This window comes from Melitaea cinxia, chromosome 18, assembly GCF_905220565.1.
Source record: "Melitaea cinxia chromosome 18, ilMelCinx1.1, whole genome shotgun sequence".
NCBI lineage: Eukaryota > Metazoa > Arthropoda > Insecta > Lepidoptera > Nymphalidae > Melitaea > Melitaea cinxia.
Window position 1 is genome coordinate 12525816 of NC_059411.1, and position 144179 is coordinate 12669994.

The 144179-nt window shown below is 33.1% G+C and overlaps 6 protein-coding genes and 1 long non-coding RNA gene across 7 annotated transcripts; 3 read left to right on the forward strand and 4 right to left on the reverse strand.

Annotated features, from left to right (window-relative positions):
- Positions 1–2824: 2824 nt before the first annotated feature.
- Positions 2825–24994, forward strand: LOC123662128 (zinc finger C2HC domain-containing protein 1C). Its single transcript, XM_045597012.1, has 11 exons — positions 2825–2980; positions 8054–8059; positions 14574–14729; positions 15539–15766; positions 15974–16057; positions 16394–16554; positions 17233–17323; positions 18029–18085; positions 21688–21873; positions 22921–23086; positions 23950–24994. Exons 1-11 carry the CDS (start codon positions 2825–2827, stop codon positions 24111–24113), a joined length of 1455 nt encoding a protein of 484 aa, XP_045452968.1. The 3' UTR covers positions 24114–24994.
- A 30-nt stretch (positions 24995–25024) lies between these two features.
- On the reverse strand, positions 25025–43023 carry LOC123662347. The gene is made up of 12 exons (XM_045597200.1): positions 42741–43023; positions 32650–32840; positions 30691–30866; positions 30264–30464; positions 29702–29864; positions 28881–29050; positions 28386–28570; positions 27820–27989; positions 27286–27393; positions 26681–26799; positions 25742–25876; positions 25025–25284 (listed from the first exon to the last, which is right to left on the reverse strand). The coding sequence occupies exons 1-12, from the start codon at positions 42844–42846 to the stop codon at positions 25185–25187; spliced, it is 1824 nt and encodes a 607-aa protein (XP_045453156.1). The 5' UTR covers positions 42847–43023; the 3' UTR covers positions 25025–25184.
- Positions 41043–42423, reverse strand: LOC123662345. The gene has a single exon (XM_045597198.1). The coding sequence runs from the start codon at positions 41814–41816 to the stop codon at positions 41112–41114; it is 705 nt and encodes a 234-aa protein (XP_045453154.1). The 5' UTR covers positions 41817–42423; the 3' UTR covers positions 41043–41111.
- Positions 43024–43261: 238 nt separating the features above from the next.
- On the forward strand, positions 43262–45102 carry LOC123662343 (UPF0692 protein CG33108). Its single transcript, XM_045597196.1, has 2 exons — positions 43262–43909; positions 44656–45102. Exons 1-2 carry the CDS (start codon positions 43425–43427, stop codon positions 44975–44977), a joined length of 807 nt encoding a protein of 268 aa, XP_045453152.1. The 5' UTR covers positions 43262–43424; the 3' UTR covers positions 44978–45102.
- A 3689-nt stretch (positions 45103–48791) lies between these two features.
- Positions 48792–79678, reverse strand: LOC123662129 (phosphofurin acidic cluster sorting protein 2). The gene is made up of 19 exons (XM_045597013.1): positions 79515–79678; positions 77294–77521; positions 73611–73704; positions 70231–70390; positions 69564–69703; positions 67249–67455; positions 64022–64147; positions 63304–63457; positions 61982–62056; positions 60269–60396; positions 59715–59867; positions 58692–58888; positions 57906–58039; positions 56749–56893; positions 55839–55953; positions 55129–55315; positions 50849–50974; positions 50002–50124; positions 48792–49258 (listed from the first exon to the last, which is right to left on the reverse strand). Exons 1-19 carry the CDS (start codon positions 79676–79678, stop codon positions 49134–49136), a joined length of 2781 nt encoding a protein of 926 aa, XP_045452969.1. The 3' UTR covers positions 48792–49133.
- An 8347-nt stretch (positions 79679–88025) lies between these two features.
- On the forward strand, positions 88026–97627 carry LOC123662130 (NADH-quinone oxidoreductase subunit B 2-like). Its single transcript, XM_045597014.1, has 5 exons — positions 88026–88045; positions 88234–88438; positions 93604–93731; positions 96505–96730; positions 97466–97627. The coding sequence occupies exons 1-5, from the start codon at positions 88026–88028 to the stop codon at positions 97580–97582; spliced, it is 696 nt and encodes a 231-aa protein (XP_045452970.1). The 3' UTR covers positions 97583–97627.
- A 22987-nt stretch (positions 97628–120614) lies between these two features.
- On the reverse strand, positions 120615–120990 carry LOC123662348. The gene is made up of 2 exons (XR_006744487.1): positions 120751–120990; positions 120615–120718 (listed from the first exon to the last, which is right to left on the reverse strand). It is a non-coding gene; the product is annotated as an uncharacterized LOC123662348 (long non-coding RNA).
- Positions 120991–144179: the final 23189 nt, after the last annotated feature.

Sequence of the window (144179 nt, forward strand, 5' to 3'; positions counted from 1 at the left end):
TCTCTTTTTATAGAAAACCTCACAATTACTCCACATAAATCATATATCATTTTAGATAGAAGATATTAGATAATTGCTAGCTCTACCGTTATTCACAACTAAAAAAAATATTATTGCTTTTGTAAGTTATTATCGCTTTTGTTTTTTGTAATTAATTATTAAAATTATACGTAATTATGACGGCTTTAATTATGAAACAACGTCAACATGATTGACGGTCAGTAAATTTTTTACTTATTTAGTGCGAATTATTCGCACAGGTATTGCTAGTGTTATTTATATATGTATACTAGCTGACTCGGCAAACGTTGTCTTGCCGCTAAACACTATTTAATAATAAGGGTGAAAATTTAGGGTTGTATGTATTTTTCAACGCCAAATCATAATAAAATAAAAATAAATAATTTATCTAAAAATTGAAAAAAAATAGGGGTGGACTACCCTTAATATTTAGGGGGGTGAAAAATAGATGTTATTTGATTCTCAGACCTACCCAATATGCACACAAAATTTCATGAGATTCGATCAAGCCGTTTCGGAGGAGTTTAACTACAAACACCGCGACACGTGAATTTTATATATTAGATTGTTGAAGTGTGATTTATTAGCGTGAGTACGATGTTTGAGTGCACGTGTTGAACTAAGTAAGAATATGTAACATTTCATACATTATATATTTCATTCGTTTTAATTAGTAGTCTAATAAAACATCGAACAGAGTAACTACACAGTTGTTTTCTTTCAAGTTATGATATAAAATTTCAAAAGGCACTCCACTAGATTACCTTTTTATTAAAAGTTTGTACATATTGTTATTTTATATAAAACTGTCAATCGCCTTGTCTCTCAGCAAAGAAACCTTTCTTTAGGAAAGTCAGTAAAAGTGGTGGTGGTCGCATAACATTTACATGAATTTAGTGTTTGTAAAGACAAATCTTTCTCTAAGATCTGAGATCTAGGATGTGAAAGGTGTGGAGGAGAAAGTTAAAAGTTTAAATAAATACAGATTTATTGCTAATATTTTTACTCGATAGTTCCGAAAGAGATAATCTCATTTGCAATCTTGCAAATGTTATTTAAATAATTTAATTGTAAGTTAAAATTACATTTTTGACTAAACAATGAATTAATTAAAAGTCTAAATAACTATCCTTTGAAAGTCAGAGGCAGTAAAGTTCTTTTAAGCGTTTAAATTTTTTTTTTTCGACAAGTAATTGTAAACGAAATTAAGTTACTTTGAGTATTTGATGAGCGGCTAGCTATATTAGGTTTTTTATTTTTTTATTCTTATCTTTTATATATAAAACGTACATAAACAATGCAAACTAAATCATAAATACAAATAAATTTAGAGTATTATTTAACATTACGCTATTACACTTTATGAACTAATAATTAAGAATACTTATTTTGACATCGTCTGGTGTCGTCGTGATGATCTAATACCTGTTTATTTGTATATATATTGAGGCAATAGTCATATCAAGGGTATGTATGGATCGTACAATGTTTGTCGTGGTCTGGGCCTCTGTGCTTGTATTGTGTGTATGTTTCCGGACCACCGAAACAAGATCTCATCCTACTGGGGACCTTTGAGAGCGAAATGTTTCTTTATCATTACATAGTATAAAACAAAGTAACTTCCCGCTGTCTGTATTCTTAGATCTTTAAAACTACGCAACGGATTTTCTGCGGTTTTCTTTAGTCAATAGCGTGATTCCAGAGGAAGGTTTACAAGTACAATACGTGCATAATATACCTATTAGAGGAACACTGATAGTTTTTGCAACCGGGCGAAGCCGGAAAGTGTCGCTATAGTTATTAATAATTATGGCTTAACAGAAGAGATATAATTATATCTCTTCTGTTAAGCCAGTGTGAAGCTCTCATATAAACACTTCATAAGCGACTATCGATAGAAAATTTTATTCTAAGAATTAGTTTATTATAATAATAACTCCTTATTCAATTAAAACCAACCAGTACCAACTGGTTGATAAGATTTGATGAGAATAGATCTGTTTCAAGCTAACCTGTCAGATCTAAACAAGGTTAGTAAGAGTACCTTATTTAAAACCGGAAAACGGCATAAATAAAAGTGAAGAATAGTTATATTGATTTAAAAACTAAATTACTACTATTAATGTCAATAAAAGCAGTTTTTTTTTAATAGAACTATATATACTAGTAAATCAAATCTTTATGAGAAAATTAATAAAGTAGACGTACATTCAATATATCAATTAAAATACATTAGCACCGCTAAAGTAAAGTAAAACGATCCGTTTCAACCGCAAGAAATCCCATCCCATTGTTTACGCCACGAACCACTTTGATCCAAACCAAACAGTAACGGTATAAACATTTGTTTACACCATTATACAACCTTAATTCAAAAGCAGAAGCCTTAGAATCGCTTAACGACTAATTTATGAAACAGGTGTGCGAATGCCTTCGTAATAAGTGATTTTTCTGAAGAAAGTAATAGTTTAATAGGGTCAAACTAGCGGTAATCCACAGAGGTCATGAGTTATTACCACCGTGACATTAGGTTCCACGTGTACGTAACCAAGCAACCGGTAAACAAACAAACCTTCATTGGCACGAGCTTTTCATTCAACTTTTGTACATTTTGATGCACTGACGTGTACTTACTGCTGGCTTACATATACCAATTCGAAGAATATTTGAATGTTATCGCTTAAAGATGATGTGTGATATTTTATTTAAAAAAAGTTTAAATAAGCTTTATCTTTTCTAAGATTTAGAGAAGAGTTTAAATGGTAGCTATTACGCGGGGATTTAGTATTATCTTAGACTTGTTATGGAGACTCGTGATATGTCCCGATCTCTCGACCAAGTAAACTGGTGGGAACCTGAACATTGGAAGGCACGTCCTCGCTGTGTCTCTTCGGCAGTTTTGCAAGGAGCAGATCCTTCAAGTATAAGGAATGGTTGGCTTACATTGCCCGACCCGAAGGTAATTTTAACCTTTTTGTTATGTTCCGTGAAGCAAAGATTCTACATCCTTCAACAATATTCGTATATTTTTTGGTTCAGAACCACAAAATTTAGCGCCCAAGGATTAAATTTTAGATATATTACCGATTTTCTTCCTTTTTGTGGCAAGTTATTGTGAATTTAATTGATTTCCTTAGCCTTAAGCGTTCTTTATTTTAATAAACATTAGAAATATCTTAGCCATTAAATTTGTGGCAGTAAAATAATATTCGAACTTCATAAAATAAATAATGTACCTAATAAGAAACGCAACGATAAAATATAATATATATACAAATATTATTAAAATTATAAAAATTAATAATAATTATATAGCTTTAAAATTTAACCTTTGTAATTGCATGAAAAAATGAGAAAGAAATAAAGGCTTATTATTATTTATTATTTATTATAGTCACTGTATGTACTATATATGGGTTACCTATGTATAAACTTAACGATACTATTTGAGAAACAAAAAGAAATAATTTTTTTTTTTTTTTTTTAATAGAATGTTCCAAATTTTGCAGAAATCCTATTATGAAGTTTTTATTAGATATTGTTGTAAATGATTTCATTTTAATGGAATCAAATAATCCTTTCCAATTTCAATTGAAGGTGACTCACCAAAATTTTTAGCTAATAAAATACATATATTGTGTTAGCGAATGTGTCTTAGAAATAAGTCAAATGTATTGATTTCGATTGAGCTATAGAATCATTTGTCTCCTTCACCCCGACGACCTTTTACTTGAAAGAATACAATATTACCAACTGTCTGTTTTTTAAGACAAACTATCAATTAAATTGATTGTTTTGTCGATACATTACGTAAAGATTACCTCATCATTATTTATGTATTGTGAACTTAAAAAGTATGACGAAAATTAAACATTAGGATAAATAACCCAATAACAGATAACTGTTATTTTTCTGGCATAACTACTGGGAGGTAGGTGTAATCAGGTATATTACTGTATGTTGTTCTGGTTACTTTCATCCACATGCTTAATAAATAAATCGTACATCAGATTTTTTCATTGTGAAGACGATGCCATGGGTTGGCCTGATAAAATTCTAATTATATATGAAATCTAATTTATAATTTTCACATAGGTAAATCCTAAAAAATAAATAAAAATTTATCTCACATAGGTAAATCCTTAAAAAATAAAGAAATAATTTAAGCCCTCCAATCTTTAACCTGGTACAAATCAAATTTCTCTGACCATTCCTAAAAAAAATATACACGTTGACTACACTACCTCCTCGGTTTTTTAGTAACTTAAAAAAATTAATACATGTTTGTTTTAATTTCTTTTTTCTTTGTTCAACCTCTCTAATCTATAATAATAAGTTTTCTAACAAATCCCTCTTGAAAACAATTAAAACAATGTTCAATTCAAAGTCGTGACACCTATAATCAAAACAACGTATACATTCTAAGAAGGCTCAAACAAGGAGTCGCAAAACTTATTGTTAGTCATCCAATGTTACATCACACTGGTACACGCGACCTCGCAACTCGTGATTCAGCTCCATACATGGAGAATACGAAGTGAGTTCGCATGGAACCTTTTGTTTTCGATGCGTATACCGTCTCTGGGTATCGTGTAACCTAAAAAAAGTATCAGATATTTTATTTCGAGGCGATCATTTGATATTTTGGTTTGAAACCTGATTTTTTTTTTTGCTTTGTTGGAGTCTGACATATAGTTTACATTGTACTGTCAGTCCATTCAATTCAATGATTCAATTATGATTTTCCTTTAATGATAGAATATTCGGCAAAACCTGTTGGCACAGTGCAGTTTTTTGCAGCGCATTAGTTTGTAGGGTTTTGTCCTTTCGATTCCTGCTGCGAGTCTTTTTTATTAATGCAAATATTTTTAATTATAAGCTATTATACAAATTTTCCTTTAGAATCGGTAGAACTTCAGTTCTAGAAAGAGTGGCTAAACCATTAATCTCAAATTGAACTACCAACAAACCAAAATGTACAGAACTTAAACGATAAATCAATAATTGACAACATAACTGCAAAACATTTCCATGCATTTCCAGACGTCGATTAATTAATACGTTAATCTCTAAATCCTTTTGCATAACACGCTTAATAATATATATAAGCTGACAGTAATACACAACATTGTTTCTCCCTGCTTCCCCAATGACTGATATATCTGTCTTCTGTGCTAGCCCACGCTCGCTCTTATGAAAGCTCTATACCGTCTAAATGTAATATATTTTAAGTAAAATATCTCCTGCGGTCACCAACCCGCCTGAGACAGTATGGCGACTGTGGGCAATACACTAGTTCACGCCATTTTTGGCACGAACTTGTGGAGGCCTATGTCCAGCAGTGGACTACGATAGACTGAAGTTATAAGACGCGAACTCATGTGTTTTGCCCATAGTCCATACTTTATATATACATGTAATTACGATCATCATCATCATCATTCCAGCCTATTGCAGTCCACTGCTGGACATAGGCCTCCACAAGTTCGCGCCAAAAATGCGCGAACTTATGTTTTTTGCCCATAGTCACCACGCTGGGCAGGCGGGTTGGTGACCGCAGGGCTGGCTTTCTCGCACCGAAGACGCTGCTGCCCGTCTTCGGCTTGTGATTTTGAAAGCCAGCAGTTGGATGGTTATCCCGCCATCGGTCGGCTTCTTAAGTTCCAAGGTGGTAGTGGAACCTTGTTATCCCTTAGTCGCCTCTTACGACACCCACGGGAAGAGAGGGGGTGGCTTTATTCTTTGGTGCCGTAGCCACACAGCACACATGTAATTAAACGATCGTTATACTAAATTTCTTGTATGACAGTTAATATACTTACGAGTTTATTTATTTTAGTGAAATACAAATATTTTTTCAGATTCTTATACTAAATTATAACTTATAAAAGTTAGCTCAAAAAGAATAAGCGAATATTATAACTACGTTGTTTAATGACATAAATCTTTACGATAGCGACCAATCCCCTATCAAAAGTTCAATGAGCTCAAATGATTTACTTGTTGACAAAAAAAAAGATACGCGAAAGAATTCTTGTTACTTTACAAAACAAATAAGAAAACGGTCTGCTTGTTGTCTTTTAGGCGCGGTGCCTTCTTTCCATGAGGCGTTGTAAAAATATGCGGCACTTTGTCCCACTATATATAGCTATGGAATAAAAAAATGGTTTTTACTATCACCAAAACTGACCACATGAACCGATATTTGGTCCGTAAATGATTAAACTTGAAGTTTAACTACTTGACATCATCGTCGAATCCCGATACTGCATCATTTCAAGACACGGTTCAATAGGTACATCACTCTTTCTGCTCTTTACTAAATAAGTACCTAATTATTAATAAGTATGTTACTAAACCCCTTAATCCCACCCCCTTGTAACTTAGGGCTATGAAAAATAGATGTTGGCCGATTCTCAGACCTACCCGATATGCACACAAAATTTCATAAAAATTGGTCCACCCGTTTCGGAGGAGCACTTTAACTAACATTATGACACGAAAATTTTATATATAAGATTATTGTTTGGCCTCTAAAATTAAGTTATACGTACGGTATTACATACCTAGTAGTATTTTCATTTCCGGCATTTGCAACCCATGTGTTGAACCCATGTGTTGATTGATTAGCACAGAATCGTTTTCTTTTTAACCGACTTCCAAAAAAGGAGGAGGTTCTCAATTCGACTGTATTTTTTTTTTATGTATGTTACATCAGAACTTTTGACCGGGTAGACCGATTTCGACAAATTTTCTTTTAATCGAAAGGTGGTGTGTGCCAATTGGTCCCATTTAAATTTATTTGAGATCTAACAACTACTTTTCGAGTTATATCTAATAATGCGTTTTTACTTGACGCTTTTTTCGTCGACCTATGTTGTATTATACCGCATAACTTTCTACTGGATGTACCGATTTTGATAATTCTTTTTTGTTGGAAAAGGGATATCCCTAGTTTGGTACCATGATAAGGAAACCAGTATCTGATGATGGGATCCCAGATAAATCGAGGGAATCTCTCGAAAATCCGCAATAACTTTTTACTGGGTGTATCGATTTTGATAATTTTTAATTTAATCGAAAGCTGATGTTTATCATGTGGTCACATATAAATTTTATTGAGATCTGATAACTACTTTTTGAGTAATCTTTGATAACGCGTAGTTGCTTGACTATTTTTTCGTCGATCTACGTTGTATTACTTGTCGATGTAATTGAAGTCGGTTTTATTTTCGTTTGCGAGCAAACACAATTATTGTTGTTTTAAAATGATTGGTTTTCACAATTGTAATCGAAACCTCTAAGTGACTCTTTTGAGACTAATATCTCGAATACTAGAAAGTAGAAATGCCTATCTATGTAAAATACAATTATTAAATGAAATACTAGTATTGATACTTTGATTAGACAACACAGTTACAAGCAACAAGAATGCCTCTACATAGTTGTATCCGTTAGAACATAGTGTATTTGTTTTAGCTGTTTTCTAAAAAGATCAAATTAATAAATCGTAATTTGTACCAGTTAAATGTTGTTTTATCTCTAAATATAATAGATAACGGAATTAAAAATCAACACACTCCTTAAATAAACAGATAATAAGGTTCAAACATTCTCATAATATAAAAATTTCGCACGCCTCACACGCTCCGGTATGTGTCAGTTGGCGTTAAATAGCAACATATAAATAAACATTTTATTTAAAGGTAAAACAGTTAAATGTTCAGCTAGCCATTCCTTAATCAGTTGTTTTGTGTACCTAACCTATAGAATACATTTTATATAGTAAGCTGAAAACATTTTCACCGGCTTCTGATAAATATATTTAAAAAAAAATAAATAATTGTGATATGTATTTATATTTCTACTTCACTTAATGGGTTTAATTATACGTATTTTTTTTTTGTCTGCTATCATTAGGTCAAGGGTTTTAAAATAAGATCTATATATCTATTTACGTTAAAAAATATCGGTAGGAAATTGGCCAAGTTATCTAGTTTTTATAATTTTACGGAGACATACAGAGAAGAAGAATAGAGTAGAAAAGTAGAATTATTATATACTACATCTAATATATTGTTTTAAATTTCCATGGTTGTTAACATTATTTGAATTCGTTTCTTCGGGATTTACACCATGTACCTTTTTATATTTGAGGCTCCGATATTTTCAGTTCTTCCGTGACCATGGCGCATGCAACTGCGCCGAAATATCGGAGCCTCAAATATAAAAAGGTACATGGTGTAAATCCCGAAGAAACGACTACATCTAATGTATAAAAATCTCATGTCACTGTGTTGCACACCTCCTCGCATATTTTTTTATGTATGGTATGAGAATAGACTGCAAAGTATATTTATAATACTAAGTGAGTGGTGACCCTATCCATTTTTTTTTCTTTCACTTTAACTTCACGCTTTTAACGGTTCGCAAGACATGAACGTTTCTCAGGTCAGCTAGTTAATAAATGAAATATTTTACAGAGATCAAAACCACTAATAATTTATCATTATTATCTACTGTTATAATACAAGATGTAATAATAAATATTTATCAATTACATCAATCCATTAAAAATAAATAAAATACATTTATACAAATTAAATATTTTAGTTGAAAATAATTCTCATGCGTTTAATATTTGTACGGCTATCGACTCTAATCATAGTTAAATTAAGAAAGAAATTACTTAAATAAAAATATTTATGTTAATTTTTTTTTTTTTTTTCTTTATTAAAGAGCTTTGCCGCTACTGCGACTATGTCGCTCTGTTATTATACATTTATGTTAATACAATTACATGATTGATTGAACTTCATCGACCAATTTATACAATTTCTTTGCCGAAATAGATTCTGGTTTTGTCAATATACTATTACATTCTCCAACATTCGTATAAAATAGTTTATATGGGAAAAATTGGTGGCTTCTGGTTTCGTTCTTAACACATTCCATTAATAAAAAAATGCATATATCAATTAAAATTTTGATCTTTCCTATCGCAACGCAAAGGTCAATGACTGCCAATGAGTCAGCCGACATGCGTGTGCGCAGATTATGGTCATTGTTCGAGACCAGCTTTTTGTGATTAGCAGACGTTTTCCTTTGACTAGGAAGATTTAAATTGATACTTAATTTAAACAGTTATGTTCTCAAGTGTTTTAGATTTTATCTTTTACGAAGCAACATTTAATTAATATAAGAATAAAGCGGTCTTTATTAATTGTACAGTTAGGAATGTTGTGTATTTGTTTACATTTTATGTTATTATTTCTTGTATTATGTCCTAAATGTTTTTTTTTAATCTGGCTTAAGCGAAAAACATAATTTTAAAGCATTATAAAATGTTCATAAAAGAAGTTTGATTTAATTTATATCATTAGTTGACGATGAAAAGCATAAATTAAAATTCTTTATTATTTATTTATTATTATTTTATTTTCCATATTTTAGATTCATATTGTATACTAGCTGTGATCGCGACTTCGTCCGCGTGAAATTTAACAAAAAAGCTTTTGTTCAGCTCGCAGAGTTATAAGAAAATAAATAAATTTCTAAAATAAAAGTAGGCTAAGTTACTCCTTACTATATCAGCTATCTGCCAGTGAATGTCCCGGCAAAATTGGTTCATCCGTTTCAGAGATTAACCAGAACAAACAGACAGACAGACAGTTGACAAATTATAAAAAATGTTATTTTGGTATATGTACTGTGTATACATCCTCATATACATTTAGTTAAAAGAGGTTATTTTAATATTACAAACAGACACTCCAATTTTATTTTTTTTATATAGATAAATAAAAATCATAAAATTTGCAATTAAAATATAAACGACGATATAAAACCCTTTTATAAAATTACGGCCCGTATTCGCTTGTAACAGGTAACAGGTAATATGTACTTATTAAATACATCCATATACATAGCTATAACAATTGAAATTTTTAATTACTTAATAAACAACGTAATTTATTATTCGAGAAATGTTCGAATTTCACTTTTTAAGCGGAGTGAAAGGAATAACATTAACTTTTGTAATATAAATCCATTCGCAATAATATACGTAGGTGTAGGTATAACTAAACTATATTTTATAAGTGTCTTAAACAAGGTTGTTTGTATCATTTATTATGTATTATAGGCTATATATCACAGGTCACTTGTGTGGAGTTAATAGCTCTCAAGTGCTAGTTAGTGTACAGGGACAGGAGACTCATAAATCTGAAATAATTTATGTTTTCATTTAGTATACAAAACGTTTAACTCACGTTTATGATAACTGTTTTGCTCCTGTGTATTTATGATAGCTAGAGATACGAAATAAAGCTTTTTTGTGTATTTTTTTTTTGTATTTTTTTGTGTATTTTTTTTTGCTTGTGTAGATCGTGATACAAGTGTATTGAAACGGATAAACTTTTGACTTGATATTAATATTCTTTATTATTAGTTACCTATTAGACGTACCTATTATAAGTTTTTTAAAATCATGTTAATATTGGAGACAGATTGGGGTCAATTTGACGTTGTGCATTTATATGGTCACAGATTATATACTTAAGATTATTCTGCCATAGTCTGTAAATGCCCTGTTGAAATCCTCTCTAAGTTTACTTCATTCACTAAAGTTTTTTTTCTATGCCATTATGTCGTATTTTTAACCGACTTCCAAAAAAGGAGGAGGTTCTCAATTCGACTGTATTTTTTTTATTTTTTTTTATGTATGCTACATCACAACTTTTGACCAGGTGGACCGATTTCGACAAATTTTGTTTTAATCGAAAGGTGGTGTGTGTCAATTGGTCCCATTTAAATTTATTTGAGATCTAACAACTACTTTTTGAGTTATATCTAATAATGCGTTTTTACTTGACGCTTTTTTCGTCGACCTTCGTTGTATTATACCGCATAACTTTCTACTAGATGTACCGATTTTGATAATTCTTTTTTTGTTGGAAAGAGGATATTCCTAGTTTGATACCATGATAAGGAAAGGAGATATCCCAGAATCTAATGATGGGATCCCAGAGAAATCGAGGGAAACTCTCGAAAATCCGCAATAACTTTTTACTGGGTGTACCGATTTTGATAATTTTTGATTTAGTCGAAATCTGATGTTTTTCATGTGGTCACATATAAATTTTATCAAGATCTGATAACTACTTTTTGAGTAATCTTTGATAACGCGTAGTTACTTGACTATTTTTTCGTCGATTACGTTGTATTATTCGTCGATGTGATTGAAGTCGGTTTTTTTTTTCGTTTGCGAGCAAACACAACTATTTATGTTTTGTGTGTATTTTTGCACAATTTTTCTTCTTTTTTTTATTGTAAATCCCTTGATTTTCTTGTATCTAAATTTCCTTTTGTATTCTGAATAGAGGTCAGACAAAGTTAATACAATAAATTTAAATTCTGCATCTTAAACAAAAATGCCTCTAGCATCTAAATAAAATTTTATTAACATTATATTCATGATTCAAGACAACAAAAGCCTAAGGAGCGCGAGTCATTATTGTCTTATGCTAAATATTAATTCATCAACAAAGAATTTGATTACAATGTAACAGTTAAGCCCCGTTACGAAGACGCTTCTCTTAAATGAATTGTTAATTGACGCGATTGAATAATAGAGGTTCTTGACAGTGAAGTTGGAATGAGTTGAACTTGTTAAGAGCTGAAAGTAGCTCTGCATGCAATGACTTAAGTCTTTTTTTTAAGATTTGAAGTGGGTCACAAGCAAATAAACTGTAAAAGTATTTAATGAGATAGCCGAACTTTGCTTATCCTGCTTAATCATTGCAAACTCTTTTTCAAATTGCTGCCAGATAATACATAGAGTTAGACAGTGTCCTAACATATTATTTTGTGCGTACGAGGGCTCGCACTTACAATATGTACAAACAGAATTCTATTCACACTTTTTAATATTTTATTATGAACTTCTTCTTCACAGGTTTTTATTTACACCTTTATTTTCAGTGTTTTTTCTACGAATGAGTAGAACTTATTCAACTAATAGTAAAACTTAAATAACTATTTTATCAAACTTATAAACTATTCTTACTTCTTTACTATACTTCTTATACATTTGTAAAATGTTAATACTATTAGTTTTATAAAAAGTTATTTACTAAAACATTCTTAAGTCCATGTTACAACATTGTAGTCACAAACAATGACTTTGCGACAGGCATAAATTTGGGTTGATTCTGTAATTGAGATAATGACGGTCATTCGAGACTTGTCGTTAATCGACTGTGATGGTCACATCAATGACTAAATAGACAAGTAAAGTATCGCTTACTTAGTGCCCATGCTAAGCTTTTAACTAATTGTTTTGATTAAAATATACGCAAGCACAGTAAGATTATAACTTTGTTATTTTATGTGTATTATTACATGGTATAAAACAAAGTCGCTTCCCGTTGTCTGTCTGCTTAGATCTTTAAAACTACGCAAGGGATTTTGATGCGGTTTTCTTCAGTAAATAGAGTGATTCTAGAGGAAGTTTTATATGCATACATCTATACATATAATAAAATGGTAGGAAAGTCAAAACTGTACATTGAATATTTTTTTAAAAGAATACTTGGGGTGTGATCTACAATCGATACCGAAGCCAAAAATATAGTTTTTAGAATTTTTGTCTGTTTGTCTGTATGTATGTCCGGAATAAACTCTAAAAGTACTGCATGGATTTACTTCAAATTTGGCACGAATATTATTAAAAAGTCGGGTCAACATATAGGCTACAATTTATCACGCTATCATCTACGGAGAACGTGAACCTTATTTCTTCAACGCATTCTGTAACAACGTGTAATCTAAAGACAAATATTTGAATGTTGTTATTATGTTAATAACCATGCATGCATATAAGCTAGCTTCATACTATAAATACATTCTGTAGTATATTTAGTATCAGCATTTCACCCGTGCGAAACCGGGGCGGGTCGCTAGTGCATAATATAGTAGAGGAACACTGACAGTTTTTCCGAAGATTGTTGGAAGGTGTTGGAGTCGTTTCTCGATATAATCATGTAAATACGACTATTTGCGATAAAACAAATAAAATAAAGTTAACGCCTCAAGTAAAGTCTCCTGTGTAAATCCTGTGTTGAGCACACTGTAAATAAAATTGTGTACAAGTATCTTATACCCTAGTGCGGACTAGATTTTAAATCTAATAACCGAGATGCTGAATTAAAACGGTTTTCTTTTGACTTCAGACTATTAAGTACCTACAGATGTAGAGATCATACGTACTGTACGTACAGTTTTTTGTACCTTGAGTCTGTTATGGCAATTGTCACACTGATACATCAGTATATATAGCATTGGCAACGTCAAAAAGATTTTTTAATCTAAAAATTCAATTTGCAGATTTGCAGCTTTGCCATAGCAAATATATTCGGTATTCTTCAGTTCAATAACTCAACCATGAGCGCCATAGCTACGACACTATTGCACTGATCGTTTATAAAATAACGAGTCCGTAAAATCTTAATTTTTATTATCCTTTTAAATCGCATTTTTTTTTTTAAATACCATTGGTAGTAAGCATTTCCATCGTTTAAAAAACTTTTTTGCGGATGAACTCGGGCTTAAAAGAAAAATCAATTACTAGGAACTATTTGTTTCAAAGAGTGTTTGACCTTCAACAATAAAGAAACGGAAGCGGTACCGATAGATGATAGAACAATGTAAGATTCGACAGGTGCTGTCGCGCGGTGATGCGTGGGCGCCGACCTCTCGCCTTATATGTCCGATGAATGGCCGGTGATTCTGTTTAGAAAGAAATTGTAAATCTTAAGACTTCTAGAATAACTAATTGTATCGTTATAACTTTGATATAAGTAGAAAACTAAATAAAACATTTTACTGAAAGTAATATGCCATTTTTCAAGAAATTAACAAACGTACTTCAATTCAGCTCTTATTTTATAATTGAATACAGTCAAATACAAATGTCTTTAAAGGCTAAGAGTTACTAAAATCTAAATAAGCGTTATTTGCGATAATATGGATCGTTGAAAAAACATGAATAGACATTTTCTTGGACAACTTCACCGTAGACTCTATCTCTGCTTTACGTAGAGCTAGACGCGGGCAGGTCGATTGACTTTAAGTAGTTAACAGACACAGGGCTGTATTTAGGGGAGGGCAACCAAAGAGTTGCCACAAAAGAGGTGCTTCGATCGAGATAATAGAGACAAAAAAATACAAATTCAGACTAGTAAACACTAGTAAACTTTTCATATTTTTTTCGCGTTGGAAAATAATTTGGGGCCAAAGGGTGTCTCCACTCCTTTATCGCCCCGAGGCCTCCAGACCTCTTAATCTGGAATCTGCTCTGAACAGACTAACTGACCAACACGTCGTAATAGAGAAAATCTGTTTTTTTTTTAAACTATAAGCAGCAAATTTAAGTTTAGTCTATTCAATTTAAATAAGTTAATGTTTTCCGAAATCATTATAAAATTGAAATAGCAAATGATACTTCATCACATGTAGCAACAAGCCTCATATATAAAAAAAATTGTCAACAGGCTCGTTTCCAACAAAAACAGCTCCAGGAACGAGAACTTAAAATCGCGTCGCTCTACGAAGCGCAACAGGCGAGAGCGCTCGACCGTGTCAGACACTCGCCTAGTAATGGCGTAGCGGTCAGCCCTCCACAGCCCGTCGTGCACCAACCGGGAAAGGTAACGAAATTACAAACAATTAGACAAAGCTTTGACTGGTACATTTGATATTTCAATTGTCTATATATGTATATTTATTTATAAATTACAAGTATATTTGTTTTTTGGTTAATCTAAATTCTAAAAATGTTATCACTGAGAATAAGTGAAAGACTACATGAACATTGATGTCCTAAATTTAACTATCAATGGATAATTTTACAAGAAGATATACAAAAGTCTGTGTGTCAGTTCCGACGCACGACTGGAGTTTACTCCTCAGATCGACTGTCTAAATAGGCACAAAAAAGGCTTACTAAGAATAAGAAGAAGAAAGGCTATTCTAAGAAAAAGATTAATACCATATCAAATTTGACGACGCGTTGACGCAGCGGTCATAGCACTGGTAATAAAAATGTAATAAAATGTAATGTAAATAAACAAATCAAATAACGCTATCTATCGTAACCTTTTTAATATCTATTTGGTTCCGATAGATGGCGTTACGAGAAACGTAACGAGGTCATTCGTTCAGTAGATTTTAATCCTCATATTTTTTTCATACCGGCGGCCTTATATGAAAATCAATTCTTAAGAAATAAACTATAAAAAAAAACCTTTTTAAACACGCTTTGATTTAGTAAATATTTTACTCTATCAGTCTTTAGTTTAATATCACTTCATGGTGAACTATATGATGCAGGTGCGTGTAACGGTCGAATTGTTTGTTTCTTTCGTAACGAAGGCGTTTCTTCACACATTAAACTTGCTTATCTTAATAGGGGCTATAGATTGAGGGCCATTTGTTTACAACTATTATCTTATCATAGGTGCGACAAATGTTCGAGGAAAGGCGTACAAAGGGAATAGACAAAAGTTATCCTCTACAACCAATACAGAATACTGAACGACCTCCACCTCGGAAGACTATTCCAAATGGTTACACAAAAGTCTCAAGCACAACATCTAAAACAACTGTCGAGAAGAAATCTTCAAATACTAAAAGTTACACGAGCATCAGCTCTCATAATGTGAAAAAACAAAACGGGACAGTTCAGGTAACGTATTTCTTACCGTAAAAATAATTCTAAAAAGTATTTTTTGTAATGAAAAATTATTATAGACCTAGTCCATGATATCCGTCATTTTAATTGGGATTGATTTTCAGAGTAAGACTATCCCTGTGACATATTTAATAAAATTAATAAACCTTTAGATTACTCGTTAAGCTTATAAAAACAAAATAGAATTTTTTATTTTCATAGGTTCAAAAACTAGACAACATGGTCAACGGTTCTGGTGATCTGAATCACAATCACGAGATCGACTTAAACACAGCAAAGCGAGTGGTAAGTCTTGACTTCAAGCAGTAGAAGTACTACATTTATTATTTAGTAGATTTACTGCGTAACCTTTGTACGAGTATATTAATAAAATTATTTAGAAGAATTTTGTGGTCAAGAGTAATCCCTAGTTTACTAGTGTTGTTCTAAATTATCGTTTTCTTGACCACAAATACCGCAAAACATTATTTCCTTGAATACATTTTTTAACGCATAACAATAATAATCAATTCTAACGCTCGTAGAATTTTTTTTTTTTTTTTTGCCTAATAAACCAACAAACTATATTAACGACGTTATGGTAACTAGGGCTAGTCGATTCTAGATGACAAATATTTTCAGCCACAGAGCAACGGCGAAATAATACCAACACCGGATGAAACAGATCACGCTAACAACGAAAATAACTATTTACTGGAAAACGAAACATTCCCAGAAGCACTCGCACCAACTCCCACTCCAAGATCTCCGGAACTAGTGGAGATCAAGAGACCGCAGCGAAAGTAAGTTGAAACAGTTTGGCAATAGCCTCTACTTGCCACTTTCCTCTTTCCTATGAAGGAGAGTAAGCTTTTTTCTGAAAAGTATTTAAGCCAAGTTTAAAATTCCTTTCGAAACTTGCAGGTTTTTTTGTTAACAACCGCTCTGTTGTAGTAGTGAGAGTAGTCGCCTAAAACACCGACAGTTTGTGGGTTCGATTCCTGCTCGGGGTGGATAATTTGTACAAATATTTATTTCCAGTTTGGATGTCTGTCCTTGTGTCCTCCGTGCCTAGGAGAGAATATTAAGCCATTGGTTCCGGTTAATATCATAAATATCTGGAAGCGATCGTTACTCATACATATCAGCCAAACCGCAGTGAAGCAGCGTGGTGGATTAAGCTCCTATCCTTCTCCTAAATAAAGACGACTCTATGCCCAGCATTGGGATGCTAGAGGCTGAATGCAAGGGTTTTTTTTTTATATTAGTACTTGAAAAATCAGCAGGACCAGTTCTGATAGGGTCTTTAAAAAGTTATCTCATTACCATAACTTTTAAGAATTAAAATAGGGCGAAAGTTTTCCCTCCTAATAGTTAAAGTTCATAAAGTCCATCGAGATATTTTTAAAGAATAAAAATGGTATAACATATATATAATGGTACTAACATATAATTATGAAATGGTATGTTTCTAATTATAGAAGTCCAGTAAGAAGGCCCAAAAGTCCAGTGAAAAGCAAACCCCAACCAGTTGCCGTCGCTCCACCGCGAAGAGTTGTCAGCGAGAACAAGGTATGAATAAAATAATTTTTAAATTTACTTTTATTGATTTTTAATACCTAAGAACCTAGAAATATTTAATTTTATTATTTATCCAAATAAATTTTAACAATTATTCAGCTATCAAAACGAATTTTATTTTGGATAGTATTTAACCAAAAATAAAAAAAATCCATTTTGTCCTAGGAAGAAATATATGAAAATAGTTTGTGTACAAAATAACTTTTTTTACCTCAAATCTGAAGAAAAAAAGTTTTTTTTTGTTCAAAATATTGGTAATGTTAGATCTGATAATCAAATGGTTTTACTTGCTGTAAAATAATATAGTTGATGTAAAACTGATTTAATTGATGGACAGATATTGCTATGTGATAAGTTTATTGATGTGCAATTAAAAATTTCCCTATTTATTAAATCGTAATTACCACTAAAACAATATTATTAAGATTGAATTATTTACTAAAAAAACACGAAACTCTTAAATTAGGTTTAATTTAATTTTCTTTAGACTTTTTGCATAATGATCGAAAAAAGTTATCAAGTTTTTTTTGACCGTTAGCGTACTTGACAGTTATCTGTTCGAATTTCGAAATTAAAAGTCAAACTGAAAATGTAAAAAAATTTAAATAACATTTTTATTAAAAGTGTAAATTAAAACTAAATAGCGCATCGATAGTTAAATCCCAGTGATGTGGTATATAAAGAATGTGGTAACAGGTGTCGGAGCGGGAGGGCAGTAGGAGTAAAGGGGTCATGCAACGGGGAGCGAGTACCGTGAGTATTACTAACTAGGATTACGGTTTTACACAAACAGTGCCGGGCATAGTCACCATTGTTTATCCATGCTGCAGTATTATATCTTTTTTTTATATTACTAGGTTGGCAAACAAGCGTATGGCTCACCTCATGGTAAGCGATTACCGTAGCTTATAGACGCCTGCAACACCAGAAGCATCGCAAGCGCGTTGCCGACCAAATCCCCAATCCCCCCAGGAGCTCTGGTCACCTTACTCACCAACAGGAACACAAAACTGCTTGAAAACAGTATTATTTAGCTGTGATCATCTGTAAGGTCGAGATACTACCCCAGTCGGGCTGCTCCATGTTTTGAGCAGGAAATTCCTGCTGTGCCCGACCTCAGTTATAATATATGATATCTGTAAAGTCTCGGGAGATTAATCGACAAATCACTAAAAATCACAAAGCTTTATTATCGCACTTTTATACCCGATAAACTTTTAATTTAATATATATTTTAAAAATATTTTCAAATTCCTTTTTTTTTAAGTCGTATTACAGATAGAAAATATGTTTTCCCCTTTTTAAAACTAAAAATCTATGTATTGCCTGTGCCAAAAATTGTTAGTTACATTTAAAAATGTAATAGGTTTAAACTCGAAATATTCACAGTATATTCAAAATAAAGAAAATAAATATATGCCACTATTAGTACAAAAGCTAGTTTTTAAATACATGTAAAATATTTTTTTCGAGTACATTCTTTCATCTAGATTTACGATAATTCAATTTTCCCGCGGGAAGTTCCCACAGTAAACTCGAAAGGTGTATAGCAAGTGCGGTCTATGCATTACATCATTGTCAGTATACATCCCAGCTGGGACTATACTGCGTAAGTACGTAACATTCGAACAATAACTATGATTCTATAGACTTATATCATACTAGCCCAGCGAACTTAGTAACGAATTATGAATATTTTTGAAGTAAATCTTTTTACGCACGCTTGACTTGGGTAGTAAGCTGGTAAATGCGTGACGAGAGCGTTACGAAAAGTGTGATCGGACGAGGCAAATGGAATTCGAGAGTGAGATATAAGTTAGTGAAGATAGAGAGATATGTATTAAGCCTAACCCTGATAACAATAAAAATAAAAAAAAAATCAATTTCCCAATTTAGCAATCGTTCGAAAGTTATGCGCGTACATCGTACATTTTTGCAATTTTATTTTATTTTTGTTTAAATAAAAATATTTAATCATCACATCATCACATCAGCCTATCGCAGTCCACTACTGGACATAGGCCTCCACAAGTTCGAGCCAAAAATAACGTGAACTCATCTGTGTTGCCCATTGTCACCTCGCTGGGCAGGCGGGTTGGTAACCTTTGTTGGTACCCAGGCTTTGTCGCACCGAAGACGCTGCTGCCCGTCTTCGGCCTGTGTATTTCGAAGCCAGCAGTTGGATGGTTATCCCGCCATCGGTCGGTTTTTTTTATTAACGTATAGGATTCATTAATATGGCATTATTCTTTCATTTGATACTATTCTGCGACTTCATAAATTGTTTGATTTTAAAGATTCCTAAAGAGGACACAAAGAAATAATGTACTTATCGTTTTAAAATCACAAACAAACATTTAGTTCAACTTATATTGTATGTAAGAAAATATGTGATTTACTATTACTGGAAGTCCTTATACTGACGTTCTCGTAACATGTGTCATCAAACATCTGTCCAACAAAGACCTAATATGTAAATTTCAATTACGCTTACTTTAAATACCAATATACTGAGAATCACTATACAATACATGTATGAAGATACCTATTGTAATGCCATGTTAACTTCATGTTAAATCCAGAACATACAAACAAAGGTACGGGCAGTAAAGGAATATTCACCTCTTAAAGCGGAAAGTTGTCTTAAGAAACATTTCTTCTATTTTCATTACGAAACATTCGTATCTATTTTCATTACAAATTTTTTGTATTTGAAATTATCTGCTCCTAAACGTAAATCGCCTGCCCAGCGTGGTGACTATGGGCAAAACAGATGAGTTCACGCATTTTTGGCGCGAACTTGTGGAGGCCTATGTCCAGCAGTGGACTATAGGCTGGAATGATGAAACGTAAATCGCCCTAAATCTTATGGGTACTTTTAAAACTTTTTGTGAGAGCGTATTAATGTTTATCTCTTCAAATAAATACTTAATCTATAATTATCAGTCTTAACATAATGAAGTTAAACTTTTTTAAGCACACTTGACTCAGGAAGTAAGCTGGTGAATGCGTGACGAGAGCGTTACTAAAAGTGTAATCGAGCGAGGTGAACGGAAGTTGAGAGGGAGATATACGTTAGATGGAGTTAAAGAACTTTTATTTCAGTCGTGTGGTTTAAAGCACGTCTCTTTTTTTTTATTTGATGTTTTTACTTTTGAACTAACTAGATACGCCAGTTATTAACTTTGCTAACTCCTGTACTTTTCATTTAATCTAAACCGTTACAGTTTAAAAATGCACACAGTTTCTAATATTTTTTGATTTTCTTTTACTTGTAATTTATATGGTTTTTTGTTTTACTATTCCAGGTACTTAGGAAAAATCCTGCCGCGGTAAATATTTTTGCGTTTTTTATTTTTATTTTATTTTACTATTGATTTTGCTACGGTACTAAAGAATATAGCCACCCCCTCTCTTCCCGTGGGTGTCGTAAAAGGCGACTAAGGGATAACACAGTACCACTACCACCTTGGAACTTAAAAAGCCGACCGATGGCGGGATAACCATCCAACTGCTGGCTTTGAAATACACAGGCCGAAAACGGGCAGCAGCGTCTTCGGTGCGACAAAGCCAGCCCTGCGGTCACCAACCCGCTTGCCAAGCGTGGTGACTATGGGCAAAACACATGAGTTCACGCTATTTTTGGCGTAAACTTGTGGAGGCCTATGTCCAGCAGTGGACTGTATAGGCTGTAATGATGACTATTGATTTAGTTGTTGACCTTTATAATAAGTAAAGTTATATTATAAGTAACGGTTTTGTAACATTTTCAAATCGAGACTGCTGTGGCCAAAAAGCTTTTTTGAGTTTATTTTGCTTGCACTCAATAAATCTAGTATAGGCCTATAGGGTATATAAAGATAAATAAAACAAAACCTACAGATACTTGACATCACATACAACAGTAAACATTTTGAGCAAATTAATATTTCAATAATTTAACTGACGCTAGACAATCATAAACTATAGATAAATATAGAAGCTAGTCTTTTTTTTGTTTAAACAACTGTATCGGCAAACAAGCGTACGGCTCATCTGATGGTAAGTGTATTACCGTAGCTTATGACGTCTGCAACACCAGAAGCATCGCAAACGCTTTGCCAACCCCATCCCCTTTTCTCCCAAGAGCTCTGGTCACGTTACACACCGACAGGAACACAACACTGCTTGAAAGCAGTATTATTTAGCTGTGATCTTCTGTAAGGTCGAGGTACTGCCCCAGTTGGGCTGTTCCATATTTTGAGTTTCCTGCTGTGCCCTACCTCAGTTAAAGTCTTACACATTACAAGATAATCATAGACCTAACCTATAGGTTAGTATAGAGATATCTTAACAAGGTAATCTTATAAATCCAGAGCCCTCAAGCAAGCGGCACAAACAAGACCCGTCCCAGTCCATCGGCGAACGACACGAGTGAAGGAGGCTGTTCGATTTGCGGACGACACTTCGCGCCGGACAGGCTTCCGAAACATCAGGAGATCTGCAAGAAAACACACTCCAAGAAACGGAAACCTTTCGACGTTTTAAAGCATCGTTTGGCGGTGAGTATCCACCAGTAATATATATATATATATATATATATATATATATATATATATATTTTTTAGTCGTTTAGACAAACTTTTTCTCAATTGTAAAATAACACTTCACACTTCAATAAATTGCACGTGAATCCTCCACACATTAATGTGAATAGGACTCGAAATTTATAATTTGGCAAATTTCCAGCTCAAACTATATTTAAATTTTGCAACTGCAAAAATTCTCGAAAAATATATCTTCGTCAAAATTTGAATAAGTCACGTTCTTAATCTTACTCCCAAAAATGAATAACGCAAAATATCCAGCAAATTGTCTTTTTAATTTATCCCAACCAAAAAACTATTCGATATTAGCCTCTTGCTTTAACAGCATATAGGTAAATATTTAAATATTCAGGAGAAAATGTACGCTTTTCTGTTGTAAAAAGTGAAATCTCTAAACATTTAACCTTTAATGCTGCTTCAATGGAGTAGGGAACCGATGCAGAAAATTACAAGGCAAGATACTTTTCAATAGCATGAGTGTGTGGTTAATAGCATGCTGTTTTAAAATTAACTCCTCAATGTTTACTATGTTTTTCTTTCTTGGTCTTTAAAGACAGCCACATTTTTGTCCAGATTTTAATATCTCATTATTTACAATCACAATCAGGATCAAAACATTTACCTACACTAAGTATTTGGTTTTATCGACTTTTTTTTTTCTTTTTTTTTTAATAAATTATTTTCGTTTTTGTAACTTCAACAAAAATGCATAGCAATAAGCACAAAGATAAGACGATATTAAATATTTTACCAACACAGAGTGGTACCAATAAATATATCATCCTCTATATAATATTATTATATTCATTTTGTTTTTATTTATTTTATACTATGGTAATTTTTTTCTTCGTTTAAATATATTTGCTTTAAAGCTATATATAATATGTAAACATAGCGTACATAAAGGTACTGTTCCAAAAAAAATTTTTATCTCATTTAGATATTTAATCCACATGGAGTGTCTATGAAATATATACCTATCTTATTCAAAATTAACAACAGGGAACAGAAGCGGAACCGTTCATAAACAAGCTACGCAAGAGTACAACGAACCCATCCCAGACTAAGGTCCAGAAGCCGGCCACCAGCAGCTGGCGGCAGAAACACGAGGAGTTCATTCAAGCTATACGCGCGGCCAAACAAGTGCAGGCCCATCTTAACGCTGGAGGTAAAACTCCTAGAAATAACCTTTATTTATTTATTAATACTTTATTGCACAATACATACAAGAATTGTACAAAAGGCGGGCTTAATGCTAAAAGCATTCTCTACCAGCCAACCTTAGGACGTACAAGAGCAGACGTTTGTAAGTGTGCAAAATCGATTACCAGTAAAATTCAGATAAAGAAGAAAAAATGGGAGCAAATATAGAGTAACGTTAGTGGCTTTGTATATACATGAGCAAAATAATTCATATATAAATACCATTTCCTACCTAACCTTTCATAGTCACCAATAAAAAGTTAATACTAAATTGGTTAAGTATACGAAATATTTGATGTCACTTTTCTTTTAAGGCTTGTTTTCCCTTTTTTAAATGGCACGCAAAGTAAGATATGTGATTTTGTATTGCCTTAAATATAAATTATAATAATTTTAAATGATTAACATAGCTTGATATGTCTAGAAATATCTAAGCAATAATTGACTATGTGGCTACGGTACTAAAGAATATAGCCACCCCCTCTCTTCCCGTGGGTGTCGTAAGAGGCGACTAAGGGATAACACAGTTCCACTACCACCTTAGAACTTAAAAAGCCGATCGCTGGCAGGATAACCATCCAACTACTGGCTTTGAAATACACAGGTCGAAGACGGGCAGCAGCGTCTTCGGTGCGACAAAGCCAGTACTGCGGTCACCAACCCGCCTGCCCAGCGTGGTGACTATGGGCAAAACACATGAGTTCACGTTATTTTTGGCGTAAACTTGTGGAGGCCTATGTCCAGCAGTGGACTGTATAGGCTGTAATGATGTATTGACTATAACAAAGACCAGATATAACATAGGAAACTTGTACTTCTAACCTGCAGGTAAACTAAGCGACTTGCCCCCACCACCACCATCAGAGAACCCTGACTACGTCCAGTGTCCGCACTGCAAGCGACGCTTCAGCCCGGGCGCCGCGGAACGCCACGTGCCCAAGTGCGCCAACTACCAGTTCAATAAGCCCAAAGCACCACCGCGCAGGCGATAACTTGTGCCACCACCTAGTACCACCTACCAATAACTCGTACCACGACCATATAAAACCACCAGCAAACTAGCATTTTTCAGTGGTCATAGACAAGTTAAACAAGATGGAAACTTTATGGAAACAATTTGACATACTTGTCACTTTGGTTACGAATTTGAGTAAATTTAAATTTTGAATCTTTCGATGCCAATATAAAACTGTTATGTTATCCATAGATTAGTAGTAGATTTATCTTATGAAAACCCTAGGTTTTCACAAAAGATTTGAAAACATTCCCTTAATTTCATAGCTATGCGAGAGGCACGAACTTCGAATTAAAATTTCTCTAATAATGTTCATTTAAATGTTTTTGTACAAATCATTATTAGCTGTGGTATGGTTTGTTTGATCAAATGTTTCTACGAGATCATGACTGCTATATCTAAATGAAATGGATTTAAAGTATGACAGAATATTCGAGAAGTTGTTTCTTCGTATATGTTTAGTGGCATTGGTCTCGTATAGCATTTGGTTGGTCATCAAATATGTCCACAATCAAACTTGTAGTCCTATGAATCCGCAAGTGACCTAAAATTATGATGAATTCTTTCCACCCCCCTTTGCAAACGAATAAATTTAATTCATTTTATATTTCTTACTCTTAACTAATCGTATGTAACAGATTTAAAAGCTTATTAGTCTGTCTAGATATCAAGTTTATAAATAATTGAACTAGAAATAAGCAGACCTTTCTAAAATCGTAACGTGATGATCGCAAACAGATGCCGTAATTATTTATTAATTTTTTTGTGTATTAATATTTGTACAAATATTGCAACGCTTTTAAAATGTTAACTGTGCATAATATACTGGATTTTTTAAATATACTGATTATTTTATAATATTTTGTTTTATTTAAATAAAAATACTAATAAAACCGTCAATCAAACTTTATTTGTTTTGTTCAAATTATAAAAATTAAATGCAAAATGGGAAAAAGCGGTCGCTTTCACAAGCGACTTCAGGGAAGGCAAAGCTTAGTCGCATTTATTAATATTCAATGAATGCGTGAAATAGGCGTTATTTTATATTTTAATCCTCGGCTGCAGTGTTAGGCACGTAGGAGAGTATAACGGTAGAACGCGCCGGGACGAACACGTCATCACTATTCACCAGACCCTCCTTGATGTGTCTGTGGAAAAATTGCATAATATATAAATCATATCAATAATAAAATTAATCACTAAATGTGTTGCCAAACTCAAATACGGCTAGACAAGTTTAGCACTCTTTTTTTTCTAATACCTTATAGAATATTCTTACAGATAAGAAAATTTAAAAAAAAATGCTCAGAAACTAACTTTACGAGTTTGACAGTCGTAAGACAAGAGAACGTCTGTCTTCATCATCTTAATATATATAAATCTCGTGTCACAATGTTTGTCCGCGATGAACTCTTAAACTACTTAACCGATTTTAATCAAATTTGCACGCCGTGTGCAGTTTGATCCAACTTGAAAGATAGGGTATATTTTGTTTTGATATATGTAATTATTATATTTAAGAAAAAAAATAAGGCGATACAAAGTTTGCCAGGTCAGCTAGTTTAATTATATAATACATATCATCATAAGTAATGAATCTGTTACCTGGTGCCGTTGGCCCGCGGCCCCAAGTACGCGGCGAGCGCGGCGGGCAGCGAGCGTACAGCGCGCAAGTCAGCACGCACATCCTCTGTACGGCTGTTGTACAGCCCCACGTAACCTGTGTGACCGCGCTTCCACCTAGGGAGTTATGTTTATTAAATTCACTGCACTGATTTAACTAAGTTAATTAATTATATTAATTAGTAGCTGTGCACGAAACTTCGTCCGCGTGGAATTTAACAAAAAAGTTATTGTTCAATTCAGATTTATAAAATAAATAAAATTTCTAAACTAAAAGTAGCCTAAGTTACTCCTTATTATATCAGCTATTTGCCAGTGAAACTCCTGTCGAAATCGGTCCAGCCGTTTCAGAGATTAGCCGGTACAAACAGACAGACACAAATTATAAAAAATGTTATTTTAGTATATGTACCGTGTATACATCCATAGGCATTTAGTAAAAAGCGAATATTTTAATATTACAAACAGACAGTTCAATTTTATTTATTTGTATAGATAAAAAAAAAATGAAAGTAAATGTGTACGTAATACTACACAAATAATAATTTCTGGAATATCATGACTATTAAAATCGGTCGGTCCAGTGTGCATTTTAATATACAAAATTATTGTAACATTTCTATTTTTTTTTTTATGTGCACATGTATTTTCATTTCAGTGTCTTTGATGTAACAAAGCCAGCCTTGCGGTCACCAACCCTCCTGCCCAGCGTGGTGACTATGGGCAACACACATGATTCCGCGCCAAAATGGCGCGAATTTTTGGAGGCCTATGTCCAACAGTGGACTGCGATAGGCTGAAGTGATGATGATGATGAAATGTATTTATTTTTGTTATTAAGGAACATTATAGACTGCCTCAGTACTGAGTTATTACAATAAAAAGTTTATGTATGAGATATGAAGGTAGTTGAACACTGACCGTGCGCACGCAAACACAGTTTTGCTGGAGTTACGCACGGGCGCGATCGCAAGTGCGAATTCTCCGTGTTGTATGCTAGCGTCCTCACGCAAAGCCACTGCGTGAAGCAAAGCCTCGCTCTGGAAAAATACCACAGATTATATAACCTTTAACATTACACCATCCATAATGAAATCATCATACGAATGAAAAAATTGTTACCATATAATGGACAGTTTCTACGTATATAGGGCTTGAAAAATATACCACTAAATTGTAGAACTATACAGCCGTTTCTTTGTACAAATAGTTACCTCAATATTCATAGAAAAAAAGTTTTTTTCTAGCGACAAATGAGCGAAACGAAACCAGCTTCAGACAATTTCAAAACCCCCCGACTTGACACGTTTTGTATCTGCGTACTAAAAATAGCTACCTCTAACATCAATTTTCACAGGAAAGCGTTGGGCGTCTCGTGACACCGAATATATTCACAAAGATTCAACCTGTTATTAATTACTAAAACAGGCGGTGGCTGCTGGATTACTATATTGATGTATCCATCAATATTTACCATAGAATTTAATAAAAAAAGGACAACTTATTGAATAAATAATAGTACTCACAGCTAATGTGTTGTTGTATCCAATCTGTTCGAGGCTAAGTACCGGTGTCGACGGCAGTACCATCGAGAACATTGCTAACTCTTCATCTGCACCATCCTGAGTGCTTAACTGAAATATATTTTTTTTTTAACACTTAATTTCTTTTTTTTTTTTTTTTTCTTAAGAATAAGTCCCAAAAATCTCCAATTCGTAATTCAAGAGCAAATTATCAGTTTAAAATAAATATTTATGAAATGGATTTGTTTATCAATCACTGCCACGATAGACGTAGCTATTAACGACCGCCACACATTATATCCATATTGTTATTTTTAACCAACTTCAATAAAGGAAGGAAGGTGTGTCCAGGGGATGTAGTCACATTTAAATTTGATCAAGATCTGAAAGTTAGTTTTTGAATTATCTATAACAATGCATACTTAATTGACTGTTTTACCGGTTACCTACGTCGTATTTATTTGTCGATGTAATCGAAGTCAGTTTTTTTCGTTTGCTAGCAAACACAATTATAGCTGCTCATAGTGTGAATCATACCTGTAGCGCGGGCCGGCGCGCCATAAACTTGATTAGCTGGTTGTATGCGGAGTACGAGTCTTTAAATTTAACGGGCGCGGCGGAGGGCGGCCGCAGGGCAGACGTGTTGCGCTCCAACAGGAACAGCTCGACGTGCGGGCCGGTCTCGGCTATCGTGAACACTGTGTCATCTGGGGAGATATCGTTTATAATGTTATGAGTAGGTCTTACATGTTTCATATGCAAATAAAGTGTGTATGTCTTGTATGGGGAAATGGAATGTCACAAATAAAGATTGTATGTTCAATATTTGCAAAAGCATTGCAAAGTATTAAAATAAGCGACGGGCCCGACGAGCGCGCCCCAGTGCGCCAGCAGCGCGTCCACGGCGGGCGCGTCGGCGGAGTGCTGGTTGCGCCAGAAGTCGCGCTCCGACATATATTACAGCCAGAGCCCTGCACGCTCACCGGCGGGCCCGACGAGCGCGCCCCAGTGCGCCAGCAGCGCGTCCACGGCGGGCGCGTCGGCGGAGTGCTGGTTGCGCCAGAAGTCGCGCTCCGACATATATTACAGCCAGAGCCCTGCACGCTCACCGGCGGGCCCGACGAGCGCGCCCCAGTGCGCCAGCAGCGCGTCCACGGCGGGCGCGTCGGCGGAGTGCTGGTTGCGCCAGAAGTCGCGCTGCGTGTGGTCGGCGCCGCGCGCGCCCGCGCCCGCCGGCCGCTCCTCCGCCAGCCACTCGTTGGCGTGCAGCTCGCGCGCCTTGTGCAGCCTGCGGGTAATATCGTTAATAAACACATTTTTTGCGTATATATTGTATTTATTATATTTTTTATTTATTTTATTTTATATTTATTTTATATCTAGTATCACCATTGCACCCGTGCGAAGCCGGGGCGAGTCGCTAGTTTTTATATAAGTTCCATTCCCTATTGACGACATACAGTCACAATAATTAGAAAAATTTGCTATTACAATACTCATAACAAATGTTTGTATGCAGTTGTATTTACATTTTTTAGTGTTTCTAAATCCAAACAAACATCCTAAAACCGTGGATTGTGAAGCGTTTATATATTCACCTGATTCCGCTAGCACCGGCCTCCATCCACAGCTTGATAACAGCGTCGAACTTACGAACTACTTCGACATTAGCAAAGTTGAGATCTGGTTGATCTTCTGCATACATGTGCAGGTAGTACTCCTGGCGTTTTTCGCTCCATGACCAAGCGGGTTCATCGAGAGTTGATACCTAAAATTAAGACGTGAAAAGTAGTACTATGCGATTTATACGTACAATCTCATAGAAAGAAAAATTAATCTCCAAAATGTAAGTTCATTAATGACAGCACCAAATTGGATAATTCTTTTTTTTTTGCTCGTTATTGTCAGGACAAGATACGTTATAAGAGAAAAAAAAAAAAAAAACAAAATTCAAAAAATTTAAATTATATTCGTTTTTTAATATTTATCATGGTTAACATGAAGCTACCTTTACTTTTTCCTGCCCGAAACAGAGTTATTCTGTCATTCCTTCTCGTGTTTAGAGTGTGATTGTTACTTTGTATGTCAAAATAATTTATATTTTTGTGAATATACATAATTTTACTATAAATGTTCTGTGACGCAATTGTAGGTTACCGTAGCATATAGACACGCCTGCAACACCAGCACCGTCGCAAGCGCGTTGCCGACCCTACCCCCCTAACCTCCCTAGGAGCTCTGGTCCCCTTACTTATCACATAAATATAACACTACTCGAGAGCAGTATTATTTAGGTGTGATTTTGAAAGTTGAAATTCTCCAGATTTTGAGCAGGATATTGCCTCATACCCTGCTGTGCCCTATCTCAATGAAACGTATGTTGTGACATTAACTCAAGCACATATTATCTTAAACTTACCCATCTGTTTGGTGGTTTCGGTTGCGTGCTCAGCTTCTCTGGGTCATATTCATTGCCTTTAGCCCAAACAAAGTAGTCACTGTATTCAGAAGATCGGTTCTCGCTCATCTGGAACCACTTGTGAGTCTTTGACACGAAGCCTGCTGTCAGATCCACGATAACCCTTGTTGACAAAAAGTAAATATTTCAAAAATAAAGTGTAATTTGTGTCATAAAATTATAAAAGTTGTTATAATATTATATTATATTAAAATTAAAAAAAGAGGTAGTATGTTCATAATAAAAAGCATTCTGCCCACACTCAACGTCATTTAGAAAACAATTATAAATAATAGTAATTCAATTTATTTTCTTTCATTTTTAACGACTTGAAGAAAACACTAATTAGTCACAAGTCCAATATGACTATTGTACCACACTATTTATTATTATATTTAAGACAGTAATGATAACTCATGTATTTGTGTTGGTAACAATATATGTATAATTAAATAAAAATAACATTGGGGGACATTAAAAAATATATACATATTTACTATTGTATAAAAAAAATTTAACTTACCTGACTCCAACGTTCTTGGCCTTAACAACGAATTCCTTGAACCGATCGATACAACTAGAGTCCTCTAACACTTCATACGTATCCTTACAGGTGAAAGCGAAGATTCCAGACACTTTAGCCTTCTCGAGCAACGGTAAAGAAGCTTCGATTTCGCTGTAATCTTCTATCGTCGACATATCCACTAACGGGCCCTTTTCATACCTTAGAAGATATGCCATTATTTAGTAAAGACCAATGTTAAATTTTCACTTAAAAAAAAAAGAGCTAACAAGAAGGCCCCAGAAAGATTTTCTAAAGGTCGACTTATCATCAGAATTATCAAAATTTACCAAAATTGCCGATCAATGACAATTAACATTATATCAGTTCAGAATTTGAAATAAAAATGAACGTACAGAAATTTAGAAAAAAATCTCAAAAAAGTTACCACGTCCGTGGAGTCGGTGGGGCACACTTGGGCGCTCGCACAATGATCGCGATGGCGCCGGCCAACATGCACAGCCACAGCGCCCAGAACAAAACGAACATGAACCAGCGCAGACGCACCCAGAACGGATCCTCCGCATACTTCATCAGTTCTTCCTTCGTCAGGCCGGAGAATTGCTACGAATCGAATTAAGTTTTTAAATATTTTCACGACCACTATCAACACTATGGATTCTAAGGAACTAACCGCGATTAATACTTTGCAAACTCTGATATCTCACTTGCGACCACGGCGCCTACAACGACACCGAAATATCGAGATTTTCAAAATATAAATCGCAATAAGTCTCTATAATCCAAATTGAATTGAATTAATGAAGTTTATCTTGAAAAGAATAAGCACAAAAAATATGCTTAGACCTTAATCGAACAGTAAGTATAATGAAAAAATTACTATCCAAAACTATTTCTTAGACATAATCGATATCGGGAAACAATTCTAGTGTAATTTATTATAACAGCTTCGGACTCAGGCACGATATATCTACCTATATTATTATTATTTGTTATATCGCTATTTTGGCTTTTTTTTATTCATAATATTGTTTATTATGTATGTATGTTTATTGGTCTTAATTTACATACGTATTTGAGTACACATTTATATTATATAAATGTGATAGTATACATATTTGCTTTTTTATCGTTAGCGCTCTTTCCGTTTTTACCTCATAGTTAGTTCCTCGCCCTAAGTGTGCCTGGAAGAAATCGCTATACTCAAGTCGATAGTTTAAAATTTTTATCAGTGTTTTCTCTATCCTATTAGTGTGCAAAAAACGTGATTAAATAATAGGAAAAAAATTATACCTAAATTAAATTACTAATAATCTTAACTAATATAATAAAGCTGAAGTTTGTTTGTTTCAGGAGCTACTGGTCCGATTTGAAAAATTCGTTAAGTGTTAGATAGCCAATTTATCGAGATAGGCTATTGCCTATCATCACGCTAAAACCAATAGGAGCGGAGCACCAATGAAGAACTTTTCAAAATCGGGTTTTTTTCTTTTTGAGAACTTCCGCTGCGTGCGCTGCGTAAACAGTTTATTTGGGTTAAAGTTATCTTTAGCCCAAAGTAATAACTATTCCACTCGGACAAAGTCGCGGACAGAAGCTAGTATAATATAATTACTATGGTAGTCACATTACAGCATATTTCATTGTTTACGAAATGTGCAGGTATCAAATTATTTCTTGGTAACTGAAAAGCTGATCTGTCAAGTATTGTAAATAGACAGTTCAATTTAAAAACAAAATGTTACGAGTAAGTGATTTGTGACAAATACTGTCGAAATCAACAAATCGAAAGATGACGCGTTTAAAGGCTTAAAATTATCTTTTAGTCTTATCTTTTTCAAGTGGTATCTGACAATCTGTTGTTAGGAGCCATCAAGGTCAATAAATCTAGAAGAGCCATTTCAAGTACATCTTCTTAGCCATATTAAAATATGTAAAATTAGATATGCTTAACGTTGAAATGACATCCCTAGTCAGGCGTGGCTAGATGCCCAACAGTGGGGTACAATTTATCACAGTACTATCCAGAAAATAAAATATATCCTCGCCTATAATTACTACACTACGCTTTAGTCTCGTCTAAAATGTTTTCAAATTTTAATTGAAGTATTCTCGATTTTCATCAATCGTTTCAATTGTGTCATCTCCATCATCTGACGTTGAACATTTGAATTATTTACCGTTCTACCCTATAAAAATCCTCCTTTTTGTAAGAAAATAGAAACCAAAGCCGGTTAACTTCGCTACTGAGGACTACTCATTTAATTCTGAAACACTTTGGACTTCCTTAGAATTTTACGCAATTTTAAGTTCAACCAAGGTATGTGCCTATGTCGGATAATTCTAATAATTTTTGGTCATATTTTGCCAAAAATAGCAAATTTACCTTTTTGTTAGCGTCGAGCTCGATTTTGGCATCGCCGTTCCTGTGGTCGCCGACCACATACTTGACGTCAGCCATGTCTACTCGGGTAATGATCTTGGCCTCGTCTTCCTTCTGAAGAAGCTTCTCCTCTGCACCGTCAGCCGATAGCTTCTCCTTGGACTTATGTATACTTGTCTTGGATGTCCGGAAATCTAAAAAAAAATTAATTATATTATTAAATGTTTTATTTCATGAAATAGATTTCAACGAATGAATGTAAAGAATCTCTGGAAAAGTTCTTCGCATCACAGTATATTTATGAAATTATTATGTACCTATATACGTAAAAATAGGCAATCGTTTGTTAGCCGTAGTGATCGACATGCACAGATAACCCCTGTGATGTGTTGACATGCCTTAAATAATGTAACACTCAGGATTCCTTAATGCCAGCATAAATAAAAAGTCGTTCCTTTATAGGAATGTCTATTTTGATATATAATAAGATTCCAGCTGCGTTTCCTTTCATAGCGAACTTTGTGTAGAAAAGATTATTACGATATCAATGAAGATCTTAACGATGAAAAGGAATTAGATCGAATTTTGCATGACCAGGCTATCTCTATTATATCTCGCTCCGTCATTAGATATAGAGTTCCAAGTTTTGTAAGCAGGTGGCCATGTGGTGATTTCGGTACACACGATTGGCTGTCTCGTGTTAGTCCTGGTCATTTCATACTCATAGTGTAGATTTTGTTACTTTTTGTATAACGCATTTAAATTTGGAAAAGAGTACCGATAGTTTTTCCTCCGGCTTTTTTTCTCTCGGCCAACACTGGGTCCTTTAGGTTAAGTAATTTGTTGTAATATTTAATAAAGCCGATGACATAATGACAATAATAAAAATAGGCGATGTCTACAGATACACTAGAGACTAGATCAAAATAAAAATATCGTTATTTATTGCATAGTACTGGCTACATTACCTAAGTTAGTAATGTACCTAATGTTAATATTGTAACAATTTCGAAATGTTTTGCTACTATGACTATTTTATTCTATTTCTTTTAAATGTAGAATTTTTCTGGCGTTTGTTAAGTGTTTGTAATCATCTTATGACGAAAATAAACATTTTCATTTTAACGTTTTTCGTGATTATGGACTTGTAAGTTAAAGGTTTATATTTCAGGTCATGTAATTTAATTTTATAAATCAGAATTATATATATATTTTTTTTTATTTTGGAACTGCCACGATTTATAGCATAATTAAGCTTAACGTTTATAATCACGTAAACTTTTTGACCTATTTCTAATTTGCCTAAAATTTATACATGAACGTTGCCGTCTCTTTGTTTTTAACCGAGTTCCAAAAAAGGAGGAGGTTCTCAATTCGACTGTATTTTTTTATGTATGTTACTTCAGAACTTTTGACTGGGTGGACCGATTACGACAATTTTTTTTAATCGAATGGTGTTGTATGTCATTTGGTCCCATTTAAATTAATTTGAGATCTAACAACTACTTTTGGAGTTGTATCTAATAATGCGTTGTTACTTGAGGCTTTTTTCGTCGACCTACGTTGTATTATACCGCATAACTTTCTACTGGATGTACCGATTTTGATAAATCTTTTTTAGTTGGAAAGGAGATATCCCTAGTTTGGTACATGATAAGGAAACGAGGATCTGATGATGGGATCCCAGAGAAATCGAGGGAAACTCTCGAAAATCCACAATAACTTTTTACTTGGTGTACCGATTTTGATAATTTTTAATTTTATCGAAAGCTGATGTTTATCATGTGGTCACATTTAAATTTTATCGAGATCTGATAACTACTTTTTGAGTAATCTTTGATAACGCGTAGTTACTTGACTATTTTTTCGTCAATCTACGTTGTATTACTCGTCGATGTAATTGAAGTCGGTTTTTTTTCGTTTGCGAGCAAACACAATTATCTATACGATTACGGTTCCTCTGGCAATATATTGGGTACCATTGTCATAGAATCTTTGGTAAGGATACTATAGTGTGAGTGAGATTGCGTATCTTAATGTGCGTAGGTACGGATGTACTTGTTTTGTTACAGTTTATGATGCCTTATTTTTATTGTTTTACCAATTCTGATATTTGATGCATTTTACATATTCTTTATAACATTAATTTGGTTTGTGATAGCATAAATTTTAACCTTACAAGTTGAAAAGGCCGAAACCTATAGGTATAAAGATGATTTAGAGATTGACGATTCTTCTCAGCAGTCTACATTTCGAATAAGTTGTATATTTACATTTACTTTAATTAATTTATTACAGACTAACAAAATAATTTGTGAAATTTAAAAGAGCTTTAGAAGCCTTTTTATTTGTTTTTTGATTAAAATAAAGTAATGCGTATAAATATACATACATACAACTAAAACAACGTTAAAAACTATAACAAAAAAAAATCTTCGCATATAAACAATTGAAATTAAAATAATCACTAACTTCAATAAATAAGATTAATAAACTTTCCAACTTTCCCTTCAACACATAGAAGAGATATTCCACATAGTGACACAGTTCGCAAACGCTTCACGCATGACGCAAGGGGAAATAATTATGGCATCAAGTCTTCTTATTCCAAAATTAACAAGAATAATAAAAGATAAAAACAATATAATTTTAAAATAGACGAATTGACCAAAGAATTTACTGTTTTATAAAATATACATAAAAAGAAAGTTAAAGTATCAAAAATTTAACGATCAATCACTATTAAATCCTATTTTATTCCATTACTGTTAAAGTTAAATGGGTTAAAAAGTAAAAGAAGTAATGGAAAACCGAAAATAATTTACAGTCACAGTGACATATTAAAAATAATAGGCAGGTATTTACTCACAAGTAATACGTCTGCAACCGCCGATGGTCTAAGAGTTATTGAATCTTGGACGACGAACTCGAGTTAAACGCTAAGATACGCGCATACTTGACCAACGACTACAGATCGGGGTTCCGTAACTTAGTGTTAATTTTATAACAAATATTGACCTTTAATAGTGTTATTGATGCAAAATTTAAAATAAAGTAAATAAAAACAGGTGTGGTTAAACTATGATTAAGCCTGTGTAGACTGATTAGAACCGAATATATTGCGTTTTACATATTACATGTAAATTTATATAGGTTTGATTTGACTACAATAATACATAAAACTACCTATTTAAAATTCTACGAGTATTATAACAACAATTTGAGTATATATAAATTGCATTCAGCCTGCAACATCACACTGGTGGATATGTTCCCTACTATGAGTAACGATCGCTATCAGGTATTTCAGGTTACATGTTACAATAACAACCGGGACCGACGGATAACGTGCACGGTGAGACCCACAAGGACACATATCTAAACCGGAAAGAAATATTTGTACAAATACAAATATCTATCCTGAACAGAAATCGAACCCGCAAACTGTCGTTTTTTAGGCGACTACTCGCACCACTACATCAGACTGGTTGTTAGTATTTAAATTACAAAGATAAATTTTACTTAAATTTTATTGGCTTTTTTAAAAAAATCTATAATGTTTTCTTTTTTACTTTGGCGCAGTTATTTTTATTCAACTTTGTTTGGAAATCTTTAAGTTATTCTCGCCAATGTTAATTATCACATTTATCATTGTCACTGTACATAAACAACTGAATCTTAAAATATGAACGCGATATACTTACTGAAAACTTTTAATTTAAAATGATTTTACAGGACATAATTGTGTTTGCTCGCAAACGAAAAAAAAACCGACTTCAATTACATCGAAGAGTAATACAACGTAGATCGACGAAAAAATAGTAATACTTTGTTCGTATTCCATATAACGCGACATTATAAAATTGTAGAATTATATAATGTTCTACTGTTATTTCTAACATTTTGTTAGCGATTGTAGGCAGAAATTTCATAAAAGGCCCGTCGTCGATTCGCGCGAAGCGCTGACATCGCTTATTACGGCGGGTTTTTTAGTTGAAGCGGATTTATATTGAATTACGGTTTATATCTTTTTTATTAAAAATATGTAATGTTCATGTTTTCACACAGCTCCGATGCACGACTGGAGTTTACCCCTTCAGATCAACTGTCTAAATAGGCACAAAAAGGCTTACTAGTCTAAGAAATATATTATTACTATATCAAATTGTAAATAAATGAATGCAATAACGCCATCTATCGGAACCTAGTTGCGTTATTAGAAAACGTCTGAACGCCATCTCTAACAAGGTCATTCGTTCAGTAGATTTTACTGTTCAATTTTTTCATTCCGGGGCCTTAAATGAAAATCGATTCTTAAGGAGAAAACTCCAAAAACAGTCAAGTAAATACGCCATATCAGATATAGCTCAAAAAGTTCGAGTCAAATCTCAATTATATTTAAATGGGACCACATGACAAGCACCACCTATCGATTAAAAAAAGAATCATCGATATCGGTCCACCCAGTAAAATAGTAATGAGGTTAATATAACGTTGGTCGACGTAAAATAGCCAAGTAAATACCCAGTATTAGCGATAACTCAAAAATTAAAAGCTCAAATATATTTATAACGAATAAACTGCTACTCTCTACTCTAGTGGAATATTGTAATTTGATCGATAGTGAACGAAGTAATTTCATAACATTTTGATAGATGGCGTTGTGGCAAAGTATTGAACATGACCACAGTCGTCTTAACATCGTCATGTAAATACGTGTCATCAAAGATTACTCAAAAATTGCTCATTATTTCTCAATCATATTTAAAACGGACAACATGACAAGTATTAGCTTTTGATTTATACAAAAAAGATCAAAATCAGTGCACCCAGTAAAAAGATATAACGTATAATACAACGTAGGGTGACGAAAAAACCGTCAAGTAAATACGCAATATTAGATATAACTCACAAATTACGAATCAAATCTCAATTAAATTTGAATGGGACCACGTGACGAATAGTAGCTTTTAATTTATATAAGAAACGTCAAAATCGGTGCACCCAGTAAAAAGTTATGAGGTATAATACAACGTAAGGTGACGAAAATAATGTCAAGTAAATACGCGTTATCAAAGATTAATCAAAAAGTAGTTATCAGATCTCGATAAAATTTATATGTGACCACATGATAAACATCAGCTTTCGATTAAAGTAAAAATTATCAAAATCGATACACCCAGTAAAAAGTTATTGCGGATTTTCAAGAGTTTCTCTCGATTTCTCTGGGATCCCATCATCAGATCCTGGTTTCCTTATCATGGTACCAATCTAGGGATATCCCCTTTCCAACAAAAAAAGAATTATCAAAATCGGTACACCCAGTAGAAAGTTATGTGGTATAATACAACGTAGGTCGACGAAAAAAGCGTCAAGTAAAAACGCATTATTAGATATAATTCGAAAAGTAGTTGTTAGATCTCAAATAAATTTAAATGGGACCAATCGGCACACACCACCTTTCGATTAAAACAAAATTTGTCGAAATTGGTCTACCTGGTCAAAAGTTCTGATGTAACATACATAAAAAAAAAAAAAAAAAAAAAAAAAAAAAAAAAAAATACAGTCGAATTGAGAACCTCCTCCTTTTTTGGAAGTCGGTTAAAAATCGTCTTTAGTTAAAAATATTTTTTTCTAAGTTTCATAATCATATTTCTAACTTAAATAATATTTATAATTTTCATTTAATTAATTACATTAATATTTTTTCTAACATTGTAACAAAGTCAGTGGCTAAGAATTATATTTAAAATAAACTCCGTATAAAGTTGCATTTCCGCTGATCCCTACAACAGGTTCCTTTATTTTTCGTTTGTTCCACGAATCAAGATGGAATGCTGCACAGTCTGGACTTGACTGCAATGTTTTTTGTGCAAAAATTACATCCCCCTCAGTTGTGTACAATTTGAACAAAGCTTATATTATATGTGAGTTGAACGTCATTTAAAATGTAATTAAGGCCGAATTAAGTTCATCATAAGGTAATTAATCCTTAGAATTTAGAAATTAGAAACTTATTACTAAACTTTTATCTCAACTCGATTGTTTGGAATAGCAAATATACAATTGTAAATAATAATTAAATTCCCTTAATGGAGTAAAATTAAGCTAAAGGTAATGATATTTGTATAAGTATTTAGAAAAAATGTTAAAGGCACTTAACTACAATCTATATAAAATCACTTTTTTAAGCTATATAAAAAGAAAAAATAATCACAACAATTAAATTCATTTTAACCATTATTATTTTTTAAAAATTCACATCATTTGGCACAGACAAAAAAGAACGAAATTGTAACAGATATTTAAAGAAATAATTAAAACCCGTTGTTCTATTTTTTAAATAGATAGTGCGAGTTTGAAAGCCCCACATACGGAACACTAATAGAAAGCAGTCCACCGAAACGGATCGATATTGTGTGGAAGAAACCCACAGTTGTAATGAGCTTCACTATCTGGATCATAAGAATGTGTACTCTCTTAACAAGGAGTAAACAAATAGGCGTGACCCACTTCAGAATCTGTTTGAGACCATCAGAAGCAAATATGTACCTCATTACTAAATTTTCCGAGGTACTGGTACAAAATATTCACTTTCAGTTATTTTTTTCACGTATGGGAAAGCAAAAAAAGCTCTAGGATCGACTTTGTGTATCGTGGAATCCGGTTTATAGTCGGAAGTTTTTGTCGGTTCTGGCCAGTCCTGGACGGTCTTATGTGAATGTGCTTGCCAGTCGCAGATTCAAATTCGATAGTGCCCATTAGGTATGTGCAATATAATGTATGTGCATATAATTGCATATTAATGTATTTTTATATTCAGGTAGTACCTACTATCTTCGCTTTTCCCTTTTTTTGTATAAAAAATATGAATCATCCTATAGGATATATTTTATCACATATTGAGATCGTCATTTAAATCTTAGACACCTTAAAAGCGAGCAGTCGTGTTACTAACCAAACTTATTTCGTAATAAATAGAAAAAAAAATAGAGGTAAATTTATAGTTTGTAGAAAAAATGGCAACTGCGGCAGTCACGAGACGCGCGGACTTCGCAGTCCGCAGAACGACGTAGAATGCGTCTTGAAGTGCGACTTAACAGCTACTTTTAAGGAACCATTAATTAGATGTGTTATTTACGTAGTCTGCATCTTACAAAACGTTTTTGCGCGTAGGGAGTCTCTCGAGGACACCTCGTAAACGAAAAATGGGAGCTTATAACCGCCCATCAATGTATGTCATTTGAATTTTCGTCAATGACTCTCAATTACGTAAATACTGCTTTTATCGTCCAATTAAACCATCAATTGCAATGATCAATTAATCGTCTTGGAAACACTGCACGAAATAATATACATAACAACACAAACAGTATTTGAGAGACATCACATAATGCTGTACTATAAAATGTAACCAATATTTGTACAGGTCATTCAGAAGATTTTCGCAGGCTGAGCGTCTGTGTTGTTTCCAGTAGCCCCACATTATACCAAGCGACCGTCTCAAGTCTCCAAACTGCTAGTAGGTAAAGTACTACCAAGATAGTAAGTCAATACACGGTAAGCGGTATTATGCGTATTCTCATATTAAGACAAACTTGTCTTCTAGAAAATACGATACGAACAAGGATTTGTTTTAAACTGGAGTTAAAAACAGAATTTTTAATACACGGTGACAGAGCTCTGGCTGGCGCTACTAGAGCTGCTCCTTTCTATCAAATTATAATTGCCATATTTAGTACAATAATATACCTAGCTATTGATTTATTGTGCAAGAAGATTTAAGTTGTACCTGAGAATAGAGGAAGATAGTAAGTATCATACAAAAATGTATCAAGTAAAACTTTATTTGTCTGTGCCTTATCTGTGGTGAACTGACTGGTTAGTTAAATGCAGTGGTTCGTAGTTCTAAAAAGTTCAATAACATTTTTAATGTACAATAATGTAAGTACTAATTTTTTTTTTTTGTATGAAATACTTGAAAAAATTTAATTGTATTCAGTTCTTTTGATTTAGTATTTAATACCTAATATAATAATAGTGAAAGTTGTTTGTTACTCTTTCACACAAATAGTACTGGACCAATTTGATTGAAACTTTGTACGTACACTGCTGGAAGCCTAGAATAATACATAGGCTACCTTTTATCCCGACATTCCTACGGGATCGAAAATTACATGGATGAAAACGCGAGATGCAGTTAGTATATCATAAAAGTGCTTACCAGTAATCTTTTAAGCACCTACTTTTACTTATTAGTATTTTTTAATTTTTTATACTCTAAAAATATTACCTGTTTAAGTTTATTATAATGTTTCATTTGATAAATTTGACATTTGAACATGCCTTAACTGACAAATTAATACCAAAATTGACAAAAAATAAGAATGATGTTATATTACTGCAAACTCTTTTATTTCTCTTATTATAAATATAAACTTATAAAATACTAGCACTCTTAACAATCAATGATTTTGGTTCAAGTTTTCGAGAAATTGTTGAAACAATCTATTTCTCTCTCTTTGAATACTATTTGACTCTTCTACAATATTTATTAGTCTATCTAACTTCTCTTCTACAACTCTCTGTCTATCTCTCATTTCTATTGTAGCTTTTCTAAACTCTGCATTTCTCTTTCTAAGTAATTTTCTCTTTACTTCTTCAGTTTGTCCATTTGAAGTTTCCCCATTTTCTGGAACCTCTTCAAATTTTGCTGAAGTATTTATCTCTAATAAAGCTTTACTTATTCTATCTGCTGTTCCCTCTTGTAACTTTTGTTGGATTTCGGGTTGATATTCACCATCAATGCTATAAATTTCTTCAAATATATCAAAATACGGCCATTTGAAAGCTGTAACTCCACTTCTGTTTTTCTTTCTTAATAACCTTATATAAGTTTGTTTTAAATTCCTAAATTTCTTATCACAACTATCAGGTCCCTTGGCCACTGCATTAGCTATGTCTATCCAGACATTCTTTTTCCTAATTTTTGGATTTCTAAATTTATCAATATTTTGTAAATACAGAGCTAACATTCTGGCGGTACTCTCGTGGTCCCAGTGGTCATCTGGATCGTCAGGTGTCTCCATGATTTCTGTTTGATTCAACTGCATATACTCTGTATCAGCTTCAATATATTCAATTTCATTAACTGAAAATAAATTCTCCATTCATGATCATCTTTAATTTTTTTTTTCAATTTATGGGAACATATATATAACTACCCTAATGAAACTATAATAAGGACATGAAGCATTCCTGTTAAGTATGGCCCATTTCTCAATTGACATTCATAAGAACTTCCTAAACTCATTGGTTCTGTTCACAGCATACACATTGACATATTATCGCATTAAATTTGTATAGTGATATATCACTATTTTATAAAATATTTTAAAATCAATTTTTTTTTTCTTATATAAAAACACTTCTTTAATTATATAAAAATATGCAAAGAAAATTATATAGTTAAAACGCAAAATAATACGTAAATTGCATCAGTCAGCACAGTAACGACAAAATGGCGCTGCTATGCTATCATTCGTCCTGTGAAAGCGCTTTATAACCCGTCCAAATAAAGTTTAACGATATAGCTAACTAAAAATTATAAAATATTTATTGTTTAATCGTAAGTGAAATAAAATTAATGCACCATCAATACTATACTTTCAACAACGTTATACCACATGTATACCTTACATATATATTTATAATATGGGAAAATGAAAATTAATATAATTCAGAATATTAACAGCGTAACTTCGTAATTCGATCGGCTTATACAAAACGTGACGACATTTAAAGCATAAATTGCTTCAATGTCAAAGATCAGCTGATAATGCTGAGGTTAAACAATTGAAATTTGTACAAAGAATTCGACTTAAAAGTATTGTCTTGCTCAATAATATCTGCAGTATTATGAGAATTATCGATGATGATGATAATAATAATAATCATTTTCGATCAGATTTACGTCCTTACCTTAATCTTGTACTCATTCATATTAAATTTAAAAATTAAACTGTAGTCATAGTAACTAACGTAGGAACGTTAGTTTTTCTTGATAAATTCTGCGATTAAAATGCCATTATTACCTGTATCAGACTCCGGAATTGGCTTATAAGAGGCGACGTGTTCATCCGTCGCCTCTTTTACTTGGCCCCCATCTATAGTGAGATGGTTTTTTCGCGTCTCCGACATGATGAATTACTTGTTTTCAAACCAGTTTTGCAAGTAGAAAGCTTTCACTTGGCGTCAGTAAGTTAAAATTACAGCACTTCAATTAGGTACATCAATTATTTCACTTGCAACAGAACGCCATACGAATTGAATTCCAAGAATGAGAATTGAGAATGAGTCAAAGAATGACAAATTGACAACTAAGTATTGACCTCAATACCACACCCAAAAAAAATCGATCTGTATGACAATACGTTCAGAATTTAGGAATGAATAAATATAATTAAATATGGTTTTATTTATTTTTCATTTGAAAGAAACAATATATTCATATATTTCTAACATATTCTTTTAAGTTTTTTTTTGCGTAATCGCCTAATGTACTGTTTTATATATTTAAAAAAAAATAATTTTACAATCAGCTGTTAATGCTGTTATGTGTCAAAGAGAATGAACGATTTGATAAGCAATTGTAGGTTGAATCTATTGAATTTCGTCAATGACGAATCGTCATAAATGTTTAGATAAGAAACAGAAGATGGGGTTTAAAAATAGAAGGGTAACGTAATACACAAAGGCATTATATAATTTAAGTTAAAATGTGTACCATACCCCCAGCGCCGCCCCCACCACCGGCATCCATTCCGACCAGCAATAGTTCACCACCAAAATTATCAGATTTTTCGCCTACATTTAATAACAATGATATTTGCGAATGGGCCAACCGTGAACCCCAGCTATGGGAAGTTTGTGCTAAAAATGATATCTGTTTACATGAAGCTCCATTTCATTACAAATACAAACATTTCGAGTCAATTATGCAAGTAGGACCAACCTGTGGATTAGTTGCTCTATCCATGTTATTAAATGGAGAAGTCACGCCCGATGAACTTCTAGATATAAGTAAAATAGATGGTTATAGTAATAATGGAGAAATGTTCAGCTGTAACAACATGGCTAAGTTAGCTGAAAAGGCCATTAGTTTGGCGGAAATAAAAAACGTTGATGTTTATGTAAAGACTGGGAATCTATTTAGTGAAGAAATTATACTGGAATTATTAAATGGTGCTATTTTACTGATTGCGTATCCTTTTAATATTGAAATTATATTGCTTTGTTACAAAATACTCTTTTCTACGCTACATGCCAATTCCTAGTGTTGTTTTTCTGACAAATCTTAAATAACAATATGTCAAGAAGTCATTTTATTTATATATTTATTTATTCAAAAAAAATATCTCTAATTGTAAATTTCATAAAGTTTTTACGATGCTAGAAGTCAAAAATATAAACCATAGTTCTACTGAGTATTGAAATAAATTTAATTGCTTGCTTGCTTTTGCTTGCTCTATTATAGTGTAAATGTAATTTTAAGTTTTCTTAAATGAGGTAAGGCACAGCAGAAATTCCCTGCTCAAAATATAGAGAAACCCAATTGGGGTACCTCGACCTTACAGAATAAATCATAGCTAAATAATACTGCTCTTAAGCAATCTTATGTTCCTGTTGGTGAGTAAGGTGACCAGAGCTCCTGGGCAGTATTGGGAATAGGGTCGGCAATGCACTTGCGATGACCCAGGTTTTGCAGACGTCTATAAGCTACGGTAATCGCTTACCATCAAGTGAACCGTAGGCTTGTTTGCTGACCAAGCTATAAAAAAACCAAGGCTACTATGTGCCTTAAGTGTAATTTTAAGCTTGTGCCTATTTAAAAAATAGCCATTTGCAAATAAATTTTCTTTTGAATATGTTGTAAAAATTTTAAATGCTATATTAATAATTTATTATCCTTAATTCAAATAAATATGTATCCTTAGCAGTAATAAACAGATATGATGCAGATTTCAATCATTCACCCTGCCTACGACACGGCCACACTGCTCACTGGGCTCTCGTCTGTGGTATAGTTGTAATAAAAGACCCCGGTGACGATTACATTGCTGATTCTAGTAATATATACGTCCTGTGTCGACATGGAAAATCAAGATTCCTTGCAGCTTGGACGTTGAACGATTTAGATAAAAGTAATAAGAATTTATGGGAATTTTCACCAAAGAAACAGGAGGACGGTTTGAAGTATGTGCTTCCCGAAGGTGGTATTGGGGAGGTAAATGGTTTGAGAGACAAGTTTTTACTATTTAAAGGCTTGTAAATTGTATCAATATAGTATATTTTAAACATTCTTGATCTAATCTAAATTGCACAATTTAAATGGTGATGAAAATATCCAACTAGAAAAATATATTGTTATATTATATAATTATATTCTTATATGTATGTGACTTTTTTGTTATGTTTCTTTATGGTGTACAATAAAGAGTATTTATTATCAGTAATAATCTAATAATGGATATTAGTATTATTAATATATTTTTATTGTCATAAATTTCAACACTACAAATATAATCAATATTTGTTACATATAATTAGAATAATTAATTAATGAATAAAATGATTGTTACAATGCCAGTGTAAAGATGTTTTTATTTTTGAAGACAAATTTTAATTACCAATTAGAAAGGTCAATTGATAACTTTTGAAGTATTTATTAAGGGAATTATCAAAATAATACAATGTCTATTTAATGCAAAATTTTATTTGTACAATAAATACAAATCATACTGCAAATTGTGATAAAATAATAAATCTCATTTTTCTTGCATAAACATATCCAAGTGTAATAACTTTCCGTTTGACTTAAACCTGTAAAATAAATGACAGACGTTTATTGCACCATCACTGCTTTGAAATGATGTATAAAATCATATTATAAATAACATAAATCATATAATGTATATACTTTTGTACTTAATAATTCAACTTAACAACTCTCGTTTACAACTAAAGAATATTAAAGAGCCGTAATCTGGCAAATTATACTTGTGATGAATATATTGTTATAGAATAAATGATTACAAGTTGCATTGAATACCTTCTTATAATACATTTCAATTAAATCGTTCTAATATCAGCACACGACTAAACAATTAGAAAACTTTAATCGCCAAGTCAGTCAGCAGTCATGAGATCAAAATTATACTAAATATATTTCATAGCTTATCATCGAACAACTATTAGTATTAAAATGAAGATAACGTAAATTTACAAAGGCTGTTACACGTAAACGTTTGGCTAGGCCTCTAAAACAATTTAGAAAACTTTAATTTCTTTTTGTTTTTACCATAGATTTAGAAATTAAAAAATACAATTCTTAATAAATTGTAATATATAACTGGTTATCAGTTTATATAAAAAAAAAATTATTTAGTATTTTAAAACATAACTCAATTAAATTTTACAAAATTCAATATTTCTACAATCAAATATATTTTGAGTTACATGTATGCGCCCATAAGATCAAAATATCAATAATCTTATGACGCTTAACTATTAATGTATCGACATTAACAGTCCCGATCGTAGATAGCTTTTGATCGGTTGTCGATATTTATCTTGTTGCCAGTTGACTGACAAGACAGATAAAAAAATTGTGGTAAAAACAAAAAGAAATTGAGTATTTAATGATATATGCGTAAACAAGACTAGACCATCTTTATAATTTAACTATAATTAAGCACACATGCAGATGTTAATAATACAGGTTTATTGTTGATGCAAAAAAAAACAAGAATAACATAAAACATTTTTTTTTTGTCACGCATCTTGATGTTTGTTGAACATTATAAAAAATACAGTCAGTTTATTAAAAACTCAAAACTTTGAACTTAAGAAATCAGGAAAATCCATGATTTATATGTAATATGGAACATAAACCATGTAATACATAAAAGTCATAGTTAGTCATCAAAGTTAGACTTTTATCTGTATCGTTTCATGTTACCTCACATTAAAAATTTGATTATAACTATGAAAAAACTGCCCAGCAACATAACATCTGCAATATTATATTTTATAATCATTATATAATTTCTACTCAGGATACATTTCAATCTCACAGTACATTCATCGCTCCTCCAAAGGTTTGTAGATATAAAAAAAGATTTTGTTGGAACCAAGAAATGTCTTCATTGTAATTAAAAATCAATTAAAAATTTTGTGCATCTTTTAGATATAGTTACTAAAAACCTTTGAAAAAAAAAATACAAACGACAAAGCTTATACATACAATAAATTGATAGCTGACTATACGCAGATATATACAAATTACTTATTATTTTTAAAAGAACCGTTTCGTTATGTTTCAATGTTTTAATTTGTGTATATCTTGTATGATCTTAATAGATACAGATCTTAATAACAGTTCTACTATTTGAAACATACATCTTATTCTAACAGCGTTACATCAACTTTTCACATACATATTCTAAATACACCGACTATTGTCCAAGTAACTTTGTGTGATTACTATGATAAAATATCTTGAACATACGACATTGTAGAGTAGTATTATTAGATACAGCGTCTTCCAAAGAAATACACTAGAAGTAAATTAAATAAAATATTCGATTTCAAATCATTGTTATTCTGGATTCAAAATCAACACAGTGTGTATAATTATATTTGAATAAAAAACGCAAATTATATTCATGTAAAAAATTTGGCACTTTCGTGATGTGCAAATGTAAAGGGTAATAAAAATAACATTGGAAGAGCACCTTGAGCCGACCCTACAACATCCATCTAACACTAACAATAAGATACAAAGATTGCGGATTTAAACCCATAAGCCGTGGTATTGCCTTGAACCGTTCGATAGCTACACACCAAATAAACGTTCATCTACTTCAGTTATAAGAAATCTAAATAAAATTCGTAATTCTAAAACGAATAGAATCAAAACGGGTACCTTTCAGGTCTAAGACATGAAAAAAGTTTCGTTGCAATGTTTTTAATATTTAAATACAACATTTAGCAATTGTATAATGTAATAATATGTATATTATATAATTATCATATTCTAAACACATAGAATTAGAATCGTTATAATTATTTTGGTGTTCTTTATTCTTTGAAACTTTTTTTTTGCTATCGAATTATCTCAAATTAGCTGGCTCGGAATATTAAGAAAGCGCTTTTTAAATGACGCAACTGCACAGCATGTTGTCATAACTTAGCAACGATTTCTTTGCGCAAACCAAACTGTTATGTCGTTACATGACTACATGCAGGGTATTATATTTCTAGAATAAACACAAATGTATTATCTATATTTTAAGAAAGAATTAAGTTGTCATAGTGTCAAAATGATTTGTAAATCTATAAGATATACATACCATAGAGTACTCCGTTCATCCACGACTTATTGGCAAAATTATGGAATTATTGTATTTGAAAGATCGCGTATACTAAGATTTATAGTAAAGATTACATTTTATAGTCGTAAATACATTAAAAAACGCTACATGGATGTATCAAAGCTATTGCTCCGCTACTGAAAACGAACCGCTGGCATACATACAAAATATATAAAAACTCATTAGCCACCAGTCGACTATCGCCGTTCTAAAAAAACTGCATTCATAAATCACAGACAAAATTAAAAATCGCGCTCACCGCCCAGCACGAACCTATCTGATATGTGCCTAAAATTCTTCCTCAAAATTCGTTTCTTTTTTTGTATTCTCCAATACACAACTTAACCTACGTTACATGGAAATGTCACGAACCATTAATTCCTCGATATACACTGAGTACGTGGAATATCTATAGGGTAAATAATGCACTAACTACTATGAAATGACTATAATGCGTAGTTAACGTTATTGAGCCTTCGTTATGCAACATGAACGTGTATAAGAAAGCTATAATCCAAGACGGAATTTCGACTCTACGTAACAATTAATAGAATCCAATGTTACAAAACATAAGCTTAGCTAAAACCATGGCAGCTCGACATATATCGCATATTAAATAACGCTACGATTACGAATATAATATAACATTATTGAATTAAATTTGGACATTAAATATTATTAGAACGTCAGCGAAAAAGTGATACCACAAGGAACAGGATTATACATATTTATTAAAAAGTTTTATAGTTAGCAGAACGCTTGGAACGACTACCGTTCGTACAATACATTAGTCAATATCTTTATTTCTCATCATTATTTGTTCCATTACAGATATTATTTTCAATACAAATTGTACTCAAATTTACGCTGACGGGTTCAAAAGCCTCATATTTCTATCGGCTTGCATCGAATTCCGTACAAATTAGGACTTACAAAGCTGATGTAAAGCCGACTACTCTATCGGCTACTCATGACGTCACAGTCCATAGACCTACGTCCAGGGCTTGACTAGCAGGCTAAAAAACCGAAGCGGGACGACCGAAGGGCGAATGCCTAAGTTTCCTGGGGCGCAAGGGGTGCTCCGCAAGTGGCTACGGGGAACGTCTTGACGTGTGTCTGCCATTGCGTTGATAATTGGAAGAACTTCACGCCATTCCATTCTGTGCCGTCGATATACACTGATAACAAAAATTAATAATATTTAATTGTAGGTTAAACATCTTTCAATATATGATAACGCTTAAATATGCCTCCCCAATCTTATTTATAAAGTTCTCGCGTCACAATGTTAGTATTCTGTTTCTAAAATTATGTGTGCATGCATACTGGGTAGGACTGAGAATCGGCCAACATACCCCTAAATGATAAGGGAGGAGGGGTTTCAGGGGGTTAATAACATATATGGCAAAACAACGTTTGCGGGGTTAGCTAGTATGTATATATTTATATAAAATAAACCAAATAAACATTTGCATTGATTTAGGTAAGCACTGCTACGTTCACAATGGCAATTTTTTTACCAATTCACATGCATTAAAAGAAACTTAGATACAACTATATCTGCATTTTACTCATCACTAGTTGTGATCTTCTCTAAGGTTGAGATACTCCCCCAGTCGAGCTGCTTCAAATTTTGGGCACGATTTTTCATATTTTTATACCTACCTTACTTACAATCTAGCGCTTGATTCAAAACGCCATGTTAATAAACAGAGACCTAAACCCTCCTATACTTACACATACAACTTTGCGGGTAAGCTTTACTGCCGCACTTGCTCTAGGACATTTAAAACTAAATGTGGATTAGCGAGCCATATTAGGGCCCATCAGAGAAATTAGTCATGACTCCCTGGGTCGCCGTCATCGAAATCGATGAGGAGGACTACTACTACTTACAATATATTTGTATATTATGAATTACCTTTGAGCGGAACATTGTGCGATCCTTTCGCAGAACAAATAAGCCGAGCGACGCCCTCCACGGTCTGCGCGCGCCCCGGTTCCGCCTCGCCACTTTTTTCCTTCTTCTTCCCCAACCTCATTACTGAAATGAAGTCCAAATTGCTTTAACACTTTGTACAACTATTTTGTTGAGAAATTCACATCATCCCTACAAATATTATAAATGGAAAAGTGAATCTGTCAGTCTATTAAGCTTTCAGGCCTTCTCTGGACTAATTTTGACAAAATTTGATGTAAATATAGACTATAACCTAAAAAGGTAGGGTAACATAGGCTTTCTATAGCAAATAAAAGGCTTTGGAGAGGTCGAAACAGGCACTATGAAAGTTTGTTAGAAAATTCGTCAAAGAAGGACGTGTCGTGTGAACGTAGAAGTATCTTATTTGCAGAATAATTATCCTAAATATTAAAAATGATGCTCGAAGTTAAATTTCCACGGAGACAAAGTCGCTGTCAAAAGCTAGTTCTTTATATGACACTGCTTTGTTTAAATCTACATAAAAAATTCACCTTTGGCATTTGTATATGCCGTAATAATTGAGCAGTCAGAATACCAAGGGCTTCTAACCACATCAGATTTTTATAGATCCAAAATTCGTTCAAGTACTTGTGCCAATTTGAACATAGACTCACTAACTTTCACCTTATCTCAAGTTAAAACCAATCAACCGTTACTGGGAAAGTTAAGCATATGTATAAATAGTTGAAAATGATATAAGATTTTTATCCTAAAACTCCATCATGTTCGTGACTTAAGCGACTAAATCCTGGAATTTAGTTATTTCATATATAGGTAAAGTTCTCACTTTTCTGTTTCTTCTCTTTCGTAAGGTAAGTAATACAGAGATGATGGTTGTGGCGCGTTACAAGCAGGGCGCGGAACGAGCCCTTCAGGGTCACTTTACCGCCGCCCTCCGCCCCACTTGCCCCCTCTGCCACCTGGAATACATATTAAATTATACATTAGTTTATTAAAAGTTAAAAATTAAAATAAAATCTATGTGTCTATATGTATTCAAAAAATGTATGTGTATGTGAAGTACTCGCGAGTTACTTGGCTACTATATAAAAAAATAGATTCAACTATAACTTCAGTAACTACAACTATAATACTTAGGGTCTCTTTCAATAATTGGGTCTCTTTCAAAAGTTGTGGATAAAGTTTACCCTATAAATAAGTTGCGATTAGACTTAAACAGCAGGAGATATACAATAGGGTATTAGGACCTGGTTCACCTCAATCAAAAACTACAAGTTTTAGGTTTATGTTTGGGAATAGAAATATCTCATAAAACAGTGAAATTCAATTGTAAAAAAGAATAATACATTAATAACTTTTCTCTATTGGATATCGTCATCCGTCAAATATGATAATCCACAACTGGGGAAATAGGGCCTTTATCTGTAGAAATTCACTGGTCATAACCCTAAACTACTACGTCTAAGAGAATTTTACGCCTATCTAACCCAGTTCACGTGTTGTGAGCGGCGTTCACAATATAACATTCAATAATTGACATGTAAGAAACTATCGCCAAAGTCGTTTTACAAGTGTGAACAATCTAACGAGTGGGTCGTTAGCTCTCATTAACTCACCGACTAGTGGCCTAAGAAAACTAAGGTCTGTTTTTTTGGAATTGTCCTAATTGGTAAACAAATATGGCGTACTTATGACCGCAGACAATTAGAGTATAGTGTAGCTTAGTGAAGTGACACAAAGAGCAAATGAATGAACAATATCAATAAGCCATAGACAAAGTAAAATTAATTTTACATCGAAATATTTAATGATACCATATTGCTGAAATTATTTCAAAAACTAATAATATATTAAATAATTTTGTTAATAATTAGTAAAGGTATAAAATTACGAAACAAAATCGAACATCTTTATATAAACAAATTTATATTTCTTAAATATAAATAACCTGTTAGAAATTAGTTGGTCTTTGACTAGAATAGATAATTAAAAAAAATACGTACTGATTTATTCATTACAATAGTAAAGTAAAATATTGAAATACAAAATAAAACGGCAATAAGAAATTTATTTACTTTATTTTCTAATAACTGTCCATACTTCCTAATGAATCGTAAGATTCTTCAGAGACGTGGATATTGAAACCTGGGGATTCTGATGCAGCATCCATGATTCCGTCAAGCTGCATCATTTTATCTTCTTATAATAAAGTCATAGTTACTACAAATCCAGCTCAGTGAGCGTTTCGTATCAACTGTCTGATGAAATGCTATAGCCGCCTATATCAAAGTATTGATAGCTTCACTTTTTGCCAATTTGATTCTGACTTTTGCTGCTCAAGGAGCCATCTCTTGGTAAGGTCACGAAATTTCGAGCGAGTTGCAGCAAATCTAATCATAAAAATCAATGAATTACGAATGACAGGGGTTTGTTTACCAAATAGGACTATTCCAAAAAAACGGAATATATAGTAAAGTGACACAAAGAGCAAATGAATGAACAATATTAGTAAGACATAGACGAATATAAAATTCATTTTATGTTCCAATATTTAACGCTAGCATATTGCTAAAATTATTTCAAAACCTAATAATATATTGAATATTTTTGCTAAGAATTAGTAGAGGTACAGAATTACGACAAAAAATATTAATCGAGCATCGAGCATAAAAGGCAACAAAAGGGACTGTCCATTTTGGCCCAGCGTGAACAGAATTCATACAAAAAAACAAATATACCAAAAATTCATGTTTATTCGTGAATTGCAGTTTTATCAATATAAACTGATGAAATGTTTATTTAATAAGTATTTTAATTCATTAATTATATACTTCTAGTTTATTTTCGGTTGGTGATTTGATTACAACACGTTGCCAGTCTTAAACAAACAATTATTATTAACGAACAATCGATTTTAAAATATTTTTAAAATAATTATTTGTTAAAATCGATTAAAAGTATTGTTAAATCGAATTAATAAGAAAAAAGTCTAAAAAAAGTCTATAAAAGTGTATTTAGTAAAAAAACATTTAACTTTGGTGAAAAATAAACTATTTTAGAAACATTGTTATTGACTAAATAAAAAGCAAGCAATTAATTATATTAAATTCGATTATCGATTTAATCGATTTATTTGTTTATTGACAATATTATTTATTATGGCAACCCTAAACTACAGACTTTTGCTTCATACATTCATTTGACTTCCATATTGCTTTCATAGTGATATAGCAACCTACTGTAAGGTTTTCCGTCAACCGAGAATTCATCACTACTGCGACGTAAAATACATAGTAGGCATATTCATAAGTAGGAAAATATATTTTGTATTTATTTTATATGTAAACAATAAAGGTCAGGCAGAGAAGCCATAAAAAAATATTATTGCAACTGCATGGTTGGTCGACGGACAGTAGGTTGTTGTGCCCATGTCATGAAATTGTTTGGTTTTTGGGCTGAAAAAGGTTTCAAGATTTTATAAATCTACCTGCCTAGTTTTTAGATAACATTCTGTTAACGTACGAATCCGATTAGTAAAACAAAAATAACAAAACAATGATTTTTTTATTTCAGAAACCTTCTTGTAATTATCCACAAAAAAAAAAAAAACAAAAATGAAACACCTGGATACAAAACTATCATTTTTCTAATTCATACTTGTTAGTACTACTAACTTAATATATAATTATTATTCTCAGTGACTGTCCACTCGGGGCCGAAACCCACAAAGTGGACAGTCCCCTATATATTTCGTTTATGTGATATGGTCGGTAAAAAAAAAGCCAAAAATAAAATTTACAACAAAATAAAGGGGCCGCCTGTGTCTAAAAAAAGTCGACCCTATTAATATTGTTGTCACATTATTTGTATTTACTATGAATAAAAAACCTTGCGCCGGCGGCACACTCTCTCTAACATCTAAAAAAAGGACTAATAGCATTGTACTCCACGAAGCTCTCATTGGGTAATCTTAAGTCTCATCCTAAAGTCTCAAATTTTTTTCCTGTGAACTACAGTAAACGTTTATGCCGTTGCTATGTGGTATACTTTAATATTATATGGGATAGCATTAAAAATGTTCAGGATGAAATTGATATTCAGAAATATTCATAATATAAAATAAAACCTTTACAATGAACACTTTACCATAAATGATTGACATTTGCAGTATTTTGTAAGCATTTTTTTTGTGCGCTCAACATAAAAAAAAGAAGAAAAAAAAAACAATTAATAACAAAATACAAATAAATAACAAATCGCTTTACTGTAATATTATTTAACAAGTTATAATTCGTGAAATTTTAAAATATAGTTAAAGAACATGGCCTATTTTATCGCTCATGCTATTCATTCACTTATACTCATTCACTTCTAAAAATATTATGACCACATCCCTATTTGCCTTATAAAAAAAGATATTGAAATGTCATATTCGAAAATATTAGTTATCTGTACTCTCGGAATTCGTATTTTGTAGTTTTTATGTGTTTAAAATGATAAATTGATATTTGTTTTTAGTGAAATAAATAGTAAATGGAGTTTTACAAGTGTCCGTAAGCTAATATGTTGTGAAAGTGAGTGATAAATGCGGAAAAAACGTGAATTACGATTGACAGCGGTTTGTTTACCAATTAGGACTCTTCCAAAAAAACAAGATATATACTACTACGTCTAAGAAAACCTAAAATTGCTACCCACTATTAAGCTTAAATTAGCTCAGTCCAGATCTTGTCACCCAAGCTCGTACACCATTTACAATTGTTAAAGTAAATACTATATTGACTATTAGTAATACTATTTGATTAGTTGGCGCAGTAAATAGTGGCGCTGCTTTCTGCTCGACGGGTTGTAGGTTCGATTCCCGCCTGAGTCTGGGTGAAATATTTGTATTTATATATTTGTATGTGTATTATTTCAATGTGTATTTATAGAAAAAAATATTTAGCTATATCAGTCCGTTGTTACCTATAACACAAGCATTAAGTTACTTACCTTAGAAACAGACAATAGTGTGTGTATGTTATAAGATATTTATTTATTTATTATTGGAAAAGTGGTTTTCAAAGAGTTGATCAGTTCGCAAGTAACTCAAGAGGCCTCACAAACTCACCGGCCAGTAATCAAGCTGCAGCTCGAGCGGCTCGTTGCGCGCAAAGGCGAGCGGCTGCGCGAGGGGCGGGGCCAGCTCCGGGGCGGGGGCGGGCGTGGCGGGCGGGGAGGGGCGCGCGGGCGGGGAGCCCTCGTCCAGCTCCAGGGAGGAGGGGCCGCCCTCGCCGCAACCCACGCGCACCTCCTGCACATAGGGGCGTTACGTACCTGTTACATCTTTTTTTTGTTTACGCATGGCAAATCTTCAAGAAGATCTCTTGGGGTAGAACCAGGTAATTGGAGATTGAGGAACCAAATTTAGAGGAGCTACGGGATCGCTTGCGCAAGCGCATCCTCTACTCCTCCCGTGCCTGTTACATCTATACCAACGTGTGACGGTTGGATGTAATCTTGTTTCGAAAGTTCAAAAGCACGATATACACTCACGAAAACGTTAAGACCAATGTGATGATGGACAAATAGAGAAAAAGCAAGTCGCAAGTGTAATCACTTTTTAATAAAATTTATATTTTTATTTCTAAAGGTTAAGTTTGTTATAATTATGTTATTTTTAAAACATGAATGACATAGTAAAAAAAGAGCATTATTTTTTAATACAATTAGTGGATTACGTAAATTGGGAATTAATATTGTTAGTATGTTATGTCATATCGTAATGTTATACGGTATTAATAAAAATACAATTCATAGCAAAAAAAAAAACTTACCGCCACAAATGGTACGAAAGTCTGACTCGAGTCCTCATCCCCCGACTTGTCTCGATAGGCCACCATGGCTTCGCCTATCGGTATGTTGTTGACTGGACCGATGCTATTTAGGTACCTACAAAACATATGAAGTTGAACTGTATTACCTACGCGTTATATATTAAGAAATATTAGAAACCGTTACACAATATTACTAATAGCGTAAAATACCGTCCAAGTTTTTTTACAATATATAACAAAAATTACATTTCGAATCATAAAGCAACCTACTCCTTACGCACTACACAAAATCAACTAGAAAAACTTAAAACTAACGCTTTGTCCATTCTCTATCGTTTTGCAAAAGTATCAGATAAAAATTGTTACACAATATCCACAACCAAAAATATACAATACGCAAAATGGCAACAAAATCGCAAAAGAATGAAGCAAGCTTTGCATTGTTGCAAGCATTTGTCTTAAACATTTCCCAACTTCATCTGTATAGCAAGAAAAAATGCTAGAAGTAAATAATAAATCTTGGCACATCTATGTGCGAGCCAGTTGGCTTGGCCAAAAGATATTTCATCGATATCTACATCATTTTACACATGTCAAGAGTGTCGAATCCAACAACGCCTAAAAGGAACTAGATTCATTGAGGTTGGGCATACCTATATATCCTGCTAAAAATTTGTAGCAGCACTAGGAAAGTACTTTTAATCTACAGAAAATCACAGACAAATAATACTGGTTCAAGTATTGTTACTTTTCTGTGGTGAGTAAGGCAGTCAGAGTTACTGATGAGGGGTAGGAGTAAAAAGCTCACTATTGGCACTCCTAACGATTGAATTATCGTATCTTTTATACAACCTACTATCACCTTATATATAAAGGTTTTAGGATCGATGATACTAAGAAAAGGTTTTACCTGGCAACCCTAGAAGACATCTCAGCTATATCCGTCATGCTGGCGTCGCTGGCACGTTCGCACAGATTATTCCACGTCTCGTTACAGAACAGCGCCGCGTACGTATTATCAGACGCTCCCAACCATCGGGCGATCGTATTAGGACCTAAAGAAAATGTGCAACAATTTGGTTTTGAGTATTTGGCAGTATTGGGTTGGTACATTATAGGGTTGATCTCAGTTCGTACACACTATATCTAACAGTTAAGTTCCGATCAAATTACACTCCATTAACGTTCCGTCTATTACTTCTTGTATAACGATATCTTACCGGATCGAGATCGGACCGAGAACGGACTGAGATCAACAATTATAATTAAACCACTTCTTCTGATTTTCTCACGGTTTATTAAGTTTTTTAAATGCCTGACGTTTACGGATACTTTACAGCGACTACGGTACGGGAGGCCTGTTTTCCCGTGACCATACATAGCTGGGCATTAAAAAAACGCGTCCGCCTCGGGACGCCCGACAGAAGTGATAACTTAAACTAATCTAAGTTAAACTATTTAAATACTGAAATTTTTTAACTTGAGAAAAGAAGGCTAGCGCTGTGGGTAAGAGTGGGAGAGGAGGAGCCTGCCTACTGCTGTCGTATGCGTGAGAGAAAGGGAAGCCAGGCAGACCGACAACGTAAAACGTTAAGTAACGTAGCGGTTTACCCTCCCATAAGAAGTTTGTGTGTGTGCGTGTGTGTGTGTGTGCGTGTGTGTGTGTGTGTGTGTGTGTGTGTGTGTGTGCGTGCGTGTGTGTCTGTGTGTGTCTGTGTGTGTGTGTGCGTGTGTGTGCGTGTGCGTGTGCGTGTGCGTGTGCGTGTGTGTGTGTGTGTGTGTGTGTGTGTGTGTGTGCGTGTGCGTGTGCGTGTCCGTGTGCGTGTTCGTGTGCGTGTGCGTGTGCGTGTTCGTGTGCGTTTGCGTGTGCGTTTGCGTGTACCTGTACGTGTGCGTGTGCGTTTGCGTGCGCGTGTGTGTATGTGTATGTGTGTGTATGTGTGTGTGTGTGTGTGTGTGTGTAAGTGAAAGAAGTTATCACTTCAAAACGTAATAAGCCGCGATAAAATCCAATAGAGTCGTTTCATGATAGTGTAGGCAGACAATGCGAGAGGGCAGCGTGCGCACCGGCGGGCACGACGTAGAAGCGCAGCGGCGGCGCGTCGGGGCGGCGCGCGGCCAGCTCGGCGTGCGCGCGCAGCGCCGCCGCGCACCACGCGTCGCCGCCGCACACGCACACGCGCACGCCGCGCCGCACGCCCCTGCAGAACTGCTGCGTTAGTCGCTTGGCACACACAGGTGTCGTCTTCGAAATTTAAATTAAACTCCATACAATCAATATCTGACGACCGCTCTGGTGTAATGGTGCGTGTGCCGAGTCGGCGGCACCTAAACTCCGACGGTCGCGGATTCGATTCCCGCTCGGGGTTGATCTTTGTGTTATACAAATATTTATTTCTGGTCTAGTTGCTCGTGGGTCTCCCCACCGTGCCTCGGACAGCACGACGAGCCGTCGATCCTGGTCATTATCATGTACACCTGATAGCGATCGGTAATCACAGTAGGGAATATATCCGCAAACCCGCATTGGGGCAGCATGGTGGATTAAGCTCTGATCCTTCTCCTACGTGGAGAAAGAGGCCTAGCAGTGGAATATTACAGGCCGAAGCGTATAATCTAAGATCTATCTTAAGAAATATATACCTCCATGTGCTCAATAACGACAATCCAATAGATACACAAGATAATACATATATCAAAATATACCTATAGATTGAAATCGCATCCAAACAACGTTAATCAATTAATAAAGTAAATAAATTAAGATAGTTCTTCATAAATCGTACTTTCGTTGTAAATTATAACCATGCTTAACAGATAAATTAGATCTAAACGCATAACTGCTATACTGACTGTTTAGTGGCCCGAGCCAGCAGCGCGTGCAGCAGCGCCCGCGCGTCGGGAGCCACGGCGGGCGGGGACAGCAGCGCGGGCACGGCGAGCGCCTGGAACACGCGCGCCAGCGCGCTGGGCGCCAGCGCCACCGCCTCGGGCAGCGGGCCCTCCTCGCCCAGCACGCGGCCCAGCTGCTCCAGCATCGTGCGACGCGGCTGCGGCCAAACAAACTTATACTGTGACAAAACCTTTTTCTTGACGCTGGGAAATTTACTAAAACCCAGCGGTGCCCTCCTCGTCATTTTGGGGCGCCACGAGATCGCTAACGCATGCAACCGTGACGCCCCGACGGTAAGCCCGCCTATGCAGGCCGCCTTCGCGAGAGCGCTTATCATGGGTGCCGAGAGCGCTCACCATCCAACTGTGACAAAACCTAGCTGAAGTGTCTGACTATGACTGACTAACATTGTGGTATGGGGGTGTACCGACAAAAGATGGAACCAGATTCCTATGCACAATAACTTGTGAGAACATTTTATTTAGGCTAGTCTGAAAAACACTACTTAATGGTATGACTTAATATATGGACATTTGTTCGTGTATTATTATTATTTTATTTTTTTACTTCTTTATACGCACGTTAAAAGCTTTTATTAAAATCTAGATACTGAATAAGTTATTCAAAAGCGGACCGTCAAAAAACAATCAGTTCGAAGTAATTAATCTATTATTCCCTTATAACATGGCCATTCAGAATTCAATTCAATTTTTGAACGAGAGAAATGGTTCCAAATGAGAAGGCATTGATAGATCGACCTCATCCAAACAAACAATTTCGAAATACCTTATGTAATTTACACAAACTCGAAATAAGTCCTTATTATAGAGAATAAAGTACAAAAAAAAAAATATGGCTACCCGAAGTATCAATATTTTAATGTCATTTTATAAACCTACTGGATAATCTATAATCCTTTACCGACTTTATTAATCCACATAGTTAAAAATAATTTAAACATTAATTAAATAAAGAGAACATACCTCAAGTGTAGTGGGACTCTGAGCGGGGAGATCGTGAGCGGAGAGCGGTCGCTCTGTACCAATAACAAGTGAATTCTTCTTGCGTGCCGCAGCTGCAGGCGTCAAATTACCACCACTAGTGGCACTACGGAAAAGTCTAGATCTTTTATCCTCCTGTAATTTAAAAATAAAAATTTGGTTTATGACCAATATTGAAAACTTTCGATATAAATAAGGCGTTTTATATTTATGGTCTTAAATACCACTGATATAAAAATTCAGGTGATTTTAGATTTATACAAGGAAATTACGACCATGTAATGTCTTGTAATAGAAAATATTGAACACATACAATACAGTTTATAATTCTTATACGCCTAATTATTATAACTATTGCAGAAAATTCTTTACCCAATAATGAAGACTTTAACTTTTTAAACTGGATGTATTCAAATTTCAGCCTTGATCAACCAGATTTTAGACATTCAAAGATTTGGTACCTTATACCTGGTATATTTAGCCAAAAGTCTTAATAGATAACACCTCGGTATACCCTAAAGAGGGTCAACATATACCTTTGTCTCATTAGGAGGCGAGCTAGACACAGAAGCGCCCGAGACGGGCGCATCGAGTGTCGCATCACCATCGCTATTGTATTCACTGCCGCGCTCATCACCCGCAGAACTTCGTACCGCTTCTGACTCTGTTTATCGACCAATATTGGTTTGAAATTTGGGCTACAGGATTAGAATGTATGATAACGCCTCTAAACTTCTAGTTTTTTGGAATAGTAATGGAAAACAGCTTAATTTTATCATCGAATTCTGATCTATTCTGAGTATTATATGTGGAGGTATTAATGTGTCATGACTTCAGTATAGTGACAATGGTATATGACACTTTGAAAAGTCACAACTGAAAAGTATAGGAGTAATAAAACAAAGATGATAAAATAAAGATGGTTAGTTGATTTGTAAATAAAAGAAGTAGAAATACTTAAAATTAAACACGTTCTTTTGCGAAGCCTTACTTTTTCTAAGATTATAAACAAAAAAAAAACAAGAGGCAATGGAAAAAAAAACAAAGAAAAATCAGACAGACAAAAGCTTGCTAGTAATGCTTGTAATATTGATAATATTGTAACTTGACTGCATCATTTTCAAGCCGGAAATCAACAGGTGTTTATTAATTGTGTCTCACAGTTGCTTATATTCTGATTGTGGGTGTGTTTGAAGACGATGTTAAAATCATTAGGCGTAGCTTGGACAGATTTTGAGTAAACCCGCCCTTAAATTGTCTTTAGAAAAAAAATGAGGGGATCGAGAAGAAATACTAATTACTGATATCAGTAAATACTGTTTGGATATTTTGGATTACAAGGATATTGGTATATAATATAATAAATACTTATTACTACCGACAGGGAAATTATCAAGTAACGAGGGTTTTGATCAAATTTTGGACATATTGAGGCCACTTCAACTCAGATTGATATTACAACAAGTGATGGGGTATCAAAAGTAGTTCTGCTACTGATTGTAAATAAGTCCGTTTTTCACGCGACACACTGTTTTACTAGACTGATGTTCCTAGCTACGCAAATGACTATAACATTGCTAATTATAATCATATTTCAAGCGAGAGTAGCGTAATGTAGGTAGTGTGCTTGTGTTTCGGAGAGGCACGAATCGTTGTAACATCATATTGAATTTATCGTATATATCACTATTCACAGTAAGATTGCAGGCGTTCTTGAAAAATACAGTACAATATAAATGGTTAAACATCTAACCGTACAGTTCTATGTGTGCCTGTACTTGTAAATACGCAGCTTTAATTTTTATGGTCGTAACACGATAGTCGAAAGCGAGTACAGACGAAAACAATGATTCTTATTTCACAGTAAAGATTATGTTTTTTCGTGAGTTTTAAAAAATGCAAATTGGCACATTCAACATGCACAAAATGAACTTGTCTGCACTTATCTTACGCACACGTTTACTGTATCTATAAGCTAGATTACACACACAGAACCGAAAAAATTAGACGATTTTAATTTTTATTCACACACGTAACAGTATTTGTGTGTGACGATGCAAGGCAGTCGACGCACACATAGAACCACGAGCGATTTATTTGAAGCACGTTCAATGTACCTAATTGTTGTAATACGTCATGTCCTAAGCGCGCATATGCGTGTTTGTGTTCATGTTCGTGTGTGTACGTTTGCTTTTTCGAGAGCATCCGTGAGTGCGTATGCGTGCTTGTGTGCGTGAGGTCGTGTGTACCTGTGATTGGCACGGACGTGTGGCGGTCGCGCGGACGCAGCTCGGCCGCGGACGCGAGGCTGGCGTGCCGCGTCACTGCGCATGCGGGTTTACTCGATTGGGGCGGGCGGATTATGGTTACGTTTTGTTACAAACTAATGATGTTGAAATTTATAATACAATCGTAAATTTGACGTTTTCTTTTTCATACTAGACTAAACGTCTGTAGCGGTTTCAATTCTAATAACCGTCAATATTGACGGTTACGTTGACATTAATGGTTAAAACGTTGCGTGATATATTTTCTATATTCGTCTCGAATATTGTCGCCGTATAGTGGCAAATCGGTTCAGTAGTTACAGAATAAAGTTACAAATGATACAATGTTTTCTGTTACAATGAAAGCAGAAATTAGAACTTCATTATAATACATGAGAAAAATCATTATCACTTTTTTGTCAAAAGTACCATAGTTATTAATTGATTTAATGGCAATTTTCTGGAAATTACTAACTAATATCTTCTAGAGCTCAATTATCTCATTTAGTGTAAGATTCAATAATTTTACAAAACGCGCCAAATAATTGTTAAACTCGATATATTAATTTGCTCTACGTCTTTAAATATGACAACATGATACATGAACAATGTGAAAAGGGCACAAAGAGGTAGGCTTATTCCTATCAAGAAATCATACCGATAAGACGAACCTAATGAAATCTCTATCGTGTCCGCTAATACAACGCCAAATGTAGTACGTATCAAGTACCATACTAACAAAACCATAATTTAAAACTTTTTATCACGCCATAATCCACCCGCTCCGCACATGCACTACACTATGCACACAGCGTTACAAAACAAAACATAAACATTTACATATAATTCTCATCGATCAAAACAAAACGTACAAGATATCTTATAATGTCGTCTCGCTCACACAAATTCTCATTACAATATGCAAAAGCGAGATAGACGTGTTTACATCCACTATAATAAAAACCCACATATAATGGAGTATTTAAGAAATATTTATTTATCATAGAATCTTGTACGTTGATCGGTGAAATATCTCTCACCTATATATTGCAAAGGCAAAACAAAACAAGCCACAAAATGCACTGTCTATCGAGCATCGGCTTGATGATCAGGCAACTGTTATTATACAATCACTTCTTACAGCAAAATAACCTACAAACTTCCAAAACAATTTCAATATAAGAACTTTATATCACACTTCGTTATCAGTTTTCCAAGTTGGTAAAGTATTATGATTACATATCATTAACCTAACAAATTATTATTCTCTATCATTCTCGAACATTCTAAAAGCTTCCGATTACCATTCGAATGTCGATGGTGTTCCTGGTTTGCAAGACTGCGGGAACTACTGAAGAACGGTCGTAATGAGGGTTTGGGGGTTGAACCAATGCTGATTGTGTCCATCTGGTCTGGTCCGGAGTCTTCGCCCTCGCCGCATGAGAGCGACTCTAACTCCTGAAGTTTAAATTGTAATATTATAATATGTATAAAGTTACGTTATAATTCTGACTAGAGTAGAAAAATCGCTTGATACTTGTTTATGGTGTGTGACTTCTACTAGAAGTCATGCGATTTTTGTTGACCTTCAATCAACAAACGTTATAAACGAATACTACCTTTTTAAATAGGAATAACAAATGATAAGGAAAGTTTCAAATGATCAATCTCTTTAACTTTGTAATATAATAAATACTGAATTTCATATAATTTTCAAAAAATCCAAAGTTGTGATTTGAAGATTTTGTTCTGGTGGGTGGAGAAATAAGATGGATAAATTCTGTCTAGAGTGCTAAAACGCAACTTAACGTCAGACTTGTGTTTAACAATAATTATATTTAAAACCTACTACAAACTACTTGATTTAAAGGTATATTTATAGTAATAGAGGACACAGGGGTCAAGGACATTGTATTAAGGACGTAAATTTATTATATTTATAAGGAATCCTGAAACACAAATTAAATCGATTTTAATAATTATTTAATTAACAAAAAAAGGGCTAAATAAAGATTATTATACCTGAAATAGTTCATCGATGTCCCGCTGAGCGTGATGCGTGTCTCTGGCAGCGCCTCGCTCGCTCAACTCTTCGGGAACTCGAAACCGACGCAGTAATGCTGCGAACTTCTGCTTCAAATTTCGTTGCTGTGGATGAATAACAAATATTCATAATTTAATATTACATTACACTTTATTATAATGTTAAGTTAATTTCAGATCTCAAGTAAGAAGTAGTAGTTGAATCTTTTTCAGAACTCGTTGCACAGATTCTTTTAAAAGCAAAATGTTTTACTCTCAATGACTTTTAAATCAACAAAATAATACACTTTTTCTTTACGTAAATAGGCAGCAGGTTGTTTCCCTTTTATTGTTTCAAATATTAATGTAAAAATACTTATTTTATTGAGTTAATTTTGACTAAAATCATAATATAATTTAAATTATGACAATCTCTTTTGTTACAACTACAAACTTATATTCAGAATAAACTTTAAATTTTTAATATTTATATATTTCATTTAACTAGTCTGTTGAATATAACATTAATCGACTATAAGTATGTGACAAATTTTATGAATAACAGCTATATATAAAATTGATTCATTTTTATCTAAATTGATAAACGGATAATATGAAGAATTACTATAAAACACGAGAGTATAATCTCTATGTAACCGCCACAAATAAGACAGACCAAAAGACAGCATGTATCAAAATCAAGTTACACAACATGCTAAGGAAGTAAATATACATACATACTCAAAAAGTATTACCCTTATTTTGAAACACTCGAGTCAAACACAGACTTATTTAAATTTTACTATCACAAACTCTCTTTGGCCATTTTTTTTTTTTTTTTTTGACAACAAAAGAGTTACAAACCAACGTTAGAAACTTAATTAATACATATTATTAAAATTTTAAAAAAATCACATGAAATTAAACACCATCTTTTAGACACCTACACAAATTTTGTTTAACTAAAATAAAACTACTAAAATAAATCTCAAATATAAAACCTCATATCACAGTGAAAAAAAAATATACAAATATTAAAAAATTAAAAAAATATATTAGGAAAACGGTAGTACAGTACCTCCATCGTCCGTCGCAAAAATCAAATGACGTAACTTTTCATTATGTATACAAGGTAATCTAATCTTAAACGCGTACAATTCATATCATATATACTACTCCGATGATCATTATCGTTACGGAATAGAGCTCAATTTGAAATAAATTTCTGTTATAGATTTGGCGAACTACGTAGACAAAATAAAGCCTATTTTTGCCATTATCACATCTTATAAGTCGCTAACGAAAACAACATCTATTTTCAACTATATTGTTTTGACAATTGAAACGAAATGTCCCTGAGAACAATTACAATGCTATTTTCTTGATTGCTTTATAGTTTTATTTTATCTGCTTTTTTTGCTCCCGTACCTCAAAAGGAAAAAACGGAAGAAGAGAGAACCGGGAAGAATAAGATCACTTTGTTGTCCGTCTATCTGTTAAGACCTTTTTTCTTAAGAACGCGTATAGGTATCAAACTAAAATTTATATTACACACTCCGGTGTACTTGTTTCTAAGCCAACTCAAACAAAATATACAGCCGTTTATGCTGCAAATTTTCAACACTCGCTAGGGAATCAAAACCTACAGGGTACCTACCGTGAACTCAGAATCTTGAAATTTAGTACGAAGCACCGTCTTATAACACAGATAAAGGAAAAAATTGCGAAAAGCATAAATTTTTAGTTACATCATATAATAAAAATATATTTAACAATTTTCGTACGGAACTCTCGGTGCGCGAGTCTGACTCACAATCGGGCAGTTTAATTTTTAAATAAATTATCGTATTCCTCAGAAGTAAGAATGAACAATTAAAAGCAAAGATAATTGAAATAATTGATAGAACAAAACATCACAAATAACAGTTTAGTCTAAGTTCCTATACTCCACATCATCAAAGGATAGGTTTTTAAGAGAAATATTTGTTAGAAGAACAGAGAGAAAAAGACTAACACAATTAAAAAAAAATACCATTTAGAGAAAGGTTTTTCCTATTAATAATGAGATGACATTAAATCGGTTTTAGCATATATTTCAGAAGACAGATCATGCATACATGCAGCACCACCAAAATGTCTCAAATAAACACTTATTTCAAATTAAGAACGAACCACAACTTAAACAAGGATCAAAGGACCCCAATAAAACTCTTTAGATAACTAGTATTTTTCCTTTATACCAGTTTTATAAATTTAAACATATTATTTATTATAACACAAATATACAAAAGGCAGACGCTCATTATAAAATACCTTAAAAGTACTCAAGAATTCAAGTTGTAAAATCAGTTGAAGATATTAGTAACATTAAGGAGATTGCTCTCCAACTCAAAGTGTATATAAATTCACCTAAATCTAAAACAGTCTGAAAACAATAAGTACTTACATAGTATTCTACTAAGAAAGTTTATCTTAATAAAACAAACACTAGAAAATCTAAACTACAAGCAAACACTAAAAGGCAAACTACAAAACTATAGGAATAGAGATGATTATTATAATTTTCCAATTTAGTTCATTCAACTTGTTCAACTTTGAACTGGCATCGGCAATAGACATAGTCTATATATCTATATATAAATAAAAATGAATGTTGCTAAGTGCATAACTCGAGAATGGTTTGACCAATTCGGTTAATTTTTGTTTTATGTTCCTTAAGGCCCACGGAAGGTTAAGACTTTTAAAAAATTCTATTAATTTTTGACAGAACGAAATCTGTCCGGGCAGCTAGTTCCTATAATAAATTAATTTAGTTTAGATTTTAAGCTAAGTTTACACTGTTAATATTGTTTGAGTATCTACAACTAACAAGTATACTTATACATTCAATATAAAATAAATTTATTTACTTGATACGAAACGACGTATGTTTTTTCTATATGCATTGACTTTTTCTTATTGACTAGCTGTGCACTGAGATTTTGCTCGCGTTAATTTGAAAAAATAAGGTACTACAGCATTATATAGTATTTCTCGGGAAATAGACTACCCAAAACAAAAAGATTTTTCAATTAGAACCAATAATTAATGAGATTACCGCGTTTAATCAAACTTCTCATATGTATAGATTTTAATGCGTATTAATTTGAGGGTAGTTCTAAAATCGAATGAACAAATCTATAATTCATATCATATAAATTAAATTATTAACATGTGTGTTGGTATACACAAAGTGTCAAACAAAATTCATCTCTATTCCCATAGTAATAAGATATCGCGTGCCGGCTCACCGCCAGCTTGCCGCGGCTGCCCTTGCGCTTGGCCGCTGCGTGCTCCAGCTCACTATCGCTGTCCCTGTCGTGCGCCTTGGACCGTATATAGTTCTGTATCTTTCTCTCACGCTCCATGAAGCTTAGCTCTCGTGAGCGTGACAGCTGTATGCAAGCAACGTTTTAGGCAAAGCCCCTTAGCCTTATTCTCTACGCGTGTTCGTTCAACCGTTAAAGAAGCGTTCTAGAATACGCATTATCATATACGCACTCACTTTGCGTACGCACACAGGTACACGATCATAATGCCTAGTGCGAGTTTTATTCACAGAAACATGACAGATACGCGTTTATACGTGAAGATTATTTTGTATGGAAATTTAAACAGTGCAGCCTAGACGATAAAGAATAGTATACGTTACAATCGATACAGAGTCATCTAGCGGCAAACGCGAGAACTAAGTTAAAATCCCGAATTTCCCATACAAAATGAAGTTAAAATTTACGCCCGTTATTGCGAGACGGATTAAACAAAACTCGCACTAGGCACTCAGTGTACAAGTATACGTATTCAAAGTATATGTTTAGCACGTGTAGTATGTATATTGGCTAAGCATATGTTAATTATTTAAAATACATTACAGAGGAATTTACGGTAGTTCAGATATATCTAATCGCTTGAATGAACACATTAAATCAAGCATTGGACGCTACATTGCTATAATTATTTAATTTATTAGCTGAAATCTGTGTTTTATAAATTAATCTACGTACATAATAATTAGCTTTAAAAATGATATGTTAAATAACTTAGTTATGAGTAATTTTGAATGAGTAAGTTAAAAAAAAATCTCATTAAATGTCAATAACAATAATGTATATAATACATATTAAATTTATCAAACCATCGTGCAGTGCGGCGTTAAAATATAAATTGTTACTTACTAAATAAATAATACACAAGATGTAGAAAAGCGTTTTTGTAAATAAAATTCAATTTTTCTTTCAAGCATTTAGTACCTACTGCTAATTATGCAGTCTATACTTCGGAACATTTTTTTAAACATTACAGAATATTTACCATGTATTTATTATAGTTTTACAATTGCATGTATTAATAATAAGTACCCATGCCTCTGGCGCTTGCAACAATGACGGAGTATCGGGAAATCAGAATGATTAACGGCATTTTTTAAATTACAAATGATATATACATACATACATGTGTATATATATATATATATATATATAAACGACGATAAGCAGATACCGTAGCCTGTAGCCGCCTGCAATATCAGGGGCATCGCAAGCGCGTTATCTGACCCCATCCTCTCTACCCCTGACCCTCCCAGGAGCTCTGGCCACCTTACTCATCATATGGAACACTACTTATGACCAGTATTAATTAGCTTTTCCAAATTTTGAAAAAAATATTTCTTGCTATGTCCTACCTCGATAAAATATGATAAATATCCTGTTTAATCTATCAATAATACTAAATGTTTTAATATCTTCTCTAAACATCTCAGTATAAAACTTTTTAGCAATCACAATATATTATGTTATTTTAATATTAAGTCATAAAGCAAAGCATTATTAATATCACACCATGCACAAAACGATTTTGTTATTATTAATTTGCTTTGCATAAAAATACAAATGTGAATATTGCAGCGTTAATTAGATTATTAACATAACTCTTATTAAAATTCCTATAACTATTTTAAATTCTTACGACGCTGTTTCAATGTTATACTATGATTATAATTTAATAAAAATTGGATCCAACTACAATACAGCATTCTGATCAGTATCCGGTTCTAATGGTGACACAATGGAACAATTCAATGTCGATTTATTGTATCTTCATAGAAAAATTATGTCGGATTTGTCTCTATATAATGATCGAGACTACGACTCTGATTTCATTTCTGCAGAGAAGATAGTAGAAAAAAGTACAGTCTAAAACTTTGTTAGTATACAGGATACATTATTTGATAACTTATAACTGAGCTTTCATAAACCCATCAGAATATATATTTTCTGAACTACTCTACAATAATACCTACTGTATAATATTTTGTATTACTAATGAAGAAATATATGTCATATATCCGTCACAATTTATCACGGTTCAATGTAAAATTCAAAATATAATCGCTGATCAGAATACTATATATTTAAAAACCTCAAACCTGGCGACGGCATTACAAGTACACTATTGACACACATATAAACCACACTTATACACTCACGCTAAGGTCCAAACCCACCTTGGTGTAGGATAAGTCTCCCTTATTGAAAGCGAGCTGTCTGTGTGTCCGCCTCCGCGCCGCGGCGCCGTACGTCAAGTCGTCCGCTTCCTCGACCGAACTGAACTCCCCTTCTTCCTCTTCATCTGAGTAACCTCGTTCTGTTGTGAAGTTAAAGACACTATTATCGCCGGTTAGAGATCGTGGCTTTACGGCTTTAGTATCGATTCGTGTAAATTATGGCATATATACCTAATCTACAGAAATTTAATTCGCTCAAACCTCGAGAAGTGCTGATCAATTCGGCTAAGTATTGTTTTACACTTTCGTATGTACTTTTTTAGTTTGACGGATCGCAACACAAGTCTGTTGGATAATCCTGTCCTTATCATTAAAAACTACATTATCATTAAAATATATTTTCGTTTGCAATCGTTTGTAATGGCCATTTCAGTATTTCACTGCAAAAGAGTACCAGACATCAATATTCACCAATTATTTTAGCAGTTATAATATTCACATACCATTGTATATTACTGTATTGTCATTTTTTCACATTTATAATTTTCAAATATTTGTTACTAGTACTTTAAATTATATTCAATAGAGATGCTTAGGTAACGCAAATCACTAGTAGTACGGAAATATAAACCATTTAAATTCCATAATTTTATAAAATAATGTTTACCAGTAATAAGCAAGGTGTTATTGTTCTTGGTGTCATGGTCCACTGGTGTGGAGGCCAGGCCTGTGATGGTGAGCCTGGCGACGGGCTGGCCGGCTCCAGCGCCGACCTTACCACCCACGCTCGTCAGCTCTAACTCCATGTCCATGGAACGTTGAAGAACCTGGTGGAAAAATTAGCATCTTAATAGTATATAACGACGAACGATCCCACTGTAGCATCCCACTGGCGGGTATAGGACTCTTTGTCCATAAAGGAGGAGGATCGGAGCTTAATCCACCACGCGGCTCCACTGCAGGTTGGCGGATAAGCATGTTAAGTACCATTAAAGCTAGCATTTGTAAGTCTAGTAAAGTATTGGGATAATAACTAAAAGTAGCTCGTTCAAAATCTTATATGCGAGTACCTACATAAAATTGAATCACTGAAATGTAAATATATGTAATATGTACGCGCATTTCTTTCGAACGACTGTATCAAAGCGGATAATACTTTATTTTGTTGTGTTCGTTATTATCAGGACAAGATAAAAAATACATTCACGAATAAAATGGCAGAGCGAAAATCGAGGGGTTCACTAGAAAGAAATAAACCTCTCTTCTTAATAATCATAATCAACATTACATACTAAGGTATATAATAAATACACATGTAAGGTATATAAGAAATAAGGTCTATATTAAATGCAAAAAAAAAATTATTAAGAAATCTTTCCTATAGTCTTTTGGGATCCCTGAATATTTTTATTCGCGTTAAACTTTTGTTTTAATTAAAACTTTTAAGGCAGCCGTCCAGATTAATCCTATTAAAAACTCGGTGTTGAGTTTTTTCTCATTTATATTCTGATTTCATTTCAAACGTATTCAATTTACTTTTTCATTGCGTAACTAATAAAAATATAATTTTTTTAACAATTTTCCGTGTAATACAATTAAACTTCATAAAATTACCTCTCAGAATAATTCCATAAATAAATATGAATAATAAAGAAAACACGAAAACGACCAAGTTTATGATGAATACTCAAGTAATAAAAGTTAAAGGAATTTTTTAACGTCTGGTTGTATGTTTTGAATAACAAACTAAATCTAGCTATATTGTCTTGATTCACTCTATGGGAAAGTTTATATTAACTCTATTCTATAGGAATAAAACTATCGCCGAAATGTCTGTACGTACTGCACAAACTTGTGTACCTATTACTTTTTTGTATTCATTATTGTCTTTTTTGTAGTCATTATGCTGTGTGGTTACGTCAGTAAAGAATGTAGGCACCCCCTCTCTTCCCGTGGGTGTCGTAAGAGGCGACTAAGGGATAACACAGTTCCACTACCACCTTGGAACTTAAAAAGCCGACCAATGGTGGGATAACCATCCAACTGCTGGTATTGAAATACACAGGCCGAAGACGGGCAGCAGCGTCTTCGGTGCGACAAAGCCTTGCGGTCACCAACCCGACTGCTCAGCGTGGTGACTATGGGCAAAACACATGAGTTCACGCCATTTTTGGCTCGAACTTGTGGAGGCCTATGTCCAGTAGTGGACTGCAATAGGCTGATACGGTGCGATGCGATTCATTATATTGTCAAGACATGGTTTGTTTGAAAGAAATTTGACAACAATCGACATATTAACATAAAACGAATATGTATAAAAAGCGGTACAAAACTCGTCGAATCAGCTGGTGTAACGTAAGATACCAAATTTCACGCACACCACCACGACGACAACCGTTTAATTAAATTAGTTTCGTATTCAAGTACAGATGTTCAGAGAAATACTAAAATAAAATTTAAAAAAAATGAAAACGCGTTTACAATGTCACACCAATTAGACGAATTTAGCTTTCAGGGGCGTTCTCTAATTACACGATTCATTAATTACTCTGAAAGTCGGACATGCATGTGTGGTGCTTGATGTAATTAAATAAATGTTAACATTTAAATTTTCACTTTTGAACAAACAAAAGCTCGTAATAAAATATTGTAAATCAACAACTTGCTTTCTGTTGCGGCTTTGTCCGCTTGGAACGATTTTGGCTGTTCCGTTTTGTTACGCTTAAAATATAGCCCATGCCACTTAGTAATAACCTATCATTATCCTGGTGAAACAATTTTTAAAATTCACCTAATAGTTTTTGAGATTATCCATTTCACCGGAAATTCCTAAAATAGCTCATTATCACACAAAAGATTAAGATATGGTGTTGCAACGGAAATTTAGGCTTTTCTAAGAAAAAAAAAAGAACTCTCTATAATCGATACAGTCAAAACTGTTTTTTTTTCTCTGTCTGTTTGTCTTTTGACGAAACATCGCGCAGTACCTAAGCACTATTAACACTGGACATCCAGTAGGGTACTCTTAGGCAGAGAGAATCAAAATTAAAACGTATAATCGCGAACAAAGACAAAGGTAAAGCTTGTATCATGATACAAAGATGGATAACCAATAAAATGAAAATTGAAAACCATTTATGCAAAAATTCTATTTTCTCCATAATCTATCTAATCGAGAGCTACTACGTTACAAACAGACATAGATATCATCTCTCTTTTGGCATTGGGAGTTAAAAAGATAATGTTTATTCTGAATAAACATGTCGCTTCTAACGAGACATTTAACTTTAATAAAGTTTTAAAGCTTGAAGTTAGAACTACCGTTATTACCGAATAATTAAAGCGGGCTAACTTATCTCGTACAAGAATTTAAAGCGGGGTTTACTGCCCAAATACAAACTGAGACAGATAGCCTAAAACAAGAGACCTACGGAAAATTTATCATTTAGCGACCTCGATCTAGTACCAGCTGTATCACAATTGGCAATTTATTCTCCAATGCGTGTAGGCTGTGAAAAGTATTTTATATAACAAGAGTAATTTTCCACTTTATCGTAATAAGTTAGAATTTATATTGTTATGTGCTAAACTATTCCCTTGACAAAAGTTCAATGTTCTGATAATAATCACCAGCTTTCACAAAATTGTAGCAAAATTGAATTATGTAGTCTGAACCATTCGTCTGCCTGCACAATCGTTTAAGTTGTTTTTACCTATTCTCTGAAAGAAATAAGATAAAGAAATTTCAAACCCAAAATGTATTACATTTATAGGTAATATATATATATTGCACTTTTAATTTATTAAACAAACTAAAATTACACAGCAAAACACAAATATGCAGTACACAAATCTGCACTTTAGTTGTAATACTTGGAAACAAACAAACGCAGTTCGCTGTTAAGACTTACATACATACATACATACATACATATAATGAAGGCAGAGATCACTTCTTTCCACTTTGAAAAATATAAATAAGTTATATTTAAATACAATTTTTATAACCGTAGTTAAACCTATAAACATAATTACTAGCCACCGTACCTGATCCATTCGTATGACACCTTCCGCCAATGTCTTGTACCCAAGAATGGTGCGATTTTTGTATTTCTTGCGCCTCTGCAACATTATCTGTAATCTGTAAAAATAAAATCAAATTTTACTATGAGAAAACTCAGGACATGATCAAAAGAATGGGACTAAATTTATTTTGAAATTTTACAATACAATATACATATTAGCAATTCACAACTTACTAACTAAATATTTACAAATAGTTCCGACATAAATCATATCCGCGTGGAGTGTTGCCAAGAATGCTGGCAGAATTTCCCGGTTGAATCGCTATGCCGATTCTCTGGGCAAAAACGCACCAGCCCTCTTGTCACAAAAGTAATTTTTTTTTAATGTAAATTTGTTGGTTCAATAGCCAACTTATTATGTACCTAATCCTAAAACGAAACATAAAGACGTCTTAAAAACATTCTACCGCGTGTCGAGCCCTGACCTATACATACGAGTATTAAAAAAATAGAATGTGTCAAGGTCTGCTAAAGCTATATAGTTCTATAACACACTAACAGAAATCACACTTAAAAATACCTCAGTAGACCTAAGCGATATCACAAAAACAAACTAATTATCACGATAGCTGTCATAAAGCTAATTGCTCAGTGAGTCGGAATGTCAGGATCACGGGCGACATAGGTCACGGCGAGATTCCGTAGATTACAGATAACAGAACAATTTGAAGCGAACACGAATACCTTGCCATAAAACAACCATAAAATTGAAACTGGAACTAGAATAATATGAAGGAAATTCTAAACGCGCCGGAAATAACAACGTAATGAAACATTATTTTGGTTAAACTGTCAGATTGCTGGTTTGTAATAGTTTCTTAGGCTATTTGTAGTTTTGTAATAATGTTAATTGTACTTGTAACAAATAAGATCCTAAATTAATTAGCTGAGCTAAATCGAATCAAAAATGTCCACTGCTGAGACAAGGGCAAAGGTCCTTGATATAAAGAGATATAGGAGAAAGGTCAGAGCTCCATTGCGGATTGGCGGATAACCAAACGTTTTCTATTCAATACAACAAATTTTTGCGAGCAAATCCATACATCTATACTAATATTATAAAGCTTTTTTTTTTTTGTTTAAACGCGTTAATCTCAAGGACTTTTGGTTCGAATTAATAAAATATTTTCGTGTTGGATAGGTTATAGGCAATTTTTTTTTCTCAAATTAACGCGAATGGAACCGCGGCGCACAGCTAGTCTATCTATATATTTCTACTAATTCATTACTGAGATTGTATGCGGAGCTCCTGAAAGTGGTGTCATTCTAAATTCTTAGGATTATTATAACTTATCTCTATAGGCTTACAAGTTATCGCGTTACAGATAAAAACTTCTTGAATACTCGTACAGTCTCATACATTTTCTTGATAGGATTATCATTTTTTGTGACGTCTATCCAAATTTGCTTTACAAAAAGGTAAGAGGCTCTACTATGCATTTATATGAAAACACTATTACTTTGAGAAAATCTTATTTCTAAGGCTTAGCGTTAGCCGACTAAATTCTATTATATTGGATTTTACCAACTTTTACGACTTTAGCTCAGACTCGTTTAGAAACGAAACAAAGTCGAACACTGTACTCCATGCTCTTAAAGTTAGTTATTTTAGATTTTTAGAAAAGTACTTTTTGCCTTGATCCTAAAAATGGGTCATATGGTCTATTAATTTTATGATTGTGATACTGCAGAACTTTCAAACCCATAACCATAAATTTTTTTAGCTTCTCATAACCTTATTAAAATTGTTGAAAGCATTACTGACGTAAATCAATAAAGTTCGCTTACAACGTGTTCGTCAGAAAACGTCTATAAAAGTTTAGAATCGCTCAATTTTTTTTACTAAAGGGAACACCATTAGCTACGGCCTCGACCTTAAAATATTGCGCTGTGAACATTTGAACCGTGCTATTACCAGCACATTTACTCATAAAACAGGGCAAATAGAATTGCACACTCCAGTGATACATGGAAAAAAGGCACCAGAATATTTAAATCTTATTAGATTACAATACTTTTAAATTTATTGGTCATAAACATAATATGAAAACCGTTGAGGTATAGTGGTGCGAGTCCGCTATTCCTACTCAGAGCAGACGTTTCTATTTGTAATTTTAACATACGGATCCGAGACGTGGACACTGACGAAGGGACTGCTCCACAAGTTTAAAGCCGCTGAACATGCAATGGAACGGGCTATACTTGGAGTTTCTCTCAAAGATAGGATTAATGAGACTACCCGCGAGAGAACGAAAGTATACGACATAGCCCACGGAATTAGCAAGTTGAAGTGGCAGTGGGCTGGTCATCTGTGTCGCAGGACCGATGGCCGTTGGAGCAGACGGGTCCTGGAGTGGAGACCGCGTCTTAGCAAATGCAGTATGGGACGTCCTCCGGCGCGTTGGACCGACGATCTACGTAAGATTGGCCGGTATAGGCTGGATGAGGATTGCGGAAAACCGGGATGTCTGGCGCGAACTTGGGGAGGCCTATGTCCAGCAGTAGGCTGCAATAGGCTGAACTGACTTATATTCGATATATATGAGCTATTATAATATGAATTCATATTTCGGCAGCTTCATAAAATCTAGAACTAACTCCCATATCATACTACGCCACACCATTTATATTTAAATTCAACTAAGACTTGGGTGTTAATCTTTCGTAATTGCTTAAGCTACTGTGCTTGCGTCATCGTTAATCTGGGTAAACGTTAGTTAGCAAAGTTAATATCTACGATGATGTACATACAGATACGGGTTAATAACTGCAAGTCACAAGTAAAACATTCTATCCAAATCTGAAACAAACTCAAATATATTGTCTTTGTATAAGCTAATTGATAAACCCTGAATAAATTAAGTCAAATGTATACAAATAACGGACGAATAACGAGTTTGTTTATATTGTAGCCACTGCGGCTACGTTTTTCAATTTATCACATATGCAAATTTACTTATTGATTGACTTTTATTCAATTACACTAGATGTCGCTCGTGTTTTCCCTCTTTTTGCATTTCCATAATTACTGATCAGTGTTTCGATAATTCGTATAACTATATTTAAGGTATAACTTCTAAAGCATGTTAATTTAAACGAATTTTCCTTTCGTGTTTTTCTGAATACTTATACTACTGCATAAGTAAATAAATTCTTTGACACACACACTGTCTGTTCCTAAGGTAAGCAAGTTAATGCTTGTTAACTAAACTGATATAGCTAAATATTTTTTTAGATAAATACACATAGAAATAATACATAAATAAATATAAACATCACACCCAGACTCGGGTGAGAATGACACCCACAACCCCCGGAGCAGAAACCAGGGCCACTACAAACTGCGCCAACAAGCTGGTCATGACTGAATGACTGTCGAGAATGAATAGTTTATTTAACTATAAAAAAAAAGCTTTAGACCACACAACTGAAGTAAAACTTATGAAACTTAACTCTTTCTCTTTCCATTTTCACTAACTTATATCTCCCTCTCAACTTCCGTTCGCCTCATTCAATCACACTTTTCTCAACGCTCTCGTCAAACATTCACCAGCTTACCCCCCAAATCAAGCATGCGGAAAGAAGTTTTGCTTCAAAAAAGTGTATATATGGACTATCCTAGTTTAAGATTTAGGTGTCACGCACCTGTTACCGTCCCGCTTAACGAAGTGCGGGTACTGCAGCGAGAAGCACAGGTCGAGCTCGACGTCGAGCGGCGGCACGGTGATGTCGTTCGAGCGGAGGGTTCTCTTGCTGCTGTGCATACGAGCCGCCAGTGTGACCGTGCCCGCGCCCGCCCCTCCCGCCGCACCGCCCCCGGCCTCCCCCAGCGAGCCACATACTCTCAGCCTTGTCACCCGGAGGGTGCATAACCTAAAACAATAAATATATATTCTTTATTGCACTAAATAATATTAAACAAAAATCTCCTGTACCGCGAATGTCAAGATTGTATAGCAGTATTTTAAAAAGGATTCCAATCATTGACATATGTTATGACGGGCTGTCCAAATTTAATCGAAAATCCTTCATGGATACCCTGCAGCGCGGGGGCGCCAGAGGGTTATGTCAAACTCCTACTGACTAACAACCACCACGTGTGAGCAGTCATCCGCCTGGGTGGGGCGAGATGAGGTCGGGCTAGCATTCGCCACCTCGCCCCGGCTATTTTAGACCCGGACAAAGCCTCCGGGGCCCGGCAAAATATAATAAATTAGGCCTATACGCCTAATAAACAAATTTTATGTAACTGCCGACTGAAGTAGATGATATGCAATAAATACATATTACATGCTCGGGGAGGGAATCGATCAAAACGAGTTAGTTATGGTGTACCCCTTTAAAATATACAAAAGTTTATTTTAAATAGACAATCATGTACCATAATTTCGTTTTACATAATTATTACGTATTATCGTAAATTCGTTATACATAGCACCGAATTCCTTTGTAATAGGTTCCTTCAGCGCTAACCTAAAAAGCGGCCAACACAATGTCAGATTATTATTTGGACATAACAAAAAATCATGTATTTAATCATTGTTAGAGTAGTGACACTCGTGCATTAAAATATTACTGGTGGTCGCCCAGAGGTCGAAATTCCACCATAATAATAAATTTAAATTAAAGAAAACTAAAAAATTATAAAAATAAAGAACCTTTTTTCAAAATTTTCAATATACTACAGCGAAACGAGCGAATAAACCGATGGAATTGTTCCAATTTTACTACTTACGAATTCTTACAAAACTTGGAATCTTAAGAATTATAATTTTATAAATTTAATAAATGTTACATTCATTTAAATATTAATAAAATATAATTAAAACGACAGCGATAATAATATTATGAATTATATTAAATCAAAAAAAAAAATTATATACTATTTTTATACTCCGTTTCATACAAAGAGGTTCTTACACTTTTAGTTTCTGTTTACGCTATGTCTTCAATTATAATAATACTAATAAAAAAACATCAGTTCAAATAAAAATGTTTTGATCAAACTTTTCCGGTTAATATCTATTGAAGATTGGGAATAATTTAATTGATTTCAAACCAAGTCTAATATACTGTAAATTCTTTAAGCATTCAGCCTGTAACATGACACTGCTGGGCATATTAGGCCTCTTTCCTCATGTAGGAGAACAATCGGGGCAATCAAATTTATTAATCAAATTAATTAATCAAATCAAATCAATTAAGATATGTTCCCTACTATGAATAACGATTGCTATCAAGTATCAGGTATTTATGATAATAACCGGGATCGACGGTTTAACGTGCTCTCCGAAGCATGGAGGGGAGACATACAAGGACAGACATCCAAACCGGAAACAAATATTTGTACAAATATAAATATCCATCCCGGGCGATAATCAAACCCACAAGCCGCGATGTTTTAGGCGATTACTCGCACCACTAAACCAGAGTGAAGTGAGATCTGTGCGTGAAATTAATAGGACATTTTCCTCAATGTTACCGTTGATGGAATTGAAAGTGAAATTAACCCAACTTTACAACAATGATATTAATACCTCGATGAAATTTGAATTTAAAGTGTTCTCGATTTCAGAAGACTGATCACTGAAGTATATTGATATGCGCAATATTATGATTATCATTATACTTGCGTGTGTTGAATAATTTAATCGCAACAATTTCTATTGGTATATCTTTTCATCATATAAAAAATAGGGCCTAAAAAATATTAAATAACAAGGACTTAAAGAAATCTGACATGAAAATCAATGAATTCTTAAATTAAAACTATTTTTTTAATAATAAACTAAACAGGGTTGACGCTTTTATATTTTAAAACGGTGCTACAGTAAAGATACCCGTCAAAAGATCGCAGAAATCGCACCGCACATAGAATGTTAAAACTAAGTGACAAGAGACTGCATATTCATTTTGCGAGCGAAGCAAAGGAAGGAAATCCACGTCACGTGACGTCAGGATAAATGATTTCCCCATTTTCAAAATGCTCAGCGCATCTGTCGTGCGAGACATAGAAGCCGTGCCTGGCATACTATAGAAGTCAGGGGTGATGCCAACGTGACCTGCTTTTGAAGGCTATTGTGTAGGGAAGTACGTCAGACTAGATAATCCCTGTACTTTGACATTGCAACTCTTCAGGTTGATACGGGTTGAAACGATTGATTTTTGAACAATCTAGTTTTAAGAATTTACTTATGTCGTTTTAAAATGTGTTAGAAAGCCTGTTAGTTATTACATGTTTGAATAAAGACTATTTAACCAATTATACATATAGGCTATAAGTGCATTAAGGAGAGGATGATAGCTCTCATGATACGAAGCAATACAACACAAAACAATGTGGAATATTTATAATATAATGTGATGCGACAAATTGAATTTTTGCAGCTCGTAGTAGAATGACAGCTGCTAGAGATTTGTTCAGAAATTGTATAGAGCTTTATCTTTGTATTACGTATCTGTAAAATGGAGATACAGCCAACGAATATCTGACAAAAACATTTAATAATAATCAAAATTATTACAATTTTTTTTTTTATTAGCCTTAGATCCAACGGGTCAATTAAATGAAAGTCTATTACGAGAATTCGAAACATTTTTTTCCTAATTATTATTATTCATAGTAATAGACATGGTTTAATTTAAAACTGAAGAAGGGCACGACAGAAACCAACCAGCCCTACGTGGGGAAGTACTTTAACCTTACAGAACCATGTTTTGTTCCAATTTTTTATTTTTATTTATTTATTTATTTTTAATGTAAACATCCTACGGTGAGTAAGGTGACCAGAGGAAGGAACGGGTTCCTGGGAGGAAACGGGGGTAGGGTTGACAACGCGCTTGCGATGCTTCTGGTGTTGCAGGCATTTATTGTTTGTTTAGGGATCCATACACTTGTTTACCGACCTAGTTGTAAAAAAAAAAAAACAATTCAAATCTCTTTTGTATACATATACACATATCATATCCCCGTATATTAAGGGCTGTAGTATTCAAAACTATTTTATATATATGACAAAGCATTGTACATCTTTTATCATATACTTTTTGTAGAGGGAGGGGCCCTTTCTATATAAATATGAAGTAATTTATGGATCACGGATAAAAGTACGCGAAAAAGTCGAAATTTATTCCAACATAAATATCGTATTTGAAGTAAACCGCGGAGGCAGGTTAGCTTTATAAGGATTTATTACGCCTCCTATAGACCGTCTTGTTTTTCCTCTTTCCCGAAAATATAACGTCGACCTCTTCGAGTTCAGAAAAGCAATTTATTAATTTAAACATTTAATTTCTTTTCAACGTAATAAATAAAGAAAGTAATTTGTGTAACAATTATTAAAACATTTGAAATAAAAGAGCTTTTACTTTGTAAAGCTTTTAAGATTTTTGTTTTTAAGGAAAACGTAATATAAGTAACGAAATTATTTTTGACTTCTTTTTTGTAAATAAATCTATAGAGAGTACAACATTAAAACCAAATATAAAGATTTTTCTAAACTTACATCTATGGTTATAAAGTGTACGATTAAAATTCTTTTTTTCATTAGAAAAGCCTATATTACGAAGAAATAATTGTATAAACTTAACCTTACTTAGTCTACTCATTGTCACCAGTTGTCTAAACTTGCATACTGAATCCGTCGAACCCTTCTTATATAGTATCCTCTCATATAAATGCCTCTTATTTTAAAAGTCATATAATAATAATAATATGAGAGACGTAAGTAACAATATTTAATATTAATATGCAAGCCAATGTACCAATCAATAAATTCTTATCCACACTATATCAAAATCTCTCGGTGTTAATAAAACTTGCACTTGACCGATTCCCGTAGTATTTTTTTATGTAATTACGTTCTCAATCAAACGCGACCGGTTAACAGGTGGCCCGGCGCGGCGGTGTATCTAGTGTAATTATTGGTGTTCACTTCCTGTGCAAACGCAACGTGTGCATCACATTCAATGAACATTCACAGCTATACGTATAAGCGGTATCAAACAAGATAATTATAATCTCATAGAACAAACATGAATCTCAAGCATATCAATATACTATTTTTTTTTGGAATTTTTTGTTAAAAAAGAAGTGGAAGACGATAAATTTAAATTTTTCCTTTATTTTTTTTCCTAAATTCCCTACAAAATATTTTTATTTATCAAATGAAAATAAAAAAGGAAATTTAAAAAAAATCAAAAATAAGTAATTAGTATTGACGTAAGAATAACATAGCAGAAATTTTGTTTTACTTACTTTTTGATTACAAGGACTTTAAAATTTACATTAATATCGTTTTATTTTATTATTATTTTTAGTAATTTTAACGTTAAAGGATTTGTATTAATAAGCGACGATGTCTAATAACATTTACATCGAGTTTCAGTAATATATTTTTGATTAGTTAACTAGAGCGATTTTATTGAAACAACAACAAGATAATTGTGTTTGCTCGCAAACGAAAAAAAAAAACCGACTTCAATTACATCGACAAGTAATATAACGTAAGTATACGAAAAAAAATACCAAACACACTAGTCATCACTACGATTTTTGAAGCTTTTCCTCGATTTCTCTGTGATTCCATCATCAGATCGTTGTTTCCTTATTATGGTACCACACTTAAGATATCTCCTTTCCTACAAAAAAAGAATGACTAAAAATCGATTCATAAACGACAAAGTTATCCCCGAACATATAAAAAAAAAATTGGGTAACCTCCTCCTTTTTAGAAGTGAGTTAAAAACAAAATATAGCATAATAAATCCGTTTATCTTTTTAATTCTTAAAGTAACATCATAAAGCATAAATCAATTCAGTTTCAGTGTCGCGATAAATCATAACGAAGTCTCTTTCACGAACGGAACTTAAATATAATTTTGTTTTGAAAAATAAATCTTTTAAAACTGTCTCCACCGCATCTGAACTGTATTTTATAATCGGATGAAAGCTAAACGTATTTTAAGCGTGAATAATTTATGAAGTTTGTTATCAGGTGCTGCGTATCTATATACATTGTACTCTTTTTTAATATCGCTGTAATAATCTATTCTTTATTTAAAAATATGTAACAAGTTAGACATTTTGAAAAAAAATATCCAAGAAACTATAATTGATACTCTTCATTTTAAACTAACAAAAAAGTTAAAATTAACAATTAAAATTAAAATTTACTAAGCTTAACACAGTAAATTTGTTAATTATAGTTTGTTAGGCTGCTGCATTTTCGCAGAGCATCACAACGGAGTTCGTGAACGAATTCAAACGAAACTTGACATGATTTTATAACATAAACTATTACTCTCGAAATTCAGTACAGTTTCGTCTGGAAATTGAAGGAAATCAAAGAGATATATATATACAACCCTAATGAGTATGTATAAACTCGGGTACTATCGATAGAGTCGCCCGTGAGCCTCATTCATGTTACAGATAAGCACAAATCCAACTTAAACAAAGTCGAGGAACTATATAAAGCCCCGAGCTCACTGTCTCACGAACATTCTAGTGCGAGATATTTTAAATTGGTACATAATTTTCCGCCTCATTTTCATGCCACATAATTGTGTTACGTCTACTTACACTGCTCTACAGCCTGTTTTTAATGAGGCTGGCGTCAAAGAGAAAGTCACCTCGGCGGTAGCAAAGGTACTACGAATGAAACTATGTTTATTTGAGGGTCTATGGTACCTAGGCTTTTAATGAAATTTCATGATGTAGACTGTACATGTTGATTTCGTGTAAACGAATAAAAGTTTTTAATAAAGCCGTGAAATATTTTTACGGAAGTAAATTACGGAAAAATAATTGTGATGTTAGTTGTTTTATTTTTTTTTAATATATTAAAACCTTTTAATACATGCAAGTCAAAATTTAGAACCTAAAAATATAAGGTTTTCATTGTTAAATAGTATTGTCAAATCTTTGTTAATTTTGTTACTACTTCATTAATACTGAACTCAACTAACTCATTTTTTTTTTTTGTTTTTGTTTGTTTTTTGATTTTTGTTATTTCACTCTTAACCTACTTAATATTAAAAATTATGTATGTTATCTTTTGTAGAATATAATGTAACTTTATAATCTATAATGTAACTTTGAACTCTGAACAACTCGTGGCAAACTAATGAAAAGTAAAAATTGTAGAATTCTTGGGAGGAAAATCGCTCTCCTTAATACAGATAGCTCAGCTACCTAGCTAGGAGAAGTAGAGATCATAATAGTAATTGCTTTCAAATTACATCTAGAATCTGATTGTTCCTTTTTTGTTACTTGTTACTTGAATATGTTGTGTAAATACGGAAATAAATAAATAAATAAAAACTAGCCTGTACATATACTTCGCACTGGTGTGTAAAGGTCTCCTCTCCGTGTAGACTTGTACAGGAAGGCTAGGAGTTTGATCTACTTAGCTGCTCGAATGTGAATTCGTCGAAAATTTCTCTTCATTTAGAAAAAAAATATTGAGTAAGATATAGCTTTTTAAGAAATAAGTTTTGTTATAACCACCTCCCAACCATCTCTAGTTTTACATCTAATAGTAAAAGATGTTAAAAGGAAATTGTTATTTAATATGCAATTAATATCATCTCAGTCGAGCTAATAGCTTCGCGGAGGGCCGGGCAATATCGTGTAACAATCAATTAAGCGCTGTTTACTACGACACAATGAAGGCTTATCCCGAGCGCCATCCAGCCTCAAGCGAAGATTACACGGCGACACGGACCATAATTCACTTTGACGCCTAGCAAGATACGCTGCAAGATTGTGTAGATTAAGGACCCCTTTCAATATTCTAGCACTAATTTTATTCACTACTAACTGCCCCGACTGACGTTCTGTCTTGCGATCTGTCAAACGAATTTGCTCTTAGCAACAATGTAACCATTCATTTTTATTTATGTTTACTACTAGCTTTTCACTCGCGGCTTCGCCCGCGTGGATTACACGATTTTGGCTGTTACGTTTCCTTCTTTAAATAAAGCCGATGTTATTAAGTGATAAAGTTGAGGAGGTGCTGTGTGGCTACGGCACTAAAGAACTTAGCCACCCCCTCTCTTCCCGTGGGTGTCGTAAGAGGCGACTAAGGGATAACAAGGTTCCACAACCATCTTGGAACTTAAGAAGCCGACCGATGGCGGGATAACCATCCAACTACTGGCTTTGAAATACACAGGCCGAAGACGAGCAGCAGCGTCTTTGGTGCGACAAAGCCAGTACTGCGGTCACCAACCCGCTTGCCCAGCGTGGTGACTATGAGCAAAACACATGAGTTCACGTTATTTTCGGCGTAAACTTGTATAGGCCTATGTCCAGCAGTGGACTGTATAGGCTGTAATGATGATGATCATGAAAGCTGAGGAAATTAAATTTTCAAAATCGTCCAATACAATCATGAGCAAAAAAAAACAAAATCTTTTGTCTTTACAATATCGGAATACAGATAAATAGAATTATAACAAACTTCATATTAAGTTTATGTCAAAATTCTACCTCTAGTAAGCAGTAGTATGAAATATACTCGTAGTTATTTCTTGTGAGTGGTAATATGAGAAATAAATTATTGAAATTATACGTAATACAACTGTTTTATTAATAAATAATGAAGTGATCGTGGTGTTTCGATAACCAACGTTTAAAGTTTTAAGCGACTAGGTAAATATGGAAATACGAGTTTATTCCACGTTATAATTCTTTTTACATCATTGAACACGAAATTGTAAAGGAAATCCTAGCAATAAGCTTGGAAACATACATTAGTAAACATGTGCGGAGATTCTTTAAATTTAAATAACTTCGTGTTAATTATTTTATAACATAATATAGTGTTAGCTGTGTGGCTACGGTGGTAAAGAATATAGCCACCCCCTCTCTTCTCGTGGGTGTCGTAAGAGACGACTAAGGGATAACACAGGTCCACTACCACCTTGGAACTTAAAAAGCCGACCGATGGAGGGATAATCATCCAACTGCTGGCTTTATTTGAAATACACAGGCTGAAGACGGGCTGCAGCGTCTTCGGACAAGTTGGCGGTGCGACAAAGCGGTAACCAACCCGCCTGCCCAGCGTAGTGACTATGGACAACAGACGTGAGTTCACGCCATTTTTGGCACGAACTTGTGGAGGCCTATGTCCGGCAGTGGACTGCAAAACGCTGAAGTGATGATGATATGATGGTATAGTGACATAGCAATATAAGATAAAAATTGACCAATTTTTAAGCTGAAAAATTTAAATATTATAAATTGCCAATTTTCATTAACAATAATAGACTGTACTTCTATATTATACATTATTTAATCATTATATAAAACCTATTTTATAATACAAAACCTTCCCGGTAAGAATCTTTAATAAAAATCAAATCTTAATAAAAACGAGAAAAAAATGTATAAGATTCTCAACAATATTTACAATGGAACACAGCGAAGTTTTTTAATAAAATAACTTTTTTTCGACGAAGAAAAACGACGGGGAATTTACGCCTGTCACGGAATAATAAGCTTTTCCGAAACTCGAACGGAATAACGATTTTCTCATTAATTCTTATCAAAAAAAGAGGAGTGGAGATAAATCACTTTTTATTAATTTGTTTGAGCCATTTTCATTTTATCCTTATGTCAGTTTTACTAATTACTAACCGACCCAGTAAACCCGCATCGCCATTTTTTTTTTTCGTAAAATATCGATTTTCATTTTATATTTTCTTTGATACAAACTTTATCCTGTAATAATATATATCCTGCAATAATGATTACAAAAAAAAAATATTATCACATTTCGTGCAGTCGTTCGTAAATTATACGCGTTCGTACATTTTTACAATAAATTTTTATTTATATGGATAGAAGATAAGAAACGCATAAATAAGAAGTTCTTTTAATATTATGTGTCATTCAAGGAGTTTTTTAAATGATACATTTATATATTTTATATATAAAGAAATAACTGCTACATTTTAAGGTTTTATTTTAAAAAAACTTATTTCGTTCGTACTTTATGTACTGTGTGTGTTTAATGATCTCAATAATTATCTTTTCTCAATAACCAAACTTTAATACATTGAAATAATTTATATAACAAATAAGACGAAACCTTATTACTGTACTCATTACTTACCTCTGTAGAAAAACTCAAAGGCGATTGACACATAATTGTCTCAAACGTCAATATTACGCAATTACGATAATTCAGTACAAGGATTCAAAAGAGATTATAACGACTATGTTACGTATAGCAATTATTTATGAAAAAAAATATATATTCAGGTATAAGTACAAAGAAAATATACATTAATTTCACGTGTTCACCTAAAGGCATTGTAATACTTACGTTTTGCCGTAGTATAGTTTCAGTTTCATTCATTATGTTATTGGTGTTAAGAAGTACGGGTGATTTTGAATCATTTACTTCAGCTTATCGTAGTCCACTGCGGGACATAGACCTCCACAAGTTCGTGCCAAAAATGGCGCGAACTCATGTGTGTTGCCCATAGTCACCGCGCTGGGCAGGCGAGTTGGTTACCAGGCAGGGCTGGCTTTATCGCACCGCCAATTTGTCCGAAGACGCTGCTGCCCGTCTTCGGCCTGTGTAATTTCAAAACCAACAGTTGGATGATTATCTCGCCGTCGGTCAGCTTTTTAACTTCTAAGGTGATAGTGGAACTGTGGTATCCCTTAGTCGCCTCTTACGACACCCACGGGAAGAGAGGGGGTGGCTATATTCTTTACTGCCGTAATCACATAGCTAAACAGGGTGATTCTGAATAAAAAAAAATAAAAAAATGCGACAAACCTACTTGCGATTCATATATTCAATTCATTCAAGTAAAGGAATAGTAATAAGATATAATTGTGTTTGCTCGCAAACGAAAAAAAAAAACGAGTTCAATTACATCGACAAGTAATACCACGTAGGTAGACGAAAATATTAATAAAAGCACTAGTCGTCACTATTTCGATTCAGATTTTCGAGCTAGTCGAATCTAGCTCAAGAAAGCAAGTTGTCCCCTCTATTTAAAAATCTGCAGTCGTCAGTTTGAAAAAATGCAAAACTCTACATAACATAGTGTCTAGTTATCATTTAAAATATGGAAATTAATGCAAATACTTACCGATAAAAAGATGAGATGAATATAAACACAAGGTCTATACAAAACTAGTTGGTGCAACCAAATTTTATCAGATAATAAAGGTTTTATTTTTCAGCAAATATCCCAATTATTTCATTGTAAATATTATTCTACATTACAATGCCTTCTTTAATAAACAGGCTTATTTATTGGTTACTAAATGACAAATATGATAATTTTAAAGGTCTTTTCATATTTAGCTAGTCGTAATATACGTAGTCGTATATATGTCGAGAGTCTAATCATGTTAATATTACCGTTGAGGTGACTCAACTCAGCCAAACAAAGCCAACCGATTAAACTCTGTTGAACATGAGGAACAAAAACGAACGCCTCGCTATCATAATCTTGATAAGCCACACATACTAATATGAAGAAAATCCCGTCTCTTCTATTTAATTCTGCTTCAGCGCCGAAACACTCATTATAATTATTCATATATTTTATTTTAGCCAATTCCAAGTCCGTTTCAAAACAAGAATCAACGATGTTCAAACTCAAGCCAGTGTGGTACTGAAAAATTATAACGTTCCTACTGATAACGACAGAAGGAATTACAGCAGTAAACCAAAGAAGCCGCCAGTTAATTTACACGGAACGAAATCTTACAAAGTCGGTGAAAAGAGACGGTACTCGCCGTTTCATTATTCTGGTCAGGTAACGTTGATTTTAAAAAAATATATTGAAGCTAGACGACTAACGTAGTTTTACCCATGACATACTCGTATTTAAATTTCGAATAATTTTTGTTTTCAATTTTTTTTACAAGGCCTATAACGGTTGCGTTATAGCCTATAACATTCATCATTATGTCCTTATAGAGTCATTTGAATTTAATTTACTTTATTTACGAGTACTTCATATAATATGTAGTTTAAATAATTAATTTTCATACTTTATTATATTTTATCAATATTTTCCCTCATATTAAGAGTCGTCTGTAATGGATCACAGTTAGTGATAAGACCGCTTTTGTGCTTTTATTAATTTAGACTATTGTTATTTTTCTTATGTAAATTCAAATTTTAATATAGTGCTAAACAAATAAATAAATCCTCAATAAACAGAGTCATCTAGACGAGACTAAATAGTCCCATAGACAAAAATTAAAGACCACGTTAAAACTACAAATGGTTCATGTTCTTATGAGTTATGTGGTAACGTAATAATTTTGTTACGTCTTACGCAAATATATATTAATTACATAGTTATAATAACAGTTGATTCATAACTCGAGAAAAGAGTTCCATTTTATTTGGCATAACTCAATATTTCGAAGACGTTGTGGACGCTATGGTCATGAGACGAGTGAATCTCGGTTCCTCGTTCAAATGACGACTCCTTTTAGTCACGAACCCTCCCGTTTTAGACATGTCGTGTTCGGATGTTTCGTTTAGTGTGAAAATCGATGTTTTGCGATCAAAATGAATCGTTTTATGAATATTAGAACCGGGCTGCTGCCGTGAAGAGAAAGTGTTCACTACTACATACACTACACTACTACAATTTAACCTTTTAACATAAAACTGAATTGGTTTACCTATAGTATAAAAAAATAGGTATCTAAACGAACAGCAGTTAGGCGTTCACCAGAATTTTTGTAAAATCATTTTTCCTTCGACGATTTGAATAATCCCCGCAGCGAGAGTTCGCTGAGGAGATAAAAAGAAAAATGTAGTCGTTGCTGCAGTTCGAAATCGAGAGCTTTTGAGCTTCGAAACGTACGGAGAAACTCTAGAATGAAAAATGCTGCTGTTGTACATTGAAAGGAAATCAACCAGTCGAACAACCAACGATTTGCCAATACTATTATAATATCTTTATAAACATTAAAGTAAATTTGAATAGCTTGTGCATTAATCTGTAAATTGGATGTTACATAACAATTTTTATCCGTTTTATATCTATTATTTAACCTTTAAAACTATTGCCTTTTAAAAATCAATAAAAATCGATACTTACCAGTCCATTCATAAATATTACTATAAAATCATAAAGATTTGTTTGCTTTGATATTATTTGAATCTTGCCATAATGAATATGAATTAATTTTTTAAACTCTTTTTAAGCATAGACAACGAAAATTCAAGAAAAAGCTAAAGAAACTAGATAGTCCTTTGCGAAGTAAAATTCGAATACTTAATAATGACGTTGTTATATTAATACTTAAAAAAACCCGACTACGACAAATATCCACTAAAAAGGGTAAAACAAGCTTTTCAATTTAATGTGAAGTCAAGTACCAGTTCTAAAGTCAGCTAAACTTTTTTTTTTATAAAAAAAAAAAGTTTGGCTGACGTTTTTAAAACTGGCATATTCGAGAAAACTGAAATCAATATAACTAAAACATCTGTCAGTTGGTATTCAATTATTAACGATATATGTCGAGAGAAATGTACGATAGACGAGGCATGTTACGTAACAGCGGAGCACAATGCAACGTAGTAGGATGATAGCTCGAGTTCACAGCACTGTGTAATCCGGACAACGGGAAAGCAATCCCAGCTTCCACTTCAGAGAACGATAGAAATAGAGATAATGAAACTGCGCTGTAAACTGTTGGTACCTTTCTAAAACAGAAGAGCGTTCAATTCGCAGGTTGTGTTGTTAATCTTGAATCGTGTACTTTTAGGAGAATATTTATCTGTAAGCACGAGCTCGAAAACAACGTAAAACTTGCGCAATGAATTTCGAAGTAAGGGTATGACGAATCTTGTGATTAAAGCTTTTTTTTGAGTAACTACGCAGTAACACGCCGTTTCTTTTCTGCAGAATCTACATTCCGAATCGGCCGGCGGTGGCTTCACATTTAACTTTAATTATTTAATTAAAATATACATAATTTTAATTTATAAAATGAGGACTCCAATGTGCCTTTGAAGCCAATTTGAATAAAGATCAAAGTTTCTGATTTTGGTCTTCTCAAATATAACAAAATGTACAAATTATATTTGAGATTTACTGAAACGTTCCTGAAAAGTTAGAGCAATTTTTCTGAAAAATGAGAATTGAGTTGATGTATTGAAAACTTATGGAATCGAAGTCCGTGAACGAATAGTTAAACGAAACATACAGAATTTAAAATAAATATTGCACAAACCAATCTCTTTCCTAATTTAAAATGTATGAAAGAATTGAAATACAGGAGAGCATCGATAGGAAACATCTATTCTTTGTCATTCTTTATTAGTAACTGATGTAGTTTAGGAGTTACGTGATTACAAATTTCGTATCCGGTTTTTTACTCTGTATCCTGTACTCTACATAAAGAATATTTTTGCTTTAAAATATTGCAACTTATTTGCCAATACTTTCCATTAAAAGGTTTTTACTAAAATGATTTATTACGAAATGAAAAGTAAAAACCTAAAAAATTATACATGTAACATTGTGTAACTCACGGTCACCTTTAGCTGACCCTGCTCCAATTCGACTAAGTAAGAGATTGGAATAAGCCCACCCATACGACCGAGGATGAGATTGGGAGCCCGCTATCACTATTAGACCCAATCTTGGATATTATTATCTTTATGTTGGTATTAAACAGTAGGAATCACGCGACGCACTAAACCCACTAAATGTGTATTGAGACAAGGTTAGCCAAAAGCCCAAAGAACTTTTTTTTCTTATATTAATTGGTTTTAAATAAAGTGTACTAAAATAGAACCAATACCAATCATTTGTAATTTGTTTTCTAAATTTAAATCTTTCTGCAAGATATAACAATCCAGAATTCCAGGAAAGTTATGGGTATCCATACTTATAGCCAAGAAAAATGAATTAAAATCCTATTTTCTTATCTACAAACAACACGCATATACAAATGTATGAAAACGCTGTATTACATTTCTATAGTTCTGTTCAAATTGACTGTCCATACTAATTTAAGTCGGCTTCATATAGATCACAGAGTGACAAGTATGTTTCCAAGCAAAATTGAAAAATAAATGTAATAGAATCAAAGGGAATTAGAATTGTGTTTCGTACTTCCTTTTTTTTGTGTTAAACGCAAGTGCAATAAGGCAGCGTTTCAAGAAAAAATGAGTACTGTAACTAAAAAGTTATAATTTCAACAAACAAGATATCCTTCAAAAGAACATCAAAGCGAACCTAAGCAATGATAGTTCCTCTGAAAGTTTCTATATTTAACATACGTCACCTCGGCAAAATATTCTTTTTTTTTTGTTTCAAGCAAATGCAAGCGGAATATTTTGTAGCGGATAGCGCTACGTATTCCGATCGCTCTCAATATATATATATATTTTGTTTTTGTTTTGCCTGTTAAATCCGAGATTAAATTTATCCCGAGGGCATGCCATCGACGATTTATAAATTCACCGTTAACGTTTAACGATACTTCTGAAAGCGAAGCTAAAGATATTTACTCTGATATTAATTGAATATCGATCAGTTTTATAAATTTCGTTTATTATTTTAATAACGTAATAAATTACGAGAGATCGACTTTGAAAATTGATGAGGAATATTTTTAATAATAAGTTCTAGACTGATATTTGATATATGTAAATTCATTCAAATGAATGGATAATATCATTCACGGCAGCTGTTATCGTTATGATATTTTAATAAAGTTTTGCATTTGATTATGCTAAAGAACATTTACTATAAACTCTTCTTGACTGTTAATGCTATCTATATTTATACTTAAGTCGTCACAAAATAAGAGGCCCGTTTACGTTTACATTTGACAAATACCCTAGAAAGTAACTTGGTACGAAACTGTAAGAAACAATAAAAGAATTATTAATAACAGTGTAAATAAAATTTTGATTTGGCTAATTAATCGCGATAAAATTCGAAAAAAAAAATTCGTTACAATGATTAAAATTCATGTAAATATTAGAAAACAATATAAATACATAAAATAAAGACAAATTGACCTTTTGAACAATTGTATTATTTCAAATTACCTACAATATTAAAGTTTAAGTTATATTTCTGATCAAAATTTTAATCAAATGTACTTCACATTACATAATCAAATACTCATACAAACTTGAATCGATTCATCGTGGGTATCGAATACCGAGTCCTAAGGTTCTTCACTATTTACGTCCCGATGACAAATGTCAAAACGGGCCTATTATTTTATGACGACATAGCAATAGAACGGTTAAGTTCTTCACATATGTTAAGAATTGATCCTCATTTTATTCGTAATATTTATCTATTGCAATATGAATGTGATGTTTTCGGTGAATAGATACCTAATTATAAATGTTTTCGAGTGAAAAACGTTGCGGGAATACTTTCAGAAAGAAAATTTACTTAGAACACACCATTTTATGTAACATATATATATTCATTTAAAAAAACCGAAATAGTAAACAATGTATTTTGAAAATTCTTCTCTAGACAGCTATGAAAAATTCACACTAGAATAAATTGAGTTACCTCTGAATCTTGAAGGATTTTTCTGGTCTAGCCGTCTAATCTTGTATTTTATTGGATTGCCTTGTCAGTGCCAGATTTATTATTGGATAAAGGTAAAAGAGGGTTCAGTTCCAGTACTACCCTTATGTCGGATTTTTTAAATGACAACAGTTTATTCAAAAGCGCCAAAATTGGAATGCGCCAAATATAGCTGGTATTTATTTGGCAACGACTATCTTATTTGTTATATTTAAATAGTAACACTTACGTCGAGTTGCACGAAACAAAATTAAAATTTAAGTAGAGATTAAAGAAATTTAATCACAAGAATTTCATACAATTCTTGCGATTAAATTAGTTTAATCACTATTTAAATTTTAATTTCTTTACGTGCAACTCGGCGTTAGTGTAGTTGTACATCGTTTCAGTCGACCGCCGAATGGGCGCTCGCAAGACTCGATGACATACTCAACTGGGGACGCCGAGGTTCACTCTGGCCCCTGACATTCGGCCTGGCTTGCTGCGCTTTAGAGATGATGCATTATGCTGGACCAAGGTAAGAACACTGCAATAACCTCTTGTTTTATATTAAATTTTATAATTATTTAATTCATAAAAACTTTACAAATTATTAAAAAAGAAATTAAAACAATAGAAATGTGTCTTTGTCAGTATGAAGTGGTAAAAAAGAGATTTTTATAACAAACAATAATGCTATCTGAATGCAGTTGGTAGCTTCGCTTTTATGAAAACCTTAAAAATTCAATAAATACTTGTTAAAATAGTAGTATATTTCTCTCCTTTTAATAATTACTCACACTGTTGGTCATCGAGTGGTTGAAAATTCGACCATAAATAATTTAAATTATAAGTTTAAACATTAAACAAAAGACTATATATGCGTGTGTGTCAAATATATGATAGTGTGTTGAGTGTTTTTTTTTTTTTTTTTCATTGATTTAATGTACTTTTTATGCATAATTAAAAAAATATTAACATTCTCTATATAAACTATAAGTGTGCAGAAATTTCACATCCTCTGGCCGCACAATTTTCGTAAAAGGGGTTAAAAGTTTTTATATCACGTATTAATATATAGATTTCACGGTTACAGTAAGTTAGGCACAAGATATAGAACCGCGTAAATAATATGCGGTCATTATCTGAAACCGAAGCTGATTACGACATGCAACGATCGTCAAGAGCGCATATAATTAAGACTAGGTTATATTTCAGCTTTTCCTGCAAAACATTTGAGTAATAAAGGCGGATATTACCAAAAAAATTGTGATGATTTACAAGTATATGTTTATAGAAACAATAACAACATACTGTCATATTTGTTTATTTATATACAGCACCGCATAACGCTATACAGCACCAAAAATACCTACGATTATACCTTTTAAAATAACATTCATTTACCCGTTTCTTCTTTACATTTCATATCTACAGAAAAATCTCATAGATGGCACTGTTTTAAAATTGTCTTGTCTACTTGTATTCATTTAATTATGTTTATCGGTTTAGTTACATATGTACAGTTTTTAACTTTCCTACCATTTTATTATATGTATAGATTCTAATAAATACCTAAAATTATAGACGATTTAAAAATAGGACACGTGTCACTCCCAACGTGTCTTCTTCAAACATACTATTATTAACGTCAACACTGTATTTTTACAAGGACCCACACATACCGTCCATCTATGTGTAATATATTGTAAAAGTTATACTACGAATATTTTACTTTTGACACATTTTTTATCAATTGTATACGAACTAAGCTTATATATATTACATTATTTGAATCCCAAGTCACTTTGTTACTAAAACATTAAAGCGCCCCAAAGGGACAACGAATCCTCATCAAAATTTAAACCTCCAACTTCTAGTTCGAAACGGCCGATATTCCGATGGGAATGAACTTCTGACAAACTTTTTAGGACGAGGGTATCTCTGACCCACTAACTATAAAATTGAAGTTAGCTGAAACTGACGGTTTTATAGCCCATAGTTATAATTCTTTAGGCCGAAATATAACCAATCATTCTACAAGAACGTCAAATTATTACAGCAGTATGATTACTTTTAAAGTTATGGCTATCGTCATAAATATATTTTGTCAATTCTTTATACTGTCTTTAGTGCTATGTGCTAGATCGGATCATAACGTAAATACACATACGGAAAACAGTACTTAGGTGATATATCGTAATTGAAATTTTGGAATTTGACAAGTCATTAGTAGATATGATTGCGACGGCAAAGATACTCAAAAATATGTGTCTCAATTTATATTGTTCCATCAATAAAAATTGTATGAATAGTAACTACATGAAATAATGGTTCAGAATCGTTGATCAATATAAAACGATAGTCATATTTCACTTTTAATGATACAGAAAACAAAATCATTTTTTTTTAAATCGTTGTTCGAAAATCCTCAACCTACTTTAACAAACCATACTCCAGCAAAACCATCAATAATAAAATCTAAAACAGTATTAAAGCCATAAACATTTAATGTGATTGTTAACGGCGTTGTAAACATAAATTTAATTAAGATGTGTTCTAAATTTTATTTGAAATAGGGCGCTAAAGGCCGATCCACGGCATTTTACTAGAACACTTTAACAAAGAGGTCTGGGGTCAAGTATTTCTGCTTAATTACGCTTTCAAGCGCGCGGGACGACGAATTAACACATTTATGTCACGAACCGGGCACATGTTTATCTTCATTTGCCTTTAAATTGGCTAGACTAGCTACACAGGTTCGCCTCTTGTGACATTTATAGCTACTGTACTTAACTCATGTTATCTGAATCGTAAAATAACTTACGAAAACCGTTTTTTTTTCTTACAATGAGAGATATTATTGATTTTATCAGTTACAATGTTTAAAAAGGAAGCAGATCGATTACATGTTTATACTCTATTCCCTTGATAAGGATTTTATTTTATAGTATATTTCTTTTTATTTGACACTAGCGACCTCTGCACCTCAATATTTTTTTACACGATAAGTAATCACCATCATATATAAGTATTATTCCGATCGGTTCAGCAGTTTTCGCAGTATAACCTAACAAAAAAACCGACTTTCCATTTATTAGTATAGATATAAAGATTTATAATATAACAGTTCTAAATTAGACACAATTAAATATAAAGTGTAAAAACGTTGACCATTTATTTACACATTTTATTAAGGATATATATGTTGGATTACTATGCCCACTTATTTTATAGTTACACACAAAACTTGTTTCGTGATCCAATACACCCATTTATATTGAAGTTCCAAGGTATATAGTAAATTTCAGATACGACATGGATCGATTCGGCATGGTCTTTCGTGGGACGCCACGTCAGACTGACGTCATCATCATCGCGGGTACCGTTACCAACAAGATGGCACCGGTTCTCCGCAAGACGTACGACCTGATGCCCGAGCCACGGTTTGTTGTCTCGATGGGCAGCTGTGCTAATGGTGGCGGCTACTATCATTACACTTATTCTACTGTTCGTGGTGCTGATAGGATTATACCGGTAAATAGACACTTTCTATAAAACAATGTCTTGAATATGTAAATAATTTTCTAGTTTAAACCCTAACGCTGTTATATCTACTAGATATATTACGTAAATCTTTAAATATCATATAATTAAATCTAAATATCTTCTATGCTTTTACTGATCTTTTTTTTTGTAATATGTTTCTATAACCATCTACAAAAATTGAGGTCTATGAAATATATAGAAATATAGATCTTATGAGATACACACACGTTCGGCTGTTCCTACGGTAAGCAACTTAATGCTTGCTGTAGGTAAGAACCGGGTGATATATGTTTTTTTTTAACTCATATACATAGAAATATATATGACATATTATTAACGCCCTTAATACCCTCTTATAAATTAGGGGTATCAAAAATAAATGTTGAACGATTCCTAGACCTACCCGATATGCACACAAAATTTCATAAAAATCTGTCCAGCCGTTTCGGAGGAGAATTTTAACTAACATTGTGACACGAGGATTTTATATATAAGATTGGGGTTGGCCAAAAATATCAACAATTTTTTTAGGCATATCGAAAATATTTGGGATGACAAAAAAAATATTGTGCTAATTTGAGCCCTTAATAGTAATATAAAAGTATAGTAATATAACTTCTAAATTTAACTTGATTTATAATAAGGCTAATAATTAAAATTTACGTTTATAGGGACCAATGATATAATTAAGATACAGTCTAGTTTCTAGTTGTTCATTCTCAGGTTGACATTTACGTGCCTGGTTGTCCGCCGACAGCGGAAGCATTACTATATGGGATGCTGCAATTGCAGAAGAAAGTAAAAAGGATGCGGATGGTTCAGACCTGGTACCGCCATTGAATACTAAACATGTAATTTTTAATAAATTAATATGATTTAAAAGGATGAGATGGCTTTTTCTTTACTTTCTTCCTTTTATTTCACTGTTGTATATAAAAAGTATTTGTATTGTAAGAATATTTTGTGATATTTTTTTTTTGGTATTTAGCCCTAAAAAAAGTTATAAGTACAAAACAAATCTGTAAACATTTTTTTTTAATTTAAAAATAAATATTTATAAGTAAATAAAATAAATCATTAACGCTTTTAAAACCCTCGCATCTTTCATAAAGTATTCAATATCAATATATATTTTTAAAATACATACTAATTGAAAAGGGTTGAAAAAATCTAAGTATCTCTCTGTATTAAGCTCCATCCTGAATATTTAAATGTCGTATTTTTTAAAAGCACATTTTAATGGAAGCGAGAATGTTATTAAAGCAGACGTTATATCTCTGATAACACACACAAATGGCAGTTGAAAGAAGGCTGGCTAACCACTTCATACAAAGCTATAATTGTTTTCTTTTTTTAATAATAACCCAATGGTAAAAACCCAAGGGTAAAAATATATCTTTATTACATTTAAAGTAGGTAAGGTAGTTGTTGAATGTTTCTAGCAACCCTAATGGGAAAATACCTTTACCTTACAGAAGACGACAGCCAAATGATGCAGGGCATAGTAGGAAATATCTTGCTCGAAATCTGAAGCAGTCCGGCTGGGGAAGTACCTCGACCTTACATAAGATCATAGCTAAATAAATATAAATACTGCTTTTGAGCAGTGTTGTGTTCCTGGGTTGAGTAAGGTAGACAGAGCTCCGGGGGAGGGTCGGGACTAGGGTTGGCAACGCCTTTGCGATGATCACGGCAGGCGTCCATAGGCAACGGTAACCTCTTATCATCAGGCTTGCTATCAGAACCGTACGCTTTGTTTGCAACTTGTGTTTGTAAAACAAAAAAAAAATTACAAAATTAATGCATAATTATTTAGCGATATTATTCATGTTATAGCGCTGCATATCCAGTGTGAAATCAGTTTAAAACACAAGAGATCCCATAGGGGATGTAGGCGTGTTTCATTACGCGGAGGCACGTACGAGCGATTCGAAATGATCCAGTTTCCAACTTACTCGCAACGAAGCCTCTCTTGATTTATACGATTTATATTAAAAACTACTTTAATATAAAACTGTTTTATTTTTGCTATTTAATTTGATATGGAATCTGATATGTATTTAGATTGGGTGGCATTTAAAACCTTTATATATAACTTCTTATTATAATCTCTTTAAGTCACACGATAACATTTACATTATAGCCTACCCTATACTAATATTCTACAGTAAACAGATTGTCTATATCAGAAATTATATATCTACTTCATATATCTCAAATACTACCAGATCGAAATCCTAACTGAGAAACATACAAAACAACAAAAACCTAGGCGCCTACATCACGACAAAAATATGCACCCTATTATCATGTAATTCAAATACCTGTGATACAGCAGCCAGCAAAATTATATCATAATATTTCCTCGCAACTACTTATTTATTAATCAACCCTAGTGTGCTCTTAGACTATTTTATAACATAATTGTGTTTGTTGGCAAACGAAAAAAACCGACTTCAATCACATCGACAAGTAATCCAAGGTAGGTAGACAAAAAAATAGTAAATACGCATTATCAAAGATTACTCTAAAAGTTGTAATCAAATCTCGATGAAATTTTAATGTGTTTTTAAAGAGTTTCCCTCGATTTCTCTGGGATCCCAGCATTCGTTCCTGGTTTCCTGATCATGGTACCACACCTGGGATATCTCTTTTCCAACAAAAAAAGAATTATCAAAATCGGTTCATAAACGACGAAGTTATATCCCTGAACATACATAAAAAAAATATATATATATATATTCGGTCGAATTTAGTAACCTCCTCCTTTTTCGAAGTCGGTTAAAAAAGATATTATAATATTATGTTACATCGTATGATCGAGTATCACTTTAAAAATAAAATAAAAAAGGAGAATCATAATATATATTTGATTAATTATAAATTTTGAAAATCATTCTATTATCTTTATACAGGGTGTGGCGTAAATAGTGGTCCACCGTTAAGGATTCGATAAACCAGGTAATTTACTATAACATATTACAATTTTATCCATTTTTACCCAAAGGTTCCGGAAATATTTTTATTTTTTATTTTTTTACGATATTTGTACCCCTTGTTACAAATTTGGTTGTAGTTTTAACAAATACCATTATTTTTTCATTTTGATTACTGGTAATTACTGCTGAACACTAGAGCTATCGTTAAATAACATGTTTTTAATGTAAATTTAAGGCTTTTGAAGAAAAAAATTGGTTTTACTCTACTTTAAACCCAAATTTTTAACATATCATGCTAATTCAAGAGCGATTTTTGTAAAAAAAATGTACTAAGCTGTCAGTGCCCATTCATTTAAAAATATGCCTACTAAATACCAATTTCAAAATGGTATCACAATAGCAGATCCTTTTGTTTAACAGAAAGATATCCAATTTTAATTGAAGAAAGGAAGATTTTCATTAAAATACATTTTAAAATTTAGTTGCGTTAATACTTATGATTTTTGTAAAAAAAAGAAACTACACTGTCAGTGCCTATTCATTTTAAAATATTCCTACTAAACACACATTTTAAAACGATTTGCCATCCCATTAATAAAAAAAAATTATGGCAATTTTAATTGAAAAAGACTTAAAATAAAAATAAAAAATTAGTACTGTTACAGAGTGATCTTGGCCTAACTTGTAAATTAGAACAAGGTATTTAAAAAAAAACAAGTCATACTGTCATCGTTTATTATTATTCTTTGACATGATTACAAACACTGTAAAAATTACACCAAATGCTCGAAATGGCCCCCATTCGCAGCTATACATGCTCTGCAACGTCGAATATACAGTGTTTGTAATCATGTCAAAGAATAATAATAAACGATGACAGTATGACTTGTTTTTAACCGACTTCCAAAAAAGGAGGAGGTTCTCAATTCGACTGTATTTTTTTTTAATGTATGTTACATCAGAACTTTTGACTGTGTGGACCGATTTCGAGAATTTTTTTTTAATCGAAAGGTGGTGTGTGCCAATTGCGCCCATTTAAATTTATTTGAGATCTAACAACTACTTTTCGGGTTATACAATAATGCGTTTTTACTTGACGCTTTTTTCGTCGACCTACGTTGTATTATACCGCATAACTTTCTACTGACTGTACCCATTTTGATAATTCTTTTTTTGTTGGAAAGAGGATATCCCTAGTTTAGTACCGTGATAAGGAAACCAGGATCTGATGATGGGATCCCAGAGAAATCGAGGGAAACTCTCGAAAATCCGCAATAACTTTTTACTGGGTGTACCGATTTTGATAATTTTTAATTTAATCGAAAGCTAATGTTTATCATGTGGTCAGACATAAATTTTATTGAGATCTGATAACTACTTTTTGAGTAATCTTTGATAACGCATAGTTACTTGACTATTTTTTCGTCGATCTACGTTGTATTACTCGTCGATGTAATTGAAGTCGGTTTTTTTTCGTTTGCGAGCAAACACAATTATTTTTTAATGCCTTGTTCTAATTTACAAGTTAGGCCAAGATCACTCTGTAACAGTACTAATTTTTTATTTTTATTTTAAGTCTTTTTCAATTAAAATTGCCATAATTTTTTTTATTAATGGGATGGCAAATCGTTTTAAAATCTGTGTTTAGTAGGAATATTTTAAAATGAATAGGCACTGACAGTGTAGTTTCTTTTTTTTACAAAAATCATAAGTATTAACGCAACTAAATTTTAAAATGTATTTTAATGAAAATCTTCCTTTCTTCAATTAAAATTGGATATCTTTCTGTTAAACAAAAGGATCTGCTATTGTGATACCATTTTGAAATTGGTATTTAGTAGGCATATTTTTAAATGAATGGGCACTGACAGCTTAGTACATTTTTTTACAAAAATCGCTCTTGAATTAGCATGATATGTTAAAAATTTGGGTTTAAAGTAGAGTAAAACCAATTTTTTTCTTCAAAAGCCTTAAATTTACATTAAAAACATGTTATTTAACGATAGCTCTAGTGTTCAGCAGTAATTACCAGTAATCAAAATGAAAAAATAATGGTATTTGTTAAAACTACAACCAAATTTGTAACAAGGGGTACAAATATCGTAAAAAAATAAAAAATAAAAATATTTCCGGAACCTTTGGGTAAAAATGGATAAAATTGTAATATGTTATAGTAAATTACCTGGTTTATCGAATCCTTAACGGTGGACCACTATTTACGCCACACCCTGTATATCCGTAATTAATGAAGGAAACGACTTCATTCATTATTTACAAAGGACTGAACAGTAATTCATTTTCAATTTCGCAGTTTAACGTTTCACTTCACATTTATATAATTTTATTAAAGCCTTAGGCTTAGTGAGGGACTGAGTATCTGTACGAGTATATTATCTTATATATATAAATCTCGTGTCACAATGTTTGTCCTCAATGGACTTCTAAACCACTTAACCGATTATAATAAAATTCGCACACCATGTGCAGTTCGATCCAACTTAAAAGATAGGCTATATTTTATTTTGATATATTATGCTATTATTATATTTCAGAAAAAAATAAGGTGATACGAAGTTCGCCAGGTCAGCTAGTTTTATATTATATAAATAAAAACGAATTGCCGAAATGTACATCTTCTTAATATATATAAATCTCGTGTCACAATGTTTGTCCTCAATGGATTCCTAAACTACTTAACCGATTTTAGTCAAATTTGCACACCGTGTGCAGTTTGATCCAACTTAAAAGATAGGCTATATTTTATTTTGATATATTATCTTATTATTATATTTCAGAAAAAAATAAGGTGATACGAAGTTCGCCAGGTCAGCTAGTCATAATATATATTTAATTAATTAAAAATGTTGAAAATAATTCTATTATCTTTATATCCGTAATTAATGAAGGAAACGACTTCATTCAATATTTACAAAGGACTGAACAGTAATTCATTTTCAATTTCGCAGTTTAACGTTTCATTTCACATTTATATAATTTTATTAAAGCCTTTGGCTTAGTGAGGGACTGAGTATCTGTACGAGTATATTTTATATAAATAAAAACGAATTGCCGAAATGTACATACAGTTATAACTTCTTAAACGATGGCCCTTACTCGTAATAGGATAGTTTTTAAAGTGTATGTTTTCTTTATGCAGAGGACAATATTATTATAAAAAAAATTAAAAAAAAACGATATATTTACGAAAACAATATAGCATTACGGTGTACACCATTTCCCGGAAAAATTGTATCAAAATTTCTTTACCAATATAATAAAAAGTTATTATAGCTTAAACCTATAGTTATTATTAATAACCATAGGTATGGGTATAAGCTATACAAATAACACGTCGTTTTGAATTCCGACAACCCCATTAGAAGGCTTTATGGATTAACTTTATATTGTAGGTAATTAAAGTAAAACGAAGGCTTCTAACTTAAAAAACAAACCTCTTGTTTCGGGGGTTAAGTAATATTAAAAATAAAGGTTTTTTTTTTTTCGCGTATTCAAGAGTAGTCTTCAAGTAACCGGTTGGTTAATTACCAAGTTTATTACATTAACGTCATCGAGAGTTGTCAGAAATATATTTTCAGTATTCTAAGTTTTGTAAAAAAAAATATTTAGATTAAACTTTTTTTCTACTAAAAATGCATGTTTTTTGGAGTTTTTAATGTCTTTATCTATTTACGTTTTATTTATGACTTTATTAATATTAATAAAATTATCAAAGAAATGGGCTTAAAAAAGTTTAGATAGGAGAACCTATGCAACACAGAAACGTTGAATGTTTGTGTAATGAATGTGTGAAAGTTATTTCAGAAAAACATAAGCTATTTGATATCATTTTACGTCCCTAAAAGGTTTCAAAAATTCAGAGCAGAAAAACTAAGACGATACTTTAGAAAAATAAAAAAAATAAAAAGGAGGAATCGTCTCACCGGCGATTGCCAGCCCTGGGTGGTAAACACTACCGTTTAGCCAAAGAGCCGCGTGAAGTTTTGTTCATACATCACGAGTGGCTTCGCCCCAGTTTAGGAAGTAGGCCAAAAATAATGGATATTAAAGTATCGTCCCTACGGCACGGTGTTGAGATTTGTAAATTATTTCTATGATTCAAATGATATAATATAATAGTATATTTTTAAAAGTTTTCTCGAAATATGATCTTGTGTATTATTTTTGTTTAGTATCTTTATCATTTTGTACATCCTGTATGAAACGTCACATACAATTTAACGATCATAATTTGTTTCACTGACGCCGCGTTGGCACAACGGTTACAGCCATGGATTGTATCTACCTGTTGCGCTGGCGGTTGCGGGTTCGATCCCCGCACATGACAAACATTTGTATTGGCCATACAGGTGTTTGCCGTGGTCTGGGTGTTTGTGCAGTCCTTGTGGGTCTCCCCACCGTGCCTCGGAGAGCACGTTAAGCCGTCGGTCCCGGTTGTTATCATGTACACCTGATAGCGATCGTTACTCATAGTAGGAAATATATCCGCCAACCCGCATTGGAGCAGCGTGGTGGATTAAGCTCTGATCCTGCTCCTACATGGGGAAAGAGGCCTATGCCCAGTAGTGGGATATTACAGGCTGAAGCGTGAATTTGTTTCAAACCGACCGGGTAAATTTTCTGTCAATCGGAAATGCTTACGATTAGCTAATATATGGTCAAACCTAATACGTAAGTATAACTAATTTTTAATATTTTCCTTTGGCATAAAAAGTATTATTAAACATATAGGTGTTTTTGAGTTTCCTAATCTGCATTTTATGATAAGAGTGATTTAAAATCGCTCTGACTTAAGAAGCCTTATAGTTGTGACATCTAGTCCATACGAGTAACTGAGTTGTGCAACATTGAACTCTGAACCAAATTTAGTTTTGTTTGTCTGTGTGTCTATAAAAGAACTAAAATTATTTCAATGAAAATTGATACGATTTAAGCCCATACTGTGCTGGTATAAAAATGAACATTTGCTTTGTATATATTTACAATAATCTTTATACGATAACAATATAATTCAACAAAGAATCTACTGCCTATTTACTTGTTAATACGCTTTAGTGGGGGTCGTGAAAAATTCATTCCTCATAACCATTCTGAGTAACAAAAGGACCTGTCTACCCACCTACAAGGAACAATGGGGTCGTAACATTTTATGGTGTTCCGTTCCCCTGAAAGGCACGGCGCGGTGATAAAACGCAGCACTGTTAATTTATTCTCGTCGGGACTTACGGCGATGGTGTTTAGGAACACGCCTACTAATATAGTAATTAGTAAATAATTATTATTTGTTGCACTTAAAAATATAGTACATTGTATAGTATATATATATATTTTTTTTAATTTATACTTAAAAATTTAATTTTACACCCAGACAGAGCGAAAATCAATTTTAAAGCTAAGAATTAGTATTAAAAAAAATTGTCGATTTTCTTTTATTTTGCAACTTTAGAGGAATTGCGGTTTCTTTGTTGGTCTTTAGGAACACGTTTTTCGTTTTTAATGTTTTTATCACTTCGCATTGAAATATTGTTAATAGAAATTTCTGATAATGTAAAGGCTATATCTAAACGTATAATTCAAAACACAGTGTTTTAAAAGATTTTATAGCAGAATTTAAACTTGAGGACTCGAACTAAAGTGTTAAGATTACCGTCGCTTATAGACGTCTGCAACACTAAAAGCATCGCAAGCGCGTTAGCGACCCTATCCCAATTTCCCCCAGGAGCTCTGGTCACCTTACTCACCAACAGGAACATAATACTGCTTGAAAACAGTATTATTGAGCTGTGATCTTCTGTAAGGTCGAGGTACTTCCCTAGTCGGGCTTATCCATATTTTAAGCAGGATGTTTCCAGCTGTGCCCCACCTCAGTTCTGTTTTAGTTATTTTCTGTTATAGTGATTTATATTATTTTAGATATCCCAATTGGTTAACCTAACCTTAACTTAATTGTTATCATTACGAGTTAGTTATACGGTAAATATATTATCTTGTCAATAGACATAAAAAGAGTTTTATAGCATCTTTTATTTTTACATTTTATGCTCATATTAAAATAATTAGTCTATGAGAACTAAATACTACACTACTTACGAATACTCCACATCAATAGACAGCGAAATATATACCTGAAAACAAAGCAAAAATAAGATTAACAAATATATTACATAGCATTGTAAATTAGTTTATAAAACTAAATACAAGTTATAGTATAGAAATTATTTGATTGATTTGATTTCTCGCACATTCAAAAGCCTACGTCCCGCAATGGGATGACAGAGGCTGAATCAATTATACAGGTGCAGTAGTAATCATAAGAACTGAACACGAGGAAAACCGCATAAGTTGTCTAGTCCATAAACAAGCGTCAAATCTTAATTTTATAGAAATGAAGTAGTAATAATAACAATTGCGTTTAAATCGCGCGTAATTACAATATGCTGATCACAATTAATGCAAACATGATTGTGTCGTGTCTGCGCATACTGTCGTTAATTTTCCCCATAAATCAAGTGCAAATTACGTTTTTCTCGTTAACTATGAAAAATTAAACAATGAACAGACATGTGTAATAACGGAAGCTATTAACGACATAAGACGTGCACGGAACTAGGTATGTATTTGTGAATTGATTTTAGAAGTGGCGTATATCGAGAAATATTTGATGATAATTAATTACAGGGTTATTAATTGTAAATAATACTTTTGAATTATCATAAATTTATAGTATAAATATAAACTTTAAATTGTTTCAAACATTATAAGAATAAGATTAAGAAATTGGTGAAAGGTATATTTTTAAAAACTACAAAATAATATTTTAAGAAAGCCATAAAGATCTTTAGAAATCATGCTAGATCGATTTTTAGCAAACATAGCTAAGGACGCCATAATTTAGTTACACCAAAAAATCGAAAAAAAATAATCAAACAAATATTTCACTCCACTTCCAACAAGCCCTGCTCTGTGTCCGCGACAATGTACAATCAATATCACAAGACAACAAGCAAGACAAAAGAATGTTCTTAATTACACATAATTACTGTTGTCGCTATGCAGTTAATACATAACAACATTATGTATGACATGACATAATACTAATTATGATGTCGATCGTTGACATAGCGACTCTGTTTATACTAGGAAACTATCACGGCTAAAACTTCTTTGATTAACACGTTAAATTTGGTGGTGTACGAAGAAATTAATCTATAAAAAAATCTTTAACCTTTTGAGCCATATGCTAGGTTAAACTCGAACCGTTATCCTAAATTAGTAAGAGTAGGAAACTCATAAGGATTCTTTCTTTATCAAGTAGAGATTATTTTCAATTATTACATTACAGCTGTACTTATACCGCTTGAATTTGCTACTCTGTATATATTTATGCAAACATAATGTATTTAAAAACATTATGTAATGTAATCAAACGTTATTATTAACTTAGATGCTTAATAAGTAGAACATAACATTTATTGTAACAGTAGCTTGATAGAGACATTTATCATCAATCTGTTCGGACAATTTATGGCACACGATAAGTGAACTGTCCGTGAACATTGACATGAGTGGGGGGCATTAGTCGAGTGTAATTATACGTCATAATGAGAAAACGCTGTAATAACACACTTATTTGTGATAACTGTATGTTATAGAAAAGTATAATTCATTTCGTCTAATAAGTCGTCTTTTTTTTGACGTGACAACGTGTAATAAATCGATGAACGTCGACTGCATGCACGAAAAAGTATGACTCATTGTCCCGTTACGCGCATCGTACGCTTGCGCCGCATCTATCTCTCTTCCACTCGATTGGCCTATGCGTTCGAGAAGATGTTTTGTTATGACGTTGTCACGTTACACTATCGTCCGTAAGCCAACTTCACAGACAACCAATTTTTTTGTAGTCTATTTTACTGCTGTTATTCTTTTGGGTAAAAACTGACTGCGATTTGTGTGACGTCCCAAATAAACGTGATTCTTTCTTGCTATAATTATATTTATTTTATTTATATTGTTATATTATAACAATAGAATCAATTGATACAAATACCTAGATATCATTCTAAAGATCTATACTTCATATATCATTCTAAAGATCTATAAGACATTTCTAAACGATAAACAAATATCAATCAAACAGAATCATTAGTTTATAGGCACAGTTTTCGTGCATAAGTTTATAGTTTCGCGTAAATAAAGTATACTCAATCCGCAGTGGAGCATCATGGTGAATAAGCTCCAATCTTTCTATCTTCTAAAGAGGTCTATGCCCAGCAGTGGAATGTTAGAGGCTCTTCCGTGATTGAAGAAAAAAAAAATCTAATAGGATATCGAAAATCTTAAGTGGTATTATTAGATATCTGTAGTTGAATTTGCCTCATGCTTGTATCTATTCCGGTAGAAATAAATACGAAATGTAAGCTCAGCAGCTCTCAAAGCATCGCATTGTGTTAAATTGTTAGTAATTGAACTAAAACTATCGATAATAAATAACAACAAACCATTTTTAAACTTAAAAAAAAAACAAAAAGTAAACGAATTCCGAAATAAAACTCGGCCTGGAATAACGCAATCGTTTTTGATTAAATTCATTGCCTAATAAATCGAGCAGCTGCTAGCTCACCACTGTTTCTGTCTAGGGCTGCCATCTGAAGGTTTAAGACGAGTTTACTCAACTTAGACCCTTCTCCTACACGAGGAAAGAGCCATATGCCCAGCCGTGGGATGTTACAAGCTAAATCGTGTTCAAGTTAGAATAACGTATGGGGGCTAGGACTGAAAAGCATCTTTATCAATAGTTAAAGAGGACACATTTTAGACGAAGGATAAACAAATTAAATAAATTATACGACGTTTAGTCTAGTTTGAAGCTCATTGGTGAATTTTACAATACATTGTACTTTATATTTTTTTTCTTGTACATACAAAGTTTTAGAAGTTTTTGCACAATTTCATCAGTTGCACTATTCCACAATTCTAAACTTATTCCTATAAATTAATTCCTTGTTATAAGGCTAACTTTAATTTCTTAATATCCCAATAGCCAAATATTAATATTAAAAAACAAATGTGCTTTTAGACCACACGACTGAAGCAAAACTTACGAAACGCTCTATCTCCCTCTCAACTTTCGTTCGCCTACCTGATCACACTTTTCGAAACGCTCTCGTCACGAATTCACCAGCTTACTCCCCGAGTCGAGCGTACGTAAAGAAGTTTTATACAGTAACAACAAAATTGGAAATACTAATATAATCACGTATTTCACTCCGTTTACTAACTAAAAGTTTTGAACTTACCTACGATTATAATTAAAATTGATCAAGCTAAGTGTGTTAAATTGTTAGTAGCCCTAGTTCAAATAAACCGGGCGAGGTCGCAACGCGGGCGCAGGTGAGAGTCAGACGGTCGTTAGACGGTGCGGCGTCACGATGACTCAAGAGTCAAGCGGACAGGTTACACGTTGCTGCGACCACGTGCTACTGTTCCACGAAATAATTATTTTCAACTGTTATCATCATATAATATAAAACTTCCTCTTCTTCTTATAAAATAAAGAATTCCCTTATTATCTTTATCTTCTATATTCTTTGTATAAGTGTTAAGTGTCAAGACATTGAATGCATAAACCGTGCTATTTTTAAAACTATTGAAATTCATTGATGCAAATGAATAGATGAAATTAAAATTTTACATCGATCGATACCAATCACAACAGTGGTAATAGTTAAAATCTCAGCGCATGCTCGTAACAAGACAGCTAGATATTGTAGGATAATTCCGCAGTAGCCGGAAAAGTTCGATAGTTAAAGCCCAGACAAACATTTAGATTGGCCCTGGTTGCGAGCGCGACACAACTTTGTACGCCTTTGCTACCTGGTATCCTGGCAGATACAGTTTAACTTCATATCTGACCATTGCTTCTACCTGTGTAGGGAGCATGGGCTGAGAAACTTTCAGCTTTTATAAAATGACGAAGGTCTGGCCCTCGCAGGCTTAGATCAAAAGATTTATGTAATATTTAATAATGATAAATAGCGCTAATTCATGAGAATAAATTACAACATAATAAAATTATAAAAATAAAGAACACGACGAAATGACAAGGTTACTGTTATTTTAGTAAACATATAATTATTTTTAATGTCTTACAGTTTAGTGTTTCTATTACATCGGAATATGCTACTTCCTCAATTGTAGCCATCAATCATCTCACAGGCGAGAAACCAGGCCATTAGCTAATAATAATACATGCATTAATCACACATATTTGAATGATTAGATTAGATTCTCCTCGGTTTAAATGAAATTTGGTGAGAATTCATTGGGACCCACCCCACCATTCTGAGTTCACGTAATTAATTGATGTCCCCTTGTATTACTTGCCGATGTAATTGAAGTCGTTTATTTTTTCGTTTGCTAGCAAAAACAATTATCTGTATGCATAAATGCATATGCAAAAACGTGGAATTCTGTTCGTAAGTTACGACATACGTTACACAAAATGTTTTTTTTTTTTTTTTCAAAACAAATACCTAAAAATTTATGATATTAAGCTTAATCAGTAAAGCTTTTAATTTTAAAAGGTAACGATAAGTTTCATACTGCCGTTATCCTAGCTTCTAACATTAGGTCATATTACAAAGGTGGATGAAACACAAATCTAAACAATTTTTTAATTAATTTTTTATTAATTATTTTTTTTATTTATTTTTTGTTAATTTTTCTAAATCTAGATCACAAAGCGGACTATTGACGTAAATAGAAATATTGACGTCACGTTGATATACAAAAACTACAACTAAAAATGGACAATACAAGTGGCGTTGAATCAAGTCGATAAAGTATGGTAATTAGTTGTAATTAGCATATTTGTACAATGTAAAAATATAAAGTGAATCATTTTCATGCAAATAATGAGTAATTTCAATAATTAAAAAAAAAAAAACAATGTAATAATAATTTATTTGACTCTAATGTTAGTAATTAGTACCTACTTAGCATACATTTAATATTCATAATAATTTCAATACAATATGTTAGCTTCGATTTAATAAATAATTATATGTAAACACATACACTCATCTATATCTATACAATAAAAATTAATATTGTTAAGCGCAATATAATAAAAATAATAAGTCCCCCTCTCTTCCCGTGGGTGTCGTAAGAGGCGACTAAGGGATAACAAGGTTCCACAACCATCTTGGAACTTAAGAAGCCGACCGATGGCGGGATAACCATCCAACTGCTGGCTTTGAAATACACAGGCCGAAGACGGGCAGCAGCGTCTTCGGTGCCACAAAGCCAGTACTGCGGTCACCAACCCGCCTGCCCAGCGTGGTGACTATGGGCAAAACACATGAGTTCACGTTATTTTTGGCGTAAACTTGTGGAGGCCTATGTCCAGCAGTGGACTGTATAGGCTGTTATGATGAAGCGCATAACTCGAGAATGGCTCGACCAATTTTTTTTTTTTTTTTGTAAGTTCCTTAGGGCCCACGGAAGGTTATAATCCTTAAAAAAATGTTTTACTATTTTTTACTGTTTTACATTTGACAGAATGAAGTCTGTCCGGGCAGCTAGTTGTAAATAAAAACAAATTTCGAATTACGTACGCGAACATTTCGAGCTTTAATTTATTAATTTTAACATTATTTTTATTAATTTCATTGTATCCTGTTAAGGTACATAATCTAATAAGATTGCATTGTATTCCTGTTACGTTTCAAAAAATATTGCCGCATTAAAAAAAAACCTACTCTTTAATTTAAGTTTATAAGAGAATATGTATTTTATAAAACTTTGCTTGGTCAATACTTTAAAAATAAGCAGTAAACGTACTTCTCACTTAGCGCACGCACCTCTTATATTGCGAAGATGTTAAAGGCGCGTCTGATTGTTTGTAATTACGGATCAGGTTTGTTTACGTACAGCCGTTGTGGCTTATATCGTTTCATAGTATACTCGGATGCCCAGGCGCGGACTAGGCTGTAAAAAGGCATATGAGCAATTAACCTCTGAGGGCATAATATGTCCTTTGATGCATTTAAAATCCATACTAATGAAGTAAAACTTCTTTACGCACGCTTGACTTGAGGAGTAAGCTGGTGAATGCGTAACGAGAGCGTTACGAAAAGTGTGATCGGGCGAGGCGAACGGAAGTTGAGAGGGAGATATAAGTTAGTGAAAGATAGTAATTGAGAGAGTTACGTTTCATAAGTTTTACTTCAATCGTGTGGTTTAAAGCACTCGATTTTTTTGGTGCATTGAACGCGCTAACCCTAGGAACAACTGGTTCGTATTGAAAAATTATTTTTGTTTTTGATAGCCCATTTACCGTGAATAGCTTATAGGCTAATATTCCCTCAAATTAACGCGTCTGGAACTGCCTGACACAGCTAGTAAAAATAATTAAAATTAATACTAAAAATCAACTAAACAATATTATAAAAATGAAGTATTAATGAACGAACTAAACTCAGGGTCTACAGTCATACTTATTTTTGTCATTGTAAAGCTTCATATATAATATTTATAGCGTCATATACTTATTAAGCCATATAAAAGTCCAAAACACTACCTACTAATTTTATAAATCTAATATATAAAATTCTCATGTCGCGGTGTTTGTAGTTAAATTCCTCCGAAACGACTTGACCGATTCTCATGAAATTCTGTGTGCATATTGGGTAGGTCTGAGAATCGAACAACATCTATTTTTCATACACCTAAGTTATAAGGGGGAGAGGATTCAAGGTGGTTAATGACATATATGACAAAACTGCGTTTGCGGGGTCAGCTAGTATGAATGTAAGTTTGTTTGTTACGCTTTCACGCGAAAACTACTTAATCGATCATCATGAAACTTTGTACACATATTCTTGGAGGTATTAGAAGTAACATAGGATACTTTTTATTTAAAAAATGCAATGCGAGCGAAACCGCGAGTAAAAGCTAGTAGGTTATAATTTGACACGTTAAGATTTATAGAAACAAAACATGACTCTCAAACGCTTTGTTATGATGGTTATAATATGCAGTACTATCCGCCAACCCGCACTGGAGCAGCATGGTGGATTAAGGATTGATCCTTCTTCTACATGGGGAAAGAGACCCATGCCCAGTAGTGGGATATTACAGGTTGAGTCATCGTCATATTAAATAGCCCAGTGGGTAGTATATAAAATTCTACAATACGAAACCAAGCTGTATATTTCAATCCGGCCCTGCTGCCAGGCATTCGCTCTGATTTGTAAACGTGTGTGTTACATCACAAGCAGATGTTGAATTCCAAACATCAATCAGTCATCTGTTCAAATTGTATTTACAACTACGGAGGATTTGAGACTATTAATAATTCAGTAGAACGGTCGTATTAATATTACAATAATCAATGGAAACGTTTTGTGAAATCTGACCAGACTGAAATTATATTGATTAAAGTCATACGATTCAATGATTAAATACGACCTGTTTAAAATGGAACGGTCTCGTTCTCGCTCTCGTGGATTATAATTATTTTTTTATAATTCCCGCGTCCCATTTGCAATTTATACGTAAATACAATTACCAGTTTTAAATATCGCGTCATACGTCAACTTGTTGCAATGCGAAAAAGTTTAGCATTTACTGATGCTATGACTGGATTTTACTGCCAATAGAAACCATTCTACTGGAAATAAAACCACGTACCGACTCGAATGTCCAACCTCTTATAACACAAAATTAAATAAATTATTAGTAATAACAAAGAAAAAACAGAATAAATTTCGATATAAATACGAGATAGCTAAACTCCTACAGTAAAGATAACAACAGAATATAAGACAACAGAAGCGACTCATATACCACAAAGAACATTCTTTTATTCCTAATATATCCTACTTAAACAATATTACAGTGAATAAATGCAAACAAAGCTCGTACCTATTATTCATTTAAAGCACTAAAGTCGCATTGCGTGAGTAAAATAAAGAAAAGAAAACCCATTGTTCTGCCTCGAGCAAGATACGAGTCCAAGTTAATTCATCTGAAAAATAATTTCCTCCGAGCGAAATTTAATTAAACGCTTATTAAGGGTTATTAATGAATTCCATGACAATGGTTCGTTTGGTCGATCATATCGTATAGTTTCTCAATTAATTGGAATTGGAATGTGAAACCTTTTTTTATTAAAACTACTGATAACTAAATGGGTTTCGTTACTTTAAACAAATAATTTAACCTTAATGAAAGTAAAAGGGAGGGACATCCTTCACTTAAGATAATATGCTTGAAACTAAACTAGGGAACTGGCAAACAAAATAGTATCATAACAAAATTTAATCATGATCATCATCACTTCAGCCTATCGCAGTCTACTGTTGGACACAGGTCTCCACAAGTTCGCGCTATAAATAGCGTGAACTACTTTTTATGTATATTTTCAAAGAAAATTGTGTTTGCTCGCAAACGAAAAAAAAAACCGACTTCAATTACATCGACGAGTAATACAACGTAGATCGACGAAAAATAGTCAAGCAACTACGCGTTATCAAAGATTACTCAAAAAGCAGTTATCAGATCTCGATAAAATTTATATGTAACATGATAAACATCAGCTTTCGATTAAATTAAAAATTATCAAAATCGGTACACCCAGTAAAAAGTTATTGCGGATTTTCGAGAGTTTCCCTCGATTTCTCTGGGATCTCATCATCAGATCCTGGTTTCCTTATCATAGTACTAAACTAGGGATATCTGCTTTCCAACAAAAAAAGAATTATCAAAATCGGTACATCCAGTAGAAAGTTATGCGGTATAATACAACGTAGGTCGACGAAAAAAGCGTCAAGTAAAAACGCATTATTGTATAACCCGAAAAGTAGTTGTTAGATCTCAAATAAATTTAAATGGGACCAAATGACACACACTACCTTTCGATCAAAAGAAAATTTGTCGAAATCGGTCCAAAGTTCTGATGTAACATACATAAAAAAAAAAAAAAAATACAGTCGAATTGAGAACCTCCTCCTTTTTTGGAAGTCGGTTAAAAAATGTAAAATGCCTTTTTTCAATTTCGATATTATACGTAGGGACAGTCGACTTATGTGTGTTGCCCGTAGTCACTACGCGGGGCAGGCGGTTTGGTGACCACAGGGCTAGCTTTGTCGCACCGAAGACGGTGCTGCCCGTCTTTGGCCTGTGTATTCCAAGGTGGGTGGTGGAACTGTGTTATCCCTTAGTCGCCTCTTACGATACCCACGGGAAGAGAGGGGTGCCGTAACCACACAGCAGAAAAAATTTAATGGTATATTTTACACCGACCAGTTCCATAAAATTATCATCCGTATAAATTTAAAGTCAATCCAAAAATATGATCAAGAGTAACGGGTTTTAATTTAAATGCTAACAGAGGCAAAAATGCCATTCTGAAACTGATCTAAGAAAGAATAAATGAAAATTTATTACTCGAGCATCTATGATCACCAGAAGTTTTTGCTTTTCATACGAATATTGTTACATTTTTGTAAAATCATGAATTTTTTATCATCAATAAAAGTTTTGAACAATTTCTATTACTGTCTCTATTACTCTCTGTTTCTATTACTATCTCATTTTCATCAGTGACAGTAATAATAATATACTCAATCTCTCTCTTTATTAATTTTAGTTTACTCCACGGTTCGTCTGATGCATTAAAATTTATCGTAGTTGTAATTTAGAGTTGTGGCTCGACTGGGTACCAATTAAAAATCTGAAAACGTCGGTTTTGTGAATTGAGTTCGGTCGTTACTTCGGCGCAGATTAAACTGCTGTTTCCGAACGTTAGATGGTTTTAACGAGCAGAGCAATAATTGAAACGTATTTCGTGCTATATATAACTACTATCTTTTACCCGCGGCTTCACTCGCATTTAATTTTTTTAATAAAAAGTATCCTATGTTACTTCTAATACCTCCAAGAATATGTGTACAAAGTTTCATGATAATTGGTTAAGTAGTTTTCACGTAAAAGCGTAGCAAACAAACTTATATTCACATTTATAATTTATATATATATATATATATATATATATATATATATATATATAATGACAGAACAAAATAACAATGAATATATAAAAATCCCAAACAGCTGAAACTATAGTCAATTGGATATTGACGTGACAGTCGATAATACAGTACAACGGTATTACAGTAGTCAGGGTTACTGGACTTCTAGATGGCGATGAAGTAGCTAAATTTTGAGATTTTTTGACGATATTTTTTTTATTTTTCGTAAAAATTATTTTTTTTTTTTTTCATAAAAAGTATCCTATGTTACTGCTAATACCTCCAAGAATATGTATACAAAGTTTTATGATGATCGGTTGAGTAGTTTTCAAGCGTAACAAACAAACTTACATTCACATTTATAATATTAGTAGGGATGAAAGACTAAAAAACGGGATTAATGCACTTTTAAGCCTGCTTTATTTATATTATACCTCACTACCGCAGATTGGCTGGAAGACATTACTTGATGTTTATGTTAAGTTTTGTAGCTATTAGTGTATAACTATGTAATAAATAATAAGACAGAATTATCATTTATATCGTTATCGTACGTTACAACTGCTTTCGAAAAAAATTCACCTGGAAAAAATTCCTGATTATAAACAATTTCTCCAACTACAGTGTAATTTTGAAAGACAGTTTATATCAGGTAAATTCGTCAAATTAATTTTATAAGTTCTTCTACAAAGACTTGAAAAAGTGAAAAAGAAGAAAGAGAGTAGTTTTAATGCTAATTCTTTAAACAGCCATTTTTATAACCTAACTAAGCATATATCGTATTTGAAAAATAAGAATCCCTCAAAATAGAAAATGATACATTAATTTTAAAACGTTTTTTAAGATTAAATTACCTATAAACTGAGAGATATAAATTTATTTAAAACAAATTTACTAGAAGGGCGGGTATTTTTAGCTTCTTAAAGCGTGGTGTCATAGTCTAGGTCAAAATATATGGGACAAGGTCGCCGACTTTATGGGGTTTACCTACGCTTTCCTTAGCCACATGAACGTAATATAATACCTCGCTTATGTGTAACGTTTATAGCCTTTTATGTAATACACTTTATGGTTAGTATATGTATTGTTTACGTACATACTAATACACACCTACGCATTTTGTTTGGTTCTGCTCATTTAAAGATTTACTAAAACTGGTGTAAAAATATTATTCCGCTGGAAAATCTGGAAAATTTTCAGCTTTCAATTGCATTCACTTTTACTTCCATGGATAGTTTGCCGTAGCAAAATATTTTTGGTCCATGGATCATATCGATAACCCTGAACTAGTGTGTCTATCACTCAATGTTAAAACTCAACCACAATACATTGTATATGATTGAGAAACATAGAATATTTTATTTTAATTTATTTATTAATTTCTATATTGTTTTGAAAATTAAATTAAAAAAAATATCGTCATATTTTGCCGGTTATCCGTAGGGATTAGACCCACAAAAATTCTCTTTATACGATCAGCGTTTGACGCTCCCTTACACGCACATAGTTGCACATACAATACGATTTTCTATTTATTTATTATTTATCGAATGAACGGAACATTACATTTAAGATCGTAAACTGCAATCACATGATTTAATGGTTTAAGACCACCCAAGCTTAAACACATGCACCGTTTCCCACGATTGTTAAACCTTTTGGAACCATTTTATTGCCGGTTACAATTTTAAATGTGTCTGTCTGAAACGTCGCCAGTTACCATTTATCGTCCTGCTATACTTTATGCTGTATTTTATTATATAACGAGGAATGAACCTGTTTGGTAAACAGCCGATTATACTATATTGAAAACAATTTTTTCGGTTTATTAGGTTTTTTACTTGCTCGACGTTTCGGATACTTTATAGCAACTATGGTCACGGGAGGACAGAGGATGATTATATTTTTATTTTGTTGAGTTCAGCTGAAGATAAATTTGATTACGACTAATATATATATTTAAAATAATATAAACAATAAGCCTGTAATAACTGGGCTAAAATTCATATAGGGAGAATATAGAGATCGGTGCATAGGGTATGCAATTTTAATATCTGTATTTAATTATTCAATTCCTGTATTTTAATAAAAAAAAATTATCAGTAAATCTATGCGTTCAAATTTGTCCTTTATAAAACGTATCACGAAGCGCAGCAATCGACGACCCAGCTTATTGGTTCTGTCAAGACTAGAACGAAATTTGCCAAAAGGGATATCACATTCGAAGGAGCACAATTTTACAACAAATTAACATGTCTAATAAAAGATATAAGCTCAATTAACGAATTTAAATTTCGGCTTTCGCAATATATTCTCAATAACACTTTATCGTTAGAAGAAACCATTTAAACTATTCGTTAACTGAGCACTAAGATTTATAATGACAACGATATGTGTGTTTTACTTTTATTGTAGTGTGTTGTTCTCGTGTAAGTGACATTGTCTTTTTGAGAATAAAGTTCTTTAACCTTAACCTTAATCTCCTACGTGAAGAATGAGGCCTATGCCCAGCACAGGGATGTTACAGACTGAATCGTGATCAGTATGACGATGATAAATACATCTTAAGATCTTGCATTCCCAGAACTACTAAAGATGCAAAAAGAAACAGTTTACGACCGTGGCGCCAATTAAAGCAATCGATTTAAACAAATTACACGATAAATCTACATAATTTACTCGCATCTAATTGGTGTTCAGGATGAAATGGGAAACGATTAACATTTTAAAATAGACGTTTAATATGGTTCAGACTATTTTAAGCTTTTAAGTGTTGTCATTTGTGTTCTGCTGTTATATATCTATGGACATAATTAACAGACAAATTAATCAAGACACAACTAACACACATTACTGTTTTTTTTTTTAATTTAATTCTAAAAAAAAGTCTAAAAATATTTGTGTAGGACAAATACGCGGTTCTATCCGCATAATTTCCGATCCATCTTGGAGGTTACGTGGTCACTGTGTGAAAAAAACCTCCTACTTTTTTTAAGAATAAAAAAAATCCGATCCCATGGGAAAGTCAGGATATAAAGTTATTTATTATTCTGGAACTTTAGCTACCCGTACCGAGTTTCATTACAATTAGAGCTGTGCGTGTCTGTGCTGTGTTTTAGCGTAAAAGTGTAAGAAACATTCTTATATTCTTACAAACTGGCATTTATTATAAGTAGGATAGGATTTATAGACGCTAAAGACTAAATTATAAAATATTTAAGATAAAGCAATCATTATTTAATAATTTATATGTCAAATTTACATAACTTATTTTCGCACGCATTATGTATATAAATGATATTAAAACTATAAATTAAATTGATAAAAAGGTACCTTGAGACACGAAATCACTACAAAAAAATTGATAAAACGCGCGAGCATTTGGATCACATCCAGCTTCTGCCGCTAAGCACGTTTTAACAGACTTAAAAAAACGGAGTTACGGTTCTGTGAGAGTTCTATACGCACTTGACAGAATCTACTCACTATACCTCTTAAAATACAGTCGAATTGAGGACCTCTTTTTTTAACTCGGTTAAAAAAAGGTAGGGTAGCCAAAAGCGACAACCAATTTTATTAAGCTAGATATGATGAATAGTAGGAAAAAAAAGAAATACCAAAGTAGAAGTTATGGGTTAGTATAGTGACTGGAATGGAATAAAAGAAGACATAATTTGAATCAGCCACATACCAACTTAAGCCATGAAGAGTAATAAGTAATAAAAAGGCAAAAAAAAGAAAGAAATGTCTTGAATGCTAGAAGAAAAGTAAATAGGAAAATAAAACCTATACAACCTATAATTATGATTAACTAAAACAGCAGTATCATTTTAGTAGCTGCTACAGTAAACCTTTAATTGGATTAATTGGTAGTTCACGAAATCACTCTAATCGTTTCAATTCATGTCTCTATTCCTATATACGTTATCATCAACTATAAGATTTGAGAGCAGAATTGTACCTGCTTTTATAAATTACTTCTAACTTTACATTTTTGCCTTTTAATTTTCGCGTTTATTTTCTTATTACCTCTTCATCCTCATTTATATTTTTCCTTATTTACAACCAATAAGAACACCTTTTAGGAAAGTTTTAATCATAAAAAATAGCGTATCTGATTATAAATAATCGCCGCTGTCTATGAAGATCAATAAAGCCAGATTATCTACAAATGACACTGGTTAAACCCATGACGGAAAATAGGAAGAACCTTATATAACATAATATAGATATATTGCAGTAGTTATCAACTGACGTCGTTCGCTCATTTTCTGTAAGTACTTAGTACAAGAAGTACATAGTAAAAAATAAGAAAGCCAGTACCTACAAGAGTTGTAATATATAATAGCTCTGGCGCCATAAGAAATATGAAACAGACATCATTGCTCTGAATTATTAACGCAGTAATAATTTTAAACTAATTTATATTTTGGCAGCACTCATTTGGATGATATGCCAACTAACCGTTGGATTATATCGCTAAACGCCAAACTTATTTCCATTCTCACTGCAGTGTGTTAAAGTTTCTTTTTTTCTGGCAGCATGTCTTCACATTCTGGAACGCTAATTAGTGCCAAGATTTCCGGAACGCTGCAGTTGTTTTTTAAGTATACTCAAATTGATAAGTGTAAACAAACGCTTAATAACAATTTGTTTACACGTGTGCCAGCCAAGATTATATGACAGTGTGTGAATTATGACAAAAAAATCTTTGATGAACTTCATAATACGTCTATAGCTCGCTGACCCGACGTACGTTGTCCTGTCTTGCGAACTTACAAACATTCATTTTAAATAAACATTACATTTCTTTACAAATTTTTTAAATTTCTGTGCAAGTCTTTTATTTTCGTTTTTTAAAACAATAATAATAATTAGTCGATTTGATTCAGTCATTTTCGAATTTTGCGCAAAGCAATATATTTAGTAGTTTATTTTTTTTTTTTGCTTCAGCCTGTTATGTCCCACAGCTGGGCATAGACCTCTATGCCCATGTAGGAAAATGGGCATAGACCTCTATGCCCATGTAGGAAAATGATCAGAGCTTAATCCACCACGCTGCTCCAAGACAGTTGACAGTCAAGTTGGCGGAAATAATACCGAATGTGAGTAACGATCACTATCAGGTGTAATAACAACCGGGACCGACGACTTAACGTGTTTCCGAGGGACGGTAGAGATACCCACAAGGACTGCACAAACACCCATACCACGGCAAACATCTGTATAGCCAATACAAATGTTTGTCATGTGCGGGGATCCAACCCGCAACCGCCAGCGCAGCAGCCACAGACCAGTGCTGTGACCGTTGCGCCAACGCGTCATCATTCTTATTTATATAGATTACGGTTTATAAGGAACGATAATCGTTTCTTACGAATGATTGAATAGATTAAAATTCAGTAAAATTGTTTTCAAGTTATGACTAAGGGAAATAGAGACCCATATTATATTTAAAGATAAGGCGCGAAGAACTTTAACACATAACATCAACAAAACAGAAAAGCACTGAAACTAAAAGCGTGTGAAACAGCTAGCTAGATCTTAGAAATATTTTCTCAGACGTCAGATAGACGCAGCATAGGTTACGTGATAATATCTACCTAGACATTGGCACGGACGATGACTGCAGCACACGAGCCCCTGACATTGTACTGCCAAAGTTATATCTCCGAAAATAATCTCAACGTACACAATTTTGCTATCACACTCGCATTAAATACAGACGTCGTTGCCAGAAGACAGTACAACACAAATATTTTTTAAAAGCGGCAATAACTGATAACGGCGATTTAAAAGTTTTAATTCGTATAATGCGAATTTATGATCACTAGTGATCGCCCAGTGGTCGAAATTCGAGTATAATTAATTTAAATTACAAGTTTGAACATTATTAAGGTTCTGTTGTCAAAGACTATACTTCTATAATAATAAACAATAGAGTATATATGCGTGTGTATGTCAAATAAATGGTAGTGTGTGTAATATATCTTTTATACATTATTTAAAAAAAATAGCTTTCTGCAGTCCTTCTCTAAATAAACTATAAGTGTGCGAAATTTCATACTACTCCGTCCGCGCAAAATTCGTAAAAAGGAGTAGAAAGTTTTTGTTTCACCTATATATATATATATATATATATATATATATATATATATATATATATATATATATATATATATATATATATATATTATAATGGACAAATCATAACGAACATATTACATAATACGATAAAATATACTGTTGATCACGAATAACATTTCTAAGACAAGTAAGATTTTAGCAATTATCCTTATAGTCGTGAAGTATTCAAAAAATCTTAGACTTTAACTATAGACACGTGTAATCATACCTGGATCTATAATACCATATATTCAATGATTTATTTCCAAGGCGAGAAACTGAATCACCAATAATCATAAGTCTGCACGTGAAAAGATTAGGGACGCTCAAACTTGATTTGGATGTCGTCTCGATATTCCTACAATTTATTTTTATCATACAAAGATTGATTCAGCGTGTTACGTACCTATATCTCCACTGTCTCCGCTATCACCAGAAATCATCCCCACATTATATAAGAAAGTATTTGTTACAGTTATAGTTCTTGGCAACAAACTCGCGGTCGTTTTGTATCCGGTAGTGAGTATAAAATTACGTAGACTTTCTTTCCCATACACAATTAACGATATTGTACTTACTTAAGTTTATTACATAATGTATTTACTTAAAATATTACAGAGCTTATACTTTAATACTGATTCCAATTAGTAGGAGTTCAGTGCGATTATATAAAAGGCGGACACTAATGGTTGACGTAAGTCTAAATCGGATTTCAACTTTTTATTTTCTGGTGCTTATTGTAGGTATTATAGTATCCCGTATTAGTTTCTAAATCCAATGCTATGAATCTCTGTACCTTTAAGTTATTATAACTAGTAGTCATCTAGTGGTCGAAATTCGGCCATAATTAATTTAAATTATAAGTTTGAACATTGTTAAGGTTTTAATGATTTTTTTTTATGGTTATGTTTGACATTCGGTATAGACAAACAATATTAATCTATAATCTATAAGAGAATATATGCGTGTGTGTGTGTCAAATAGATGGTAGTGTGTGTAATATTTTTTTTTTTAATTAATTTAATGTATATTTTATGTATAATTTAAAAAAAAATATTAGCATTCTGCACTCCTTCTTTATACAAACTATAAGTGTGCGAAATTTCATACTTCGCCGTCCGTGCGATTTCCGTAAAAAGGGGGTACAAAGTTTTTGCTTCACGTATTAATATAATAAATACATAGATAAAATTAAAAATAATTAGAAAAGTAAGTAGTAACTTGAAGTAAGTATGTAAAGTATTAGTAAGTTTGGATATGCAAGGTTGGAATCACACAGATTTCTTAAATCTTTCATCCGAGATGAATAGAAACAAAATGTTATCCTTGCTGACTCATATATACTATCTTACGGAACAGTGTGAGATGCTCAATGCGTTTAAAATTCTTGTTTACTTCGAATGTGTGACCTTCGAATGTAAAAATAAGCATTCTTCACGTAACGGAAGAAATAAGGTACTATTCAGTTCACGTCATCATTATTATCTATTACTTCGTTTTAGTTTTATATTCTTCATTCTACCCCTTTTATTTTATGTTTTTTTTTATTGATATAAAATTGTTTTTATAGTCAGTAAAGGTTTTTTTTTATTTACTTATTTCATAAATTCTCTGTACAAGAGCTTTATTTATTATATCATAAAAATATTGGAAATAACAATCTGATGGCTATAATAAACTAATGTTAACAAAGGGAAATTTGTTATTTTATATAGACTTTACAGTGTGAATGAAGTTTAATCAAATTTATATTATTCTAAATAATATTAGTAAAATAAACAGTCTGGAACAATTGAAGTGAGTCAGAACAGATTCCGCATTGACGTCAGTCATCTCCGTAGATGTAAACCGCTTTTTGACTATTAAATAATATCTCGTTTGCCATTAAGCATTACAGATGGAATAATGAAACGCCAAAATTATTGAAAATCCATACGCAACGTTATGAAGCATTGCTTAAAAATCATGTATTTTTTTTATTGTGCGCTTATGTGTTGTAAGTGATTCAGAGTCCCTAACCACGAGCAGATGAGGGTTAGAATACTACTGGAACCGTTAAGAGTGAAGTTTTTATACAGATACTATTTATTTAATCGGTTTAAGACATTGCCATTGGTAACATGTTCGCGTGTGCTTAGCACTCCTAAAATACACTGCAATGTTTATATACAGGCGTTTGACTCCTAACTACGTTCCTTAAAATGGGGGGTTCTGTATATGTAAATTGATCACGTTTTATCTGAGATAGTGCACAGCAGGATACATCCTGCTCAAAATCTGGAGCAGCCCAACTGGGGAAGTACCTCGACCTTACGGAGGATCACAGCTAAATAATACTGCTTTCAAGCAGATTAGTGTTCCTGTAGTGAGAAAGATGACTAGAGCTGCTTAAGGAGGGGGGATTTGCTATCAGGTGATCCGTACGCTTGTTCCCCGACCTAGTTGTATAAAAAAACATAGCGTGTGAAAAAGAAATCCCTAGCCCATTTTATAATCTGACTTCCTTTAAATAGACGAGCTGATTTGATAGACTCGTTCCGCATGATAACTTTGGTAAGCGCGTGAGCACGGCTATAATTTACAATAAAAAACATTCTGCCCGAAAAAAAAACTCGTTACCATATGTGGTTCTTTAGTTTACATGCGACAGTAAGTAGTAAAGTAATAATTCACTTTATCGACGTTTTTAGAGCTAACAAAAATAGTATTTATTTATTTACACTTTTTGCACACCAACACAAAAGTAACATAAGTTTAATTAAGTAAAAAAAAATTGCATCAGTTGCAACAGACGGGCTTATCGCTAAAGCAGCGACTTCTTCCAGGCAACCTTTGGGCAGAGGACTAGAATTGATTGTTAGTGGGGACAGTCATAAACATACATAAGTATATATTATATATATTCGTATATGTATACGTACATACACATATACAGACAAATACACCTACACAAATACACAAATGTACACGTTGTGTACGTACTTACATAAACACATAATAATTTGGTAACAAAAGAAAAATACATACACAGAGAAAAAAAAGAAATTGATAAACGAATCAATAATAAAAAATAAAAAATAATAACAATATTATGATGACAAGTACATTGCCTTAGTTAGCCTCTTGAATGATTCCAATGTTTGAGCTCGTCTTATAGTTAGCGGCAACGAATTCCAGAGACGACAGGCTTCGACAGTGAAAGATTTAGAGTAAAAGGTTGAAGAATGATATGGAATCTTTAGGATGAGGTTATTATCAGAGCGGAGAGATCTTTCGTGAGTATCACTAAGAAATTCGAAACGATTTTTTAGATAGGAAGGTGTTAGAGGATTAAATAGGATTGAGTAAAGGAGAGACAGAATGTGAGTATTCCTGCGAAGTTGGATAGGTAGCCACTTGAGCTGTTGGCGAAATTCTGAAACATGGTCATATTTACGTAAACCAAATATGAACCGAATACAGAGATTTTGTAAGCGCTCAAGTTTATTTAATTGTAAAAAATAAAGTATTGGAGGGTTATTCAAAGGTACGTTGCCAGCGTAGCTCGTATATTAAGACAAAGTAAAATTTAAAAAGGGCTAAGATTTTTTATAATCTTTTGTTTTTCTCTTAAAATCTCTTTAAAAATATTAAGTTATTACACGGTAAAATATAACAAACAATAAATCCTTCTGAAGTCTCAAATTAATCGAGGGAATAAAATGTAAAAAAGTCGATTTAAAAATAGCTTTAAAATCGGAATGAATAGATTTTCATATTTTACTTGAAATGGGTGAATGGTTTAGCATCGTCAGATTTCTATAGCTCAATTTTTTCATTCAGTAGTTACGCAATATGAGCATGTCTGTTGGAGACATCTATAAATGCGATGGTAGATCGTTAAGTTGTAATTAAATATCAGACAGCATTAATCAGAAACTCTTTTATGAATCAAATACTGAGTTCGAAACATTGTTTCAAACGAATCTGCCACAACACAAAGGAATTAATGTTTACTGTTTAAACGGATTAAAAACAAGCTTTTTTCACAAAGACTTGTTGTTGTCTATTACCCTCGTTTTCAAATCTCAAGACTTAAATAAAAATCAATAACTATAACAATAAGTTAATCAATATGTACTTCCTAGAGCCACCTACTACTTTTTGCTTCATGTTTTTGTATAAGCACCATTTTTCTTCTATCGTGGCGATTCGGTACAAAAAGCTCTGTTGACCGCGTGTTGCTCGATGCTCATTTTCGTGCTATATCGATTCTCCTATGACACCTTCTCGTAAAAATTGCAAGCGTCCCGGGCTGCTTCAGCAGCTTTTGGCCTTAATGAAAAGCAAAAAAGAGTAGGTATCGAAAATGTTTATTATTAACTCCTGAATACTCTCTACTACTCCTGAATACTCTCTACTACTCCTGAATCATTTCTAGCCCATCAAAGTAATAGAATATTAAATTATCAAAAAACTTAAGATAATTAGCACAGTTTTGTAGAGCAGAAAGAGCTCTTATCGACCTGCTCTGTACATTTTCACAAACAGTAAAAAAAAATCGTTGTAAAACAAAAGAAAATATAAAACGCTAAGGACTTATTCCCCAACCTATTAATTACTGTTCTTTATCAGCAATTGCCTGCGATTTTATATAACTTTGACAGAAGCGTAGCGTGGGCTCGATATACGTGAGCGAAGTTGCATCAGTGAGACTTCTTCTTTAATTCCTAAGATCTACACAAGTCTAATATTCTATGAATTCAGTCTTTTAACATAGTTAAAATACTCTTAGGATGAACATAGAGTTTTTTTTGTTATCGCAGGGGAACCCATTTATGGATGATATGCAGGATGCCCGGGTAGGCATTCCTAGACCGTATGTCGGCTTTAGCACTTGGGGGTACAATACCGACCAAAACGCCTGCGAGGGCCTTCAGCCGCTTTAATTGAAGGAGTCCCGGACCTGCAGGCAACAGGATCCTTCAAGCGACAGGGTGGTCTTAGCGAAAAGACCAGACTTCTCCTCCATGGGGACTGTCCGGCTCAGCTCTGAACAATCCCGACGACGCCATGTCTAGCAGGACCGGGTTCCCATCCCAGCCCGACACAAACATAGAGTTTTCGGAAGGCCTCAAACAAACAGTTTTATATTTGTGGTGTAATTTCACTTTTAATGCTAATCATTGTGGGCTAGTTAATACGTGGTTGGGGACAAAGGCCTAATTCGACCACCAACTTTTTATATATATTAAACTAGTAACGCTTACGTACCTACCAGTTACTACCCAATCTTTACGCAGTGTCATATGCGCGTCATAACAATACTTAGTTGTTTATGAATCATAAATTCATAACCGTTGCAGGAGAAAGTGATCAACCGCAAGTCGAAAGCGGTTAGCCGATGCAGACTATGATAACAACAGATTTATAAAAGATACGTAAAAAATAATTTTACACTTCATTACTTTATTCATTATTTTATGATTGTAAATACGAGTACTTTTCGCGTGTAAAATACGTTTAAAAGTAGCATGTCTAGTTATAATGTCAATTACATTTTGATCGGAAGAGGATGTACAGTCGATCACGACTTACAACTTTAATAGGCGTAACTTGGAAGGACCTAGAATCCTCTTTGCCAATTTTAGAAAAAAATAAGGTGTTAAAAAATGTTGATTACACGGTCAAACTGTTTTTATTTTTAGATTTAATACGAATTCAAGCTAACTAAAATGTTTTTTGATTTTCAAACTATAAATATCATCTTTAATAAATTTACATTTTTACATTTTTTAAAGCATAGCAGAACGTAGCATATTTTGTGACTGTTACGTCACCGTTTTTTTTCTTTTATATATAACTAGCTGACCCGGCGAACTTCGTATCGCCTAACAGTGACTTTTAAGTATTATCACAAATCTTTTGTATGGGAGTATAGAAAAGTGTTGTTTTTAGACTTTTTCAGAAAATTTAATTTTTTTTTTTTTAGAATTTTTCTCTCCGTAAGAACCATCCTCGTACTTCAAGGAATATTTAAAAAAAAGAATTAGCGAAATCGGTCCAACCGTTCTCGAGTTTTGCGCTTAGCAACACATTCAGCGACTCATTTTTATATTATAGACTAGGTCGGCAAACAAGCGCACGGCTCGCCTTATGGTAAGTGATTACCGTAGCTTATAGACGTCTGCAACAATAGAAGCATCACAAGCGCGTTGCCGACCCTATCCCCTAATTCCCGAGTATTATTACACATAGTACCATTGTTATTAGAAACTAGCTGTGCCCGCGACTTCGTTCACGTAGAAATTAACAATATAATTTTCAGTTCGCAGAGTTATAACAAAAAAACTAAAATAAAAGTAACCTAAGTTACTCTTTATTACATCAGCTATCTGATAGTGAAAGTCCCGTCAAAATTGGTCCAGCCGTTTCAGAGATTAGCCGGAACAAACAAACAGACAGATAGACAAAAATTATAAAAAATGTTATTTTGGTATATGTATCGTGTATACATACATATAGATTTAGTTAAAAGCGGTTATTTTAATATTACAAACAGACACTCCAATTGTATTTGTGTGTTTAGATGAATTACCGCCTTGTCAGTCAATTTTCACTTCAAAGCTAACAACGTAGATTCAACCCTCGTCCTTATTATAAGTACCTACTCTCCATTAATATAATTCTAATCAACTCTATAGAATTATAATTATACCAGAACTGTAATTACATTCATTATCGTTAATTATTTAATTAAATATTCGGTTGTGTTGTTGTACCGCCCACTTACCTATTGTTTTACCGCCTCAAAATAAAATCATTGGATTCGTTTAGAGAGAGCTTATGTTATAACACACGCTAGATGGCTATAATTTTTTAAAGAAGTCAATACGTCTGTCTAGGCATATATTTTAGCAAAGTTAAGCAGCTCAATAAAGAATGAATTATAAAAAAAAACAAACGCAACGGTAATAATTATGTTTGCTAGCAAACGACTTCAATTACATCGACAAGACGCACTAGTCGTCACTACCATTATCGAAGGTTCACCTCGATTTCTCTGAAATGCCATTATCAGATCCTGGTTTCCTTATCATGGTACCACCCTTAGGATATCTCCTTTCCACAAAAAAGAATTTAAAAAATCGGTGTGAATGACTAAGTTTTCCGTGAAAACACATAAAAGGGGGTTCTGTAGGTGTCATCATTATCATAATGTTATTTATTATTGATAGATATTTCATTATTTGTCGCTTCTCCGCACGTTTGCACCTTTTATAACCTGTAATCTCAAGAAATCCCGTAGCCTTTATGTACACAGATAATACGTACAATTATATATTTCTTCTTCTAAGAATCAAAGGTTAATATAATAACAATAAATACAGTTATATTTATAACTTCAATAAAAATATCACAGGATAATATTACGTGCAAAGCGCCATTGTGAAAGCTTTAATGTCAAACTACATATAATTGAAATAAGAAACCTCACAAAGAAAGCGTAAGCCATGTTTATATATAGCTGTATTGTCGAGACCGCAACACAAAGGCGTAGGCTCTAACGTTTTTTGGCTTCTACATCAAAAGTAATCCAACCCACATTCTAGTTAATACCGTTTTATAACTTTTATATTGAACTTCTAAAAAGAAAAAACATCAGCAATCCGAGATTAATTTATTTAAAAATTCAAAACATCGTCTTATGTGTATTTATTTTCGCATAGCATTCAGCCTGTAAAATCCCACTGCTGAGCATAGGCCTCTTTCTCCATGTAGGAGAAGGATATCCTCTGCAGGTTAGCAGATATGTTCCTATTACTATGAGTTCTGATCGCTATCAGGTATTTACGATAACAACTGGGACCGACGGCTTAACGTGCTCTCCGAGGCACGGTGGACATCGGACCTACATCCAAACCAGAAAGAAATCTTTGTACAAATACCCATTCTGAGCAGGAATCGAACCCGCAAACCGTCAGTGTTTTAGGAGACTACTTGCACACTGCACCAGAGCGTTTGGTGTTTTTATTTTAATTACTTCTAGTGGTCTTCTGGTAGTATTATTAACGGTATACTGTATAATTATAATTAATGTATAAATATAATTTTGCTTTTTCCCCGACCTAATAATATACATGCAAGGCACTGTAATATTGTTAAAATACTCGTACATACATATATAATTTACTATAATTTAATAAATAAAATTAAGAGAAAACGAAGATAAATTGAACTAACGTAATAACAGTAACTATTAAAAATAATTGCAATTCTTGAAAACAATTACTACTTTAAATTATGTATCAATACTAGAAGAGTTATTCGGATTTACGAGTGAAAATAGCGATACTCATACGAGTGATTACAAATTGTAATAACTGCACAATCCTTATTGGTAGTAGCTTAATTTGTATCATTGTGTTTGCCCGGAAACGAAAAAAAAAACCGACTTCAATTACCTCGACCAGTTCACAAACGCACTAGTCGTCACTACGATTTTCGAGGGTTCCCCTCGATTTCTCTGGGATGCCATCATTAGATCCTGGTTTCAAAAAAAAAAAAAAAGAATTATCAAAATCGGTTCATAAGCGAAGAAAAGATATCCCCGAAAAAAAAAAAAATATACGGTCGGATTGAGTAACCTCCTCCTTTTTTAAAGTCGTTTAAAAACCCCCATGTAAGGTAAATAGCCTATAAAATAATATAACAAAGTACTTTTGTTTTTTTAGGTAGGTTCATGACGTAGAGCAACTTGCTGGGGATATTTCCCCATTCAAAATATCATCAAGAATAAATAAAAATGGCCTCAGGTAGTGTTGGGTTTCTGTGGTAAGAGAGGTAGTCAGACCTTCTGGGGGAGGACTGTGTTGACGGCAACCTACCTACTTGATATTTAGCAACCCTTGTGGTATAAACTCTGAGAGCGAGAGTGAATCCTTCAATATTTTTTAAACTAGTATTACTTATTATGATAACATTCTTTTATTATGATCGTGATAGAATATAATATTAGACGTAATAACATAATTACAGTAGTACCCGTCTCACGCGTGTTAGATTACAAGCGGCGCGTGCGCAGTTATCCTTGATCGGTCTCGCACGGAATACCTTATATGGCCTCGATCGATCTAACTAGCCGCATTCGGATGCTTTGTTTGAATCATCAAAAATTATACATGAAGAATATTTTTATTGTTGTGATTTAAGTTAAATTATTTATTTGTCTTACCAGCTAAATACATATTAGATTATTTCTACAGTTTAAAAATATAAATAATAGCATTTTAAAATATGTATAAATTATAGATAATATAATAAAATAACAAGATTTAATAAAGAAATAATAATAACTTTTATTTTTATAGTAACAATAGAAAGAGGATAATTTGACAAGCATTGATTTATTTAATTATTGAAAACTGCGGACAGAATTATTTCTCTCTTTAGGAATAAAATCACAAAATATGAAATTTGGTGAAATAAATTTAATAAAAAATATTGTTTGCTGGCAAACGAAAAAACTCCGACTTCAATTACATCGACAAGTAATACAACGTAGGTAGACGAAAAAATAGTCAAGTAAATACGCATTATCAAAGATTACTCCAAAAGTTGTAATCAAATCTCGATGAAATTAAAATATGACCACATGATAAACATCGGCTTTCGATTAAATTAAAAATTATCAAAATCGGTACACCCAGTAAAAAGTTATGCGGATTTTCGAGGGTTTTCCTCGATTTCTCTGGGATACCATCATCAGATTCTGGTTTCCTTATTAACCATGGTACCACACTTAGGATATCTCCTTTTCAACAAAAAAGTTATGTTAAAGCGGCGGTTTGTTAAAATCGGTTCATAAACGACGCAGTTATCCCCAAACATAAATAAATAAATAAATAAATAAATATATATATATATATAATAAATAAATAAATAAATATATATATATATATATATATATATATATATATATATATATATTTATTTATTTATTTATTATATATATATATATATTTACGGTCGAATTGAGGAACCTCCTCTTTTTTGAAATCGTTAACAAAGGTTTTATACTCATGGTTGAGTAGGTAGTAGGATATGTCAGCATGCCACAGATGTATTAATATCTGCTTAAAATCCGGAGCAGTTCGACTGGGAAAGAACCTCGACCTTACAGACGACCTCAGCTAAAATACTACTTTTAAGCAGTGTTGTGTTCCAAGAGCTCCTGAAAGGATTAGGGGTTAGGGTCAGCAACACGCTTGCGATGCTTCTGGTTTTGCAGGGGTCTATATAAAGCTACGGCAATCGCTCACCATCAGGTGAGGCATACGCTTGTATGCCGACTCAGTTGTATAAAAAAGGTATAGGTTGGAGACCGATTCTTGATAGCTTAAAAATAATAGCTTTTTTCCTTAATACATATTATTACTAAAATGTTACTCGTTCCGTGTTTGTGTAATATGCTAAGTAGATGGCTTAATTTAATGAGAACTTAGCGAATTTCAACCGGCCGCCGACGACAGCTTGCCAAGCTGTTTAAAATAATGGTTACACCATTCAATTGTACAGCTTGGCAAGCTTCGAAAACATTTCTCTCACAGTCATCAAACCTTGCTCTATAAAACAAATAATACGAATACCATATTCTACGAAAAGCCTTATTACTTTATCACGCGAAACGATGTTAGTCATTTAAGCTATTGATATTTATTATTTGCAGACAAATAAAAAACCAATAAATAAAAAATAATTTAAAAATGAAATAAAAAATTCTATAGCACGTTTGAATGCGTGATATTTTTAAGCTGTATGACTAGGTCGTACGTAAATCAAATATAATACAAAAAAAAAAAATCCGAAAAAAAATTGGACTAAAAACAAAATCGTACACGAAATCCTAAAAACAATGTAATAGGCTATCACCGCGAACGCCGACACGGTACAAGCTCCACCAACCAAACCAATCTTATAAAAAGCTTCGTACGTAAACATCAATAAACTAAATTGATTGCTTTTCGACGATAGCGATAATATTTACATTTTGTTTCGTTTAACTATTTTTAGAAATCTATTAAATGATATTGGTATTGAAACACGTTGAAACATATTTTTTTTTTTATTATCATTGAATAATGTGAAGTATAAATACATAGCGCACCTTTAATAAAACAAAGATGTAACTCAAAATTTGTGGATTTGGAGATTTTACAATAAAACCCGTCTTCGTCGCGTAAAGAATAGTTAGACTTCGACTCCGGCGTTTTAACTATAAGATACAGAGAGATACGCGACTGTTGCTCTCTTTCCTATCAACTGGAAGTGACAAGTCAGTTCTTATAAAGTGGCGTGATTCAGAGATGCACCGGCAGTGAGCGGAGATTGAAGTGCTGCCGTTTTGAGTAACATCAAATAATTCGATATTAGATTAAAAGGGATTTAAAATAAAAAGATGATTTTTGTTATACTTCATTCTCTCAGAAAACGCATTTGATAATGATGTGTAACATTTGGATTTACTTCGGTTTTGTTTTAAAAATTGACAAATTTTACAAAGTTAACGCCTAACACTTCAGTTTTATATTGAAATATATGCCTTAGTTGTTGGAGTAATTGGTTAGGTATCACTTTATTGTAATAAATAAGGCTATTTATAAAAGTCACTTTTGTTTACTTCTTTTTATTATTTAGAATGACGAAAGATAAGTAAAAACTTTCAACATTAATTCCCATTTCGTGTAAAAGTTAAGAATAACTTGTAACTGTTGTGCTTATTTGTATAGGTTTTACTACCAACTACACACTACAACCTATACAGTCCACTGCTGGACATAGGCCTCCACAAGCTTTCGCCAAAAATAGCGTGAACTTATGTGTTTTGCCCATAGTCACCACGCTGGGCAGGCGGTTGGTGACCGCAGGGCTGGCTTTGTCGCTCCGAAGACGCTGCTGCCCGTCTTCGGCCTGTGTATTTCAAAGCCAGCAATTGGATGGTTATCCCGCCACCGGTCGGCTTTTTAAGTAATATAATAATAGTGTAATAAGTTATAAATTTTTTTTCATCTGATTACTGTAATAAATGTGAAAGTTTATGAGGATGACGTATGGATGGATGATTGTTACTCTTTTATGGCAAAACGACTGAATAGATCATTGTCATTCAACAATGCTGCTATTTTGACGTTAAATAATTATGATTATTATTCATCCTTAAAATATACTACAGTGTTATGAATTATTGGTATTTTAGACTAAAGAAGTTATGCAGGTTGAAGAGGAAAATCAACAAAATACATATATCTCCAGAGCCCAAAAATGTAACTGCAGAGCTGACGAAAATGATGACACCGACTCAATATTTTACTGTCACTTATGAGTTGACGAGAAAAATGACACCTAAATAATACTAGCCATTTACAGTCCTCTAGTTCGTCTTCAAGATCATCTTCATCTAGTTCCGATTCATCTAGCTCATCATCGTCAAGCTCTTCTAGCTCATCTTCATCCAGTTTTTCAAGCTCCAATAGTTCAATGCCTACCCAAAACCCTGCCCCACAAAACGTTACAACGGATTGTGAAGAAAAGACGTCTTACACCAATTCAACACAAAATATGAGCAAATTCAGCTGAGAGAGCGACGAAATTACAATAGTGTGGCCAGTTACAATATTTCTCCAGTATAATACACAGATCTAAGTGACGTCGACCTGAGTGACGACGATGCACTGTAGATTTTAATACGTTCTTTAATAAACCTGTCAACAGAAGAAATTTTATGTTTGAAAATCAAAGTTCTTCTGACTCTGACTGCAATAATAAACCAAATATTTGTCAGTCAGTTCAGCCTATTGCAATGCACTGCTGGACATAGGCCTCCCCAAGTTCGCGCTAGACATCCCGGTTTTCCGCAATCCTCATCCAGCTTACACCGGCAATCTTAGGTAGATTGTCGGTCCAACGGGCCAGAGGACGTCACACACTGTGTTTGCCAAGACGCGATCTCTACTCCAGGACGCGTCTGATCCAACAGCCACCGGTCCTGTGCCACAGATGACCAGCCCACTGCCACTTCAACTTGCTAATTCTGTGGGCTATATCGGTTACTTTCGTTCTCTCGCGGTAGTCTCGTTTCTAATCCTATCTTTGAGGGAAACCCCAAGCATGGCCAGTTCCATTGCACGTTGAGGGACTTTATATTTGTGGACCAGTCCCTTCGTCAGTGTCCATGTCTCGGCTCGGTATGTTAACACAGGCAGGACGTATTGCTCGAAGACTTTTGTCTTCAAGCATTGCGGAATCTTCGAAGTGAAGACTCGACGAAGCCTGCCAAATGCCGCCCAGCCCCACCGAATCCTCCTATCGGCCTCCTTCTCAAAGTTGTTGCGGCCTAGTTGGATAGTATGGCCTAAGTAAATATAATCCTGAACAACTTAGAGAAGGGTACCATCGACCGATACCTGTCTCGGTATGACTTGGTTGTTAGACATAACTTTCGTTTTGTTCAAGTTCATACAGAGAACGACACGTCGGGAGGACTCGTTTAGACCGGCTAGCATTTGGCCTAACTCATCTAACGTGTCCGCAAAGATGACGATATCGTCGGCGAAACGAAGGTGAGAGATGTATTCTAAAGATCTTAAAGATATCCTCCAGCGCAGTGGTAAACAGTTTCGGTGATATTACATCTTGCTGTCTTACCCCACGCCGCAGGGAAATAGGTATTGTTCTCTGGTCCTGAACATGAACGGTCATCGTCGTTGCGTCGTACATACATCTCAGTACCACGATATATCGCCAGTCGATATGACATCTCTGCAGAGAGTTCAGGACAGCCCAGGTCTCGACACAGGCTTTCTCGCAGTCCACAAATTCCATACACAGCAGCTGATTATATGTCTCTGTCTTTTGAATAATCTGTTGAACAGTATGGATGTGGTCTACGGTGTTGTAGCCATTTCGAAACCCAACCTGCTCTGGTGGTTGGAATTCGTCGAGTCTTATGGCGAGACGATTCAAATGTGCAGAAAATATTGATTCCGACGGTATTTAACTTAGGGTTTCACCAACCAAAAACAGGTCAGTGTGATCTATGTGTATCATATGATAATTCAAACAATGAGCAAAAACAAGATGATAGACATTATAAGAAAGAAGAGACTGCTGATTTTTATACTATTTACTAGCTGACCCCGCAAACTTTGTTTTGCCATATATGTTATTAAACCCCTTAATCCCCCCCCCCCCTTTTAACTTAGGGGTATGCAAAATAGATGTTGTTCGATTCTCAGACCTACCCGATATGCACACAAAATTTCGTGTGAATCGGTCTAGCCGTTTCGGAGGAGTTTAACTACAAACACCGCGACACGAGAATTTTATATATTAGATCATTTGTGGTTAGTAATTATTTGTGATTTTAGAAGATATTTACTAGAGACTAATTGTACCTAATTCTTATAATAGTGTATAGTTTTTGTTTTGTTTAAAAAACAATATTTGTAGCCATAAAGAGATTATATAAATATGAGATGATTAATAAAAATTTGTTTAATTTAAAAAAAAGGTGATAAATTTCAGTTTTCGTTTTATAAAAAAATGATGCATTAATACATACAACGCCATAATTACAATTAAATAATCATAAAACGAAACATTGTGATTTATTTTTAAAACTTTTTGTTATGTTTTAATACTAAAGAGAATTTTTTTGAAATACTACCTAAAATATTAAGTAATTTTTGGCATAAAGAGATTTAAGTCGGAACTTTTTTTTCATCTCCATTTTACAGCTATTATAGACTGTAACACAGTTGTTTTTCTATTATTCTATTAATCTCTGTACTTTAAACTACTGATATCAATAGTAAAAGTCATTAAGAGCATTACAAATAATTGGTAATTTTTAATCAAACACAATGCGGAAAAAGTGCTAAACTTCAAACGCCAATTCCCACAATTTGCGATTTTTGAGTTACATCTTTGTTTTATTAAGGGTGCGATAGGTATCCCGCAATGGAGAAGCGTGATGGCTTTATCTTCTGCAAAGTACTGAATGGAGATATAAGATGAAACTGAAACTAGCAGCTAGCAGCTAGCAGCCAAAATTAAATAACAATGGAACTAGAAGCCACGTTTTATATCTCTGTTTCTAAGGAACAGATTAAGTTGTAACTGTACACAAATTAGTAACGTTATATTATCTCGCTATGGAAAAGACCTAAAGGGTAAATTCTACCCCTTCTATTTTTTATTATTATTTAAAAACCCAAAAAAGGAGGTTAATACGATATAAAAAATAAAAATCCTTGTCTCTAAGCATGAAATAAGGTTAAAAATTTAAATTAAAGGTCATTTATATTATTAGTAAAAAATATAAAAATAAAATTAAACCACTTTGATTATTTTTTTAAAATTGGAATTTCCCTAAGGAGGCAATTATATTGTATTTGTTAAAGTAATCATATCTCTGCTCGTGGACACTACATTTTGTTGTAACTTCGTAGGAACCTTTCTGTTACTGTCTAGAAACGATGATAAAAATTTCAAAAGGGATACTCAACCCCTTCTATTTTTTTTTTATTTTTTTTTTTTCTCTAAGACAATGCCTATGTACCATTTCTTCAAATGTCTATATCTCTGCTCGTGGACACTACATTTTGTTGTAACTTCGTAGAAACCTTTCTACTACTGTCTAGAAACGATGATAAAAATTTCAAAAGGGATACTCAACCCTTTCTAATTTTTTTTAAATTTTTTTTTCTCTAAGACAATGCCTATGTACTACTTCTTCAAATGCCTATATCTCTGCTCGTGGACACTACATTTTATTGTAACTTTGCAGAAACCTTTCTATTACTGTCTAAAAACGATGATAAAATTTTCAAAAGGGATACTCAATACCTTCTATTTTTTTTATTTTTTTTTCTCTAAGACATTGCCTATATACTACTTCTTCAAATGTCTATATCTCTGCTCGTGGACACTACATTTTGTTGTAACTTCGTAGAAACCTTTCTATTACTGTCTAGAAACGATGATAGAAATTTCAAAAGGGATACTCAACCCTTTCTAATTTTTTTTATTTTATTTTTTTCTCTAAGACAATGCCTATGTACCATTTCTTCAAATGCCTATATCTCTGCTCGTGGACACTACATTTTATTGTAACTTCGCAGAAACCTTTCTATTACTGTCTAAAAACGATGATAAAATTTTCAAAAGGGATACTCAATCCCTTCTATTTTTTTTTAATTTTTTTCTCTAAGACATTGCCTATATACTACTTCTTCAAATGTCTATATCTCTGCTCGTGGACACTACATTTTGTTGTAACTTCGCAGGAACCTTTCTGTTACTGTCTAGAAACGATAATAAAAATTTCAAAAGGGATACTCAATCCCTTCTATTTTTTTTTAATTTTTTTCTCTAAGATAATGCCTATGTATCATTTCTTCAAATGTCTATATCTCTGCTCGTGGACACTACATTTTGTTGTAACTTCGCAGGAACCTTTCTGTTACTGTCTAGAAACGATGATAAAAATTTCAAAAGGGATACTCAATCCCTTCTATTTTTTTTTTTTTTTATTTTTTTTTTTCGCTAAGACAATGCCTATATACTACTTCTTTAAATGTCTATATCTCTGCTCGTGGACACTACATTTTGTTGTAACTTCGTAGAAACCTTTTTATGCCTGTCTAGAAACGATGATAAAAATTTCAAACACGAGCAGAGATATAGACATTTGAAGAAGTAGTATATAGGCATTGTCTTAGAGAAAAAAAAAATAAAAAAAAATAGAAGGGATTGAGTATCCCTTTTGAAATTTTTATCATCGTTTCTAGACAGGAATAGAAAGGTTTCTACGAAGTTACAACAAAATGTAGTGTCCACGAGCAGAGATATAGACATTTAAAGAAGTAGTATATAGGCATTGTCTTAGCGAAAAAAAAAAAAAAAAAAATAGAAGGGATTGAGTATCCCTTTTGAAATTTTTATCATCGTTTCTAGACAGGAATAGAAAGGTTTCTACGAAGTTACAACAAAATGTAGTGTCCACGAGCAGAGATATAGACATTTGAAGAAGTAGTATATAGGCATTGTCTTAGAGAAAAAAAAAAATAGAAGGGATTGAGTATCCCTTTCGAAATTTTTATCATCGTTTCTTGATAGTAATAGAAAGGTTTCTACGAAGTAACAACAAAATGTAGTGTCCACGAGCAGAGATATAGACATTTGAAAAAGTAGTATATAGGCATTGTCTTAGAGAAAAAAAAAATAAAAAAAAATAGAAGGGATTGAGTATCCCTTTCGAAATTTTTACCATCGTTTCTTGATAGTAATATAAAGGTTTCTACAAAGTTACAACAAAATGTAGTGTCCACGAGCAGAGATATAGACATTTGAAGAAGTAGTATATAGGCATTGTCTTAGAGAAAATAAAAAAAATAGAAGGAATTGAGTATCCCTTTTGAAATTTTTATCATCGTTTCTAGACAGGAATAGAAAGGTTTCTACGAAGTTACAACAAAATGTAGTGTCCACGAGCAGAGATATAGACATTTAAAGAAGTAGTATATAGGCATTGTCTTAGAGAAAAAAAAAATAAAAAAAAATAGAAGGGATTGAGTATCCCTTTTGAAATTTTTATCATCGTTTCTAGACAGGAATAGAAAGGTTTCTACGAAGTTACAACAAAATGTAGTGTCCACGAGCAGAGATATAGACATTTAAAGAAGTAGTATATAGGCATTGTCTTAGCGAAAAAAAAAAAAAAAAAAAATAGAAGGGATTGAGTATCCCTTTTGAAATTTTTATCATCGTTTCTAGACAGTAATAGAAAGGTTTCTACGAAGTTACAACAAAATGTAGTGTCCACGAGCAGAGATATAGACATTTGAAGAAGTAGTATATAGGCATTGTCTTAGAGAAAAAAAAAATAAAAAAAAATAGAAGGGATTGAGTATCTCTTTTGAAATTTTTATCATCGTTTCTAGATAGTATTATAAAAGTTTCTACGAAGTAACAACAAAACGTAGTGTCCACGAGCAGAGATATAGACATTTGAAGAAGTAGTATATAGGCATTGTCTTAGAGAAAAAAAAAAATAAAAAAAAATAGAAGGGATTGAGTATCCCTTTTAAAATTTTTATCATCGTTTCTAGACAGGAATAGAAAGGTTTCTACGAAGTTACAACAAAATGTAGTGTCCACGAGCAGAGATATAGACATTTGAAGAAATGGTACATAGGCGTTGTCTTAGAGAAAAAAATAAAATAAAAAATAAATAGAAGGGGTTGAGTATCCGCTTTGAAAATTGTCTTATCTTTTCTTGATAGTAAAGAAAAGGTTTCTGCAAAGTTACAACAAAATGCAGTGTCTATGAGCCGAGATATGATAACTTTAATAAATTTTATTTAATCGTCTGCTTAGAAAAAATCCTAAAATAAAAAAAAATTAAAGTATTTTTTTTTTTTTTTATAATCTTTCTTGTTATTATAAATTACCTTTGTTTCCAAATTTTGACCCTATTTTATTCTTAGTAACATTAATTTTTTAGCTTTTATATCGAATTAACCTCCTTTTTTAGTTTTTAAATTTAAAAAAAAATAGAAGGGGTGGTATTTACCCTTTGGATTTTTTTCCATAGTTAGATGAACAAACGATACTTATTTGTGTAAAGTTACAAATCAATCTGTTGTTTAGAAGCAGAGATATAAAGAGTGGCTGCTAGTTTCAGCGTCATGATATAAGCATATACCCAGCAATAAAATGTTACAGGCTGAATCATAAAATGAATATAGAATAAAAATAATAATAAAAAGTCGATTTAGTACAAATATAAATGAAAATAATGTCTGCTTAAAAAAAAGTTTAATTAGTTCCATTGTACTGGTCGAAATGTGAAAAAGAAAACATAAACGTATTTAAATACAACGGAGTATGTCAAATGAAGAAAAAAAATTCACGATTCAGTCTGTAAACTCCCACTGCTAGGCATAAGCCTCTTTCTCCATATAGAAGAACTACTGCGAGTTGGCGGATCAATTGATTAAAATATTTATAGTTTAGCTAACAATGAAATAAACTCATTCAGTCAGTCAGTCAGTTCAGCCCCGTGCAGTCCACTGCTGGACATTGGCCTCACTCAATAAACACACTCAAAGCCTCAACGCCTCACACTCAACAGTACCAATTAGTATAAGAAACCTGGTTCTACTACTACTATGAACTTACTGAACATGTAAATTGTATTATTGATATTTTTCCAAGTTGGTTACCGACATATAAATGTCTAGTCGTCCCTTTGTCTTTGAAGACGACGCATTACGCTCTGTTTACAAAACATTCCTCCAAAATACATTAAACAACGGGAAATGAAAAGAAAATGTTTACATTTACAAATTGAAAATACGTTTAATTAATTAATTGATATTCAGTTATAATTGATTTTAAATTAACATGGCTATTTTCATTACTACAAATATTTAAAACGGAATATTTACCTTGTTTTTTATTTAACGCAGGTCGATATTTCGACATTATTTACGTAAGTCTTGATCACGAGACTAGTGGTAAATATCCCGTTTAAAATAATTTTAATTATAATTGACTTGAAACTTTTACGAGTAGGTATAAGTAACGTTACTCGAAGGTTTACGATGATATTTCCGCGTGTGTTATTTAGATCTCCGACTATTTGCATACCATGTTTAATTGTAATCAGTGTGTTTACGCGTGAAATAAACAATCTTCTATCCATGCAAACTTTAACATTAATTAATAGTAAATAACAGAGTACGTTATATTATATTACTTTGGATTATTTTAGTATACAATAATGTTTTATACAAAATAAATAAAGCAAATATGATTAAATAAATTAATATTAATAGCTACACATTTTTTACGATAAATATACATATAAACATGTGTTACATCAACGCGCAACGCAAACTCAGAGATAAGAATTTCGCCGAAGGCGAATAGAAGAGGAATAGTTTGATTTTCTTAGGAAAATTTTATGGCTTTAATTTTCATTTTATATGAGCAAAAATGGACAAGGTTTTTTAGTTTATATAGAGACTATAATAAACCTAGCTTTTTCTTTTGATAATTCACGCAAATTAGTTACGACTCAGAATTTCACGGCCGGCTTGACTCGCCACCCTCCGTTGCATATTCGCGCATGATTTACTAGACATTAGCGACGAAAACACTAGAATCACTAGATAATATACTTTAATTCGCATAGTCTTAAAACTTATGTATTCCTCGGTATCACACGATTTAAAATTTCAACATCCAAAAATTTCATAATTATCCAAAGATTTTCTCCAGTACATCTTCAGCAAACCTCCAAAAAATCTAATTTTTTTAGTATCATTAGTTAATTTCATTTTGTTTCTCTGCTTTAAAAGCGTGTAAAATTCAAAACCTTTAACGATTAGAGAGAACAATACATAACATAAAATAAATTAAATAATGAAATCCTTGTTCATAATTTTATAAAATAAAAATATAAATAGAAAATATTTAAGAACATTTTACAAAGGGGCTGCAAAGAAAACAGCAAAGATGGACCGCAAGTCCCTATGTCATAGTGACTTGCGTCATATCATCATGTCATAAGTGTCAAATTAACCTCATATTATGTGAGGTTCCACCATTATATGAGGTTATTTAAGAATTGTCTTGAAACTCATATAATGTCCACCATTATATGAGGTTATTTAAGAACTTCGGAAACTACTGGGACCGCAAAATTATTTAATTGTGTTCTTAAGTGAAGTTGTATAACGTATTGTTTTCTAATGTTTACGCGAATTTTACTCATTTAATGAAACAACTTTTTTCGGATTTTATCGCGGTTTATTATTATCTTTTGATTCCCTTCTCCTCTTCTTGATCCTTTGATTTGATTGTATAACGTGTTTAGCAATGATCAAATTAAGTGTATTAAAAATTATAGTTTTCATGAATATAAATGCGTTTCACGTACACAAGACATTTTGCAATCACTTTTTAAAATTTTATTTGATATTTACTATATTTTTATCTTAATGTACATTAGTGTACAGTATATAACAGATAAGAATTAAAATTATTTTAATTAACGTAATTCTTATTTGATTAATTCAATTTTTTAACCGACTTCAAAAAAAGAAGGAGGTTACTCAATTCGACCGTATATATATATATTTTTTTTATGTATGTTCGGAGATAACTTCTTCGTTTATGAACCGATTTTGATAATTCTTTTTTTTTTTTTGGAAAGGAGATATTCATAGTTTGGTACCATGATAAGGAAACCAGGATCTGATGATGGGATCCCAGAGAAATTGAGGGAAACTTTCAAAAATCGTAAGGATGACTAGTAAATTTAATCATGTTTTCATTAGGTACTATAAAGCACTACTATTTAATAAAGGTCTGGAGTCGATCTGATGATGGAGAAGAGAGATAGTCGAGGGAACTCTTCAACAATTTATAGCAATTACCTGCTTTTTGAACTTAATTCGTTTCTATTGATGAGAACTTTGCACCTGTATGAGTTATAAGTGCCATTACAGTCTGATAATGGAGACAAAAGTTAGTCGAGGGAACTCTTTAACGATTTATAGCAATTACCTGCTGTTTGAACTTAATTCGTTTCTATTGATGAGAACTTTGCATATATATGAGTTATAAATGCCATTTCAGTCTGATGATGGAGACGAAAAATAGTCGAGTGTACTCTTCAACGACTTATAGCAATTACCTGCTGTTTGAACTTAATTCGTTTCTATTGAAGAGAACTTTGCATATATATATGAGTTATAAGTGCCATTTCAGTCTGATGATGGAGACGAAAGATAGTCGAGGGTACTCTTCAACGACTTATAGCAATTACCTGCTGTTTGAACTTAATTCGTTTCTATTGATGAGAACTTTGCATATATATGAGTTATAAGTGCCATTTCAGTCTGATGATGGAGACGAAAGATAGTCGGGGGTACTCTTCAACGACTTATAGCAATTACCTGCTGTTTGAACTTAATTCGTTTCTATTGATGAGAACTTTGCACCTATATGAGTTACAAGTGCCATTAAAGTCTGATGATGGAGACGAAAGATAGTCGAGGGAACTCTTTAAGAAATTATAGCAATTACCTGCTTTTTGAACTTAATTCGTTTCTATAGATGAGAACTTTGCACCTGTATGAGTTATAAGTGCCATTACAGTCTGATGATGGAGACAAAAGTTAGTCGAGGGAACTCTTTAACGATTTATAGCAATTACCTGCTGTTTGAACTTAATCCGTTTCTATTGATGAGAACTTTGTATATATA

What these genes read in the sequence shown, in the direction of transcription:
- LOC123662347 (XM_045597200.1), bottom strand. Translation starts at nt 42,846, where the DNA reads ATGTCGGAGACGCGAAAAAACCATCTCACTATAGATGGGGGCCAAGTA. An exon ending in GATACAACAACACATTAGCT is followed by an intron (nt 26,800 to 27,285) that starts GTGAGTACTATT and finishes GTATTTTTCCAG; the next exon opens with AGCGAGGCTTTGCTTCACGC. An exon ending in CCGCGGGCCAACGGCACCAG is followed by an intron (nt 25,285 to 25,741) that starts GTAACAGATTCA and finishes ATTTTTCCACAG; the next exon opens with ACACATCAAGGAGGGTCTGG.
- LOC123662343 (XM_045597196.1), top strand. Translation starts at nt 43,425, where the DNA reads ATGTGTACCATACCCCCAGCGCCGCCCCCACCACCGGCATCCATTCCG. An exon ending in GGTGCTATTTTACTGATTGC is followed by an intron (nt 43,910 to 44,655) that starts GTATCCTTTTAA and finishes AGTAATAAACAG; the next exon opens with ATATGATGCAGATTTCAATC.
- LOC123662130 (XM_045597014.1), top strand. Translation starts at nt 88,026, where the DNA reads ATGTTAATATTACCGTTGAG. An exon ending in ATGTTAATATTACCGTTGAG is followed by an intron (nt 88,046 to 88,233) that starts GTGACTCAACTC and finishes ATTTTATTTTAG; the next exon opens with CCAATTCCAAGTCCGTTTCA. An exon ending in CGTTTCATTATTCTGGTCAG is followed by an intron (nt 88,439 to 93,603) that starts GTAACGTTGATT and finishes ACATCGTTTCAG; the next exon opens with TCGACCGCCGAATGGGCGCT.
- LOC123662345 (XM_045597198.1), bottom strand. Translation starts at nt 41,816, where the DNA reads ATGGAGAATTTATTTTCAGTTAATGAAATTGAATATATTGAAGCTGAT.
- LOC123662128 (XM_045597012.1), top strand. Translation starts at nt 2,825, where the DNA reads ATGGAGACTCGTGATATGTCCCGATCTCTCGACCAAGTAAACTGGTGG. An exon ending in TCGTGCACCAACCGGGAAAG is followed by an intron (nt 14,730 to 15,538) that starts GTAACGAAATTA and finishes ATCTTATCATAG; the next exon opens with GTGCGACAAATGTTCGAGGA. An exon ending in GGCCCATCTTAACGCTGGAG is followed by an intron (nt 23,087 to 23,949) that starts GTAAAACTCCTA and finishes TCTAACCTGCAG; the next exon opens with GTAAACTAAGCGACTTGCCC.
- LOC123662129 (XM_045597013.1), bottom strand. Translation starts at nt 79,678, where the DNA reads ATGCCAGGCACGGCTTCTATGTCTCGCACGACAGATGCGCTGAGCATT. An exon ending in GTTTTAACATTCTATGTGCG is followed by an intron (nt 77,522 to 79,514) that starts GTGCGATTTCTG and finishes TTATTGTTTTAG; the next exon opens with GTTATGCACCCTCCGGGTGA. An exon ending in GTTAAGCGGGACGGTAACAG is followed by an intron (nt 73,705 to 77,293) that starts GTGCGTGACACC and finishes TTATTTTTACAG; the next exon opens with ATTACAGATAATGTTGCAGA.